The 128,891-nt window shown below is 45.5% G+C and overlaps 2 protein-coding genes and 1 long non-coding RNA gene across 4 annotated transcripts; 2 read left to right on the forward strand and 1 right to left on the reverse strand.

The window, feature by feature from the left end:
- Window positions 1-8,106: 8,106 nt before the first annotated feature.
- Window positions 8,107-26,854, reverse strand: LOC137528752 (uncharacterized). Its single transcript, XR_011023461.1, has 3 exons — window positions 26,665-26,854; window positions 22,982-23,089; window positions 8,107-8,385 (listed from the first exon to the last, which is right to left on the reverse strand). It is a non-coding gene; the product is annotated as an uncharacterized lncRNA (long non-coding RNA).
- On the forward strand, window positions 26,854-40,426 carry FKBPL (FKBP prolyl isomerase like). The gene is made up of 2 exons (XM_068250290.1): window positions 26,854-26,908; window positions 36,485-40,426. The coding sequence occupies exon 2, from the start codon at window positions 36,523-36,525 to the stop codon at window positions 37,333-37,335; it is 813 nt and encodes a 270-aa protein (XP_068106391.1). The 5' UTR covers window positions 26,854-26,908; window positions 36,485-36,522; the 3' UTR covers window positions 37,336-40,426.
- A 13,052-nt stretch (window positions 40,427-53,478) lies between these two features.
- ATF6B (activating transcription factor 6 beta) lies at window positions 53,479-118,375 on the forward strand. Of its 2 annotated transcripts, none has more exons than XM_068250292.1 (17): window positions 53,479-53,655; window positions 63,933-64,017; window positions 68,641-68,726; window positions 69,402-69,477; window positions 71,621-71,703; window positions 76,135-76,258; window positions 83,494-83,667; window positions 100,545-100,681; window positions 104,642-104,827; window positions 104,918-105,009; window positions 108,637-108,792; window positions 112,300-112,407; window positions 113,418-113,508; window positions 113,594-113,667; window positions 116,398-116,509; window positions 116,590-116,674; window positions 118,119-118,375. In XM_068250292.1, exons 2-17 carry the CDS (start codon window positions 63,942-63,944, stop codon window positions 118,325-118,327), a joined length of 1,869 nt encoding a protein of 622 aa, XP_068106393.1. In that variant the 5' UTR covers window positions 53,479-53,655; window positions 63,933-63,941; the 3' UTR covers window positions 118,328-118,375. The 2 variants fall into 2 exon arrangements, with proteins under 2 accessions (XP_068106393.1, XP_068106394.1); XM_068250293.1 differs by having other exon boundaries at window positions 100,548-100,681.
- Window positions 118,376-128,891: the final 10,516 nt, after the last annotated feature.

A 128,891-nucleotide genomic window follows, 5' to 3' on the forward strand; every position in this document is an offset into this window, starting at 1 on the left:
TGAGATGGGACTTTGCACCAGGCTAATCAGATTCGGAAGTGAATGATTCATTAGCAGACAGCCTAATTAATGAAATCAAGCTGTTAGTTAATTTATCAGTCACTTTTGAATCTAATTAGGCCCATGATGTAAAGATCTGGTTAAAGTGTCCCGGAGGCAAATAAAAATAAATAAAAGAGATACTTGCCTAAGGAGAAGGAAATCTCTGGCTCCCACCATCCTGCTGGCCCTAACTGTTGATAAATGCAGACCACTGGAACATGTCCGACAAGCAGGGGCGTAACTAGACTTAATAGGCCCCCCTGCAAAAATGATAGCATGGGGCTCACTTGGTCTCTGAATCCCACGAGGGTCATGTGACTGGGAGCTGGCGATTGGCAGCAGAGAGTGTTCTGCTGTGAAGCAGTGTCTAGAAGGAGGAAAAAAATTCAGACACTCCTGCTACTAGCTGCATGGCTGGAGGAGGTGGCAGGGGCAGTTTTTGTGAACGAACGGGGAAGTTTTCTTGCTAATTGGCTGCACTTGCAGGTTGGGGAGAGGAAGGAAGGCGGCCCCCCAAAGCCTCTGGGCCCCCCAGCGATGGTAGAGATCGCAAGGATGATTGCTACGCCCATGCCGACAAGAGCATGTCAGGCCTTCATCACATCACAGCTGGACTATTGCAATGCCCTCTATTCAGACCTTCTACATAAAGATCTACACCGCCTGCAGCTGGTACAGAATGCTGCCGCAAGACTGTTAAAGTGGAACTTCAGCCTAAACAAACAAACTGTCATTAAGTTACATTAGGTATGGTAATTAAAATAGCTAGGTAATATAATCTCTTACCCACCCTGTTTTAAAAGAACAGGCAAATGTTTGATTTCATGAGGGCAGCCATCTTTTTGGTTTAAAGAAGGTGACAGGGAGCATGAGACAGTTCCAACTGTCCTGTGTGCTGATCACCCCTCCCAGTTTCTAGGCACATGAATAACAACATAGGAAATCCCATCATGCTTTTCACAGCATCAGGGGAAAATGCCCAGGCAGTTTTCTTTGATGGGGTGGAGGTTAGCTTTTTTGCAGCTAAAAATGATGCTTATGTAAGAAAAACAAAGTTCTACATGCTGTGAAACTGTTAAAGAAACACCAAGCCTTTTCAGTTCTGTTGAGTAGATTTTTAGTCTGGAGGTTCACTTTAACAAGCCAAACCCACCATTGCCACATTACACCAATCCTTTACTCTCTACCCATAAAATGGAGAATCCTTTTCAAAATTGGCATGCTAACATTCAAATCCCTACACGACCTAGGCCTCAAATACCTGAAGGATTTGTTGCAACTGCATCACACCTCCCACAACCTCAGACCGAAAGAATCCAATAACTTAACCTCCCCCAGAGTCCAACCATAAACCTTTGGAGCCAGAGCTTTCTGTCATGCTGCCCCTACCCTGTGAAATGCATTGCCAAACTTAAGACAGCTCCATCCCTGGACAGGCTTAAATCCAAACTGAAAAGCCACCTGTTTAGTCTGGCATTTATGATCATACACACCTTATACTCGCATACAGTATATAATATAAGCCTAATTTCTCAGCACAAAAAATGTGCTGAAAACTTACCCCCTCGGCTTATATGCAGGTTTTGTTACTGGCAGAGTAGCATAAGGATCGTGCACTAGTGATCCTGATCTTGCCACCTGGTTCCTTGATGGGTCTATGCCCCCCCCCCCCCCCCATCTTCTGCAATATGGTGTGCAGAGTGAGCTGCTCAAGACTACCTGTGTCCCCTGGCTTGTGGAGCGGAGCGTGCCAGCAACATGTCAGGGGTGCAATGATCGGGATTCTTCCTGTGTGGCAATCGCTGTGTCTCGTATCTATGATGTCATTTAGTGGCGTCCTGAGACACAACTGTATCATCCTTGGGGCCCGGCTGGCTATGGGGCGGGGGCTAACATGCACTCGGGGGGAATCTGACTACTGTGGAGGGGGCTATACTGGGGAGGGGGCTTATACACAAGTCAATCGCTTTCTCCTGGTTTCTGAGGGAAAAGTGGGTACCTCGGCTTATATAGAGGTCAGCTCATATGCGGGTATATACGGTAATATTTCCCCTGTACACATCACTATGTACTGATCTGAGACAAGCTTATGCGCTTTGAGGTCCTACTGGAGTAAAGCGCTTTACAAATGTTTTGTTGTTGTCGGTTATGTAGTCGCGTGACCACACTCCTCTTTATGTATGAGTGTGGCTGTACTGTGCCTGTGTGAGTGCGGTGGTACCTGCACAGTAAGCTGAAGCCACCCGTCCACAAGCAGCTACTTGCTACAGCGCAGACGCGGCCATACTTGTGCAGGCACAGTACAGCTGTGCTCATGCATGGAGAGGAGTGCAGTCATGATCATAAAGAGGGTGCCAGGCAGCAGCGGTGATCTCCAGAAGGACGTTGGAGGCCTTCGGAGGTTCCATAGGCTTCCCTCTTCTTAAGTATCTACCCTGTGATTAAGACATCCCCCGAAAAGTAAGTCATAGCAGGGATTTCGACCATGCTTGAAATATAAGTCCTACCCTTAAAGTAAGACCTAGCAGCAGTAAGGGGAAAAAGTACAGCAACTTGTTTTATTACTGAAGCAGATGGTCTTGCAGGAGGGACCATGGCTATGTTACTGGGCCAATCACGGCACTCGCTGCTACTCAACAAGTGCAATTATTGGCCCAATGACGGAGCAATGGTCCTGCCTGCGAGACCATCGGCTCCAGTAGAAAGACAAGTTGCCATACTTCTTACCCACAGGCTGAAGCTCGGGGGAAACTGCATAATGGAGCTGGGGGGAAGAAGAGGATACAGGGGGAAAATGGAAGACAGCAGGAGGACATGGGGACAGCGGAGGACATAGGGGACATGAGACACAGGACACAGGGGCTGTAACGAGTACAGAAAGAAAAAGAGAAAAACCCGCAGGGGTACCAGAAGCCCTTGTGGTGTATTATCTTCCGGTAATTGGTTAGGAAGTAAGAGTAGTAATTATACTCACAAGCGTGGGTTGCTGTAGAGGCAACCACTCTGTATAGCATGTAGGGAAGTCCCGTCCCCACTCGGTCTTTGAAATGATCGGTCGCAGCTCCTTAGGAAAAAAGTTTCACTTCTGGGTAGTCGTGAAGAACTCCACCAAAGGGGTGATACTAAGTCGTAGTTTCGAAAAGGAGAAGGAGGCGCCCTTGTAGTATGTTCAGTTTAAACTTACGCAAGGAGACTTCGCCGGGGCGCCAAAAAAAGAAAAAAGTTTTTTTGGCGCCCCGGCACTCGTTCCCTAATATAAGCACCTCTACTTGACCTGAGGAAGCGGTTTGACCCGTGAAACGCGTTGTCCAAAGTGCTTTTTTATTAATAAAACCATTTCATTCTACACCGAGCGAAGTCTCCTTGCATAAGTTTAAACTGAACATACTACAAGGGCGCCTCCGTCTCCTTTTCGAAACTATGAGACATAGGAGGACAGGGGATTCAGGAGGACATGGGTACAGAGGGGGACACTAGGAGGACACTAAAGGTACAAGCGGGGCACAGAGGCACACAAGAGGTGGGTCCAGCAGAGGAAGAAGTGGCACAGTGGAAGGGTCAGGAGGACACACAACACAGGAACTTGTGTGTTTGTAGAAATATAAGACATCCCCTGAAAATAAGCCCTGGCACATCTTTTAGAGCAAAAATTAATAAAAGGCACTGTATAAATTTCGGGGAAACACGGGTAATTATTTCGTTTTCTTCCGCCTCGGATTCTCTTCAAGTCTCCGCTAGTTCCAGTACATCAAAAACCTACGGGAAAGTCATATTATTGTCTGGTCTCTAATTATCTGTTGATGACAGCAGAGCAGCTGAACAATGACTGTTTCCTGGCCGCCCCAATGTAGAGAGGAGGGTTGCGATTGGTTGCTACGGGTCACTGCCCAAACCTTACGCTGCCATGTTAAATAAGCACAAACGTTCACATTGTAACGTCTTGTCACAACATCCCACCCCTCGCTATAGGACCAAGTGTGAGGTTCCCATGGCAACCCTTTATCTTGCTCACTGCAAGTTGCACTCGCAGGGAACATACAGGCTCTATAGACGCGCTGTCAGTACGGAGCTCAATTTAGCAGAGCTGCACATGGAGGAGAAGAAAATTACCCACAATTTTTAACCATCGACGGACTGGAGCGGGATGCTGCATGCCGATCCTTTCTGTAGTAGTCATTATAGGGTTAAAGGATTCATGCTTCAGTGAGCTTCAAGAGTCTAAAAATGGAGCCTTGATCGATAATGCAATACATTTGATTTATGGACTTTATTGTGTAGTGCTGAGATGTCTCCTCAGGAAGTACATATTGCAGGGCCACTGTATTAACTGTGTGCCGGGTGGAGATGCAAATAGTAAAATATTAGTAACTGAAGTTACATATATTTTTCTGTATACAACCCTAGACCTAACCCTCTTTTCTGAGTGCCTAACCCTAACCCCCCGACCTAATACCTGAACCCCACCTAATTCCTAACCGTAAGCCCTCGCCCAATACCTAACCCTGACCCCTCATCTAATACATAAACCTACTCCCCCGACACCTAATACCTAACTCTCCCACCTGTTTAACCCTGACCCCCCCCCCCATGCCTAACCCTGACCCATCACCTAATCCGAACCCTCCCACCCAATGCCTAAACATAACCTCTCTGCCTAATGACTAACCCTGACCCCTCACTTCATGCCCCCCAACTAATGCCTAACCCGGACTCCTCAACTAATGCCTAACCCTCCCACCCAATGCCTAAACCGAACATCTCCACCTAATGCCCCCCCAACTACTGCTAGAAGGTATAGTGGAGCACTCCTCTTGTATATTCAATTTGATGTGCCACAGTCAAGCCAGCCACACTCCGGCTCTCTAGTACTTCCAAAGGATAGAACCGGCACCATCAGGTAAGTATCAGCTCTTTATTTTCAGATGACAGCTATCAAAGCAACGTTTTAGGGCAGCCGCCCCTTTGTCGAGCTAAGCTGTCTGCAATAGAACCATTGGTGCAGACAGCTTAGCTTGACAAAGGGGCGGCTGCCCTGAAACGTTGCTATGATACCTGTCATCTGAAAATAAAGAGCTGATACTTACCTGATGGTGCCGGTCCCCCCAAATAATGCCTAACCCTGAACCCTCAACTAATGCCCAAACCTAACCCCTCACATAAAGCATAAACCAACCCCTCCACCTAATGCCTAAGCCTGACCCCTCATCTATTGCCTAAACCCCCTTCCCCCTTCATGCCTAACCCTTACCTCAGGTTTCCAAACTACCGATAGTGGTAATTGCGCAAAAGGTGGATCAGCGCATCACCAGGCTGCCTCCGAATGGCCTACAATCTGATTGTAGGCCATTCGGAGGCGGCCTGGTGATGCGCTGATCCACCTTTTGCGCAATTTTCAATTTTACTTGGTACGCACCCAGGCTATGAATATGCATAGGTTAGTATTTAGTTAGTGTTAGGTCCCCTCCCATAGGGGGATGAATTCTCCACAGTGGGAGGGACCAGTACTTAACAAGTTGCATGCGGGCTGTTACAGGAAACCAACATCCTCCAGTGGTAGACAGGTCATGTGTATGCTAGGTGTGTATTTTATCCCACAAGTGGGGCTTACACTCTCTTGCAGGTAGGCACTTATCTGTTTTTAAGTAGCGCTGTTCATTTCTTTGCTATGTACCGATAGTTGTAGGCTAGCCAATCAACAACTATGAAATGCAATGTAGCTACTAGCCACATTGGGCACTCGAATGACTGCTTGGGCGCCCTATAGCCAGAATTTAAACCTGTCGATAACGGCGCCAAAATGACCTGACTCGACCTCAGGTATTTGCATTCTGTGCTTATACTGACTGTAAACTGGCTGCTGTGATCTCGGTTATTCTTATTCTGGTTGTGATTTTCCCTCTACACATTTTATTGTACCTGTGCAGTTCATCCCGTCAGAGAACTGTGGTGCAAACACTTTAAAACAAACCAAAACAAATCTGACCATTGGTATCAGTTTTGTATTTAGGCTTTGAATGCTTTTTTTCTTTGCTTCTGAAATGTTAAGAAAGGGATTTCTGCTAAAGAAATGGGGTTTTGGAGTCCACAGAAACACCAACCGATTCCTAGGTCTATGGTACACCTCTGCCTCCTCTATCTTCAATATAACCATGTATTTTCCATGTTGATTGAAAGAATAAAACGCATTTATTGCCAAAGCCCAGCAAATTACCTGTAATTTTAAAGCTATATTAGGATGCGATATGCATTTGTGAACAAAATTAGAAAAGCTTCTGGCCTGGCCTGGGTGGGCAGCACTACCCTGTTGCCCATCCTGGCCTGTTACTGTCAATGTGAATGAGGAGACTGGTACATTTTTGGTCTTAAATTAAAACAGCAAGGACAGCCATACTATTCCAGGGAAAACAAAACACATACTGTACACAAGTAAATACTTGTTCAACTTACATAACATACAAACATATATTGTATTGTCCACGTTTTGATTTCAGTGAATAGTATATATTAAATAAAACTGTTCCAGGCATTTTCCATCTTTACTGCCTCAGACTGAAGCCAATCTTGATGTAATTTCCACCCTTATTTTTTTTTTCTCCAGCCTGAAATGGTGTATGCATTGCCAGCCCTCCTCCCCATTTAGCTGAAGTAGGTTTCCCTTTTCAGCCCTGCGTCACACTGAACTGCCCTCAGCCAATCATTGAGAAGCAGGAACGTTAGAGGGGAGATAACAAGCTTTCCTCTCCTCGGCAATGTACCAGAATAGAGCCGGGCTGACTGAGATAAGATTCATTACAACAGAAATATTTATGCTTATATTGGAATGCTTGCAATGCAGACTGTGTGTAGACTGCATAATAAACACAAAGCAGTGGGTAAATGGAATTTGATTTTCCAATGACAATACCGCTTTAATAGCCAAAGCTGGGTACATACGTGAGATAAATGTCTAGTGCAAAAGTTTAGTGCATTTGCTCAGTGTCATATCCAGAGGTTGTCTTTTGCAAATAGAGTGCTGACAGCATTGCTGCTGCTGAGTTTTAATAGGCTAATCCAGACCGCACCCCAAAGAATTTGTGGTGGCAACCAGGGGAGGAATACAAAAACAAGTGTGTCTTGCCTACAGTGAAGCATGGTGGTGGTGGTGGTGTCATGGTTTGGAGCTGTACGAGTGCTGCTTGCACTGGGGAGCTGTTCATTAAGGGGAACCATGAATGCTAAGATTTACTGTGACATACTAAAGCAGAGCATGATCCCCTCCCTTCAGAAAGTGAGGCGCAGGGCAGTATTCCAACATGATAACAACCCCAAACACACCTCCAAGAGGACCACTGCCTTGCTCAAGAAACTTGACAGTAAAGATGCAAGACTGGCCAGCATGTCTCCAGACCTAAACCCTATTGGGCATCCTCAAATGGAAGGTGGAGGAGCGCAAGGTCTCTAACACCCCCCCCCCCCCCCTTATGGGAAATACATACAACTTCCCTTATTTCTAAAAGCACTTCCTAGATGGGAGTGGCACAATCCTACTGCTAGAACAGCGTGTCAGCACCTTGAGCCAGGGTTGCTGGCACCTTTGTCTATGTCCTTGCCAGGGAATGCTTTTGTAGAGAATGAAAGGAAATGCAGAGAACCCCCCATGAGGAGATGGACTAGTCCAAAACCTGTCAGATTTTTACCACCTCCTGTGAGTGACAGCAACATAAGAAAAAAGTGATTTACAGTTCATTTTACGTTTGGTCAAATATATATGTATGCTTTCATATGAATTTTAACGTTTACATTTTTTAATGCGAGTGGTCCTTTAAATGAAACTGCCTTCTGGCAGTTCAGCCCGGTCTCCTTTCTCTCCAGCCCATGAAGAGTGAAGGTGTCAGTTTAGGCCCATCTGGACATCTTGGGAAGTACGATTTGTGTGGTGTTATTTGCCTTTGTTAGTCGCTAAGCTAGAAATCTATTATTTTGTAATGACAGAAGCTGCTGCCGCCCCCTAGCATCCGGCCTGTGACTTGTACCCACATAATCCGCTTAGCTGCACATAATGACACATTTCCACACTCCCAGAGGTAATTTCACACATCTTTATTGAGAGAGCACAGCAGTGGCCCTTGCCTCACCCCCTCCCAATCTCTGTGTGCAGAGGATGCTGGGAAGAGGTTCATTCTTCTGCTGTGCTTCCCCCACATCTGTGGAGAGAGACCTCACGACACGTCCTTTCTTCAGCCCATGGTTAGTACGGCACCGGGTCACGTGATGGGGACGTCGAGGGGCTGGGGGAGTCTCCGGGCTTGTCGGGGTTCAGAGGGGCAGCTGACTGAGATTTTCCTGCAGCATCCTTCTTGCTCCCTGAGAAAAACAAACCAATCAAAAAGCATCAATGATGTATTTCAAGAAGTATAGGCAGACAATCACAGCGTATTAAAATAAAAAATAAATGTCACCTGCAAAAATGATCACTAAATTACCCACTGATGAATAATGAAAAAATTATACTATATTACTGATTCTGCCATCACAAAGATATGAGAAACCTCATCTGCCAATGGCTTCTACATACATCCACTTAAAGAGAATCTGAAGTGAATTAAAAAAACAACAACAAAAAAACCCAGATACTTAACCACTTCACAACTGAGGGGTTTTACCCCTTGATCACCAGAGCAATTTTCACCTTTCAGCGCTCCTTCCATTCATTCGTCTATAACTTTATTATTACTTATCACAATGAAATAAACTATATCTTGGTTTTTTCGCCACCAATTAGGCTTTCTTTAGGTGGGACATTATGCCAAGAATTATTTTATTCTAAATGTGTTTTAATGGGAAAATAGGAAAAAATGTGGGAAAAAAATTATTATTTTTCAGTTTTTGGCCTTTATAGTTTTTAAATAATGCATGCTACTGTAATTAAAACCCATGAAATTTATTTTCCCTTTTGTCCCGGTTATAAAACCGTTTAAATTATGTCCCTATCACAATGTTTGGCGCCAATATTTTAATTTGAAATAAAGGTGCTTTTTTCAGTTTTGCGTCCATCCCTAATTACAAGCCCATAGTTTATAAAGTAACAGTGTTATTATAAAGTAACAGTGTTATACCCTCTTGACATAAATATTTAAAAAGTTCAGTCCCTAAGGTAACTATTTATGTTTTTTTTTTCATTGTAATTTTTTTTTAATTACAAAAAAAAATAAAAAAAATTGGGGAGTGTGGGAGGTAAGGAGTTAATTTTTAGTGTAAAACTCATTTATTTGTATGTGAAAAATGCTTTAGGGTGTAGTTTTACTATTTGGCCACAAGATGGCAACAGTAACTTTTTGTTTAATGCGACCTGCAAGCGTTCTTCTGGACGCTTGCAGGAAGTACTAGGAGGCTGAGAACGTTTTGTTTTTTTCACAATGATCGCGCTGCTTATCGGATAAGCAGCGGATCATTGCAGGGCTTAGATCAACGAACGGGAATGAATTTTCCTGTTCATTGATCTCCGGGTGAGCGGCCGGCGGCGTATTTACTAGCGGGAGTGCGCGCTAGAGCGAGCAGGAGCGCGGAAAGTACGCACTTCTCCGTCCCTGGGGGTGAAAGGATAGAAAAAGGGATGGAGAAATGCGTACGCCTGGGGGTAAAGTGGTTAAAGAGGAACTCCAGTGAAAATAATGTAATAAAAAAAGTGCTTCATTTTTTGCAATAATTATGTATAAATTATTTAGTCAGTGTTTGCCCATTGTAAAACCTTTCATCTCCCTGATTTACATTCTGACATTTATCACATGGTGACATTTTTACTACTGGCAGGTGATGTCAGTGGAAGCTGCTTGCTTTTTTGGCATTTGGGAAACAGCTGTAAGCAGCCATTTCCCACAATGCAACAAGGTTCACAGGCGGGAAACTGCCATGGTCCTTAGTTACCTGTGGGAGGGGTTACACCACAACATCAGCCATACAGAGCCCCCTGATGATCCGTTTATGAAAAGGAATAGATTTCTCATGTAAAAAAAGGGGGTATCAGCTACTGATTGGGATGAAGTTCAATTCTTGGTTACAGAGGTAAGGCTCTGGGTCCTATAGAGCTTACCCGCTCCTCTCACGGTCCCCGGGTTCCAGCGCTGGCTCCCCAGTTCAGATCTCCAGCTGCGAGAGGCATCTGAAGTCTTCAGGAATCGGAGTGCTTCTGAGATGCTCCATACTGTGCATGCGCGAGTGCTCACACATGCACAGTACGGAGCGCCCGTCTTCGGGAGCACTCAGCTCCTGAAGACTTCCAAAGCTTACCGTAGCAGCAGAGAGCAGTCTCCAACCCATTGGTCGGAGACTGCCAACGGGGGAGCCGGCGGTGGAACGTGGGGACCGGGAGGAGAACGGTAAGGCTCTATAGGACCCAAAACCTTTTCTTAGGGGAGTATTTCTTGTTTGTTTATTAATTCACACTCACTTTAAAGCAGGGGTGTCTAAACTTGTTAGGCCAAGGGCCATAGTGCCACTGTTGAGAGTGTTAGGGGGCTGATAAACAGTTTTTGCTGAGAGCAGTTAGGTACACTATATGCTTGTGACATGTTGTCAAATGGAACATTTCCACGGGAAATAACCCCTATACCAAAGGAGGGGGCCCCATGCTAATTTCACGGAGGGTGTACCATGCGGTCGTTCTTTAAGGCCTCCTTCACACCGGGAATCGCAAAACGCAAGCAACATCACAAGTGTTTTGCAAAGCAATTTTCCAGCACTTTTTCACTTTACAGGAAAATGGTTTTGGAGCGGTTTGCCATTCTATAACATTGAAATGCAATTGTTCCAAAATCCCTAAAAAATGACTACATGCAGCGCTTTTGTGATTTCACTGCCACATACATTACACTGCAGTAGCGCTTTTCAAAACGCTAGCAATTGCCAGCGTTTGAAAAAGCTGCTGAAGTCGCTACAAAAATGCTCCAGTGTGAATGAGGCCTAACTGCTTATAATGAAGGACGTCTGCAGCTCTCGAGGGCCACATAAAATGACGAGGGCGGCCGCATTCGGCCTGAGGGCCTCGAGTCTGACACTTGTGCAGTAAGTAATGCATTAGGATGTATGCGGTATACATAAAACACTCTCCACACTGGTGTAACATGCCTGGAAGGTCATGAATGTATCAGCAGAGGGAGCGGACCACCCACCAGGACGTGTGTGGGAGGACTAGAAAGACCACCAGTCAGAGCACTAGCATTTCTGGAGATCAGCCAGCACCTGCCAATCAGCTTGTCCCAAAAGCAGCACTCAGACGTCACCAGCCTGGCTCCGTTCCAGCACTTCCTCCCGATACACCAGCAGAATCTACTCCGCTTCAGTAACCACCAGGGATCAGCGACGGAATATGAAGACCTGGAGGCTGACACTCCGAATAAAGTCCTGCTGCAGCTTATCGTCTGTCTAGATCAGATTCCTGGATCCATCCTGCTCCATCTATGTACATGTCCCCTCCCCATGCTGCTCCGCCCATGTACATGCCCCCTCCTTCCTATACTGCTCCATCCGTGTACACACCCCCTCCCCATACTGCTGCATCCATGTACACGCCCCCTCCCCATACTGCTCCATCCATGTCCCCTCCCCCTATATTTATCCATCCATGTACACGCCCACTACCCCATACTGCTCAGTCCATGTCCACATCCCCTCCCCCTACACTGCTCCAGCCATGTACACGCCCCCTCCCCTATACTGCTCCATCCATGTACACGTCCACTCCCCCATACTACCCCATCCATGTCCCCTCCCCCTATATTTATCCATCCATGTACACGCCCACTCCATCATACTGCTCAGTCCATGTCCACACCCCCTCCCCTTACACTGCTCCATCCATGTACACGCCCACTCCCCCATACTGCTCCGGCCATGTACACGCCCCCTCCCCTATACTGCTCCATCCATGTACACGCCCCCTCCCCTATACTGCTCCATCCATGTACACGTCCCCTCCCCCATACTACCCCATCCATGTCCCCTCCCCCTATATTTATCCTTCCATGTACACGCCCACTCCCCCATACTGCTCAGTCCATGTCCACATCCCCTCCTCTACACTGCTCCAGCCATGTACACGCCCCCTCCCCTATACTGCTCCATCCATGTACACGCGCCCTCCCCCATACTACCCCGTCCATGTCCACTCCCCCTATATTTATCCTTCCATGTACACGCCCCCTCCCCCATAGTGCTCCATCCATGTACACGCCCCCTCCTCCATACTGCTCCATCCATGTACACGCCCCCTCCTCCATACTGCTCCATCCATGTACACGCCCCCTCCTCACATACTACTCCGTCTATTTGGTCACACCATACTCTTGCTATAGCGGTGCTCAGACAGTAATTTGTGTGCCATGAAAACACTGAGCCTAAATTACTACAAAAACTGTGTAATTCGGCTTGAATTATTTCTTACCCCTGAGCCCACGGCAGTCTGGAGGGGGAATAGTAATTAGAACTGCCGGGACTTTTGCAGGAGCAGGGTGAGCGGCTTTTCAGCTTTATCCTGCGCCCAAGTTTTCCAGCGCCTTAACTACATGTACACCTAATCCTACCAAAACTCAGTACTAAAAGCCAGCGCCACAGAACAGACGCCTACGCTCTGCTTCATTTCTGATGGGATGATGATAAGTTTAAAGTTTAAAAAGGACCAGTGTCAGGAATATAGCAGCTAGTTATGAGGCTGATGATGTAAGGATAACAGGAACATATTTCTTTCATTTTTCTATCTGCTGTATATTTTGTCAGAGGTGTAGGTACAGTGGAGGAAATAATTATTTGACCCCTCACTGATTTTGTAAGTTTGTCCAATGACAAAGAAATGAAAAGTCTCAGAACAGTATCATTTCAATGGTAGGTTTATTTTAACAGTGGCAGATAGCACATCAAAAGGAAAATCGAAAAAATAACCTTAAATAAAAGATAGCAACTGATTTGCATTTCATTGAGTGAAATACGTTTTTGAACCCTCTAACAATAAAAGACTTAATACTTAGTGGAAAAACCCTTGTTTGCAAGCACAGAGGTCAAACGTTTCTTGTAATTGATGACCAAGTTTGCACACATTTTAGGAGGAATGTTGGTCCACTCCTCTTTGCAGATCATCTCTAAATCCCTAAGGTTTCGAGGCTGTCTCTGTGCAACTCTGAGCTTGAGCTCCCTCCATAGGTTTTCTATTGGATTAAGGTCCGGAGACTGACTAGGCCATTGCATGACCTTAAAGAGAATCTGTACTCTAATATTCTTACAATAAAAAGCATACCATTCTATTCATTATTTTCTCCTGTGCCCCTCTGTGCTGTTTCTACCACTCTCTGCTGCAATCCTGGCTTGTAATTAACAGTTTTAGGCAGTGTTTACAAACAAACTAACCAGCTTCTAATAGGCTCAGCTAAGCATAGTGTATGAGTCATTCAGAGTATGCAGGGGGCCTGCAGAGGGTGTGTATCGCTTCTACCAATTACAAGCAGCCCTGCACATTCCACACAATCAAGCTTTAGCCCGACAAACAGGACAGAGGAAAGATACATTGATTTATTACAGAGACAGTGCAGTTAGGAAAGACTGCAGTAAGCCAGAGCAGATTAGAACAGGCATAGGAACTTATAGGATAGAAGAACTAAGGCTGAAAAAATTGTTACAGAGTCTCTTAATGTGCTTCTTCTTGAGCCACTCCTTTGTTGCCTTTGCTGTATGTTTTGGGTCATTGTCGTGCTGGAACACCCATCCACGACCCATTTTCAGTGTCCTGGCAGAGGGAAGGAGGTTGTCGTTCAGGATTTCACGATACATGGCTCTGTCCATTTTCCCATTAATGCGATTAAGTTGTCCTGTGCCCTTAGCAGAAAAACACCCCCAAAGCAAAATGTTTCCACCCCCATGCTTGACGGTGGGGACGGTGTTTTGGGGGTCATAGGCAGCATTTTTCTTCCTCCAAACACAGCGAGTTGAGTTAATGCCAAAGAGCTCTATTTTGGTCTCATCAGACCACAGCACCTTCTCCCAGTCACTCACAGAATCATTCAGGTGTTCATTGGCAAACTTCAGACGGGCCTGCACATGTGCCTTCTTGAGCAGGGGGACCTTGCGAGCCCTGCAGGATTTTAATCCATTGCGGTGTAATGTGTTTCCAATGGTTTTCTTGGTGACTGTGTTCCCTGCTAATTTGAGGTCATTCACTAACTCCTCCCGTGTAGTTCTAGGATGCTTTTTCACCTTTCTCAGAACCATTGACACCCCACGAGGTGAGATCTTGCGTGGAGCCCCAGAGCGAGGTCGATTGATGGTCATTTTGTGCTCCTTCCATTTTCGAACAATCGCACCAACAGTTGTCACCTTCTCTCCCAGCTTCTTGCTAATGGTTTTGTAGCCCATTCCAGCCTTGTGCAGGTCTACAATTTTGTCTCTGACATCCTTGGACAGCTCTTTGGTCTTTCCCATGTTGGAGAGTTTGGAGTCTGCTTGATTGATTTATTCTGTGGACAGGTGTCTTTTATACAGGTGACTAGTTAAGACAGGTGTCCTTAATGAGGGTGACTAATTGAGTAGAAGTGTCTAACCACTCTGTGGGAGCCAGAACTCTTAATGGTTGGTAGGGGTTCAAAAACGTATTTCACTCAATGAAATGCAAATCAGTTGCTATCTTTTATTTAAGGTAATTTTTTCGATTTTCCTTTTGATGTGCTATCTGCCACTGTTAAAATAAACCTACCATTGAAATGATACTGTTCTGAGACTTTTCATTTCTTTGTCATTGGACAAACTTACAAAATCAGTGAGGGGTCAAATAATTATTTCCTCCACTGTATGTCAGCCAGTCTGGCTTTTGGAAGGTGTCACCTGGATAATGTAAAGCCTCATCTACACGGGTAGATGAGGCTGCGATCCGGCGGCTCAATTAGCCACCGTATCGCCTCGTCCGCATCCCCGCGCGTGCCCGCCGTGTCCCCGCATTCAATTCCCCGCCGGCGCCGCTTATCTTCCGCTCGATTCCCTGCCATTGTCCCCTCGCGGGGAGCGAGCAGGGAATCGGCGGTGGGGAGATCCGTCCTGTCGGATCTTATCAATCGAGCCGCATCAGCGGCTCGATTGATAAGGAACATCGCGGCCGCATCTACGCGTGTAGATGCAGCTTTAGTCTGTATGTAGATTAAATTTGCATTCAGGGCAGAGATCAAAGGGAACTGCCATTGTCTTCATTGAATAGACCAGTCACCTTCAATAGGCAAAGGAACCTGGACAGTAATTAGGAACTGTCTATCTAGCCACTAGCAAGGAAACACTTACTTAGACAATTACCCGACCAGGTTGGAGCCCACACAGGTGGTCGGCTACCTCTTAGTCTGAATAGTGGGCTGGAAGTGGAATTGCTTTGAAATCTGTAAGTGTAAACAGGATAGTTGTTGTTCTCAAGATACAATTTTTGCCTGTGGAAATTAGAGGAAGGGAATGTTGAAAGCTGACATTTGCATGTCACAGCTAGCCCAGATGTGACAAGTGGCTCGGCAGACTGTGATGTCACAAACGTGGAAATTGCGTTAGTTTTGGGGATGGAACATTCAATGCCCCAGGCACCAAATGGGCCTATAAGAACCTGCACAGGTCCTTCACAACTCGTAGCTCTCTGGAGATAGCAAGGATGCCACCGCCAATGACATTCAAACAACGCGGTAACGTTTATCTTTCCCTTTTATTTCGGCAACCTGTCTTGTGTGTACCTTTGTAAACTCTTAATCTTGTAACTTTTACTTTGTAACTTTTTTACTTTGTTTTTTGTAATCTTTTGTATATATTAATTTCTGCATTGTTCCATGTTTTTCTGGAGTATTAAATTGTTATTTAATAAGCTTAACTTCTGCTGTACTAAACTAACACTCATAGCCTAGAAGAGACTGAAGTGTAACCGTGTATAAGTTCATGCCTGATTACATGATTGAGCGACACTACCTTATAAGATTGTAATTGCATTGTGTGTGGGGCGTTTGTCATACGTTGGCCTAAAGCGCGCAGCTGATCCAACGTACAAAAACGCCAGTGCAAGTAGCTAACAGTATCGTTCGGAACGACTGTTAGTGGTTTTGCTTCACTACAGTGTAAGATTGCAACTGTGCATGTGTGTGCGTGGCGTTCCCGTATTCGGCCTAAAGCGCAAAGCTGACCCGAATACGAAAACGCGGATTGCACACTGAGCACTCGACAGCAGAGTGGACGTGTCTAGCGAACCGCTAGTGGTGGCAGTGAGAAGTGTTTTGAGGGGTCACAGCCTTGTCTGTAGCTTGAATAAGGCTGTTCCCCGCTTGATCTGGTCAAACCCGCAGTCGGGAACCGTATACGCAGGCGAGCCGCGGGCCGGTTCCTGACATATAACATGCAACATAAATTACCTTTTTCCTATGTTGCTGTCACTTACAGGAAGAAGTGCAAATCTGCCTAGGTTTGGAGTAGCGCATCTGCCCACGGGGGATAAAAAGCACCCCTTGGACAGGATCTAAACAAAGATACCGGCCAGACTCTCATGCTAGGTACACACTATGTGATTTTCTAGCAGATTTACTGTCAGATCGATCATTTCCAACATGTTTAATTTGATTTCTGTTCGATTTTTGAGCATTTTCCGATCGGTTTCCATTCACTTCAATAGGAAATCGGACAGAAATCAGATCAGACATGTTGGAAATAATCGATCTGGCATTAAATCTGCCAGAAAATCTCACAGTGTGTATGTTAAGCTTGGAGGTGTAATCTCCACAGTCAGCATACAACACATAAGCTGACGTGAAGGAGGTACACACACCAGCACAAGGGATCAGGATATCCCCAGTTTAGTGGAGGAGAGGACTGACTCCAATAGGAGATTGTGGTGCACAGAGCCGGTGCAGTTCCGAACAGCCACAAACAACACTTTCGTAATAACGTCTCAGCGCAAAGTAGCGCTGAGCGCATAAACCAGGACTGAGGAGATCAGGACAGGTAGACAGAATGAACGCCTGCTTAACTAGCCACTACTTAGTGACAGCAAGCGTTCACAATAAGACAGACTGGAATGAGGCAGCCAATGCGTTTGCAGCGATGGCGTGCCTCACAAAGACAGGACAAGATAGTCAGGAAATAGCAGGATCAAGATAGATGAACGTAACACAGACAAATATACAATAAGTATGTTTTCCTAGCGTATTACAATTACAGCTATCAATGAAACTATTTGTAACGTCTGACTAACATATGTATATATCGGCAATGAACCGATATATGACATAAGCAGGAACACTGACTAGCACTGGAGCAATACAGGGAACAGGGCTCAGAAGGATTCGCTATCTCTTCGCAGAGATGAACGCAATCCACAAACAGGACCAGGAGCAGGATACTAGCTCAGCACGGGTGCTCACGATACGCGCAAACTACCAAAACGTGCTGGAAGGCTGACTAACTGAACACAGGAAATAAACAGTTCGTGTACGTATATATCAGCGACACTGATGTATCAACGTAACACGAATACAAGGAAAACAAAATGCGCAAGTATGCGTATATATTGGCGATGAACCAATATATGACACAAGACAAGCAAGTAACAACTTCTAGAACAAGAGCAGAACTAGGAGGACTCGCTGACCCCTTCGCAGGAGTCAGCGCAGTCCACACGGACCAGGAACGAGGTGGGGCACGAGCAGAGTAACAGACAGAATCTGAGACTATGGTAGCCCATCAAGCATTGCAGGAAGCAGTTCTTTATACTGAGGTCATCCAATGGGAGCAGACCTGCAGATTCCCACACAAGTGAATGGTAATTAATCACAGGCTGACAGCAGGAAAAGGCAGACAATGATATGCAGCCTGCAGGAAAGGGATTGCCCCTCCATTGCAGCAGACAATGTTTGTTTACACAAAAGCATATTAAACTGTCATTAACTTCAGAGCGACTGCAGATGGAATCAGCAACTAGTTTAAGTGCAAACCAAACTATGCAAGAAAATGCATGTAATGACATCAGAACTGCTTGGGTTACAATACCACTGCAGCCAGCAGTAAACGCTGCAGACATGATCATAACAGTGTACCTAGCATCAGTTCTCTGCACACTATTTTGGCAGTTGGTCTGAGCAACAAATGTTCAGCTATTTTACAGAACATGAATGAGGCACTTATCAACGATGAAATATATTTGCATTATTTCTGTTACCCCCTTTATTAAGGTACAGGCATGTAGGTACACTATAAGCTGTTCCTCCAGACTAATACTTACAGCAAACTAGCAGCAGTGTGTGCATGTTCTCTTTGCAGCATTGGGTCCCCAGTTTCTGGGCCAGCACACTATATGCATATATGCAGGGAGGTTTTATTTTCTCCCTGCATTTGTGTGGGTCCTCCCACATTACACAGACACACAGATAAGTTAATTGGTTAACCTCAAATTGGTATGATAGATGTATCACTATGGCAGAGATTAGATTGCGAGTCCTTCTAAGGACAGTCAGTGACATGGCTATGTACTCTGTAAACTGCTGCAGAAGAGGTCACTGCTATAAAAAATAATTTTGATAATATGGTAGGCCAGGACTTGCTGTTGCCCAGTGGTATACCTGGGGAATTTGGCACCCGATGCTATTTACAGACACCCCCTCCTCCCTCCCCCCCGCTACAAAATATGGGGGATTATTGGGGAAAAGGAGTCATTAGAATGTGGATAGAGCTAACCGTTATGAAACTCTGTCCTCTATACAGTGCTTCAGAAGATGTCAGTGCTTCATAAATACACAATAATAATATGGTAGGCCATTAGGCTATGGCAGGATTAGATTGTGAGCTTCTGTGAGGACAGTCAGTGACATGACTATGTGATCTGTAAAGTGCTGCAGAAGAGGTCAGTGCTATATAAATACATAATAATAATATGGTAAGACATTATGCCTAGTACACACCATGCAATTCCCCATCAGATAGATGGGTCAATAGATAATTTCCAACAGAACCGATATGATTTTTCTGATCACTTCTATGCAAATCGATCAGAAAAACGATTGGAAATCAGATTGATCCTGTCAGAAATTATTTATTTGACCCATCTATCTGACGGGAAATTGCATGTTGTGTACCAGGCTTTAGACTATGACTATGGTAGGATTAGACTGTGAGCTCTGAGGACAGTTAGTGACATGACTGTGTACTCTGTAAAGTTCTGCAGAAGATGTCAGTGCTGTATAAATACATAATGATAATATGGTAGGACATTAGACTATGACTATGGTAGGATTGGATTGCGAGCTCCTCTGAGGACAGTCAGTGACATGACTCTGTACTCGGTAAAGTGCTGCAGAAGGTGTCAGTGCTATAGAAATACATAATAAAAATAATAATAATAATATGGTAGGACATTAGACTATGACTATGGTAGGATTAGACTGTGAGTTCCTCTGAGGACAGTCAGTGACATGACTATGTACTCTGTAAAGTGCTGCAGAAGAGGTCAGTGCTATATTAATATATTTACTAATAAGTCAACTGACATTGGCTCAGTTATCCAGTTGTTTCAAGCCACTCTTACTTGTTTTTGTCTAATAGACTTGATAATTAAAATAACGAGGAACAATGTTTGTTTACGCAGTAATAAGCATGTGAGAAAGTGCGAGTGTCGCTTTAAACCGGTTCAGTGTTATAGACTGTGAAGAGTGAGAGATCCAGGCTGCAGACAGAGGAAGCATTAGGCAGCGCAGAGGAAACAGCAGCCCCGCAACACAGTTCCACAGCTAAAACGGGCGGAACAAATGTTCCTCTACACCAGCCAAGAATCAGCAGAGCCATCTGGGGGATTCTGCTGAGAGATAGCAGCACGGTCTGTGCCCAACCCTGTCCTCCTGCTACTCTGCGATCCCTCAGCACCCTCCAGTCACCAGCATATCAAAGCTTTATCTCTGTGTCTGACAACTTCACACCCCTCACAGAAGACATGTGAAAAAGTCACAAGCTAATTTAGGCACAACGTTAAATAACAATATTACTAGCAATATTGGTAAATAACAATTTAAGTGCAACGTTAAATAACAAAAACCGGTCAATTTAATTGCGGTATTACATTATCGGTAAATTTACCAATAATGTTGAACCTAACCTCTCTCTCTACTCTCACACAGCATCCTCCCCTGGTGGTGCCTAACCCTAAGACCTCCCAGCTCTTGGTGGTGCCTAACTCTAAGACCCCACCCTGGTGGTGCCTAATCCTAAGACCCCTTGATGGTGCCTAACCTTAGGACCTCCCAGTTCCTGGTGGTGCCTAACCCTAAGATCCCCCTGGTGGTGCCTAAACCTAAGATCCCCCTGGTGGTGCCTAACCCTAACACCCACCTCCCCACCCCCTTCCCCCGGTGGTGCCTAAACTTGACATCCCCTGATCCCCGCTAAAAATAATATGATACATTTCAATTGCACCCGAAAAAACTAAGAAACTAAACTAAGAAAAATGTGCCTTTTTGTTCAATTTTAGATGTAGCTTTGTTTAGGAAAATGCCTGTCAAATGCTAGCACACCCGACCTGAGAGTGATATAGAGGCTGACAGATTTACTTATTTTAAACAATGCAGGTTGCCTGGCTGTCCTGCTGATTCTCTGCCCCTAATACTTTTAGAAATAGACAGTGAACAAGCATGCAGATCAGGTGCTCTGACTGGATTAGCTGCATGCTTGCTTCAGGTGGGCAATTCAGACACTAGTGATGCCAGAAATATTACCAGGACTTCAAGGCAACCAGTGTTGGTTAAAAGGTAATAAACATGGCATCCTCTATAACCCTCTTACTTCAGGCTTCCTGGAAAAAAAAAAAAAAAATCACAGGCATTTTTCACTGCAAACTAAATAAATAAAAATTGCAGATGTTGTTTTATAAATCCCCAGTGCCAGTGTTGGGCTACTTGTTAGGGGTGACCAATGGGATGCAAATTCTTCTAAATTCGTTTTAGGCAAATCTATGCAGCTTGGAGATGGACCAATGCAGGAGCTGCTACATTTGATTGACTGCATAAAATCGGAATTATTAACTCTCAATAACCATCTCTTGCAATTAAAGTATCCTCAAAAGACTGCTACTCATGGCTTCTACTGCCACCTAGAGGTGAGCTTGGAATTCTTTAAAAACAATTTTCATAGCACAGCAGAAGGCAAGGATCACTGGGGAAAGGAGTGGTTTTATCGGTATCCTTTTTTCTTGCCCCTAGATCAGTGCTGGACAAACTACAGCGGCCGTAGCCGTCCTGTATGCACTGTGAATCCAGTGCAATGGCAGCTTTTGATGCTACGTCAGTGCTTTTCTCATGTGCAGCAGGATCCTTTTTCTCCTGCTGTCTACGTTACTGGGCTGCTTTTCACAACGCGCATGCGCAATGTATTCTCAGTAACAGTTCACTTTAAATTGTAGGCTTCCAACACACCCCAAAGTTTGTGGGTATGGAGGGGACCACCTGATATACCTCTGTGCAAATTTGCACCCCCCCAAGCCCTGCTCATTTCCAAGATACGGTATACGAACCTATCTTAGGAACCAGCAGGGCACGGGGGCTGCAAATGTGCACAGAGGAACCGTATATACTCGCGTATAAGCCTAATTTTTCAGCACAAAAAGTGCAGAAAAGTTACCCTCTCGGCTTATATGCGAGTCAGTGGAGCAGAATGGATGGTGGAGCAGGTTTTGTTACTGGCAATGGAGTGTAAGGATTGTGCACTAGTGATCCTGCTCTTGCCAGCTGGCTCCCTGCTGTGTCTGTTCACCCCATCCCCTGCATCATGGTGTACAGAGTGAAAGTGCTCAAGACTACCTGTGTCTCCTGGCTTGTGGAGCAGAGCGTGCCAGCAATGTGTCAGGGGTGCAATAATCATGGATTCTTCCTGTGTGGCAATCCATGTGTCTCATATCTATGATGTCATCTAGTGGCGTCTTGAGACAACTATATCATCCTTGGGGCCCATCTGGCTACAGGGAGGGAAACGGAATTGTACTGGGGGGGGGGGGGGGGGGAACATCTGACTACTGGGGAGGGGCTTATATGCAAGTCAGTCACTTTTTACTGGTTTCTGAGGGAAAAGTGGGTACCTCGGCTTATATGCGAGTATATACAGTATATCAGGTGGTCCCCTCCATACTCTCAAACTTTGGGGTGTGTCGAAAGCCTACAATTTGAAGTGAGCTGTAGTTGAGAATACACTGCACATCCGCCTTATTAAACGCAGCGCAGTGATGTAAGGCAGCAGTAGGGCAGCAAAAGCTGTCATTGCACTTGCCTGCTGCTGGAAGGCCTGATTTCTCTCCTCCTCCTGATGTCAGTAGTCCTTAAGGACCTGTTTTCACTTGAGCGGAATCTCCAATTAAGGTGGAATGTTGCAGTTTACCGCAGCACACATCCAAATCCCTACAGCAGTGTATGGCATGGCTATAGCGATCCGGGTGGGACTTCCCACAAGCGAGGCGCCGCATTCCATTCGGAAACGGAGGTGGCGCCCAGGTGGAAATAGACCCTACCAATCAAAAAACAATAGCCTAGAATAGGCATCTCTGTACCCAAATGGAATGATGTCATTATAGGCACCTCATTAGGAGATTGGCTAGCACTACCAGGCAGCTGGCCACTTCCACTACAAATCAATGCAGAGGGCGGGTACATTCATTTGATGGGCTGGTAGCACATGGAATAGAGCGGGCAGAGCCACGTGACACACCTGGATATGTTGCTTTGTGGCCAAGTGAGGACAACTGGGCAGCCTCGGACTATTATTGTCTAAAATGAGGAGAGCCCCTTTAGAGTAAAATCAGCAGAAGAAAATGCACAAAAGAACTGGAAGAACCGGTCACATTCCGCCATACTCTCCTTCCTGCGGGTGATGAGGGTGACAGGTGACCTGCTTACAGTGAAACGAGTCCTACAACAACAGAGAGAAGTTTGCATTGACCCACCTTGGCGCAGGACACATGATGGCCTGGTAGTGCCACCGGCTGCGACCGTCTGCCCCACACCTTCGCCGTGCCCGGATCCAGCTATTTTACGTGCCACATAGCGGCACGCTGGCCATGTAAAAGAAAGGGGACAGTGTTACAAAGTGGTAAGGAAGCAGGTTTCAACAGTGCCAGAAAAACAAAACACTAGATCAGGGATGGCCAAATGTGTCCCTACCAGTCATTATATGTGGGTCACAAAGGTAAATGTGAGTTTTAATGCAGTCCCCCCAGTATATGCAGAGTAGCCGCATAAAGTCTGTAGCAGGTGCTCTCTCTGCCATCTGGTTTTCCGCCTGCACTCTGCGTGATTACATGTGACATGAAGAGAAGAAAGTGGACATTGAATGGGTGGACATTGTTGGAGGTAAAAAAAACCAGGTCCACCACTGTGCAGCGGCACTCTGCATATACTGGGCCTGGGGGTGCACAGGATGGGGGGCGGGGGCAGTCTACTAGGCACCTGGGAATTGTATAGGGGAGCCACTAGACACCAGGAAACTGTATAAGGGAGGGATCGTGGTCATTAGACACCAAAAAAAAAACTGTATAGTGAAGGGAGGAGTGCCACTAGACACCAGGTTACTGTATAAGTGAAGGTTGGGGGCTATTAGACACCATAGAACTGTATAGGGGAGGGAGGGGGACCACTAGACACCAGGGAACTATATAGCGGAGCCACTAGACACCAGGTAACTAGACACCGGGGAACTATATAGCGAAGCCACTAGACACCAGGGAACTGTATAGGGAAGCCATTAGTAAACAGGGAACTGTATAGGGAAGCCATTAGAAAAACAGGGAACTGTATAGGGGAGCCACTAGAAAACAGGGGACTGTATAGGGGAGCCATTAGAAAACAGGGAACTGTATAGGGGAGCCATTAGAAAACAGGGAACTGTATAGGGGAGCCACTAGATACCAGGGAACTGTAAAAGGGAGACACTAGACACCAGGGCACTGTATAAGGGAGACACTAGACACCAGGGCACTGTATAAGGGAGACACTAGACACCAGGGCACTGTATAAGGGAGACACTAGACACCAGGGCACTGTATAAGGGAGACACTAGACACCAGGGTACTGTATAAGGGAGACACTAGACACCAGGGCACTGTATAAGGGAGACACTAGACACCAGGGCACTGTATAAGGGAGACACTAGACACCAGGGCACTGTATAAGGGAGACACTAGACACCAGGGTACTGTATAAGAGAGACACTAGACACCAGGGCACTGTATAAGGGAGACACTAGACACCAGGGCACTGTATAAGGGAGACACTAGACACCAGGGTACTGTATAAGGGAGACACTAGACACCAGGGCACTGTATAAGGGAGACACTAGACACCAGGGTACTGTATAAGGGAGACACTAGACACCAGGGAACTATATGGGGGGGCACTAGACACCAAGGAACTCATGAAAAGACACTCATACATCAATCTGAGAATCGGAAGACATAACAAAAGTTGTTTAGGTAATACCTAGGATATCTTTGCAAACTTTCAAAACTGTAAAGGATATCCAAACTTAAAGAGAAAAGTTAAAGAGACACTGAAGCGGAAAAAAAATATATGATATAATGAATTTGTTGTGTACTATGAATAATTACTAGAAGATTAGCAGCAAATAAAATATTCTCATATTTTTATTTTCAGGTATATAGTGTGTTTTCTAACATTGCATCATTCTCTAATATGTGCAGATTACACAACACTCAGCATTCAAAATGATTCTTTCAGAGCAGTCTGTGAAGTAATGACCTCTCCTCTGGCAGAGAAAAAGTAAATAGTTCAATAACACTTGAGATAATAAAAGTCAGATAACAGCCCTCTCCAGGACTTTGAAAGTTGTAGAGCTTAATTGATTTTTTGCATAGAGATAACAACTGGAGTTTCTTAACTCTTCCTGTACTGGAAACAATTAGACTGATGTATCTGATCTTAATGTTTTATTTCTTAGCTGTACTACACATACAAATCAAAATAGCATAGTTTTTTTTTCGCTTCAGTGTCTCTTTAAGCTTTCCTTACCTGATGCTTCGTCCAGCCCCTAGCAGTCTGTCTGGTCCAGCAATGCAGTTCTGCTGCTCTCCAGTGTGCCGCTAGCCCCTCCGAAAGATCCCCAACCACAGTCGTGGTGACGGGCTTCCGCGATTGCGCGTCTCTGCCCATCCTCTCGCTTAGGAGAGAGTGATCGAGAGAGACTCAACTGCAGCTCTGGACCAGATAGACTGCTAGGGGCTGGAACAAGCTCCAGGTAAGTAAAGCTTAAAGCAAACATGAAACGAAAGTAAACTTATGAGATAATGAATTATATGTGTAGTACAGCTAAGAAATAGAACATTACTAGCAAAGAAAAGTGTCTCATTGTTTCCAGAATAGGAACTGAAACTTCAGTTCCAATCTATGCACTAGAGCTCTTAGTTTTGGTGAGCACCCGGCTGTCATCGGCTCACCTCCTCATTCACCTCCTACGCTGTAAGCAGAGCTGCGCAGAGTAACGCCGGCCCTGCATTCTCTTGTTGCGCCACACTCGGCTACTTTTTCATGCCACCCGGCTGGAAAAAAAATTCTGGGGAGAACACTGCACTCAAATACAGTGTCCTGTACAGTGAGACAGCTTGAGAGAAGGTGTTATGGCCCATACTCACGGGCAACTTTTCTTCACTGTCGCTAGCACACGGGAGCGTGTGCGCGACAGTTCGGCGACAGCTCGTCGCCACGTCCCTCCGCGTACACACGCGGAAGAGGGATCAGCGGTGCGACGGAAGCTGTCGCCGACGTTCCTCCTCCCCCCCGCTGGAAGCTCCGTGGTCTCCGTAGAGGTTGCTGTCGCTAGTCTGCATACACACGCGGACTAGCGACAGTTGCGGCGGGAAGTGTCGCCGGGCGATTGACCACGCCAATCGCCTGGCGACAGCAGCGCCGAGCGACGGTTCGGGGTGCGCGCTCGTGTTGCTCCTCATACTCACGGGCGCGTGTTGCGGCGAGAATTGTAGCCCGTGAGTATGGGCCATTAGTGTAGGGAAGGTCAAAGGGTCATTATTTCTGCTTTGTTTTATAGCTCAAAAGCCGAGAGTGTGGTTTCTAAACTGCAATGATATAGTACTTGGTCAACACCAGACCACATATAAATATCAATCTACGAATTAGAAACCATTTTTGTTGTAATGGATTTCTGCCTGGCCACATGGGAATTATTATCAATCTCCTATTTCTGTGACCAAATATAAAGTTTAAAGGACAACTGAAGTAAGAGGGATATACAGGCTGCCACATTTATTTCATTTTAAGTAATACCAGTTGCCTGGCTGTCCTGCGGATCCTCTGCCTCTAATACATTTAGCCATAGCCCCTGAACAAGCATACAGCAGATCAGGTGTTTCTGACATCATTGTCAGATCTGATAAGATTGTTTCTGGTGTGAATCAGACACTACTGCAGTCAAATAGACCAGCAGGGCAGCCAGGCAACTAGTATGGTTTAAAAGGAAATAAACATGGCAGCTTCCATATACTTCTCATTTCAGTTGTCCTTTAACATAATTGATGTAGCTTGTCAGCAGCCATATTATTCCCCCCCCCCCCCCCCCCCTACCTATCAGTATTGTGTTCCTTGTACAATCTGGGCTTACCATTAATGATGAGTCACACCATGCTGGCTGGGCTTTGTAGTGCTCCTCTTGATCTCTCTGGCTGGGCTCTGTAGTGCTCCTCTGTGTGTCTCTGGCAGGCTATTAAGAGTTGTTATGATGATCACCACTCCCTTCCAGTTACACAAGGCTGCAGTGCTGAGAGGGGAGGGGCTACAGGAGCATGCTGGGAAATCAGGCCCCTCCCACCACTTCCTGGTGAAGTCCCAGCCCAGCCTGCAGCAAGGTGAGCAGAGCTGTCAGCATCTCATCTCCATTCAAAGCATGTTGAGCCTTGTAGTCCTGCAGGTGCTGGGGGGAGGGGGGACTACATCTCCCAGCATGCCATGCAAACCCTGCGCTGTAACCTTCCGTCAGTCATCCTCTGCGTCTGTAGTTCAGAGCGTGTGTAGCGTTGTGATTATGTAAGTGTGGGGTGCTGCCAGAGGACTACAAGTCCCAGAATGCATTTGACTGCTCACTGTGGCTTGGTGTGCGCAAGGCATGCTGGTCACTGTAGTCTTGCAGCTACATGTTCCTATGCATTGCAGGGCAGAGCTCCTATATAGGAGCAACAGGTCCCAGTGTGCTCTGAAGTCTGAAGGCCTCTGTGTTATAGTATTGTAGTCCTGCTAAGAGGCATGATGCTGCCAGAGAACTACAAGTCACAGCATGCTTTTGACTTGTCTCCCTTTCTAGATCTGTGTGATTCATTGTAGTCCTGTTGCTTGTTTCTCTGTATTGTATCCTATAGGCAGCATGCAAACCTATACAAGGCATGATGAGCATTGTGGTTCTCCTGCTAAGAGGCATGATGCAGCCAAAAAACTACAAGTCCCAGCATGCTTTTGGCTTGTCAGCTTTTCTAGATCTGTGTGATGCACTCTGGTCATTGTAGTCCTGTTGCTTTTCTGTATTGTATCCAGAGCCAGGACAAGGTTCTGCAGCACCCAAGGCTGAGACAACAAAGTGCGCCCCTCCATCCCAGCTGTCACACACTGATTGCTATTACACTACGAGGCGCCTCAGAGGAGTACATTTGAAATCGGTGCCAGTAGACTTGGGCGCAGGATACAGCTGTTATATGGCTGATCCTGCTTCTGCACAAGTCCGGGCCATTTTAATTACTATTCCCCCTCCAGGCCGCCATGGATAGTGGGGGAATGAAATAATTCGGCTTCCAGTGATTACTGGAGGCCGAATTATTGTGTTTTTTAAGCAACCTCGGCTCCGTCTTCTAACGGAGCCGACGTTACTCACTGAGCGCTGCAATAGGAATGATTCCTATTGTAGTCTATGGAGGCGCCGGCTGCGCCCAAATCTAGCAGAGCTGAAAAGCACTGCTCCGCCTCAGAGACCCATCACCTTAATCTCTAGTTATCTGGCTTGCAATCACTGCCAGGTACCCCCTTTTCTTATTTCTTTCTGCTTCAAGCACAATAGGGGAATGATAGCTGAGTGAGTTGTGCGCCCCCTCCTACACTGCGCCCTGAGGCTGGAGCCTCTCTCGCCTCTGCCTGGCCCTGATTGTATCCTATAGGCAGAGTGCAAATATATACAAGACATGATGAACATTGTAGTTCTACAGCTGCTATGATACTATAATTCCCAGAATGCTGTGAATGCCACTGCTTTATAATATTCCTCCAAACTATCTGTGCCTGTAGTATGCAGACCATTGTAGTGCTCCAAAGATAAATTGTGCTTTTATAGAATTACAAGTCCCAGAATGTTGACTACCTTTTCTATTAGGTCTCTGCAATGCATGTTGGTTACTGTATTTTTGCTGCGGTAGGATCTAGGACTTTTTTTTTCTTTTCTTACAACTAAATGGAACTACAAGTCCCAGCATGCTCTAGTGGTGGTAGTAGTACTAGATCTTCCTCTAAAGGGCAGAAACCATGTATATGCAGTGCATGCTGGGTATTGCAGTCCAAACTGTGTAGCCTTGGACTAGTAAGCAGTTATTAGTAATTATTTCTGTAGTGCTATAATTTTTCATTTTACAACGTGTCATTTGTATGCTGGTTATAATTATTTGCATCTCGCCATCTTTGCTCTTGCAGCTACACGACTCGCACGCATGTGTATTGTCCTTACTAGATAGGAGCTTACAGTTTGACTTTGTGACTTTTCTCCCCTTTAGGACTGGTTCATACTACAAGAGCTTATTTTAAACGCTACTGACTTGAAAAGCTCTTGCTAATGCAATGCTATGGGGGATTTTTACAAAATCACATCGCTCTAGTGTGAACACTCACACACTTAGGATAACATTAGCAGGAGCTTTTAAAATCACAAAGCGCTTAGAAAAGCTCTTGTAGGCCTAGTGCACACCAGAGCGGTTTTGCTGCGGTTTGCGATCCACTTGCGGGTGCGGATCCGCTAGGGTAATGTATTTCAATGGGCTGGTGCACACCAGAGCGGGAGGCGTTTTGCAGAAACGCATACTCCCGGGCTGCTGCAGATTTTGGATTGCGGAGGCGTTTCTGCCTCAATGTTAAGTATAGGAAAAACGCAAACCGCTCTGAAAAACGGCACTTCAGAGCGGTTTGCCAGGCGTTTTTTGTTACAGAAGCTGTTCAGTAACAGCTTTACTGTAACAATACATGAAATCTACTACCCCAAAAACGCTTCACAAAACCGCAAAATGCTAGGTGAAACGCTACGGTAAAAGAAGAAAAAGCGTTTCAAAATCTGCTAGCATTTTGCGGATCTGCTAGCGGTTTTTGGTGTGCACCAGGCCAGAGTGTACATCAGCCCTTAGGCCTTGTTCACATTATAAATTGCCAGCGCTATCGCAAGCGATGGGCGGTTTGTGTCTTTTAAAGCGCTTTTCCTTGCGCTTAGAAAAGCGCTTTTGCTGAGTGATTAATTTTTACACTTCCTGATGTTAGTCAGGAAGTGAACGCTTGTACCCAGAAATTAATAAATATTGTATTTATACATTAAAGTGCTCGGGAAATCGCTGTTCAAAGTGCTTTTTCAAGCTCATTGCGATTTCCCTATACTTTCTATTGACCACAAACGCTCAGAAAATGGTACAGGAGTTGTGTTTGTGATTCAGTAGGAAGCAGAGCGCTCATATATGAACATTCTCAAAGGAAATCAATGCATAAACGCTATTAGAGTGATTTACAAAATCGCCAGCGCTTAAAAAAAAACGTATAAGAGTGGCTGCGCAGGCAGACTTCACAGTAGCATAGACACAGGCTGCGCAGGCACAAAGTACAGCCTTTGCAGTAGCATGGAGCTGCTCGTGCATGAGATGCTCTGTGCCACTGCGAACTCTACTGGCGCCTGTGCAGTGTGTCGCACTCATTCACGGAGCTACAGGTTTGCTTTACCAGGTACAACATTTGTAATTTAGAACTTTTACATTTGTTTGCTCTTTCTCTGGTCTGTGGTCACACTTTAATAAGGCCAGTTTGATTTGTGTAGGTGCAGGGGGTGCACTCATTGCCTGTCAGCTCCTCCCCCGAGCACTGGCCCATGCTCAGCAAAGGCACTGGAGAGACGACTGTTACATGCCGTTTGATTTGGGCAGGTGCAGGTGATGTACTCACTGCCCGTCAGCTCATCCCCCGGGCACTGGCCCTGGCTCAGCATAGGCAGTGGAGAAACGACTGTTGCATGTAGTCACATCAGATCATGGCAACACTCAGGTGCGACATGAGGCGGTTACATGCTGCCAGGTAACCACGCCGCACCAACAAGCATGCAGCTCCACCTCTGGCGAAAGAGGAGTTCTGACAGATGCACGTCACATGGGCGGTTTTGTGATTGTGTCTGGTTGGTCTGACCTGAAGATGGGTTTTTGTCACGGCTATAGAATTTGATCGGTCCTCTTCCAAGCTGCATGCATACATGTACATTACATGTCCACAGCTCTACTGTGCATTCATGCACATGCAAGGCCTGCTCTGGGACTGCCAGCCTCTGGGCACCAATCATAAAGGTGACTGGGTGGAAAGTCTCGCTCGAGCGGGAGAGGCTGTAGTCTAACGGCATATAGTGTTTAGTGTACCTGTAATGTCGTTGCATCCTCACCGCAAAAAAAAAAGATACTCCCCTCAGTAGAGGCTTCCCGGTCTCCCTACTGTACTGAGACCCTCTAAACCACCCTCGAAAAAGTCAATGATTGCTTGCAGCTACACTCCCCTCCATGTACAAGCATGGGCGCACTGTGCAGGTTTAGTGCACAGCCTGCGCAGTAGTATGGAGCCACTCGGGCACAGGTTTTTTTTTCTCAATGCATGTGCGGCTCTGCGCTACTGGTGCTTGCACAGTGAGGCGGCACTTATACACAGAGGGGACCGTGGTCACAAACATAAGAAGGATCCTGGTAGGCAGTGGAGGTGAAGCCTCTAGATCATTCCCCTACTGACGTAAGTATACAACTTTTTTTTTTTTAAAGGTGTACTTTAACCACTCAGGGCTCGTTTCCACTATCGCGAATCCGCATGCGTCCAACGCATGCAGATACGCACATGTAATGCAAGTGGATGGGCCTGTTTCCACTGTAGCGTTGTTGAGGTGCGTTTTTTTCAGCGGTGAAAAAGCGCACAAAAGAGCCGCAGAATTCGCCTGCGAGTGGAATGCATGCGAATCGCCGCTAATGTATTTAATAGGGAATTCGCATGCTGTTTTGGTATGCGAATTTTCATGCGAAAAATCAATGGAAAAAGCACACCGGCATTGCCATGGTTAAATTCGCATACATCGTCATCCAATGCGAATTCGCACGAAAATTCGCATCCGCATGCGAATTTTGCCGCAGCGATTTCGCAACGCAATAGTGGCAACGAGCCCTCAATGACAAGCTGACTTATAAAAACGTCCTGCTAGAGCCTCTTAACGATGATAATGATTCCTGAGCATAGCCAGACTGAATGCTCAGTCGGGGATTTTATCAGGGCTGCTAAGCCGCAAGCTGAGCAGTGAAGGATGAAACAGCGATCAGGGAAGGTGTTGTTCTCTAATGTTCCCACTGATATATATGGTAAATACATGAGGGTGCTTTGTCTCTGGTTCACTTTAAAGTGGAAAGTTTACACATTGGAACTAGTGGACAGGTAGCTGGGGCTGATGCACAGTCTTGAGAAAGCCCACTGGGTGAAACGATCGTTGACCATCCTCCGCTCCTCCATACTGCTGCCTGTGTCCGATAAGTATTGTGTACCTTTTTAATCACTATCTGATTGCTATAAGCATTTTAAATGAAGAATCATTAAAAAGTGCTGGAGATTTATGATGAGTGCTCCTGGATTCTCTATTCTTCGTGAATTATCATGTAAGTCTATGGCAGTGCATGGTTTGCTTCAATGTTGGCGTTGTGGCACGCATGTGCGGAAACTTATTTTTACAATATGCTTCTGTTCACTTCCGTATCTCTAAAACAGGAAGTGACCACATGCGAGCGTCACTTCCTGTTTGGATCCCGGTCAGAAGGGGATTACCGCATACTAATGCGGTAATCCTCTGGGCCGCACTGCAACGCTGCAGCCAATATGCAGCCTGAAGCCGGCATTAAGCCCCATCTACACCATACAATTTTTTTGTCCGATTGGATTCAATTTGATTCGATTCATTGATTCGATTTGATGCAATCCGACATGTCCGATCAGCATTCGATTCAATTTGCCATTGCAATGGCAAATTGAATCCCGATCGGACATGTCGGATTGAATCGAATCAATGAATCAATTTGAATCAGACAAAAAATTGTATGGTGTAGATGGGGCCTCAGGGTGGAAGTCCAGATACACAACAGGTATTGGAAGATTTCCATCCCTTCCCTGATCTTCCGTTGGGTTGCACGGTGTATGGCTAGCTAATCAGCCTCATCCCTGGGCAGGCCCTTTTCGCTGGTCTAATTTCTTGTAGTGATAAAACAAAATCTCTCCCCTTTATCAGGACAAATGAGCCCAATGAGTTCCCTTTGTCTGGGTAAATCTGTAGGCTGAACGTGTGATTTTGCAGTTGCTATGGAAGTCACAGCACATTGTACCCTCTTGTAAGGCTGCGCTGGAATAATGACTAGTCAGGCAAAATGAAGTAAATTATCACGTAGCGCTCTGAGCTGTTTTGTCAGGTAAGACACGCACGCTTTGCAGTGGCTGGGAGCCTGAGAGTGCCGCAGTCTCTTTCTGCAAGAGTACCTGCGCACCATTCAGTATGTTTCATAAATGACATGTTACGTTTGCTAAAATCATCAAAAGTAAAAAAAGCTCTATGAAAAAAACTAAAGGGTGCCATTAAAGTGGACCGTTGCACAGGACAGAAGGAAAACACAGAGAAATGCACCCTGTACGTATTTAGACAGTTTAGCCTGTGTACTCCCCCCCCCCCCCCCCCCCCCCTTTCCGTCACTAATCACAAGTGTAATTTCATCTCTCAGCTGTCAGCTCAGGAATCTCAGCAGAGCAGATAATTTGTAAACACAGGGTGAAAGCAGGAAGTTGACACTTCATATTTATTGCTGGATGCGTACCACCTGTAACAAAGAAATGTTTTTCTTTAAAGCTAATGGGAACCTAAAAAAAAAAAAATCAGACACCTACGGAGCGGAATGCTCTGGGTTCTATAGAACCTTTCCGCTCCTCTCACTAATCTCTCGCTACAGCGATGTCACCCCCCCTAGCAATATTTGACCAATCAGTCGAATACTGCTCTCTGCTGCTGCAGAAAGATTCGGAAGTCTCCAGGAGCCCGAGTGCACCAAAGACAGGCAGCTCTGTACTGCGCCTGCACGGACACGCTTTCTCGCACTCTCACGCATGCGCAGTACAGAGCTGCCCTTCGGGGGAACTCAGCTCCCGAAGACTTCTGAAGCCTCCTCCGGTGTGGGATTCAAACGGGGGAGCCAACGCTGGAATGAGGGATCCGTAGGACCCAGAACCTTCCCTCTCCTTAGGTAAGTATCTGTTAGCTTTTTTTTTTTTAAGTTCCCAATAGTTTTAATTGTTATTATGCTGTTGCTTATCTTTAAGAGCAGAAGGGAAGTTCTGAGTTCAGGTCCCTTTCAAAAGGTAATAATTAAATAGCCTCTGATTGGCAGGCCCGGACTTATCTCATAGGAGCCTGTAGGCACAGATGTCCTGGCACCTTCGACGCATGAACCTACAAACTTCCACCGAAGGGCACTGCAGGTGCGCTGGCTGTCCCAGCTGTTACTTCTCCCTTACTTCCCTTGCCTGTCATAGGTAGCTACAGGTGCCTCTTAGTAATAGGTAGCTAGAGGTATCCTCAATATTAAGTAGCTAGTGGTGTCCCCAAGTATTAGGCAGCTAAAGATACCTCAGTATTAAGTAGCTAGAGGTGCCCCTGATTGAAAGGATATCTCGTCAGTGGAATGCAAAGAAGAGGGTACGTAACCTCTCATTTACACACCCATCAGGACTCTGCATAGGGAAGGAGGAAGGGAGGCACTCGGGGAGGAAAGGGAGCCGCCTTTCCATCACCAGGCGCCTATAGGCACGAGCCTACAATGCCTTATGGTAAATCCAGCCCTGCTGATTGGCCAGTTGTAATCATATGATCATGATCCACTTCTGCTTCCTATAAAGGCTAAAAGCAGGAAGCACAGATTTACATGTCGATCACATGCTTTACATTGGAGAAACTGATCATCTCTATAATTTGCGTTGCATTCGAATACAGGGCTAGTTCAGTACGCCGACAGGCTAACAAGTGATTTAAAGAGGATGTCATATTTGTTTCTGTTTAAAAAAAAAAAAAAAAATGAGTACAGCACAGAGTGTTCCTGGGATCGCAGCTCCTCCTTCTCCGGCATACAACTGGAAGACAAAGATTTGGATCCTGTCAGGCTGTTCTCAGAAGTGGCTACTACTGTGCTTTTAGGAGGACAGGCTCTCTTTAAAGGGGAACTGAAGAGAGAGGTATATGGAGGCTGTCATGTTTATTTCCTTGTAATCAATACCAGTTGCCTGGCAGCCCTGCTGGTCTATTTCTCTGCAGTAGTATCTGATTAAAACCAGAAACAAGCATGCAGCTAGTCTTGTCAGATCAGACTTATAAGTCTGAACCACTGAAACACCTGATCTGCTGCATGCTTGTTCAGGGGCCATGGCTAATAGTATTAGAGGCAGAGGATCAGCAGGGCTGCCAGGCAACTGGAATTGTCTAACAGGAAATAAACATGACAGCCTCCATATACCTCTCTCTTCAGTTCCCCTTTAAACCTACTAGCCCAGCTGTTTAGAAGAAAAGGGATACATGACAAAGCTTTAATTAACTGTTTGTGATGTGCACAAAGCTTATGCCTAAAGGCCCATACACACGTCGGATTTTAGCGAACGACCCGTCGGTTGAACGTTCCGTCGTTTGGACGTTTTCGCGTCAAATCCGACGTGTGTACAGACTATCGTTCGGGTGATAAGACTGGTTACCAGCGATCCGTGGGTCGTTCGCTAAAATCCGACGTGTGTATGGGCCTTAATACACACACACGATGAGATTTTCTGGCAGAGTTCTTGATGGATTGATTATTTCCAGCATTTCCGATCGATTTTCAGATCACTTCTGTGAAAAATCGATCGGAAATCAGATTGGACATGCTGGAAATAATCCATAGTCCCTCTAGATTGTAAGCCTTTGGGCAGGGTCCTCCTCCTTTTGTGTCCTACCTGATCATGCACCTCCATTACTGTGCACCCATGCTATGCATCTGAGTGAACTCAACTTGCCTAATCTCCATGCTCCATCCAGATGACTGGCTAAGCCAAGGGTCCCCAAACGTTTTGGGTCGAGGGCCGGGTCAACATACGTCAGACTGCTGGGGGGCCGGAGTATACATAAAATGATGTAGAAGTCTTTGCGGGCCAGACAGTGAAGCATACCCAGGTGGCAACCTGCACTCCAATTGGACAGCAGTGTCACCTGATGTGGAATTTGATTGGAAACCAGCGAATTACAGTTTTCTGGCTTCATTCTATATGCGGACCACCAATATTTAACCTCCTTGGCGGTAACCCTGTGTGTGACACAGGGTAAGCCGCCGGAGGGTGCCGCTCAGGCCCTGCTGGGCCGATTTACATAATTTTTTTTTTCAAACACGTAGCTAGCACTTTGCTAGCTGCGTGTTTGGTCTGATCGCCACTGCCGATGCGCCGCTACCCGCCGCGGATACAGGCCCCCCCCCGCATACCCCTTGCGCAGCCTGGCCAATCGCTGCCAGGCTGCGCTATGGGGTGGACCGGGACTCCCTGTGACGTCAATGACGTCACTCCGTTCGTCGCCATGGCGACGGGGGAAGCCCTCAAAGAAATCCCGTTCAGAACGGGATTTCCTTATGGGCAAGCAGCTCCAGCGGCGATCGGAGGGGACGTGCGGACGCCGCAGGGAGGGGGGAAGCATGTAGCTAGCGCTAGGCTAGCTACATGCTTAAAAAAAAAGTGAAAAAAACCCTCCCGCGGCTGCGCAGTTGCGGGAATTATACCGCCAGGGGGGTTAAAGATGTACCTGACCACATCTATAATACATTTTGTGTGTGTGTGTGTGGGGGGGGGGGGGGTAAAAAAGCCTCAGAGGGCCACATTCAGCCCACAGGCCTTAGTTTGAGGACTACTGGACTAAGCATTACCTTGTACTCATATTGTGCTGCATGATCTGTTTTTTCTCTTATTCCTGTATTATCATATTGCTGTATGTCACCCCTAAATATTGTCTGTAACCTAAACTAATGTCCAGCGCTGCATAATATGTTGGCCCTTTATAAATATAATAAATTAATAATTGTGTGTATCAGGCATCACTTTCATACACGACTCAACAATTAGGGGTTTTCTTTTTCACCATGCAGGTAAAGTGGTTTGGTCCAACCTGGACCGCTGACTTGAGATGGAGGATGTGCAGGCCTCGCTAGGCTCTACAACATGGCACTGTCCGGACGGGAGCTTCACAAAGACCATTCTAGAGCCAGGGTCCGGAGTGAACAAGCCCAAGGGAAATGCCCCATGTGTGATATTTCTGGAACACCTCGCTGACCCTCCACCACAGTTCTGCTCCTCTGCTGGACCTGGATATCCTGCTGGAAGCTGGACTGAGATAGAACTTGGGGAGGGGGACTCCGCACAGGACCGGCTAGTTGACCAGTGTGTAGAAACCATGCTTCCTGGAGAAGTATGCCGAGTAGACAGCGTGAATGGGTTGCATTTTGTCTTGCGGTTGAAATGCTTTGAAGACGGCAAAGAAGCCTGGGAGCTAGAACCCAACGAGAAGATCCAAAGGGCTAGAAGAGACAGGGAACAGGGTGGCAAGGCTTTCAGAGAGGGCAACATTGAAGGGGCGGAGAGGCGTTACGCCAGAGGGCTCAGACTTTTGGTTTGCACTCCTGGGGAAGCTGAGGAAGAGAAAGTGGCCCTTCTCTCCAACTTGGCCGCTTGCGATCTCAAGAAGGGGCGATTCCGAGAAGCCGAGATGAGGTGCACCCGCATTCTGGACATGGACCCGAACCATCTCAAGGCTCTCTATAGGAGAGGGGTGGCTAGAGAGGGCATGTCTGACTGGCAGGGGGCAAGGGGGGACCTGGAGCTGCTGCTGAAACTGGACTCTGGAAACAAGGAAGCAAGAAGGGAGTTAGTGAGGGTGCGGGAGAAGGAGAAGGTTGCTCAGGCGCAGATCAGTAAGGCTTTGGGGAAAATGTTCCTGTGAAGAGGACCTGCTGCTTACCCTAGGCTAAAACTGATCTCTTCGTAAGCATTCACCACTGCAGTATAACATGATATGTAAAGGGCCGTTCCTTGTAGCAGCCAATCTCATTGTAATGTACTAAATCAACTGAACTGAAGTGAGAGGCATGTAGATGCTGCCATATCCATTTCCTTTTAAACAATACTAGCTACCTGGCTGTCCTGCTGATCCTCTGCCTCTAATACTTTTAGCCATAGACCCTGATTGAGCATGCAGATCATATGTTTCTGATTGAGGTCTGACTTAAAGAAAACCTAAACTGAAAATTAAAAGTCAAAATAAGCATAAACAAGTCATACTTACCTTCCATGTAGACTACTCCTCAGTGTCTTTCTCCTGTCCCACGTCTTGTTTGTTCACTGTGATTAAGGGAATTTTCCGTCCTCCATTTTGAAAAATGGCCATTACCCATAACACCTTTCTGGTCAGCACACTGTTAAACTGTAACATCGCCCACTTGAGCCATAGGGAAACATGGACATTACCTGGAACATCAGTTGTCCTCTCAGCTATAACTGACAGCAACTGATATTTTATTGACAGCAACTGATATATTTCAGATCTGACAAAATATTGTCAGAACTGGAAGGGATTATTGTCAGAAGAAAATGGTGAGCTTCTGAGAGGAACTGATGGCAAGGTAACTAGGTAATGTTCATTTGAAGTTACCTCATGTGTTTATTTTAAATATTTGTACTCACTACAGGTTCTCTTTAATCTAGACAGACTACAGTTGCAAGCTGCATGCTTGTTTCAGGTGCATGATCCAAATACTACTGCAGCCAAAGTGATCAGCAGGATAGCCAGGCAACTGGTATGGTTTAAATTTTAAACTTTAAAAGGAAATAAATATGGCAGCCTTTGTCTCCCCCCAATTCAGGTGTCCTTTAAATGTAACTCCATATTTATTGATTCCAAGTCAGCTCAATATGTTATGCTTTTGAAGAATAATTCAAATGTGTTTAGCAAAAGAATCTCCCACATTCTATACGTTTTTGTAATTCCTGTTTTAAATGCTTTTTTGTTTTGCCTGTAATCTGCTAACGAAAGTTCTCTGAAAGTAAAGATGTGACATTAGAAAATGCAAGAAAACTGATACTTACCTCAGGGGAGGGTAGCTCCTGGACCAGCGCTGGCACGCGCGAAGTACAGCCATATTGCGCCTGCACAGTAGTACGGAGCTTTTGGCGGGAAAAACTGAGCCCGATTGGGTTTCGTGCTACTGCCCATGTGCAAGCCATCGAGTTTTGCGGAGGGCAAACCTGGATTTACGTCACAGGAGCCTATAGGCACAGATGTCCTGACACCTTAGATTTCACCCTCCATGAGCCTACAAACTCCCGAACTGCACTGCAAGGTGTGCTGGCTGGCCCAGCTGATATTTCTCCCTTACTTCTCTTGCCCGCCATAGGTAGCTACAGGTGTCCCTTAGCATTAGGTAGCCAGAGGTACCCTCAGCATTAAGTCGCTAGGGGTGCCCCCAAGTATTAGGTAGCTAGAGGAACCTCAGTATTAAGTAGCTAGAGGTGCCCCTGACTGAAGGGAGATCTGGTTAGTGGAATGCAGAGACCCGAGTGAGTAACCTCATTTACACTCTGCTCAGAACTCTGCATAGGGAAGGAGGCAGGGAGGTGCTCAGGAAAGCGAGTGATCCGCCTTCCCATCATCAGGCGCCTGTAGCATTGTTGCCAACCGTCAGTAAATTTACTGACAGTCAGTACAAAAGTAAACAAATCTGGGCTGTCAGTAAGGTCCGTGATAATTTTGTGGTGTCAGTAAAATCAGACGGTCTCTTCCCCTGTAGATTACAGCACTTACTGTTTATCAGTTCCTGTGTCACTCTGGAATGTACACAGCTTTAGCTAAAGGTGGCCACACATCAGTAGACTTGAAGGCCATCAGATTCCATAATTATTATCGAATCTGTTGAAAATCAGTTCTGCCAAATGCATGTCCAAATTGGTTGCATGCATCAACCAGACATGCTGTAAAATCTTAGGCCAACATGCTCGATTGGGTGTGCAGCCGTTACGGCGTGCAATAATTACGAATGCAACGGAAAACCCCTGGCTGCTTCCTCCAAACTGTGCTCATGCTTATACTTTACCTGCCCGGTGTCCACTGCTGTATCTGCACTTTTTCCTTCCTCATTGGCGCTCCCATGGTTGCCGGTGTATTGCACACGGGACATCAGTAAAAAAAAAGTTCTGTCAGTAAATTTTTAGAGCTTTGTAAGTAAAACATGTTTTGCGAGGTTGGCAACACTGGCCTGTAGGCATGTGCCTTATGGCAAATCCAGCTCTGGCGTAGGGAACAGCGCTGCAATGATCTGGCGTAGGAGGACAGGGGAACCCTCTGCAGGATTTTTTCCCTACAGGTTTTCTTTAAAGGGAGTCTGAAGTAAAAAACAAAACAAACACATACCTGAAGATGGTCCGCTCCGTACTTTACATGCACGAGAGAGCGTGCTTGCGCATGTGCAGTACGGAACGGCGCGTCTTTGTGAGCACTCAGGCTTTTGAAGACTACCAAAGCCTCCCGCAGCTAAAGAGAGAGCAATCTCTGGCCCATCGGTCGGAGTCTAACGGCGAATCCAGCACTGGAATGCGGGGACTGTAGGAGGAACGGGAAGACCCCTTTTACACTTAATCAGTTGCTCTCAGTTATAAGGGCTTGTTCACACCTAGAGTTTTGGGGGATCTTTTAAGCGCTGGCGTTTTTGGAAATCGCCCTAAACGATTCCCTATGAGAGTGTTCACATCTGAGCGGTTCGATTCCGATCCGCTCCAAAAAGTGCCGCCTGTACCATTTTTGGGGCGATATGCCTATAATGGAAGGTATAGGGAAATCACAGAGCACTCGAAAAAGCGCTTTGTATAGCGATTTCTACAGCACTTCTATGAATAAATACATTGTATTCATTCATTTCCGGGTGAAAAAGTTCACTTCCTGTCTAACGTCAGGAAGTTAAAAAAAATTCCTCTGCAAGAGCGCTTAAAGGATTCCCGAAGTGACATGTGACATGAGATAGACGTGTATGTACAGTGCCTAGCACACAAATAACTATGCTGTGTTCCTTTTTTTCTTTCTCTGCCTGAAAGAGTTAAATATCAAGTATACAAGTGGCTGACTCAGTCCTGACTCAGACAGGAAGTGACTACAGTGTGACCCTCACTGATAAGAAATTCCCCTTTTTACCTCTTTCTTGCTCTCAGAAGCCATTTTCTGCTAGGAAAGTGTTTTATAGTTGGAATTTCTTATCAGTGAGGGTCACAATGTAGTCACTTCCTGTCTGAGTCAGGACTGAGTCAGCCACTTACATACCCGGGCCCGTACGCAATTCACTTTTTCTCCTGAGTTTTCACCAAGGCGATATTTTTGAACTTGTCAATAAAATGCCTTTTTAAGCCACCAGCAAGCAAGAAAATGAGCAAAATAATTTTGATAGAACTTTGTTACCTACTTTTTGGTACTTTAAGTTGAAAAGTGCTGGAAAGTTATTTTAAAATCGAGATGAAAAATTATCACCTAGGAGAAAACTCAGGTGAAAAAGGGAATTGCATATGGGCCCTGATGTTTTTAACTCTTTCAGACAGAGAAAGAAAAAAAGGAACACTGTATAGTTATTTGTATGCTAGGCACTGTACATACACAAGTCTATCTCATCATGTCACCTCGGGTATGGATATTTTTACTATTGGCAACTCCAGTGCGTAACGCCTGCACAACCCTTTTTTTAAGAAATTCCCATTTGTACTTCTTTTCTTGCTCTCAGAAGCCATTTTCTGCTAGGAAAGTGTTTTGTAGTTGGAATTTCTCATCAGTGAGGGTCACACTGTAGTCGCTTCCTGTCTGAGTCAGGACTGAGTCAGCCACTTACATACCTGATATTTAACCCTTTCAGGCAGAGAAAGAAAAAAAGGAACACAGCACAGTTATTTGTGTGCTAGGCACTATATATACATGTCTATCTCATGTCACATGTCACTTCGGGTATCCTTTTAAAAGGACCCTGAGCAGGTGATAAAAACAGAATTTACACTTACCTGGGGCTTCCTCCAGCCCACCATAGGCCTCGAGGTCCCCTGGCGTCCTCCTGGCTCCTTCCCTGGTCCCGGCTTCGGTTACACAGCGACTTCGACCTGAAGTCATCAGGTCTTCTTCCCGCTGCGGATGATTGCGGCAGCCAAAGTCGTCAAGTAACAGGAGCCAGGACCAGGGAAGGATCCAGGAGGATGCTGGGGACCACCTCTATGGTAGGCTGGAGGGAGCCCCAGTTAAGTCTAAATTCTATTATCACCTGCTCATGGTCCCTTTAAATTACACATTTTTTACTATAGACAAACCCAGTGCCCATTCTCACTTGAACCCACCCATTAGTGCCTAAAATGACCTCCCACCCCTAGTGCCTAAAATGACCCCCATCTAATGTCTAAAATTAATCCACTCCCCCTTTCCTAGTGCCTAAAACGAATCCCTCTTTCTAACCCTAAAACCTAACCTCCCCCTCCGGGGTCCGCTATTTGTAGCTGATCTACGACCCTACTACTCACCTATATAGCATCCGTTCAGCTACTTCTGTCACCCCCACCTGCATTGCCACAGCCCGCCCCTAGCATGGCATCTGCAGCTTTATTGGGGGCTGTTGAGGTGAGGGCGGACCGCAGCAAATGCAGGTGGGTTAGAGAGGAAATAAAACCGGTGATTCTATGCTACAAAGCATGTTATGCTAACTTTTATTACAGAGTCTGTGATATTCAATTTCCTGCACTTAAACCTAAAGGGAAATGGAAAAATAGTAAAACATACAAAAAAAAAAAAGTATATGTTATAGATACAGACTGGATATTCATTGGACCGTGGCACTTGTACAAGATTCAATTTTTTTCACTGCAGTTGAACAGTAATAAAATGGTGTCTAATATTCCACCCCCCAAATAAATAAGTAAACGAAGGGGTGGCCCCTTGCGTTTTATATAAGTATTAGTCAACTGAAGAAGAGGGGGACCCTGAAAACATGTTATGTGTCTCCCAGGCCCAGATTTACATCACTGGAGCCTATAGGCACAGATGTTCTGGCACCCCAGACTTCGCCCTCCATGATCCTACAAACCCTCTGCTAAACTGCACAGCACGTGTTCTGGCTGGCCTGTTACCTCTCCCCTACTTCTCTTGCCTGTCATAGGTAGCTACAGGTGCCCAATAGCTTGAGGTAGCCTGACTCTGCTTAGGAAACGAGGCACTCGGGGAGAGGTGTGAGCCACCTTTCCATCATCAGACGCCTGTAGGCACGTGCCTATAGTGCCTTATGGTAAATGCGGCCCTGTTGTCTCCATGTGTTTTTAAATGCAAGTTTAAGCCAGTGGAGCACCTCTCCATTTATTTCTTGATTGATCTCAGTTACGATGGAGCAAGGGGTTTACTGTCTTACTCATGCAGGGAAATGGGAGTTTGGGGATGCTTTGTATACCAAGTGGATATAGGTAGAAAAAAAATGTTTTGTACAAAATAATACCTTTTAATGGCTAACTAATAGTTAAATGATGCAAGCTTTCTGGGATCTAGTCCCCTTCTTCAGGCATATTTCTAGATGTTAGCTAAAGTAAAACACTGATGCAGGTAAATAGTAAACACGAAGATGGCAGTTGTGCTGGTTACTGTTTATCCGTTAGGTGTCAGGTGATCAGCAGGCTGGAGCCAGTGAGTTAGTGCAACCATACATGAAATCCAGCAGGTTTCTGAAGATCATGAAGCCAAATCAATCATGTCACATAAGGTGTCATGAATCCTGTTCCACAATTTAAACCTTCTGTTAATGTCTTGAACATTTTCATAAATTTGTACTCAGAAATTTTCTTGATTGATCATTTTTGAAGTTACCCTTAAAGAGACACTGAAGCGAAAAAAAAATATATGATCTAATGAATTGGTTGTGTACTATGAATAATTACTAGAAGATTAGCAGCAAAGAAAATATTCTCATATTTTTATTTTCAGGTATATAGTGTTTTTTCTAACATTGCATCATTCTCTAATATGTGCAGATTACACAACACTCAGCATTCAAAATCATTCTTTCAGAGCAGTCTGTGAACTAATGAACTCTCCTCTGCCAGAGGAAAAGTAAATAGTTAACTAACAGTTGAGATAATAAAAGTCAGAAAACAGCACTCTCCACGTAGAGATAATGGCTTTTTTTGTATAGATAACAACTGGAGTTTCTTAACTCTTCCTGTACTGGAAACAATTAGACTGATGTATCTGATCTTAATGTTTTATTTCTTAGCTGTACTACACATATAAATCATAATATCATAGTTTTTTTCGCTTCAGTGTCTCTTTAAGAACAAGTACTTTTAGATCTTGCATGCTGTGTCCTGGTTCACAGAAGTGTTGGCCCACTGGTGTGTCCATTTTACCCTCATTAATTTTAAAGCGGTGATGGTTCATTTACACCAAGTGGAGAATTCTGTATTCCAGACAGTATATTGTTGCCACGGTTGCACGGAAGTGACATAATTTGGCATGGAAATTTTGCCTTGTTGTTAATTCAAACAGAAGGGTAGCTTGCATGCCACAGAAAAATGTTTTGTTTTTTCCAGTGAAAGTGGAGTATAATTGACATGTGGCTGCTATGGGCTATGGCGCTTTACACATCATGATTGCGATTTGTGTTATTTGCACAAGAATAATCCCTTCAGCCAATCAATTCAGTGCGAGCCAGTGACATCACTGAGTCAGGGGATTGGCGCATTGGGAGTAGTCCGCAGATTGGTTGGCATGGGAATGAATAGGTGACAGGGGCACTTTATTGCTGGCACTGGCCAGTGTGTGTTTGGCAGATGTGACTGTGTAATTTACCTCAGGGATGGGAGGCAGGACTAGGCTGACTTGCTGAATGCTACACTGGATGTTTGCTAAAGATATTGTACCAATAAACTTATTTGTTACTGGTGTTTACATTTATTGTACTGCTTCTACTTCTTCCTTTTCATGACTCTGTAGCAGAACCTGTGTCTGATGTGACCTTTGATTGGTGCAGTGCGGTTGGTGCCAATCATCTGGCCACCATCTACGACCTGTGGCCTTGTTCACATTATGAATCGGAAGCGCTCCCATGGCCAGTAGTGTGCTGTGCAGGCGCAATAAGAGAAAATCTCTACTGTGCCTGCTCAGTACGCTCCCAGTGACGGGTGTGCGGATGAGGACGCATGCAGCTAGGGCCGCGCAGGCGCAGTGGACGGTGACTGCCAGAAGCCAAAGTGAGCCGCGGCGGGGGAGCGGAGGATCGTTTGGAAAGTTCGCAGGCACAAGTCAGCTTCAGAAGCCCCAGGTGAGTGAAACTTTTTTTTTTTTTATATATATATTTATATCGTGGGGTCCACTTTAAAGAGGAACTCTAGTGAAAATAATGTAGTAAAAAGTGCTTCATTTTTACAATAATTATGTATAAATGATTTAGTCAGTGTTTGCCCATTGTAAAATCTTTTAAATCCCTGATTTATATTCTGACATTTATTACATGGTGACATTTTTACTGTTGGCAGGCGATGTAGCTGCTGCATGCTTTTTTGGCAGTTGGAAAAAGCTGTAAACAGCTATTTCCCACAATGCAACAAGGTTCACAGACAGGAAACTGCCAGGAGTACCACGGTCCTCAGTTTCTTGTGGGAGGGGTTTCACCACAATATCAGTCATACAGCGCCCCCTGATGGTCTGTTTGTGAAAAGGAATAGATTTCTCATGTAAAAGGGGGTATTAGCTACTGATTGGGATAAAGTTCAATTCTTGATCGGAGTTTCACTTTAAGCTGAGTACACACCTGAGATAAAAGTCTTTGGAAAATCAACAATCACAGATCAATTATACCACCTTCCATGTAGTAAAAAAAAAAAAAGTTTCACTTACCTGGGGCTTCTGGAACCGACTTGTGCCCGCGAAGTTACCAAACTATGATCTGTTCCTCCGCCGCGGCTCACTTTCGCTTCTGACGGTCACTGTCCACTGCACCTGCGCGGCCCTGGCTGCATGCGTCCTCATCCGCACACCTGTCACTGGGATTGTACTGAGCAGGCGCAGAAGAGATTTTCTCGTATTGCGCCTGCACAGGACGCTACTGGCCATGGGAGCATGTACGCGGATTCGCGTGGCCAGGGCTGTGTAGGCACAGGGGATGTCGACTTGGAGGTCGGCGTGAACAAAAATGCGCCGCAACGGAGGAAGAGAGGATCGTTTGGAAACTGCGTGGGCACAGGACGGCTGCAGGGGGCTGGCGGAAGCCCAGGTAAGTGAAACTTTTTTTTAATTATTATATCTTTAGGTCCACTTTAAGTCAAGTGTGACCCCCTGCCTTGAGGTGCACACATCCAATTTAGATTGACCAATTATTGGCCAATTTTACTACTCTCACATAGTATGAAGGCCAACAGATTTTGAATTCTATGGACAGGTTGCACAGGTAAGCTCTCTGGTAGTGGTAAAATTGGGCAGTGATTGGCCAATCAAAATTGGATTTGTATGCACGCTAAGGGCTTGTTCACATTATCAGCGTTTCCGTTTTTTTTTAAGTGCTGGTGATTTTAGAAATTGCCCTAAAAGCGTTTGTGCAATGATTTCCTATGAGAGTGTTCACATGTGCACGTTTCGATTTTATTAAAAATCGCAAACACGCTACGTGTACCATTTTCTGAGTGTTTTTGCTCAATGGAAGGTATAGGGAAATCACAAAGCGCTTGAAAAAGCACTTTGTATAGCGATTGAATAGCGATTTCCCCAGCGGATCAAAGCGTTCACTTCCTGTCTGATGTCAGGAAGTGAATAAACGAATCGCTTTTCAAAGTGCTTTTCTCTGCGCTTTGCGCTTAGAAAAGAGCTTTTGTAAGACCTTTTCTCAGCACAAAGCGCAGGGAAAAGCACTTTGAAAAGAGTTCTATAAATCGCTCAGCGTTTGCGATACCGCTGGGGATTTATAATGTGAACAAAGCAGTACGCACATGAGATAAGTCTTTGGAAAATGAAAGATCACAGACCAATTTTACCACCTTCCACGTAGTATGAGAGCCATACCGACACAGTCTATTACACCCATCAGATAAAAATCTTTGCAAACTGAGGAATTTATCTGTTATAGGTTTGTCAGGGAGGTTTGAAAGACTGATCTATCTACATGCTGTAGACGATCAAAGGATCAGTTCCTGCACAATGCTTTTATTGTCTATGTATCTGACTGGAGATCTCATACACACTTTGTTTAATGCTAGGTACACACGATATAATTTTCAGACAGATTTACTGTCGGATCGACCAATTCCAACAGATTTCCAAATGATTTTCCATAGGGGTCAAGGGAAAATCGATAGGACCTGTTGGATATAGTCAATCTGACAGTAAATCTGTCAGAAAATTGTATCGTGTTTACCTAGCATAACCGACATTCATCTGCGGTTAAATCCACCAGGATCCTTCCTGGTGGATCTCATGTGCTGATTAATGGCCATAAAACAAGGTGTGTATGAGATCTGCAGATACACGTCCAGATGAGTAAACGAACAACTCATTTACATACTGCGCAAGCAAGCGGAATGACGGACTACACATTCAAAACAAGTACAAGTTGTTTACAAGTCATTCAAACGCCCTGTACACACGCATCAACTGCACGACATCGGACCAACAGTCGTGTGTTTAGATCCGACAGTGGGATTGTGCAAAACATAGTTTAAAACAGACGACAATCAGGAAGTTTGGTTGAGCGTATGTGCCTTAAGGCGTTGTTCACATTACAAATCCCCATCGCTATCGCAAGCACTGAGCGATTTGGTTAGTGATTTTGAAAGCGCCTTTCCCTGTGCTTTGCGCTTAGAAAAGTGCTTTTCTAAGCGCTTTTGTGGAGCGGTGATTTTTTTACACTTCCTGATGTCAGTCAGGAAGTGAACTCTTTAAGGGTGCGTTTCCACTAGTGCGGTGGGAAATCGCCGCGAACGAATTCGCATGCAGGAGCGAAATCGCATGCGGTTGTATGCGAATTTTACCGCGAATTCGCATACGATTTCGCATGGATGACGCTGTGTGCGAATTTAACTATGTCAGTGCCTGTGTGCTTTTTCATTGATTCCATGCGAAATCGTATGCGAAATCGCATGAAAATTCGCATGAAAAAACACCATGCGAATTCCCTATTAATTACATTGTATGCGAATCGCATGCGTGTGTGCGGTGTCCGAATTCGGATGGCTCTGCTGAGCAGATTTTTCCTGCACAAGAAAACGCTCCGTTTTCCTGACAAGTGGACACAGGCTCATTCACTTTTATTGGTTATGCGAATTTGCATGCGGGGAACGCATGCGAATTCGCGTTAGTGGAAACGCACCCTAACTTGGAAATGAATAAATACAATGTATTTATTCATCGAATCGCTCAGGAAATCGCTATTCAAATTGCTTTTTCAAGTGCTTTGCGATTTCCCTGTGCTTTATACTGAACACAAATGCTCAGAGAATGGTACAGGAGCCGTGTTTGTGATTCAATAGAAAGTGGAGCGCTCATATATCAACACTCCCATAGGCAATCATTGCACAAGTGCTTTTAGGCCTCTCTTGTACACTACATGCGATTCTGAGATGTGATCTTGACGTGATTTTACATTCCAATTTGCGATTTTTAATTGGTAGTGCATACTGCTTTTTTTCCCCTGCTTTTTTTCCTTCTTGTTTTGATAGCATTCAGGGAAAATCGGAATCGCAAATCAGATTTGCACACTGCAAATGCGATTTGCGTTTCCGATTTGCGATTCAGATTTTCCCTGGATGCTATCAAAATAAAAAAAAAAAGCAGCATACAGTACCGATTAAAAATCGGAACTGCATGTAAAATCGTGTCAAAATCGCATCGCAAATCGGAATTGAAATTGCATGTAGTGTGCAAGAGGCCTGAGAGCGATTTACAAAATCGTCAGTGCTGAAAAAAAAAATGCAAACGCTCATAGTGTGAACAGGCCCTTAAAGAGGAACTTTAACCAAAGATTGAACTTCATTCTAATCAGTAGCTGCTACTCCCTTTCCCATCTTTACCTTTCCTCAAATAGATCATCAGACTAGAAACCCACCAGGAGAGCTTTTCTGAGCGCTTTGTGATTTGAAAAGCTCTAGCTAATGTAATGCTATGGGTGTGATCCCACTTGAGTGATGTGATTTTATAAAAATCCCCCATAGCATTGCATTACCAAGAGCTTTTTCAAATCACTCACACTTACAAAGCGCTCCCAGTGGGTTTCTGGCCTCAGGGTGCATTTGTGTGGCTGATATCGTGGTGAAACCTGAATGATGATGTCAGGACCATGGTCCTGACAGATTACGGTCTGTGAACCTTATTGCATTGTGATAAAGGAATTTGGGATATTTATAAACATCATTGTTCCTTATAAATGTAGTCTCAGCTAAAAATTACTATCTTCCTACCTATGGGGCAATAAAAAGCATAGAGTGGCATTGTCATCCTTACATAATCTCAAGAAAACCGGCGGCACAGGAGTTCCATGTTTTAAGTCCTTATACTACGCCTGTATATTAGAAATATCTAAGTACTGGTGGTCCAATACTAATACACCAATTTGGGCAAACTTTGAAGCTAAAATTCTAAAAAAACAACCCCAAATACTTCCTAATGGCATGGAAGATTAATAATAAAATTAAGACCCCGCCTTATCCTCCCATACAAGCTACAATTAGAGTCTGGAAGTATGCAATGTCACTCCAATACCATTGTACTAACACTACCATACCTCCCATCCCACTTCAAATTACCCTCTCGTTAATAGATAACATTAATATTACAGAATGGTTAGATGCTGGGATTAATCATATTCAACAACTGACTTCCCCAACAGGCATGCTTAGTTTTCAACAGATTAAGGTTATGTTTGCCATCTTGTTAATGATGGATCCATTGTGTCACATGAGAGTTAAGGTGCCCATACACTCGTCAGATTGGCAGCAGATAGATAAGAAATGCATCTGATGATCTATCTGATGCGTTTTTAGAACATTTTTTACCAGGATAGAATTCCAATAGATTTTAGTTTGAAATCTATTGAAATTCGATCTGATGGCATTTTTTTGCCATCAGATTTCCATTAAGGCCAATGCAAACTGATAAGCAATCTCATCAGATCGACCTAAATTTTCCACCCTGCAAGTTCGATGGAAATCGGCCGTCGATCGGTCGATTGGCCAACCGATTTGCAATCGATCGATCGGGATCGATCGGTCGGCCAGAAAATCGGCTGAGTGTATGGGCTGCTTTACAATCCCAAACAAGGAACTTCACACCTTCCTGCAACTACGACACTTCATAAATAGTATCCAGCAAAGCTCAACACACTGGCCTAAAGCATTAATTTCCTTGTTCGAAAAAGATCACTTATTACAAAAAGGGATCTCAAAATGTTACAATCACTTAACACATCACTACCAAAATAGCCTGCTTAAATATATAGACTATTGGGCCTCAGAAATGAATACCACCCTCAACTTAGAACAGTGGCATAAAGCCACATATAACATATCAAAATTCTCTAAATGTACCTCACACTGGGAAATCTCCAAAAGATATTTCTAAACTGGTACTACACACCTACAAGAGTATCCAAATTCCATAAAGGCAATTCTGACCAATGTTGGAGAAACTGTGGTAAGACCGGTTCTCTATATCACATCCTTTGGCAATGCCCTAAAATAGCCCCGATATGGTCTCACATATTCTGATATTCACAGAGATCTCTAATCATATAGGTTGGTCTATATGCCCATCTCCTCAATTAGCACTATTGCACATCAACTTACAAGATATCCCTCCCAACATGAGACTAAAGGTTCGTATACACGTCCGATAAAGATCGTTCGTTACGAACGATTCGTGACGTTTACACGATATTCAAATTAGACGGAAAAGATCGTTCGTAATGAACGATTGTGTACACACGTGAACGATATAAGTATAAAGTACTGAACGACGAACGATTAAAAAATGCGTGCGCAAACGGAAGTGACGTTATGACAGGCAATAAGAACATGCGTTATCGGACGATCTTTGTACACACTGCAACGATTGAACGATTATCTTTCGAAAAAATCCGCCGGGTTGGATCGGTCGAATTGAACGATAACGGTCGTTATCGTCCCAAAAAACGATCGTTGGAAAATTTGGAGCGCACGATTATCGGTCCAATTGTCGTTATCGTTCGTTTTTGAACGATCGTTATCGTACGTGTGTACTCAGCTTAACAACCACCCACCTCCTATGTGCAACCAGGCAAGCCATACTACAAAATTGGAAGGACCCGTTACCGCCACTACTAGGATATTAAAAGACAAGCATCTTTAAATATAGATATGGAACATGGGCTTAGGGGCTTAAGCATTTAAAAAACGGGGGAAAAATAAAAAATAAAATTAAATAAAAATAAATTATGTTCTTAACACAAATAATGTTTTTAAGACCGTAACTTTTGCATCTATATGTTTAGATATACCCTGACAGCTTATACAAAGCTACGGTGTTGTGATATTCTGGTACCCTTCAGTTTATGATATCATCAGGGAGCAGTTATTTAGAAAGTGTTAATTAGTAGTTACACATTTTCTGTTAGTTCGCTCCGTTTTCTCCATTGCCAAACATTTGGACTATGTTTAAAGGGAAGGTTCAGGGAAACCTGTACAAAAATAAAAATCCCTATCCACTTACCTGGGGCTTCCTCCAGCCCGTGGCAGGCAGGAGGTGCCCTCGCCGCTGCTCCAGAGGCTTCCGGGTCGTCTTCGGAGGCCGACCCGACCTGGCCAGGCCGGCTGCCAGGTCGGGCTCTTCTGCGTCCCACGCGGGCGCGCTGACGTCATCGGACGTCCTCCGGGCTGTACTGCGCAGGCGCAGTAGTTCTGCGCTTGCGCAGTACAGCCCGGAGGACGTCCGATGACGTCAGCGCGCCCGCGTGGGACGCAGAAGAGCCTGTCCTTGGAGCGCAGAAGAGCCCGACCTGGCAGCCGGCCTGGCCAGGTCGGGTCGGCCACCGAAGACGACCGGAAGCCTCTGGAGCGGCGGCGAGGGCACCTCCTGCCTGCCACGGGCTGGAGGAAGCCCCAGGTAAGTGGATAGGGATTTTTATTTTTTTTACAGGTTTCCCTGAACCTTCCCTTTAACCTGTTAGTTTGATCTCTATTTTGCTGGATTAACACTATCCTTTGTTCTAACGCTTTGAATGTATACCAAACTGGCAAATTTACAAATGTTTGTAATATTCAGTTTTCCTGAAAAGCTCAATAAAATATTAAGTTCGAAAAAAAAAATGTATTTTCAGCTAGGTAAGAATGTTGCTAACGTTCAATTAGCTCAAAATGCATTTATTTGCAACCATGGGAACAGTATACTGTTTGGGGTACAGACTGCTTCCATTTTACTGCAATAGCAAATGGTTACACAGAGCAGGAGCCCTTGGGGTTGATTTTTGCTAAAGCAGCACAGTTTAATAAGAGGAGCATGAGTTATGTGCATGCTCCACACCATACCATAGCGTGCGTTGCTAACTTACTTGCACTCCTTCTAAGTAACAGCCACTCCAATGAACCCGCTCTTAACCGTGGCGGGTCCAGTGGCTTTAAAGCGGACCCAAACCAAACATTTTTTTTAATTAAAAATATTTAGTTGCACCACTCTGACACATACAAAGATAAATAACACTCCTTCAACCCTATGAGCATTTCAGTGTATGCTTTTCACCCTTCTCTTTTCATAATTAGGTTTATACTGGGGGCAGCCATTAGCAATTCCTCCATTGCCGGACACCATTTACTCCACCAATTTGCCGGATTATTTCCCGGCAATTTGAAAGGAAGGGTGGGGTTCCTCCAATAAATGTAAAATATTTTATATTTGTCATCATGCAGCTGAAAAAAGGCTGCTATTTATTATTATAATTTAGAAAATAGATTTTATTTCTGAAATCTTGTATTTTTAATTTGGGTCCACTTTAATGAATGTGATCCCCGCACGTTGATTGGCCTAATAGGCTTCCTGTCAACAAGCACCCAAGTGGACCAATCAAAGTGAGGGGATCATGTCAAAAGCCACTGGACCCGCCGGGGCTCAGGGCGGGTTCAGCAGAGCGGCCGTTACTTAGAAAGAGCCTGAGTAAGTTAGCAGCACATGCTACGCTGAACTTCCGTGCATAGCGGGCGCATAACTCACGCTGCTCTCATTCAGCTGTGCTGCTTTAGCAGTGCAGATAATGAACCCCTTGTTAGATATTTACTCCAGGCTAGAATTTGAGAGGCTGAACTGCTCAACAAGCACATGGTTCAGCCTCCCTTGTGAAGGCCTCTCTCCCCAATAAAGCTTCCCTGGTGTCTAGTGGTTCCCCCCTCCCTGATAAAACATCCAGGGTATCTAGTGGTTTACCCATCCCTCCCCAGTAAAGCTGTGGTTTCTCCCCCTTCCTCCCCAAGAAAGCTGCTCTGGTCGTCTAGTGATATCCCCCTCCCCAATAATGTTTCTCTGGTGGTCTAGTGGTTTTCCCCTTCCTCCCCAGTAAAGCTTCCTTGGTGGTCTTGCGGGTTCCCTAATAGACCAGTGGATTCCCCCCTCTCTCCCCAATAAAGCTTCCCTGGTGTCTAGTGGTTTCTTCCCTCCCCAATAAAACTGTGATGTCAAGTAGCCCCCTTCCCAATAAAGCTCTGGTGTCTTGTGGTTCCTGCCACTGAATACATTTGGTCCTGCCAATAAAGCTTTTTAGGATTTTGAAGTTGGACTGCATCTCCCAGAATGCCTCAGAAGCAGGACGTCCCGCAAAGCATTCTGGTATTCTGTCAAAGGCTGACTCTCCTTTACTGGCCAATCTGCTGCTAGACGCTATCTCCTCCTCTTACCACAGTGGAGCTTCTTCCTAGTTGATGATTGGCTAGTTCGCCTGTCAAATAACTTCTGCCGCGCTTGTCATTGGCGAGCTGCTTGGCCTCCTCCCCTATGTGATGGTCCTGAAGGTGCGGTGGGCGGGACATCCTTTCCCTGTCTTGCCATTGGCGGAGTGGTGGAAGCCGTCGCTTCTGATTGGCTGAGGCGCTGTGCTCCGCTTAGACACAGCCTGTAGCCTCTTCCTGGCACCGGAGGACTTGGATTCTCCGTTCTGCTGCTGACAGGAGCCGCTCCGAGCACGGAGATCATCTCCCTGCGCCGCTCAACGCATTGCCCGGCTGCGAGTGACGTCACGGGGGTGTGACGTCACATCTCCAGGCTCAGGTGACGGCATGGGGAGGGGAGTGCATGGTGTGTCCCTATGTCTGCAATCTTGCTAAGATCTGCCTAATGTTGGAGTGACGTCATAATTTCTGATATCAAATGTCTGATTACAGTATCCATTGTAAAAATCCATCCTGCCGTGACGTCATTCCTCCACCTGGGCCATTCCTGCTCTGTATGATGCCAGTTGCTTGTTACTTCTTACATGGCATGATGGTCTCTGCAGTGACACCATCACAACGTCATCACTTTATCCAGCATGGGCTTACACCTTTTTTTTAATAATTATTATTATTATTATTATTATTATTATAATAATCTCATTACTTTCCTGAGGCTTCTTCCAGCCCCTAGAAGTCATTTGTGTCCCTCACCGCAGCTCTGGTCTTCTCTGGGGTCACGCTGGCAGCCTGAAAGGTTTGCCAACCCCCGATGGTTCGTTTTCTGCTGCGATTGCTCAGGCGAGAGTGCGAATATGCCCATGTCATCGGGAGCATGCGAGGCACAGTATGCTTCCAGTGACGTGGGCGCATGCGCAGAAGACGCGGACCTATCGGGGGTTGGCGATCCTTAGAGGCTGCCAGTGGGACCCTGAAAAAGACTAACTGCGGTGAGGGACACAAATGAGTCTTATAGGGGCTGGAAGAAGCACCAGGTAAGTAAAGGTAGATTGAAAGTGGAACTGTAAAGTCACTGTAAAGCAAAGAGTTTCACCTACCTGTTGCTTCCCCAAGCCCCCAGCAGTCGTCCTGTCCCGTGCCAGTCCCGCACGAGCCTCCGTATTTCCGCGCCAGCCAGTTCAGTTACCGTCAACTTCCAAGTCGACAGTAACTGCACCTGCACGCCCCAGGCTATGCGAAGCTTTCTTCGCGTTCCCGCCCGCTATAGTGTCCTGAGCTATTAGCGCAGGATGCTTTAATCCATCTGTTGTCCTTAAATATAATACATTTAGACTTTAGAAAGTGATTAGTCCTATGTAAACAACTCCTAATTGTTATTTTATCTTGTTAAAAGCAATTGTTAATTTTTGGAAATGATTTAGAAATGATTACTATGTAATACTATTTAACATATCTGTGTATTGAGGTGTACAGGAGATAATTTTTACCATACTGTATGGTACATGGTGCGCACAGACTTTCAAAAGTGGTGCATACCAGTAAAATGTTCAGAAACATTGCCCTAGATGTTATTTTTTAACTTGCATTTACCAGAATTAGAAGAGGCTTAAAGAGACACTGAAGTGAAAAAAATATGATATAATGAATTGGTTGTGTACTATGAATAATTACTAGATTAGCAGCAAAGAAAATATTCTCATATTTTTATTTTCAGGTATATAGTGTTTTTTTCTAACATTGTATCATTCTCTAATATGTGCAGATTACACAACACTCAGCATTCAAAATGATTCTTTCAGAGCAGTCTGTGAACTAATGACCTTTCCTCTGGCAGAGGAAAAGTAAAAAATTAACTAAGGCCTGGAACCCACTAAAAACCGCAAACGCAAAACGCAACCGCTAGCGTTTTGTCTGAGCGGTTTGCAAGCGGATTCATGCGCGTTTTGGGTTGTGTTTTGCAACATTGTATTTTTTTCCCCAGCGGGTGCCTAGCGTTTTGCGTTTTGCGTTTTTATCCTGATTGGTCCTGTGAATTATTTTTCATTTTGTTACAGTGTGCTGAACCGCAAAACGCTAGCAGAACCGCTCAGTTTAGGTTTTGCTGAGCGTTTCTGCTAGCGTTTCAATACTTTACATTGAAGCGCTAACGCTCCCAAAATGCTGCATGTCCTGCGTTTGCGTTTCTGGGAAACGCAAACGCTCCTGTGGAAGTTGCCCCATCCATTAACATCAGCTGAGCGTTTTGGCAAAACGCTAGCGTATCGCAGCGCTGCCAAAATGCTCAAAAAAACGCTCTTGTGGGTTCCAGCCCTTACAGTTGAGATAATAAAAGTCAGAAAACAGCCCTCTCCACGACTTTGAAAGTCGTAGAGCTTAATGGCTTTTTTGTATAGAGATAACAACTGGAGTTTCTTAAATCTTCCTGTACTGGAAACAATTAGACTGATGTATCTGATCTTAATGTTTTATTTCTTAGCTGTACTACACATACAAATCATAATATCATAATTTTTTTTCTGCTTCAGTGTCTCTTTAAGCTGCCCGCTAATTGTACAATCAAGATTGTACAATCTTACCACTTCTGTACAATATGAGTATCCATTCATAATATATTCAGTTTGTTTACCTTTCTGCTAAATAGATTTGGTAAGAATGTACAATCAAGGTTCTATAATTCGTGGGCATAGTATCTTTGCACGGGAGCTAATCTGATTGCAAAACCTAATCATTAAATGACAGCTTTGTCAGTGAGATAAGCGTTATATTTGCCCTCGCTAGATGATGGTTGTTGAGATGGTCAAAGCGCCTGTACAACTGTCCTGTGAAATTGCGTTGCAGTGCAGCATGGCGGATCACTGTGGGATGAAACAAATGAGTCCAATGTGCTTGTACTTACCTGGATGTCACTCTGTTGCCCATCCAACCCACTCCAGCTATGGTACATGCTTAGGAGCTAGTTTAGGGAACCCAGCAGAAACCTCATAGGGAGCAGTTCTCCAATCACAGCACCCTCTACAGTAGGAAGAGTTGTGATTGGCTGAATAGTGTGGACGTAGTTAACTATAGCAGATCTGAAAACCTAGCATTTGGAGAGGGTGTTGACCTCCCAATCACTTTAGCAGAATTTCACTCTCAGGTTTCCTGCTGGTTTCCCCAAACTAGACTAGCACCCACACTTATAGGTGAACAGCATATTTACAGTGTTCTTTCTGTTGCCCTATTGGTAAAGCAATAATCATTTAGGGTGAGTTCACACTGAATCCGTTTCAATGCGCAAGTGGCACATCGTAAAGGAATTCAGAAATTGTTTCTTGTGGCAAACGTACATATCCATTGGTTTGTCACATGGGCGAAATGTGCTTATTGCCTGGTAGTGCGAAGATAGGCTTGCGATATTACAACCGAACACAACGCACGCTGAGGCAATGTGCAGACGGGAATGTGTCCCTTGAGGGACCACTGTTGCGCATTGATGTGCGATTATAATTTATTTTATTCTGCAACGCTTACGGCTGGAACAAACTTATGGAGTGTGTGTGTGATCCTTCGTTCTGCTCCAGTTCAAATAACCTTACATGAAATCTGTGAGGAAGTCAACCTATTTGCCCAGCTCTAGTTTCTGCAATCACCTCATCTTGGACATCAAGTGCCACAGAAAACAGGACTGAGTTGGACTCAGTGGGTCAAATAGCTCAGGGAAGCTCTTTTGCATTCTGGATGTTTTTTTTAACTCTTCCTGTGCTGGAAAACTATGAGACTATTTTCTTTGCTATTAATGTTTTATTTCTTAAGGCGCGTACACACGCTGGAATCACGCAAACGGGCGGCCGTTCTAGCGACAGTTTCCCTGTGTGGACAGTCTGTCGGCAGGCTGATAAGGCTGGTTTTGACAGATCCGCTTGTTTGAATAAATCAGGCGTGTGTACGCGCCTTTAGCTGTACTACAAATACAATATCATTATCTCATATGTTTATTTTTGCTTCAGGCGTGCTTTAACCACAAGCTGTTCACTAATACTCAGTCTCTGCTTTCACTATACACTTACTCACGCTCTGTAAGTGACTGTGCAGTACAATTACCACAGTTGCATGTTGCCCAACAGGCACCAATTTGCTTGTTTATAAAATTAAAGTTCTGTAAAATGCTTATGAAATAAACCCTTCCTGGACAGCGTGTATAACATGACTTGTTCCAGTACAGCCGCATCTACTCTGCCTGGCTGTCACATCCTCTGGCCTCAGTCATGATGTCATCGGTCCCTGTGTTACTTTCATATTACAGTGATATCCTGTCTGCTGATATGTAATTTACAGAGAAGGTGAGAATGCATCTCCTGTGAGAAAAAGTTAGCTGAATCGGGGGTCCTTATCTGGCCTTTATGATGATATTCTCACCCCCTCTTAAAAAGAACCTAAAATAAGAGGTATATGGAGGCTGACATATGTTATTTCCATTTAAAGTGGATCTGAACTCCAGAACTTCCTCTCTGCTCTAAAATAAAATAAACAGCATAATAACCTTTAAAGAAAAATACATTTATTTTTTATGACTGATACCAATCCTGTTATAAAGCTGCAGTGTCTACTTTCTGCTTTCATGGAAGCAGACATAGGGTTAATATCCTGTGTTTACAAATTGGCTGTTCTGCTGAGGCAGCCAGCTGACACAGATGAAAGATCAAATTACAATTGTGATTAGTCACAGATGAGCGGGGAATTACACTGGCTAAACTCTCTAAATACATTCAGGCCTAGTGCACACCAGAGCGGTTCGACAACGTTTTTCGATCCGCTTGCGGATGTGGAAACGCTTGGGTAATGTATTTCAATGGGCTGGTGCACACCAGAGCGGGAGGCGTTTTGCAGAAACGCATACTCCCGGGCTGCTGCAGATTTTGGATTGCGGAGGCGTTTCTGCCTCTAATGTAAAGTATAGGAAAAACGCAAACCGCTCTGAAAAACGGCGGTTCAGAGCGGTTTTGCAGGAGTTTTTGTTACAGAAGCTGTTCAGTAACAGCTTTACTGTAACAATATATGAAATCTACTACACCAGAAACGCTTCCCAAAACCGCAAAATGCCAGCTGAAACGCTACAGAAAAATAAGAAAAAGCGTTTTAAAATCTGCTAGCATTTTGTGGATCTGCTAGCGGTTTTGGTGTGCACTGGGCCAAAGGGTGCATTTCTTTGTTTTCCTTCTGTCCGGTGCAAGCGTTCTGGTCCACTTTAAGCAATACCAGTTGCCTGGCAGGCCTGCAGATCTCTTTGGCTGCCGTGGTGTCTAAATCGCACACCTCAAACGAACATGCAACTAATCCAGTCAGAAAAGATGATTTGCATGCTTGTTCAGGGTTTATAGCTAAAAGCATTAGAGGCAGAGGACCAGGACAGGAGGGTAATATGCATAAAAGGAAATAAATACGTCAGCTTCCATGGTTTCATTCTCTTTGCTGTAATAGCATCTCACTGTAGGGCATTGTTAATGCTGCTGAACAAGCAATTACTAGCATTCTGCAGCCACGTAACAAACGCTGAAGAGAAAGAAGAGGTTAATCTGATAAATGCTAGTTACATTTTGCCTAAATTATGTCATGCCTGAAGGATAAAAAGCAAAGAGCTGTTACTTTCTGGAAGACCCTCAAAGGAGTATCTTCACTATTGGCTATAATAAGCCCTGCACCCATCTTCTTCTTTGTAGACTGGTAATGACATAGGTATTGTTCATAGCTATTGCTGGGCCACAGTGACCTGATCTGTGTGTTTCTGGACACCTCAGTGAGTGGTACAGCCCAGTGTGTGTGTGTGTGGGGGGGGGGTTGCTTGTGGTGTATATTGTTCTTGCATTTGCAAACCTCTCTGGAGGCAGGGCTGATTTGAATGCTACTCCACACTGCATAACCGGTTTCTGCTCTGCAAATACAGGAAATAAACACAGAGTGTATTTCTTCCTCTAGGCAGATAGTCCGGTGTCTTCTTTCACTGGCCCCAGCCTACAAGAAGCATGAGCTCTGCCATTTCACTGACAGCATTGTTCTGGTTGTCGTCATCTGGCTGGAACACACAAAAAGTGCTTCCTTTTTACAATAATTATGTATAAATGCTTTAGTCAGTGTTTGCCCATTGTAAAATCTTTCCTCTCCCTGATTTACATTCTGACATTTATCACATGGTGGCATTTTTACTGCTGGCAGGTTATGTCACTGGAAGGAGATGCTGCTTGCGTTTTGGCAGTTGGAAACAGCTATTATTTTCCACAATGCAACAAGGCTCCCACAGTGTGATGTCAGAACCATGGTGCTAGCATACTGTGGGAGGAGTTTCACCACAGTATCAGCCATACAGAGCCCCCTGATGATCTGTTTGAGAAAAGGAAAAGATCCCTCATGGGAAAGGGGGTATCAGCTACTGATTGGTATGAAGTTCAATTCTTGGTTACGGTTTCTCTTTTAAGGTGCCCGTACATGTAGTGATAGAAGGGCAAATCGACCGAGAGATAGACCTGTTCTGATAAATTTCAGCATGAAATCTTTCAGGAATCGGCCTAGCGACGCCACCTGGCTAACACCCAAAGGTGAAGCCCCCCTCAGCTGCCCATGCGGTCTACAATCTCCTTCCTCCATCACTGTCACCACAGTGTCTGCTGTAACCGCCAGTGCTGTACCACGTGGTATGATGTCACACATACGCCTGGTTCCTGAGGCGGTGTTCATCCCAAATCGATCGAATCATCGATCAGGAATGCTTGTTGCTACACCGATTTTCATCCGACTCGATAAAGTCATTGAATCAGATGGTTTATTAGGCCGCAAAAAAAATTGCTGGATGTATGGACAGCTTTACTGAAGCACCTTCAAGTCAGTCACTTGTTTCCTTCTTTTTTCAGAGTCACGTCTGATAAAAGTGAGAGGTTTATGTGGTAGAGGATTTGTGTCTCCTCATAATATGCCAAGTACAACTTACTACAGCAATAAATAGTTTTCAGATACGACAGAAGCTTGATACAGGGAAGTCCAATATAGATACAGTACTGTCCCTGAGAAGAGGGAAGTGTCTGGATCCACCAGAGGCTTCTCACATCCTCCTCCAGATCACTGCTGCTGCCCGGGACCCTCTTGGAGTTTGTGCCCATGCTTCCCTTCATTCACAAGCGCCTGTGCCTGTGCTCTAAGTGCTTCAGCTTTATGCATAAGCACGGCCGTACTTGCGCAGGTGCAGTATAGACACGCTCATACATGGCAGGGAGCAAGGCTACGCAAACATCTGACAAGTTCCTGTCCAATATGTTCCTGGGGCCTGCTTATGGCACCGCTGGGGGCCATGAGGCCAAGGGAAACCTCTGCAGGATCCAGAGGCTCTTCTAACACACACACACCACACACGCGCACACGCGCACACACCACACACGCGCACACACCACACACGCGCACACACCACACACGCGCACACACCACACACGCGCACACACCACACACGCGCACACACCACACACGCGCACACACCACACCAACCACACGCACACACCAACCACACGCACACACCAACCACACGCACACACCGCGCACACCACACACACGCGCACACCACACACGCGCACACACCACACACGCGCACACACCAACCACACCACACACACACACACACACACACACACACACACACACACACACACACACACACACACACACACACACACACACACACACACACACACACACACACACACTCTCTCTATTCTTTTGCATGTTTGTCACACTTAAATGTTTCTGCTCATCAAATCATCAAAAACCATTAACTATTAATCAAAGAAAAAATTGAACACAAAATGCAGTTTTAAATGATGGTTTTAAATGATGGTTTTTATTATTTAGTGAGAAAAAAAACCTCAAAGCCCTGTGTGAAAAAGAAATTGCCCCCTGAACCTAATAACTGGTTGGACCACCCTTAGCAGCAATAACTGCAATCAAGCGTTTGCGATAACTTGCAAGGAGTCTTTTACAGCGCTCTGGAGGAATTTTGGCCCACTCATCTTTGCAGAATTGTTGTAATTCAGCTTTATTTGAGGGCTTTCTAGCATGAACTGCCTTTTTAAGGTCATGCCACACCATCTCAATTGGATTCAGGTCAGGACTTTGAGTAGGCCACTCCAAAGTCTTCATTTTGTTTTTCTTCAGCCATTCAGAGGTGGATTTGCTGGTGTGTTTTGGGTCATTGTCCTGCTGCAGCACCCAAGATCGCTTCAGCTTGAGTTGACGAACAGATGGCTGGACATTCTCCTTCAGGATTTTTTGGTAGACAGTAGAATTCATGGTTCCATCTATCACAGCAAGCCTTCCAGGTCCTGAAGTAGCAAAACAACCCCAGACCATCACACTACCACCACCATATTTTACTGTTGGTATGATGTTCTTTTGCTGAAATGCTGTGCTACTTCTACGCCAGATGTAACGGGAAACGCACCTTCCAAAAAGTTCAACTTTTGTCTCGTCGGTCCACAAGGTATTTTCCCAAAAGTCTTGGCAATCCTTGAGATGTTTTTTTAGCAAAATTGAGACGAGCCTTAATGTTCTTTTTGCTTAAAAGGGGTTTGCGCCTTGGATGTCTGCCATGCAAGCCGTTTTTGCCCAGTCTCTTTCTGATAGTGGAGTCGTGAACACTGACCTTAATTGAGGCAAGTGAGGCCTGCAGTTCTTTAGATGTTGTCCTGGGGTCTTTTGTGGCCTCTCGGATGAGTTTTCTCTGTGCTCTTGGGGTAATTTTGGTCAGCCGGCCACTCCTGGGAAGTTTCATCACTGTTCCATGTTTTTGCCATTTGTGGATAATGGCTCTCACTGTGGTTCGCTGGAGTCCCAAAGCTTTAGAAATGGCTTTATAACCTTTACCAGACTGATCGATCTCAATTACAGTACTTTTGTTCTAATTTGTTCCTCAATTTCTTTGGAGCTTGGCATGATGTCTAGCTTTTGAGGTGCTTTTGGTCTACTTCTCTGCGTCAGATAGCTCCTATTTAAGTGATTTCTTGATTGAAACAGGTGTGGCAGTAATCAGGCCTGGGGGTGACTACAGAAATTGAACTCCGGTGTGATAAACCACAGTTAGGGCCCGTTTCCACTATCGCGAATCCGCATGCGTTGCCCGCATGCGGATTCGCACAGTCAGTACAAGTGGATGGGACTGTTTCCACTTGTGCGTTTCCCCGCACGTTTTTCTGTGCAGAAAAAATCTGCAGGGTAGGGCCCTCAGAATTCGCCTGCGTGTGGAATGCAGGCGAATCGCACGCAATGTATTTAATAGGGAAATCGCATGCGTTTTCCCCATGCGTTTTTTGCCGCGATTTCGCATGCGATTTCGCATAGGTATTAATGTTAATTTACACAGGCAGTGACATGGTTAAATTTGCATACAGCCTTACCTATGCGAAATCGCGGCAAAAAACGCATGCGGAATCGCACCCGCATGTGATTCGCCGGCGATTCCGCAACGCTATAGTGGAAACGGGCCCTTAAGTTATTTTTTTAACAAGGGGGGCAATCACTTTTTCATGTATATGTGTGTGTGTGTGTGTATGTATATATATATATATATATATATATATATATATATATATATATATATATATATATATATATATATATATATATTATATTTTTTATGCCTTGGGTGCATTATAAAGGGAACTCGTGGTGAGAGGGTATGTAGGCTGCCATATTTCTTTCCTTTTAAACAATGCCAATTGCCTGTCGGTCCTCCGGAGCCTGTGTCTCTAGTACTTTTAGCCATAGACCCTGAACAAGTATGCAGCAGATCAGGTGTTCCGACTCAGGTTTTACTGGATTAGCTGCAGTGTTCTCCCCAGGCCCTTTTAGCCGGGTGCTCCACCCAGCTAGTTTTGGTGAGCACCCGGCTGTCATCGCCTTACTTCCTCCTTGCTATTAGCAGAGTTGTGCAGAGAAGCATGAGCCCTGTATTCTCATCTCGCCCCACCCGGCTACTTCTTCATGCCACCCGGCTACTTTTTTATGCCACCCGGCTGGATACAATTTCTGGGGAGAACACTGAGCTGTATGTTTGTTCCAGAGTTTTGACTCGGACACTAATTATGCCAGAGTATCAGCAGGGCTGCCAGGCAACTGGCATTATTTACAAGGAAACAAATAAGGCGATCTCCATATCCCTCTTACCTCAGGTTCCCTTTAAAACCTCTCTGTGCAAATTTTCTTACCCAACCTTATTGACGTATTGCTTCTGTTATGAGTTTTTTTTTTTTTTTTTTTTTTTTTTGTACAAGTGATGGAGGCACTTAATCATGCCTGACAGCCGTTTCGCTTAAAAAGTTTCCTCAGAGGCTAGTGAGGAAGCTTTTAAGCGAAACGGCTGTCTGGCATCTTTTCCCCAACTGCTGTATCCCCATATCTGTACTCAGCTTTTGAATAAAGGTGCCACCTTGTGTATGATTTGGTGCCTCCTTCATCGCTTCGTTGTACAACTGATTGCTGCTTTCTCAGCGCACATCTTGTCTGGGCACAAGTTCAGCTGGATTTCCAGACCTCTCTGCAGCATCTAGTGCTGGGCTTTATCTACTTCCTGTTTGGTCTTGTTTTGTTAGTGACATTCCATGTTTCCTTACTTACCGGATGTTATCCCCTTGTACCTATTGACAGGTCCTCACAATGGCGACCGATCTGCTGCTCAATGACCTGGACACCAAGTTCTGTGCGGACAATCTACTCACCAACGAGGACTGGGGTACACACTATGTATTGTTTCTATAATTAAATACCATGCATAACCTCAAAGAATACTTCTGCTGCATGTTGTGAGAGCGTGTGTTTGTGTTTTCTCAAAGTTTTTAAGAAATACAATTCAGCATAAGTAACAGGAAAACCACTCTGAGACATTTGGAAGCGCGCATGGTGTGGCGAAACGCAAAACCGGCAGAAAGGCATAGACTGCCCTTCTGCCGTTCACATCTACTGCGCTGCAGTACGATGCGCTATGGTGAGCTTGCGTACAGCTGCCTGCATTATGCCCGCAAGCGCAGAGCTGATCCCATCACTGTACGTGGATGGGATCAGCAGGTAGCGGCACATATGGCATGCGATCATACGCGCTGCGTTCCGGTCGCACGGCCATCTACGTTGAAGAGATGTGAACAAGGCCTACAGAGAAACTTATTAACCTGAGTGAGGTCAGGTCTGATCTCCTCACCTGCCTGTACAGTGGTTGCCTGAGTGGTAACCATGGTTTCTGAGTGTATATAGATCTCTTATACAATTCACATTGGTATCACAACATAGTACACTATATTGGGCTCCTGGTGTTCTCTCTATCATCAGGATATGATTGATTATACAGTCAGGTGTGGTGTGACTGCTATATAAACATGTGTACACTGTCTACAGGAATGTGGCTACGCCGTGCTTTGTGTGGCTTGCCATATTTAGCCTGCTGATAAACGGCCTTTATCTCACTGAATGGTGACAGCTGCGGATTTCCTGTCCAGGAAACTACCATAGTTATCTAGAAAGTCCCAGAATCATAGAAAATGAATCATTACTGCAGATCACTATTCTCCATAGCCGTGGGAAGACAACTTCACCACTAGAAATGATCAATAAGATGTAATGCCGGGAATGCACGGTGCATTTCCGCGGCTCGATCGAGCCATTAGATGACTCGATTGATCATTTCCGACGTATCCAATCACCTGCTGGATCGATTCCGCGCTAGATACCGTGGGCAGGACAATAGAAAAGGATAAGGAAAACGAGCAGAAGATAAGAGAATCGCCCGCGGGGACGAGCGGGAATCGATCCGGCGGCATAATCAAGCCGCGGAAACGTCCCGTGTATTCCCGGCATTAGTTTTTCTTTTGTGCAATTCTGGTAGGGTTATCAAACAAATTACCTTGTGAGGTAATTTACCTCATGTGGTAATGACATTTAGCAATTCTGGTAGGTTTTAGTTATGCTTTACCTCATGAGGTAAATTATGAGGTAATTCATGAGGTAACTTGCATTAATTTTACCGAAAATATCTATTCTTATGGAAATTAGGGGGCATGTTAGCACATAATTTAGCGATCAGTTTACAACCTGCCTGTACCTGGAGGTAAAGTCAATTTGTACGCATTTTGCAGTTTTTAGTGGAGTTCCTATTGCTGTTTTAGTGGAGTTCCTATTCAGGCTGTGTAATAGAAAAGAATAGTAGAAATAAAACTCCAAATATTTACTGGATTTTTTTTAAAAATAAGGGATGCCTGTAAATATAGTTTTCATAGGTTGCTACATAATCAAATACACCTCCCCCCCCCCCCCCCCCCCCTTCAAAAAAAAAAATCTCCCGATGACTATCCTAACTTATGGAAGACATTTAGAGACTACTATTATTTATTTACTGCATGCTTACCGCACGCAATACCTCATGTTATGCATTTACCTCATGTTTTACCTCATGTTCGGAAAGGGAGGAAAATCTTTCAGAATTGCTAAAAAAAAGAGGAAAATGCCTCATGAGATATTTTACCTACAAAAAAATATTTACCTCACATAGCTACCAGAATTGAGGCCAATTGTATGCAGACGGGAATTGGAAGTACCGGTACATTTGATTGGTCCACTGCAAGCTGGAATTATTAGCCATCTCTATTCACAACCAATCAGAGGTAGACCTGAAATGGCAGCTGGTGATTGAAGCCTGGAATCTCTATGGTTGTAACACTTGGTCACACTTTGGGGGGTTCGCATGTATTTTTCTGCAAGGAGAAAACGTATATAATGATTCCCTATGGAGATTCACAGACACAGTAGTGCAATGTGTGTGTGGTTTTTTTTTTTTTTTCACACACCAAGTGCGATTCCCTATTGCTGACAGTCCGGGTTTGTTTTTTTAGAGAGGGAATAACCTTACATTTCCCTTTTTTCTTTCATATTTTTTTGGCTTGGGGGGTACTCTCCTCGCATGGGGGAAGCCTCCGGATCCTATTGAGGCTTACCTTTCCTCCTCGGTCCCATGGGGGTGGCGAAAATCCTCCCGGAACGGCGGTGATATAAATATTTACCTCCCCAGCTCCAGTGTAGGCGAAGTATTGGCTCTCTGCTCGGAGATAGGCGAAAATAGCCGATCTCCGTCGGGTCCGCTCTGCTGCGCAGGCGCAAGTCTCCTGCGCAGTAGAGCAGACCCGATGGAGATCGGCTATTTTCGCCTATCTTCATGCAGAAAACCGCAATAGCGCCCCCGCTGGAGCCAGGAGAGGTAAATAAATCAGCGCTTGTCAGGTTTGTCGAGGGAGGAGTCCGGGACACTTCGGGGGAGCAAGCGATATACTGCCTGCAGCTACAGGGGAGGGGGAAGGGAGTACCCCCCAGGGGAACTTTTTTTTTTTTTTTTTTGATAAAGATACTCTTTAAAAAATTAAAAACAAAAAAAGTTACATACTTGCGTCAATAGCGGTAAGCCTCTGAATGCCCCATCCTTTATAACTTTTTTTGCTCTTGGCTGTGACCCTTTTCATTTTTGTGGCTGGGCTCCCCTCTGTGTAGGAGTGCAGGCGCGTACGAGTGTGGCTGTACTGTGCAGGCATTGGTGGGATTGCGCCTGTGCAGTAGCATTGAGCTACTTGTCCATGAAGGAAAAGGCCATGTGTGAGGGTCTCTGTGCTACGGTGCAGGCCATCCATGCAGCGGCGCTCGCACATAGAGTGGAGTGTGGCTGCAAGCAATCACCGACATTAACCACTTGAGGACCCACCCTTTACCCCCCTTAAGGACCAGCGCTGTTTGTTGTGATCTGTGCTGGGTGGGCTCTGCAGCCCCCAGCACAGATCAGCGGGCACGCAGAGCGATCAGATCGTACCCCTTTTTTCCCCCCTATGGGGATGATGTGCAGGGGGGGTCTGATCGCTCCTGTGTGCAGGCTAGTTGCGGGGGGGGGCACCTCAAAGCCCCCCTCCGCGGCGACATTCAACCCCCTCCCTCTCCTACCTCTCCCTCCCGGTGATCTGGGCTGCACAGGACGCTATCCGTCCTGTGCAGCCAGTGACAGGACGTCCCCTGTCACATGGCGGCGATCCCCGGCTTCTGATTGGCCGGGGATCGCCGATCTGCCTTATTTCCGCTTGGATTATTTCCGCTTGTGTTTACATTTAGCCTGCGAGCCGCCATCGGCGGCCCGCAGGCTATTCACGGAGCCCCCCGCCGTGAATTGACAGGAAGCAGCCGGAGCGGCTGCTTCCTGATTAATCAGCCTGCAGCTGGTCCTGCAGCTGCCACTTTGCCGACGCACGGTATAAGCGTGCGGTCGGCAAGTGGTTAATTTGAATGTTGTTTAGAGGGTTGCAGAGCAGGAGCAGAGTAGGCAGACCAAGGAAGACCATGGTCGTCCTCCTACTGAGGTGTCTACTTTTTTTTTTTTTTTTTTTTTTTTTTTTTTATAGGACCACTATCACGAAAATTGTAAAATTTGAAACACATGTGAACACATGCAAATAAGAAGTACATTTCTTCCAGAGTAAAATGAGCCGTAAAATTACTTTTCTCCTATGTTGCTGTCACTTACAGTAGGCAGTAGAAATCTGACAGAACTGACAGATTTTGTACTAACCTATCCCCTCATGGGGGATTCTCTGGGTTTTCTTTATTTTTAAAAGCACTTAGTGATTAGCAGTTGCTCTGTTCAACTGCCAAAAAAAGTGTACAGCGAGCAGGGAGGCTGGCCAGCATCTTTGTATAAATCCCTTTCAGGGAGTGTCTTTATAAAGAATAAAGGCCATGCTGAGAATCCCCCCATGAAGAGATAAACTACTCCAAAACCTGTCGGTTCTGTCAGATTTCTTTTGCCTACTGTAAGTGACAGCAGCATAAGAGAAAAGTCATTTATGGCTCATTTTACTCTTGTTTACATGTATTATTTCTTATTTGCATGTGTTTACATGTATTTTAAATTTTACGATTTTTGTAATAGTGGTCCGATAACTGACTTCAGGTATGTTTTAAAGCAAACCAGAGGTGGAGTTAAAATAAACAATTGGACACTTGCCTAAGAAGAGGGAGAAGGGGCAGAGTCCAGGGTGGCTGCTTAGCATATAGTTTACAAGGAACAGGTGTTGGAAATGTTGCGGTGGCTATTCCACAGTTATAATGTTGGGAATGGAGTGGCCATTTGTGACTTTCCACAGTTATAATGTTGGGAATGGAGTGGCCGTTTGTGACTTTCCTCAGTTATAATGTTGGGAATGGAGTGGCCATTTGTGACTTTCCACAGTTATGTTAGGAAGGAAGTGGCCATTGGTGACTTTCCACAGGTATGATGTTAGGAAGGAAGTGGCGCCTGTTCTAGTCAGTGGTGTGATTTGTGCCCTTTGCTTTGCAGACACAGGCTTGTACAGCTATGGAGACCCGTCAGATGACTACGGCGAGCTGTTTACATCCGGGTTTAGCACCATCCCTCTGCACTTGGTAGATTTCACAATATGTTGCTATATCTTTGTTTCTTCTTCTTCTGGTCTTTATCACGGATTGTGTGTTTTTATACCTGTGTAATCCACTCTTCCTTTCTATATCAACGTTTGCTTCATCTTCCTATCTATATCTATGTTTGCTTTGTACTTTTCTTCCTATCTATATCTTCTTCTTCTTCTTCTTCCTGTCTCTAATGGTGTATGCATTGTCTTCTTCCTGTCTATAATATGGTTTGTGTGGTCTTGTTTATAATGGTGTATGTGTGGTCTTCTTCCTGTCTATAATGGTGTATGTGTGGTCTTCTTCTTGTCTATAATGGTGTATGTGTGGTCTTCTTCTTGTCTATAATGGTGTATGCATGGTCTTCTTCCTCTCTGTAATGGTGTTTGTGTGGCCGTCTTCCTGTCTATAATGGTGTATGCTTCTTCTTCTTCTTCCTGTCTATAATGGTGTATGCTTCCTGAGGTCTTTGTGTTTTTGTCTATTTCCGAGTTTGCATTGTCTGTCTTCCCGTTTTACATCAGGGTTTTCTGCTTCCTGTCTATATAATAGTTTGTGTTGTCTTCTTTATTCTTCTTCTTCTTGTTTCTCTTCTGCTTCCTGTCAATATTAGATTTTACATTTTTTTTCTTCTTTTTTCCTCCATCTCACCTTTTCCTTCTCTTCCCATAGTATGACAACCAGATGGATGTGGAGTCCTGCTCTGTTTCCTCCTCTCTGGACGAGATTCACAGTATAAACCTGTCAGGTAAAGTCTATAATGTACCTCCACTGGAATTCCTTTTCCTCTCCATGCTACGTCAAAAAAGATTATGAAGCATTGTACCTCATGTATACACCTTTATTGACAGCTGGGTGATAGATGCACTGGTTGCAGTGGGGTGAAGTAAGAAGCCTGACAGCTGTTTTGTGGGAAAACCCACTTTGTGAGTGGTAAGTTACTTTACCTCTGACAAAGCGGGTTTTCCCACAAAACCGCTGTCAGACTTCTTCTTACTTCTTCACCCCACTGCAACCAGTGTATCTATTACCGGGCTGTCAATAAAGCTGCATACACAAAGTATGGTGCCTCATCCTCTTCATACTATGTACACCCTCTTCATACTACGTACTAGATGTCGCCCTGAGAGCACGTATCCAGTTTATTCAGCATCAGCTATCCCCATTCCCTGCAAGCATGTTGTTCCAGAGCTTTCTGCTTCACTTAAAAGCTTAAAGAGAACCAGAGGCGGGGTTCTTACATCGCAATCCCCATACAGAGGCTGGGTCTGCCTATAGAGCCCAGCCTCTGTTGCTATATCTTTCCCCAAGGCCCCCCCCCCCCCCGCGCGCTGCGAGACCCCATAAAACACAGCAGCGCTATGCGGCTGTGTTTACCTCACTAATGTCAGTCTCCGCTCTCCCCCGCCTCTTGCATCGTTCTGGTCCCCGCCCGCGTCCCTTCCCTCCAATCAGTGGCGAGGGAAGGGATGTGGGCGGGGACCTGAGCGTTTCAGAGGCGTGGGAGCGGCAAGACTGGCATTAGTGAGGTAAACACAGCGCGTTGCGACACGCTGCGTGTCGACAGCGCGGCTGTGATTAATGGGGTGTCTCAGCGCGCCGGGGGGGCTTTAGAGGAAGCTATATAGCAACAGAGGCTGGGCTCTTTAGGCAGTCCCAGCCTCTGTATGGGGATTGCGATGTAAGAACCCGCCTCGGTTTCTCTTTGAAGAGGCTCTGTAAAGAAAAAAAAAAAACCCTATGGGGGATACTTACCTCTCGAGGGGGAAGCCTCAGGGTCCCTATGAGGCTTCCCTCTCTCCTGTAGCTTCATGGAATCCAGCGCTGGCTCCCCTGAATCCTCCCCGAAAAGCTTGACAAGGCTTGATGTATTTACCTCTCCGGGATCCAGGGCAGGCGCAGTAGTGGCTCTTCGTTCAGGCTACGGCGGAAATAGCCGAGCCCGATCCTATCCGCTCTACTGCACAGGCGCAAAAGGACTCGTGCCTGCGCAGTAAAGCGGATTGATCGAGTTTGACTATTTCCACCTTAACCCGAAGGAAGAGGGGCTAGGTAAATATTTACCTCCCCGTGATTCGGGGGGAACGCAAAGCAAAAGAGGGCGGGGGAAGCCATGTTAGGATCCAGAGGCTTCCCCCTCCTAGTATCCCCCAGTGGGGGGTGTTTTGATGACAGATCCTCTTTAATGTTTTTTGACTACTGTAGTCAAAGGTCCTTAAACTTTTTGTTTCAAATAAATGCTACAGAAATGTAAAGTGAGTCTGAAGTGAGTATCAAATCGCGCCCTCCCCCCCAAAAAAAACCACATACTCACCTAAAGAGAGGAAAGGCCCTGAGTCCTATAGAGTCTTTCAGTTCCTCCTACGGTCCTCGTGTTCCAGAGCTGGATTCCCCGTTAGCAGTCTCTGACCGATCGCTTCGGCAATCTTTGGAAGCCCGAGTGCTCCCGGAGACAGCTACTCCATACGTTAGAATGGCCACAACTGTGAATGCGCAAACTGTACGACATCCGCTTCAAAGGTCCCAACTGTGTGGGTCGGGGCCTAGTCTGGAACAATTTACAGGCGATCAAAAGTGTGTGGGGGGGAAACGGAGGACACGGTCGTGTCACAGGAGCATTCTGCGCAGGCAGGGGATTTCAGAGTACTGCGCATTACACTCCTAGTGACTCGAGAACGGGTGCGGCCAGGGCGCTGAATATAACAACTGGTCAGTGGGTGTGAAACGAAACTGAGCTGCGGCGGGGGACCGTAGCATTGTTCTATGACCCCTGACGTCTGCAGGGGGCTGGTAGAAGCCGCAGGGTAAGTGAAACTTTTTTTTTTTAATTTAGGTTCCCTTTAAGCACAGTGACTTGATGAAGTAATACAATCTGATTTCTCTCTCTGCAGACTTTTTGGTAAAGGCAGAACCAGTGTCTCCCTTTTCTTCTTCCTCATGTGACTCCTCCTCTTCCTGTGATGGCCTCTACACAGTGAGTACAGCTATAGACTAACTGATCTAATGTGCAGCTATAGAAAATCAGCTCTTCCCAGGAGCCCTGTATAAAGCCCCCCCCACTCCAGGATGTCCCTTCATTAGTTTTTGTCTAATCACAAATACCGGGTCAGGGATCCAGATGCATGACACTTTATATGACATTGACTGTGCTACACACTTCAATTTCTCTGTTAGATTTAATCTGTGCCTTCCACCTTTGTGGTCTAAACTGCAGGATGATGCAATCAAATCAGCAGCTTCACCAAAAGTGTCCAGCTGTATAGTTGCTAAATACTTGCTCTTTACCAGAGATTGGGCCCTTCTTTCTTTGCCTTTTGTGCATAAGACCACGTCGTTGTCATTCTATGTACTTTATATGTTGCTTTAAAGCAAATCTATAAGGTGAAAATAAACTTATGAGATGAATTGTATGTATAGTACAGATTCATTATATCATAAGATAAGATATATCATATGATAATATCATATCATATATAGTACAATTCATTATATCATAAGTTTATTTTATTTGCTTCAGATTTGCTTTAAAAGACACATCCGAGCTGTATAAATATAAAAGAAATCCACTTATCTGGGGCTTCCTGCAGCCCTTGCCAGCCATCCTGTGCCCTCGCCACAGCTCCGCTCCCCGCTGGTGGCCCGGGGGTCCCCTCCGGCACAGGATGTACACTCCACCCGCGCGAGTGTCTCTGAGTCGCACTGACATCATCCAGACGGTACTGCGTAGGCCCAGTAGTTCTGCGCCTGTGCTGTACAGTCCAGATGACGTCAGCGCGTCCAGTGAGCCACACGCTGGAACGTAGGAGAAGCCGGACTGGCGAGGTCAGCATCTCCACCGGAGGGGACAGGGAGCCAATGGAGCTGCGGCGAGAGCACAGGACGGATGCAGGGGGCTGGAGGAAGCCCCAGGTAAGTGGATTTTTTATTTTTAAATTCCTTGGACCTTCACTTTAAAGCTACGTACACACATACGACAACGATTGTTTGTTGTGACCGACGAACGATCTTTTAATTAATGAAAGAACGACTTAAGCAAAAGTAGCTTTTAAAAGTGTGAAACTATCTGATCGTTTGTTAACGAATGATCCGGAACAACATCACAGTAGAATACAGGAAAATGCGTGTTTTCTGCGACGGGCTCACGTCTAGCCATTTATTATATCTTCTGTACAGTGAAGATGTCACATACTGTTCCTGAAAGTGACACCATAGGAAGTTCCGTCCGCACGTAACGAATGGTTCAAAACGTACGTTACACTATAAAACTACAAAACTAACCACTATAAAACTAACATTACATATATTACATTACAGTACAAGAACTCACACTGTAGGTATGTAGGTAGAGCATTTAGATAATACAGCGTCAAACACATAAAAAAAACACTCTGTTTTAATGTCAATTAAAATTACAATTTGTAGTATAATCATGGAGCAATTAACGCGTCACAGGATACATTCATAGAACGAACGTTAAATAATGAAAACCACGTGTTGCGCTTGCGCATTTAAGTGAAAACTTCTATCGAGATATAATGAAATGCACATGTCAAGCCTAGTACAAATGACTGTTCTCTAAGGATGTACTCGTTTTGCAAACGATCGTTGTTTAAAAAAATCCGCCAAGGCAGATATTTCCTTTTTAACGATCAAGCTCGCCCATCGTTTGGCTTAATGATCGTTCGAGGTTTTTTTTAAAACGATCGTCGTTTGAAATGATCGGGGAACGATCGTTTCAAACGACTATAGTCGCATGTGTGTACACACCTTAAAGGGAAGGTTCAGGGACACCTTGCAAAAAATAAAAATCGATATCCACTTACCTGGGGCTTCCTCCAGCCCGTGGCAGGCAGGAGGTTCCCTCGCCGCCGCTCCAGAGGCTTCCGGTCGTCTTCGGTGGCCGACCCGACCTGGCCAGGCCGGCTGCCAGGTCGGGCTCTTCTGCGTCCCACGCGGGCGCGCTGACGTCATCGGACGTCCGCCCGGCTGTACTGCGCAGGCGCAGAACTACTGCGCCTGCGCAGTACAGCCCGGCGGACGTCCGATGACGTCAGCGCGCCGGCGTGGGACGCAGAAGTGCCGGGCCTTGGAGCGCAGAAGAGCCCGACCTGGCAGCCGGCCTGGCCAGGTCGGGTCGGCCACCGAAGACGACCGGAAGCCTCTGGAGCGGCGGCGAGGGCACCTTCTGCCTGCCACGGGCTGGAGGAAGCCCCAGGTAAGTGGATATCGATTTTTATTTTTTGCAAGGTGTCCCTGAACCTTCCCTTTAAGGCAGGGTTCACGCTTATTAAATCATACCCTCAAGAAAAAGCTAAGGATGCGTGCCACTTGGGAATTAATGAATTGATAAAGATTTGATCTTATCACATCCTGCCATATGTCACAATGACTTGTCCTAGATAGAGCTGAATCATCCACAAGGCAACTTGGGCAGGTGCTTAGGGCCTGAAGAGGGTCTAGGGGCCTGGTTTATGCTAGCCCTCAACAAATCTTGCCCAAAAACCAGGTGGTCATCAAGGGTGGGCCCAAATTCATTGCTTTCCTTGGGCCCTATTTCACCTTAGGGCCGGTTCACACTTGTTGTAAAAATGTATCTGTGGCTCCATTTTTGGGCCCGGAACCAAAACCGGAGCCACGGATACCAATGTTAAGAATAGCAGCCGTCTTTCCCCAATTCAAACACTGCTCCGGGGGATCAGTTTTGAAAACTGAACGGACCCCATATGGGACTTCTCGGACCCTGGATACATGGAGGAGTAGTGAAACGCTACACAAAAATGAATCTCTCTCTACAGAGAGAACTTTTGCACACAAAACAGGGGCAAAAACTGATTGCCTAGTGCCTGCTCTTCCCCTTAGCATCATTTCTTATCCAATAGAAACACACATGAAAGGGGCACTATGGTGAAAAATTGTAATATTTAAAATATGTGCAAACATAGACAAATAAGAAGTACGTTTTTTCCAGAGTAAAATGAGCCATAAATTTTCTCCTATGTTGCTGTCACTTACAGTAGGCAGTAGAAATCTGACAGAAGTGACAGGTTTTGGACTCGTCCATCTCTTCTGAGGCCCCGTTCACATCTGAGCGTTTTGACGGTGATTTCGGCAAAACGCTCAAACACTAGCGCTTTTGAAAGCGCTAGTGTAATAAAACCCTATGGGCCCGTTCTTACGTGGGCGATTTGCGGTAATCGCCGCAAATCGCCCAAAAACGTGAAACGCAACCGCGTAGCCTGCACCATTTTCAGGCGATTTCCCGGCGATCGTGATTCTGTGCTTTAGAAGCGCTAAACGCGACTGCGGAGTGATCTCTGCACTGTCCAGTGATATTTTTTTTTTTCCGTGTAAAAGCGCGGCAGAATCACTCCTGCAAAACACCGGCGGTAATCGCCGGCGTTTTGCCCTTTCAAGTGTAAATGGGCCCTTTATATTCGCAGAATAAATTTGCATATCACTTATGAATTCCCATTGGCTTTTATTAGCTGTGGTTTAAAAAAGATATGCTCACAAAAATTACTACAAATGTTAACTCGAAAAAAACTTTAACTTATAAATAGTTTCTCTATCTTGTAGTTCAGAGTTCCCCAACCCTGTCCTCAGGGCCCACCAACAGTGCATGTTTTGCAGGAAACCACAAACATGCACAGGTGAGGTAATTAGTGTCTCAGCAGAGCTGATTATCTACCTCTCTGGATTTCCACAAAACGTGTGGGCCTTCAGGACAAGGTTGGGGAACTCTGTTTCATGCAAGTGCTGCTACTTTACCACCCTGTGTATGGTGGCTAGCCTTTCTGTACTAGGAAAATAAGCTACATAATGCAAAATAACAGAAAAATGCCTTTTTGAAAATTGAGCATCACCCCCGAGCATTGTAGCAGCAACACAATGTAAGTCTTCTAATAAATGGAACAAATGGTAAGATTGAATTCGTGTCTGTTATCTACAGTAGTACAGGGGGTGCTTACCTGGGGAGGGGGAAGCCTCTAGATACTAATCAGGCTTCCCCCTCCTCCTTCCTTCCAGCGCTCTCAGCCCCCGAACACCGGCGAGGTAAATACCGTAATATCTGGTCTACTCTACTGCGCAGTAGAGCGGATCCAATTGAGCTCGGCTATTTCTGCCTGAGCCCAAACAGAAAGCCGCTACTGCACCTGTGCAGGATCACGGTGGGTAAATACAGTATCTTCAGGGGCTGCCATCGCTGGATCCCCGAGGCTTAGGAGGATGTGGGAAGCCTCATTAGGATCCTCGGGGTGGGTTTTTTTTTGTTACAGACTAATGCCTCTTTAATGGCTCAGTGTGTTTGTTGCTGTCCTGAAGTCCTCCACCTGGCCATTGAATGCTTGTTTTGCCACTTGTAATCCTGTCGGCTCATCGCTCTCTAATCCTTTGTCACACACAGCCATCCATAGGAGAGGTCGTGAAAGTGGAGCTGCCGCCATCTCCTCCTATTTCCAATCCGGAGACCCCGTCCACACCCTGCAGCGCTCTGCAGATCACTCTTCTCCCGGTGTCCACTGCCTCAGGTGAGTATGTGTGTGTGTGTTATGTACTGGAGTGTAAAAAAGCCAATTGGGCCTATCTTTGTAAGTGATATTAACAGCTCCATCAGAAGCTGCACAGAGTCCCAGGTTTAGGCAGGACACTATCTGCATTGAGTTTGTATGTGCTCCTTGGGTTTGCATTGGTTTCTTCTGGGCACTCCGGTTTCCTTCCACTTCTCAAAAACAAGTTAATTGTTTACACCAAAATTAATCTTGGATTACAGGAGGAACTATGTCTATGGTAGAATTAGATTGTGAGCTCCTCCTGAGGACAGTCAGTGACATGACTATTTATAGTACTTCAGAAGATGTCAGTGCTATCTAAATAATAATAATAATAATATGGTAGGACATTAAAACATGACTATGGTAGGGATTAGACTGTGACATGACTATGTACTCTGTAAAGTGCTGCAGAAGATGTCAGTGCTATATAAATACATTGTATTAACTGAGGAGTAGTTTGCAAAGAGTCTCGTATCTCAAGTACAGAAATGGACCAATAATCTGGAGTTCAGCCACATACTGAAAAGCTACTTCTGTCGGCCAAAACCAACATCTGCAGCCTGTTAAAATTCAGCATACTGGGGTCGGCTCAGCTGCATGTACCGTGTTTCCCCTATTATAAGATCAACCCCAAAAATGAGACCTAGCTGGGATGCTTTGTGGATGGGAGGTGTGTGGTCTCTTACCGCACCTCCCTTGTGGCTGCGCTCCCCTCCCTTCCAGTGTCAGCGGCGGCATAGTATTTAGGCTGTGAGGGCGCCCTTTGACCCTCACGCTGACACTTCACGCGTTGCCGGCTCTGCGCTGGCGCTCTCCTTATGTCATCATGTGCGCCCGGCTGAGGCATTCCAGGCGCACATGATTATGACAAGAGGAGAGCGCCAGCGCAGAGCCGGTAACTGGTGCTGCGAGGTGTCAGATTGAGGGTCAAAGTGCGCCCTCACAGCCTGACTAAAATGCAGCCACTGACATCAGAGAAGTTACTTAGAATGGAGAGGGCAACAGCCACAAGGGAGGTGCAGTAAGAAACCACACACCTCCCCATCCACAAAGCGTCTACCCCTCTCCTGAGAGTCAGAGAGTAAGCGCCTCCGAGCCCCCCGCCACCGAAAATAAGCCAGAGTACATACTTTTCCCCACAAAAGAATATACGACAGTCTTCTATTTGGGGAAAAAGGCACTTTACTGTGCCAAGATTTGGGCACAGAAGATGGGGGGGGGCTTCAGATGCTAAAGGGAACTTGAGGGGAGACCTGTATGGAGGCTGCCATATTTGCTTCCTTTTACACAATGCCTGCCTGGCCTGCTGATCCTCTGCCTATAATATTTTTAGCCATAGATCCTGAACAAGCATGCAGATCTGGTGATGCATGAAACATAAGCTGGGCTGCCAGGCAACTGGTATTGTTTTAAAGGAAATAAATATGTCAGCTCTCATAATCACTTTCACCTCAGGTTCCTTTTTAAATGTCCAATGTCTGTGTGTACCTTTTTAGTTGCAAGCCGCATCAGCATTAAACAGGCTGCGTCTTGTGATCAGAGTTGTGTTTTTAAGTTGGTATTGCTGTCCCTGGAGATGTTGTTGAGTCATCTTTGTGTAGGTTCAGTGAAGATCTTGCAGCGCATGGATAGCAGAGAAGCAGTTTACAGGCTGTACAGATAGATGATACCAATGTGTTCCTACAGGTACCTCCAGTTATTTCCTTTTAAACAATACCAGTTGCCTGGTTATCCTGCTGGTCTTTTTGGCTGTAGTAGTGTCTGAACCACACACCTAAAGCAAGCATGCGGCTAATCTTGTCAGATTTTTGGCAGAAACGCTTGATCTGCTACATGCTTGTTAAGAGTGTGTGGCTAAAAGTATTAAAGGCAAAGGATCAGCCGGACAGCCAGGCAACTGGTATTGTTCAAAAGGAAATAAATATGGCAGCCTTGATATCCCTCTCACTTCTGGCTTCACTGGAGGACAACAGGATTTGTGGTGGTGTGCTGAGAACATTTGTGAGAATTTTAAAGTGATGCTGAAGAGAAAAAAAAGTATGATCTAATAAATTGTATGTGTAGTACGGATAATTAATAGAACATTTTTTATTTTATTTTTTTATTAGAACATTGCATCATTATCATTTGCAGTTTACAAACTTCACCCTGTATTTAAAATTATGAAACAGAACAGAGCGATGATACTTTGATCTTTCCTGCACTAAAACCTTAAAGTGGACCAGAGACGAAGCACCCTAATGTATTTTACCATATATATCAGTAAGAACATTAGAGAAAACACCTACCCTGCTGTCTGTTTCATCCTTCACTGCTTAGTGTGCTTGTTATCAGCCCTGATCAAATCCCCCGACTGAGCATTCAGTCTGGCTTTGCTCAGGAATCATTATAGCGGAGTCTGTCTTCTCTGATGTTTTTTCAAGCCCAAACCTGCCCCCTTCTGGCTCTGCTTTCCTGTTCTGTATACTGCAGCATCACAGAGAGCTGTAATGAAATGGGAGGAGCTGCTAATGTAAGGGTATATAAAAAAAAAAAAAAAAAAGTTTTTCATCTATATTTGTTAGTCATAAGAGGTTTTTAGAAATGGTGATTTCATTTTGCACACAGCCCACTAAATAATATGCTTTTCTGATGAACTGTGTTTTGCATGGAGTTTTAGTGTAAAAAAAAAAACGCTCCAAAAGCAGCACACCAGAGCAGCGAAAATACCAGGTGTAGTATTTATTTTGTAAAATATATCCGGGGGGGGGGGGGGGGGGCTGGATATGTTTATTTTGTGCCAAAGCGTTCATCTCTGGTTACCTTTAAACAAACAAGAAACAGAGACCGTTTGAGAGAAGTGCTTCAGAAACCAGAGCGTTCAGAGAAGCTCTTTTGCATAGAGAACAAGTGAAGTTTCTTCACGGATACCTTAGCCCTTAATGAATTCTGCAATTGGCACCATGGCTGTGGGTACCAGAGGGTGCCCAAAAGGACATACTGGAAACAATATGAGACTCATTTCTTTGTCACTAATGTTCTATCTCTTAGCTGTACTACACATACAATTCGTTATCTCATAAGATTTTCCCTCACTTCCTGTCCCTGGGACTTCACGGATCTCCTTGGCTTTTAACACACGCCATGCCGGTCCTGAGAACAGGAAATGGGGACAAGAGTAAAAAAGTTGATGTTGGCTTCAGAGGTTGAGATGCTGAGGTCACTACTTCCTGCACATTCCATCACTTTGATCCATAAAAGTCGGACTAATTACTTTCCAGTCTGTTTCAGACAGTTGATCGATTGGAAGTGTGATCGGTGTGGTGGTAAGTCTGTACTAAATGGATGGGAGGGGGATGGCAGAGGATCAGTGACTGTAAAGGTGGCCATACACTGGCCCGATTCGCAGCCGTTTCGACAGCAAATTCGATCCTGGGATCGAATCTGCTGCCAATCGTTCGCGCTAAACGCACCCGCCGATCCGATTTCCTCCCAAAATCGGATCGGTCCGTCGATCGCGCCGTGCGGGAAATTACCCTCGATCGCCCGCGGGTAGGGAGCGCGTCGCTAGCGGCGGCCGATCCGATCAGGTATACATTACCTGACGCTGGCTCCCGGGCGTCTTCTCCGCATCTTCTCCACATCTTCTCCGCGCTGCACCCGCTCCATCCCGGCGCTTCCTGTGTCACTCCGTGACCAGGAAGTTCAAATAGAGGGCGCTCTATTTGAACTTCCTGGTCACGGAGTGACACAGGAAGCGCCGGGATGGAGCGGGTGCAGCGTGGAGAAGATGCCCGGGAGCCAGCGTCAGGTAATGTATGATCGGGGGGGGGGCAGGCGGCAGCGGCGGCTCCACAGATTGTGATCGGTTTCAGGCTGATATCGATTCACAATCTGTTTGCAGTAAAGGCAGTCATACGATCCCTCTCTGATCAGATTCGATCAGATAGGGATCTGTCAGCTGGTCGATCTAATGGCAAATCGACCAGTGTATGGCTACCTTAAAGGTTTATAAAGCCTTGAATGGTGTTTCACAGTCAGTGGCGTAGCAATAGGGGTTGCAGAGCTAGCGACGCATCGGGGCCCTTGGGTCAGAGGGGCCCTGAAGATGCCCACTCTCAAGCACAATATTAGCTCTTTATTGGCCCTGTGTTGGTAATAATCACTTCTATAGATGCTTTAAATAGCAGTAATCATTAACAAAACTGTTCCCCATCCCCTTCTTGCACCTCTGACACTGTTAGCAGGTTTTGGTGTGCCGTGTCAATTGTTATTTATAGAGTGCTGGGGGTGGGGGGGGGGGGGGGGCGTTGTAAAACTTGTACTGGGGCCCACAGCTCCTTAGCTACGCCACTGTTCACAGTAGTTTAAGGTGGGGTTGAACTCCATATACTAAAATGTAAGTACTTTTACTTTTAATGCAGAGAGCAGTGAAAGTTCATATTGCTCTGCTTATCTCTCCTAAATGGCAAATAAGGTTAACGTTTTTTAACCTGGTATCCTCACCAGAGCTGTGGTGTTGGAGTCAAGGAGTCGGAGCAATTTTGGGTACCTGGAGTCTGAGTCGGTCGCTTCATAAACTGTGTAGTCAGGGTTGGATGGTTTTTGTGCCGACTCCACAGCCCTGATCATTTCGCTGCTCCCCTTCCCATGTTGCTGTGGTAACGGCCGAGTCACTAGCAGATGAGGGAGGGGGAGCAGTGGGAAGAGACCAGGTAGAGAGCTTCTAGCCAGCAGTGATTACATTTTCAGGTTAACAAAGCAGTACAAATTTTTACTGCTCTCTGCGTTGAAATTAAACATCATTACACACATTCAATGCTTTTAAATCGTTTTTCATGTACTTAAAGGGATACTGTAGGGGGGTCAGGGGAAAATGAGTTGAACTTACCCGGGGCTTCTAATGGTCACCCGCAGACATCCTGTGTTGGCGCAGCCACTCACCAATGCTCCGGCCCCGCCTCCAGTTCACTTCTGGAATTTCAGACTTTAAAGTCAGAAAACCACTGCACCTGCATTGCCGTGTCCTCGCTCCCGCTGATGTCACCAAGAGCGCACAGCGCAGGCCCAGTATGGTCTGTGTCTGCGCAGTACACTCCTGGTGACATCAGCGGGAGTGAGGACATGGCAACACAGGCGCAGTGGTTTTCAGACTTTAAAGTCAGAAATTCCAGAAGTGAACTGGAGGCGGGGCCGGAGCATTGGGGAGTGGCTGCGCCAACACAGGATGTCTGCGGGGGACCATTAGAAGCCTCGGGTAAGTTCAACTCATTTTCCCCCGACCCCCCCTACAGTATCCCTTTAAGAGTAGGTGCTTTAATCTTAGTTTAGGGAGTGTAAGCCCACTTTAAACACATTTCTGCTCAAATCTAATTAGGATCAAGTGTAGCAAGGTAGTAACTCAGTCACTCTTACCTGATTAATTTTCGATGGGGGAAAGGGGGGGGGGGTAATTGATTACCTGATTACTGTCGACCGCTTTATGGCTTGATTAAAGGACAACTAAAGCGAGGGGTATATGGAGGCTGCCATATTTATTTTCCTTTTAAACAATACCAGTTGCCTGGCAGTCCTGCTGACCTATTTGACTGCAGTAGTGTCTGAATAACACCAGAAACAAGCAAGCCCTAATCTCGTCAGATCTGACAATGTCAGAAACACCTGATCTGCTGCATGCTTGTTCAGGGGCTATGGCTAAAAGTATTAGAGGCGCAGGACAGCCAGGCAACTGGTTTTGCTTAAAAGGAAATAAATATGGCAGCCTCCAGATCCCTCTGAATACAGTTGTCCTTTAAAGTGAAACTAAACCCAGAACGTCCTCTCTGCTATAAAAAAAAATTATCCACACTATTATGGGAAAGCATTTCTTAATTTCAGCTTATGGAAATCCTGAAAAGGAAATGAAATTTTACTTGGATTCACCTCACTAGAAGCACAGAAAGGGTTAACCCTGTGTTTAGTGTAGGGCAGAGAGCTGCCTCCACACAGCTGATCTGCTAATCCACGCTTTTTTATTCAGCAACCATCTATCAAAGAAAGACTTTTCACTGTGTGCTGTTCTAGAGTTCACATCCACTTTAAAGTGAGCCTGAAGTGTTTCTGAAATATTAAAAACAGATACTTACCCAGGACTCTGGGTCCTATAGAGCCTTCTTCTCCTTTCCTTGTCCCAGAGCAGTTTCTAGGCTAAATTCCACCCAGGGTGAGGTTTATTTTTATTTCAGAAACGCTTCAGGTTTGCTTTAAGGGCTAGTACAGGTGGCCAGTTGAACAGCGTGGTGACTGCCTGGTTGCTGTCTAGGGACTGATGATCTGCTACTTATGAGATTATGGGCATTCACTCAGGCTGTTGAGTTCAGTGCCTACTGGGCACTGCCTATGTCCTCACACATTTCTAAGCTGCGGTGTGTCATGTCTGAGGCCACATGTTAAATGATGCCACTCTGGTCACCTGCCAGTGGCTGCCCATGCAGGGGTGTTGCCGACAGTCTGTGAATCCAATACGCCCATGACATCATCCTTCACTACTAGTGTCTGTCCCTTCTGCTAACATTTCCCTCTCATCAAGACAGGAATTATGGTAAATTCTCTCAGATCCCCATTTTTGAAAAACAATCAAAGCTACCCAAAAAGTTTCTAATTATATTTTCACCTTGTTCAGTTTGAAAGTAAATAAAATATTTTCATGGAGCTGCCCATTAAACTTCCTGGTGGTATGATTCTGGAATTTAGGATCTAATAGCGGTGCAATTTTTTTGCACGCCTTTTCACCCTAAAAATGGGGGAAAAAAATCATGCTGCTAGAGATCTGCAGCATCCCAGCACCTCCCTGGCATCCAGAGCTGCAATTCCCCTTCCATCCTCCGGGTGGCGCTGTAACCCTGTAGCAAGAACGCTGGCTGTCGTCATCACGACAAATGGTGATCTCACCCCTGGGATGCAGAGCCTCCGAGGACAGGAAGGAGAATGGCTGCCAGCGTCTGGATCCTGAAGGAGGTGAATTAAAATGTCAGCTGCATGCTATGCTCTGCATAGAGCTCGCGGCGGCTACCACGAGTCAGGATCGGGATTACCGCTGATATCATCTTTTTTCCACTCTGAGCCTGACTCGGGATAACCGACAAGGAGGTTAATGCCAGCTTACACTTCGCTTTACCCAGCATGTATAGGGTGGAGTAACCCATAATTTACACAGTATTTCCTTGATATAACTACAGTCTTTTCTCCCATAGCTCCAGCTGGATGTCTTCCTAAATCTAATGGTTTCCTGTCTAAGAAGCCGCCTTTACAGCCCAGACCTGCCCCTGGGACCAAGCCGCCTCCTACCCAGAGTACAGCTCCTCATGCCATCATCCTGCACCCTGTGACCAGCTCCCCGCCCACACCACAAACGCCCACACTCACAGGTATGTACCGCCTCCACAGCATCAACCACCATCTTCCTGCACCCTGTGACCAGCTCCCCGCCCACACTCACAGGTATGTACCGCCTCCACAGCTCCTCCCACCATCTTCCTGCACCCTGACCAGCTCCCCGTCCACACTCACAAGTATGTACCGCCTCCACAGCTCCTCCCACCATCTTCCTGCACCCTGTGATCAGCTCCCCGCCCACACTCACAGGTATGTACTGCCTCCACAGCTCCTCCCACCATCTTCCTGCACCCTGTGACCAGCTCCCCGCCCACACTCACAGGTATGTACCGCCTCCACAGCTCCTCCCACCATCTTCCTGCACCCTGCGACCTGCTCCCCGCCCACACCACAAACTCCCACACTGACAGCACGTCCCACCATCCTCCTGCTCCCTGCCCACACCACAAACACCCACACTCACAGGTATGTACTGCCTCCACAGCTCCTCCCTCCATCTTCCTGCACCCTGTGATCAGCTCCCCCCCCCACACCACAAACTCCCACACTCACAGCACGTCCCACCATCCTCCTGCTCCCTGCCCACACCACAAGCACCCACACTCACAGGTATGTACCGCCTCCACAGCTCCACCCTCCATCTTCCTGCACCCTGTGATCAGCTCCCCGCCCACACCACAAACGCCCACACTCACAGCACTTAAGGTTAGCACAGGGTAGGGCTGTCACACCACATATGATACTGCACACCTTACTGTATTAGACCTGAGCTTCAAGCGCATTTAACTGTGTTCACTAAGTGTTACATTTTTGATCTATTCCTTCAACCTTCAATTGCTAGTTTGCGAACAGCAGCAGTCTAGCATATGTACGTAAATAAAACACTAGCCGTTCACCTGTATATGGTCATGTGATTTTCTAGATTTTTGCCTGTACAGTGGAAGCTTGGCTTGCGAGCATAATTCGTTCCGGAAACATGCTCGTAATCCAAAGCTCTCTTATATCAAAGCGAAATGTTTCCATAAGGATTAAAGTGGACCTGAACTCTTGCACAGGATAGAAGGAAAATAGAGAGAAATGCAGCCTGTATGTATTTAGAGAGTTTAGCCTGTCTCCTCATTTGTGTCTAATCACAAGTTGTAATTTGATCTCTCCCCTATGTTACATGACTGCCTGTGGCAGAGATGGCAGATAAGCCCATTTGAAAGCACAGGCTGTTAACAATATGTCTGCTTCCATGAATTCAGGAAGTAGAAACTGTGCAGATTTATTTTAAGATTTTTATCAGCTGTAATAAATACATGTTTTTTGTTTAAAGAGAGCCCAAGGTGTGCTCAAAAAGTAAAATAAAAAGTAGCTTACCTGATCCGCAGGGCTGAGCGGATCAGGTAGCCGCAAAAACCGCCACTGCCATGGGCCGCAATAGCCCACTTTCACTTGCATGACCACTGTGTCACGATGCTGCACTGCGAGACTGTGTGTCTCTCATAGTGTGCAGGGAGGTGGGGAAGCGGCAGCAGGCGCGGCCAGGAAGAGAGAGCTGCCCAATGGCAGCTCAGGAAACCCTGCAGGAGCGCCCCTGGCGGGCGTTTTAAACAGGGAATTCCTCTCACCTGTGTTTACCTCCAAGTTGGCGACAAATCTTGTCACTAAACTCTGGGAGCTATAGGGGGGGGGGGGGGGGGGGGACAGAGAGAGCGGCGATTGGGGGACACAGAGCCATGTCATTAGGCAGAAAGAATGGCTCTGTGTCCCATCTGCATCTCAATGATCGACCTCGGGTTCTCTTTAAAGGCTACTAATGCTGTTTAGAGCAGAGAGGACTTCTATGTTCAGGTCTGTTAGTGGAGCTGAACTCTTGCACAGGTCACAAGGAAAACATAACAGAAATGCACCCTGTATGTATTTAAAGCGTTTAGCCTGTGTCATTCCCACTCATTTGTGTCTAATCACTCGTTGTAATTTGATCTCCCCCTGTGTCACATGACTGTCATGGCAGAGATGGCATATAAGCCCATTTGAAAGCACAGGAGGTTAACAATATGTGTGCTTTCATGAATCAGGAAGTAGAAACAGTGTAGATTTATTGTAGGATTTGTATCAGCTGTAACAAAGACAACTTTTCAGTTTAAAGGTTATGTTGTGTATCTTTTAGAGCAGAGAGGAGTTCTGAGTTCAGGTCCACTTTAAGAATATCAGTCAGAGGAATAATCTTACAATGGGCAAACACTGACTAAATAATTTATAAGTGAATATAGTAAAAAAATATATAATTTCATTATTTTCATTCGTTTTTCTCTTTAAGGAGTTTTAGAAGCAAGCTTTAACTTGTCAGTTAAACTGTTTGAGTATTCCTAGATACATTTTTCTTTTTAAATTAAATTGAAAGTGCTGTCGAATGATTGCACTTGCAACTTGGGCGGCCAGCATATGCTTTTCAGAGTCCGTTTGTGGGCCGCAGTAGCACCCGGTGGCCAGCAGGGGCCGCCGTTGCTTTTCACAGAATTTTGGATCTTGTTGCGAGATTACCTCATGACTGGAGAGTCTTCCAAATATATAAAAGTAAAGGGAAATGGAATCTGTTGTCTGAAATGTTTATGGTTGTTTGGATGAGGAATGTTGCAGTAATTTGTGGCATCCAGATGTGTGATGAATATCTCTGTTTTCAATTCTAATCCTGGCCATAGAGTCTAGTGTTTTTTGTGACCCGGGGATCCCCGATATGTAACGCCTGTTCATTGTTGTACCCCATACACTCCTCCCAGCCGGTTATTCACCAGATAAGCGTCTGCTAGTTTGGTTGTTTGGCTGGGGTAGTGGTGGAAGGATTCTGCAGTGGCTATTGGGGCGGGGGCTGGTGTCTGTACACTGTAAGCAGAGGCACGAGGGGCAAGCAGCATTGGTTAGCTATTGCTGTATAGGTTTAGCTGTGGATGCTACCATTGACTAGAAAATTAAAGGACGACTGAAGTGAACGAGCTATGGAGGCTGCCATATTTATTTCCATTTAAGCAATCCCAGAATGCATTGAAACCCGGTGTGCTGTTTCGATTCCCGCTTTATGCGTGAGGCACACTCCAGAAGACCCAGTCTGTATAGCAATATGACTCCACACTGATTCAGAAACCTCCACAGGCAGTTTTACTTGATTAAATAGTACTCCAAGTATAATCCGAAGTATATTTACTTGCATTTAAAGGAGTTGTCAAGGTAATTTTAATTAAATAAACGCTACTTTCCGGGGGCTTCCTCCAGCCCCAAGCTCCCAGGACCTCCCTCGCCGCAGCTCTGCCCGCAGCCGTTTGCCGGAGCTCCGACCCGGTCCCCGGCGATGACGTCAGAGCGACCTGGAGGTCGCTCTGTACTGCGCCTGCGTGACCGGCACTGTCAATCACCGCCACGTGGGCCGGAGTGGAGATGTTTTTAGAGCATATTCATAAGTAAAAAGACAATGCGATTGGAAGGTGCAGACAGGATTACCTCACCAACTGACTCCAATCTATAACAGAATGATCCAGAAAGTGACTACTGAGCAGGGAATGACTGTTGGGATAACCTAACTAGCTAAATCTAGAAGGGGAACTGGAATATACTATTACAGAAAAAATATAAACAATGTTTAACCATTTCTGCCCAGACGTGATGTTTATGTCCGGACGGCTGCTCTGCTGCCGCGCTTCGGCTTGCTCCCGTGCCCCCGTGCTGTCCCCCGGTAGCCCTGGGATCAGTGAACGGGAACATGGTTCACGATCACCGATCCGTTTCCCCAGCAGAAAAACCAAAGCGCTCTTACAAGAGGCTTAAGTCTTTCTGCATGTAACATTTTCTGCGTCCTCCTTGTGCTTCCGGTTAGAGAGAAGCACAAGGAGAAAAAAAAACTCAAGGTGGCCATCTTGTGGCCAAATAGTAAAACTACATCTACATATTTTTTACATTACAATTTACACATATAATACAATTAAAAATTAACTGTTTATTTCCCACACCAAAATATTACCCAAATAAAATTTTTAATGGAAAAAAAAATGCATTTGAAGGGGGTATACTACTAACATTTTTAAATTATAAGCTTGTAAATAGTGATTGACGCAAAACGGAAAAAATGCACCTTTATTTCCAAATAAAATATTGGCACCATACATTGTGATAGGGACAAAATTTAAATGGTGTCATAACCGAGACAAACGGACAAATAAAATACATAGGTTTTAATTATGGCAGCGTGGATTATTTTAAAGCTATAATGGACGAAAACTGAGAAATAATGCATTTTTTTCCATTTTTTTCTTATTAATCCTGTTAAATTGCATTTATAAAAAAATAATTTTTAGCAAAATGTACCACCCAAAGAAAGCCTAATTAGTGGCGGAAAAAACAAGATATAGATCAATAAATTGTGTTAAGAAGTGATAAAGTTATTAGCAAATGAATGGGAGGTGAAAATTGCTCTGATGCATAAGGTGAAAAATCCCTGCGGGCTGAAATGGTTAAAGGGAACCTGAACTGAGTAAAATTATTTAAAATAAACACATGGTGTAGCTGCAAGTGAATATCTCCTCTCAGAAGCTCACCATTTTCTTCTTACAGTGATCCCTTCCAGTTCTGACAAGATTTTGTCAGAACTGAAATATACCAGTTGCTGTCAGTTACCGGTATATATCAGCAGCTGTCAGTTACAACTGAATGTGCCAGGTAATGTCCATTATGTGGTATAACAACAGAGGCGCCAAGTAGAGTAAAATTAGTTAAAATTGTTCAAAAGAGGGAAGTGGGTTGACTCGCCTCCCTTCTGAAAAAATAGCTAGACAACGGGCAGTAGGGCTGCACGATTTTGGGTAAAAAATTGAAATTGCGATTTTTCTGTCAGAAATTGTGATTTCGATTTTTTTTTTTTTTCACGATTTTTCCAAAACAAGCTTTAGCACTTAATTCACAATGTACCCCTGAGCTTGAGCAATATTGTGTGGACTGTGGCATACGGCAGGGTCCACTTTCTGACCACATTTTTCTCCGGGGACTGGGGGGAGGGGATAGGTGGCGTCCTAGTATACAGTGTCGTGCGCAGCGGGTTTTGGGGGGGGGGGGGTGCTGCAGCATAGCTAGCATAGTAGCCCCGATATAGGGAGTTTAGTTGCCCCAGTGTGGCTAGTATAGTTACTCCAGTATAGCTAGCATAGTGCCCCAGTATAGCCAGTATAGTGTCCCAGTATAGATAGTATAGTGTCCGGCAGTATGGGTAGGTAGTGCCTCAGTATAGCTAGTATAGTGCCCAGTATGGGTAGGTAGTGCCCCAGTATAGCTCGTTAAGTGCCCAGTATAGGTAGATAGTGCCCAGTATAGCTAGTATAGTGCCCAGTATGGGTAGGTAGTGCCCCAGTATAGTTAGTATAGTGCCCCAGTATAGCTAGTATAGTGCCCCAGTATAGCTAGTATAGTGCCCCAGTATAGCTAGTATAGTGCCCTAGTATAGCCTGTATAGTGCCCCAGTATAGCCTGTATAGTGCCCCAGTATAGCCAGTATAGTGCCCCAGTATAGCCAGTATAGTGCCCCAGTATAGCTAGTATAGTGCCCCAGTATAGCTAGTATAGTGCCCCAGTATAGCTAGTATAGTGCCCCAGTATAGCTAGTATAGTGCCCCAGTATAGCTAGTATAGTGCCCCAGTATAGCTAGTATAGTGCCCCAGTATAGCTAGTATAGTGCCCCAGTATAGCTAGTATAGTGCCCCAGTATAGCTAGTATAGTGCCCCAGTATAGCTAGTATAGTGCCCCAGTATAGCTAGTATAGTGCCCCAGTATAGCTAGTATAGTGCCCCAGTATAGCTAGTATAGTGCCCCAGCTATAGCTAGTATAGTGCCCCAGCTATAGCTAGTATAGTGCCCCAGCTATAGCTAGTATAGTGCCCCAGCTATAGCTAGTATAGTGCCCCAGTATGGCTAGTATAGTGCCCCAGTATGGCTAGTATAGTGCCCAGTATGGCTAGTATGGCTAGTATAGTACCCCAGTATGGCTACTATAGTGCCCCAGTATGGCTACTATAGTGCCCCAGTATGTCTAGTATAGTGCCCAGTATGGGTAGGTAGTGCCCCAGTATAGTTAGTATAGTGGCTCAGTATAGCTAGTACAGTGCCCAGTATGGGTAGGTAGTGCCCCAGTATAGTTAGTAAAGTGCCCAGTATAGATAGGTAGGTACGCCGTACGGGACTCGGGGGGGGGGGGGGGGGGGGGCGGATCCAGTGGCAGCAGTGCATATTTATGATGGTAATGAGGCGGGCAGCGGGGGAGGACAGTTCAGTCCAGAGCGGCACACAGCTTCTCCAATCGCTGGATACCGATGGTATGACAGCAGCGGTAGGCGGAGCTGTACGCTCTGGCGGAGCTGTACGCTGCCGTCATTCCATTGCTATCCAGCGATTGGAGAAGCTGTGTGCCGCTCTGGACTGAACTTTCTCTCCCCCCCCGCTGCGGTAGGCGGACCATGGCCATGCGGCCAAGAGCGGGCACTAAAGACCGAAAACCGCCAGATCCAGACGATCCCCAAATAGTCTTCACAGGAACCGCGGTTTCGGTTTAAAACCGAGAAATCGTGCAGCCCTAACGGGCAGGTTACTTCAAGTTTAAAGTAACGTTTATTATGAGCTCCAAAAGTGCAACGCGTTTCACGTGTAACAGTCCTGCGTCTTCAGGCAAACAATTTTTCGAGGGAGCAAAGTCGGGTCAAGAGCCAGATATAGCTATATCTGGTGGTTGTGCAGCTTTTCCCACAGAGATTACTTGCAGACTAGAGGTCCTTTGGATTGCTAAGCTTGTGTCATGAAGTTACCTCGTTTGAGATAAGTACACTGCTTTTGACCTCAGTCGACAGAACTCATTGTGCTGTGAATTCTTGGAATGCTTTGATCTCTCTCTACTAGCAGAAATATAGAAACTGATCGCTGAAGTCCTGTGTTATTGTCTCACACTGTCCCCTAGTGACAAGTGGCCATAAGTACACATTACAGTAGTACTAATTAGAAGCAGGGAAATGTAACAAAATAAAGTGCTAAAATAAATTGACCTGGAGCACTTATAAGCCTTTAAATAAATTTGCCTCAAAAGAGTTAAAGCAACGCTTGAAAACTGGAACACATTTCTGGCCTTTTAGCTTTAATACATTTCAGACTTGAAAGCATCGGGAGATGTGAAGCTTGTTTTTCCCTTGAATGCTTGTTTTTGTCAGATATCTGTTATATTAGCTATGCTGGCGCTCTGATGGTTGGAGAGGAAGTGAAGGGGCCGGCCAGGAGTCCTGGTTCCTTCCCAGCAATTGCTTGTTTACTGCTGCCGTCTGTAGTCCTGCATGGCTCCTGGGTAGCCTCTGTGTGTAACGTATTGGTGTCCTGTGTGTATTGCTCAGCCCTGGCTTCACACTGTGCATTCCAGCTACTAACCAGAGGTCCCCTGTGTATCGCGCTCTATACAATGATTTCACTGCTGGCAGGACATTATTATGTGTTACTACCAAGACACTTACTTCACTAATAGGCGTCTCCTGGCTGTACACCGGGAGATCTGCTGCTCATCTTCAGTATTGGGCTGAAAACGATTATGAACTGAAAATTACAAGTCAAAATAAACATACGTCATACTTACCTCCCGCGTAGTTTTCTCATCAATCTCTTTCTCCTCTCCTGTTTGTCCACTGTGATCAATTAATTCTCTATCCTCCATTTTGAAAATGGCCTCTACCCCATTACAGCTTCCTGGTCAGCACACTGTTAAACTGTAATATCACCCACTTGATCCATAGGGAAACATGGACATTACCTTGCTCATCAGTTGTCCTTTCAGTAACAACTGACACCATCTGGTAAATAATTGACAGCAACTGAGGGAGATACTGGTTGCTTGGCAGTTGGAAACAACGGTTATCTCCCACAATGCAACAAGGCTCACAGACAGGAAACTGTCAGGACCTTTGTCCTGACGTCACACTATGGGAGGGGTTTCACCGTAATACCAGCCACACAGACGCCCGTGATAATCTATTTGAGGAAACGATATTGATCTCTCATGGGAAAGGGGGTATCGGCTACTGATTGGAGTGAAGCTCAGTACAGGGTTACAGTTCCTCCTTAATGGAAATGTCTGAGGAGTAATAAAAAAAAATATATCTACTTACCTGTGGCTTCTGGCAGCCGTACTGTGCCCTTGACGCAGCGCCACTCCCAGCCGGTGGCCCAGGGTCCCTTCCGATGCAGATGCCAACCGACAAAGGTCAACCTCTACTGCACGAGCGCCGCTGTTGACAGTTATCACGTGGTCTGGAGTGCTCTGCACCAAACGATCTAGATCACGTGAGCGCGCTCACCAGCGGCACTCGCGCAGGAAGCGGATGCCACCAGCTGGAAACAGAGTTGCGGCGAGGGCACAGGACGGCTGCCAGGGGCTGGAGGAAGCCTCAGGTAAGTAGATCCTTTTTTTTTATTTTTTATTTTATTTTATGAATCCTCGGATGTTTCCTTTAAGTTCTGGCTTTACCCATTATTGTGTCCAAGTGGGCTGCATTCAGCGACAGCGGGACTCTCTGATTGGTGGTTCAGTGGACTACACTACTTCCTCCAGTATGATATATGCGGATCATATTTTGGGACAGCATGTTGGCCACCGCCCACCTTGTTGTGTTCTCGTTAATCCCGCACTCTGTGTACAATCCGGAATAACGTGTCTCTGCTGCTCCGGGCCGCGCACTCTGTTCCCCTCCGAATTAACATCTTTTATTGACTTCCATAAATAGCTTGAGATTTCTCTAGTTTTCAGTCAGTCTGTACATCCCCTCCATAGCCTCTGGAGAACCCCACAGAGGATAGTCAGCTCCTGAGGCACACACATGGATCCAGTCTGCTGCCGAGGGAATAGTCTGGCGTGGTCTGGAATCCACTGTCTACACACAGATGTTCCTGCTTATTACTCTGCTCATTAATAGCTGATTAATATCATTTGGCTCTCCTGCGCTCCACGTGTCTGATGCAGCTGATCACGAGATAGGCTATTGTTCGAGTCACACTCATCATGTCTACTGGCTGGGCGAGGATTCAGAAGACACCCAGTGTGCTAGGGAGGCCCTGACTGAACCATGGGGCTGATGTATCACAGTGGCTGTGAGTGGATGTGCTTTTGCTAAGGGCAACCAATCAGTTTTCAGCTCCTTGGTGAAATTAAGGGGCCCATACACTGGTCTATTTCAGTCATCGATCGATCATTTTTTTGTAGTTGGTATCAGACTCCCTGAGACCTTCACAGATCACAGCTGATACCTGGTGGTTTGTATTTCAGAGAGTGTGGCCTGCCCGTGGTAACACATTGTTGGAATAATCAATTGTTCAAAACAGAGGCGCCAGATGAGGATAAAATGGTTATAAACCGTTATAAAAAGGGGGAGGTAGTGGTGGACTTTGAACAATTGTTTATTCTGAGTGTCCACCCTTGGTGGAGGGGCGTTTCCTCCTTTTCAACTACGGAGAGCGACATTTTTAACCCAAGTGGGGTCAGGTCTAATCGCCCCAGCTGCCTACTGAGTGGTTACCAGAGACAACCCACCTTTGTGAGCATATTCTCATATATTTACTCTTTTGACCAATTTGTTTGACATATTGCACTACTACGGGCCAGTATGGGCTCCCCTTGCTATGGGCCAGTATGGGCACGCCGTGCTATGGGCCAGTATGGGCACGCCGTGCTATGGGCCAGTATGGGCACGCCGTGCTATGGGCCAGTATGGGCACGCCGTGCTATGGGCCAGTATGGGCACGCCTTGCTATGGGCCAGTATGGGCACGCCGTGCTATGGGCCAGTATGGGCACGCCTTGCTATGGGCCAGTATGGGCACGCCTTGCTATGGGCCAGTATGGGCACGCCTTGCTATGGGCCAGTATGGGCACGCCTTGCTATGGGCCAGTATGGGCACGCCTTGCTATGGGCCAGTATGGGCACGCCTTGCTATGGGCCAGTATGGGCACGCCTTGCTATGGGCCAGTATGGGCACGCCTTGCTATGGGCCAGTATGGGCACGCCTTGCTATGGGCCAGTATGGGCACGCCTTGCTATGGGCCAGTATGGGCACGCCTTGCTATGGGCCAGTATGGGCACGCCTTGCTATGGGCCAGTATGGGCACGCCGTGCTATGGGCCAGTATGGGCACGCCGTGCTATGGGCCAGTATGGGCACGCCTTGCTATGGGCCAGTATGGGCACACTTTGCTACTGGCCAGTATGGGCACGCCGTGCTATGGGCCGGTATGGGCACGCCGTGCTATGGGCTGGTATGGGCACGCCTTGCTATGGTCCAGTATGGGCACACCTTGCTACGGGCCGGTACGGGCACGCCTTGCTACGGGCCGGTACGGGCACGCCTTGCTACGGGCCGGTATGGACACGCCTTGCTATTGGCCGGTCCACACACCCTTCGCTATGGGCTGGTATGGGATGCCTGGCTAAGGGCAGGAATGGGCACCCCTTGCTACAAGCAGGAATGGGCACCCCTCGCTGCTGGCTGGTACGGACACCCCTCGCTGCCACTGGTAGGGGCCCATTAGCTGCCACCAGTACCTGCGCCTCTCGCAACAACTACCTCGCACTATTGCCAGTACAGCAGTTCTTCCTTCGTCATTACAAAATATGTTTACTGACTTATATAATTAATTAGTCTGCCCCATTGTAAGTTATTAACCTTCAAAGCATTGCAATAAAAGTATTTGGGGTTTTTAGGACACTTGCACATTATTAAAAGTCGATATTTTAATAATACAATAATTTAAAAGGTACCAAATCTTGACAGTGATAGGATCACAAATAAAAATGTCTTCATGCCCATAAGTTTCAGTGCAAAGTTGGGTTTCTGGACTGTTGGGCTTTTTTAACAACTTTGAATCTTAATTTTGCGAAATAGAGCGCGATAAACGCGCATATGTCCCAAGCCTACATAGAACTAGGCTATGCTCCGGTTTATTTTTCTTCCTGTAAGGGCTAAGAATTCAGGAATGCAAATCGCACTTTCTCTTCAGTCAGAGCTGGACTGTAGCATAATGCTTGCTGGCAACTAATTAACAGCTACAAAACCCTTGAATGGCAGGGAAAAACCCCTGAGTGCAGTGAATACATTTTTTAAAAAAGTCAATAGTTTAAGATTGTAGCTGTGGAACAAAAGGCTGTCATTCAACTGAGACAATAAAAATGTTAAACTTGCCATTTTGGGTTTTAAACAAAAAATAAAGAAATAAAGCTGGGAGTGTCTAGGAAAATGCTATCAGTAGAGCTGTAGATACAATGGTGCATCTCATCACTTTGTCAGTTCAGTTTGCTTGATTGCTGGCTGCAATGGGCGGCTATCACTCGCACCAAAGGCTGCTTTTGCATCTGTGTTTTCTTTCTTGTTACAACTGTTCAAAGTACAAATTAAAAGAAAGTTAGTTAAAAGAGAGAGAAGCTACTTCAAGCAGCGGCCTTTCATGTTTGCCCTGACAGGGGGAGGGCTTCCTGTCCCCTCTGCAGCAGATCGGGAACAGGGTCGGAACCTCCTGGAAACAGTGCGGGGATTTCAGTCAACCACAATTCTGGCATGGACATGAAATATCGTCTGGCTTTCAGATGTGCTGATTATTGAATTTGCACTCTGGAATCTCCTACAGTAGAGCAATTAATAATCTGATTTTCTTTCTCAGGTTTATAATGTAAGTGAAATGAGAGATGGCGTTACCTGTGTTTAGAGCCAGACAAGTTAGGTGCCTAGGGCGTGGTGGGTGTCTGGGGGACAGTTTTTACCACCTCTGATCCCCTCACTCATGCCTTTCCTTACCAAAAAGATCAGCAAGTAAGCAGAGAGTGTCTAAGCTTGTACCATTCTTACACCTTTATTCCACCTTAAAGAGGACCTGAACTCTTGCACAGGACAGAAGGAAAACTGAGAGAAATGCACCCAGTATGTATTTAGAGAGTTTAGCTTGTCTAATCCCCCCCCCCTCATCTGTGACTAATCACAGCTGTAATTTGATCTCTCAGCCGTGTCAGCTCAGGAATCTCGGCAGAGCAGCTAATTTGTAAACACGGGACTTTAACTCTGTCTGCTTCCATGAAAGCAGGAAGTTGGAACACTACAGATTTATTGCACTATTTCTATCAGCTGTAACAATTAATTGTTTTTCTTTAAAGGTTATTATGCTGTTGCGTATCTTTTAGAGCAGAGAGGAAGTTCTGAGCTCAGGTCCGTTTTAAGCATTGCTTTTTGCTCTGTGATCACACTGCAGGTCCTCTCTGTGATGTGAGCAGCTTGTTGCCTCCTACACTTGAACACCTAACCCCGTGTCCTGACTCATGTCCGAAGTATGTTTCCATCCTACACTTTCCCTAATCCCCTAATGACTTGTAAAGTTTGTGTCACATCTCCTGTTCCAGCCTCCTCATCTGCTGACCAGAATTCCCCATCACAGTGTGCTGGGCTGGGTCACTTTGTTTTCTGTTTATTATATCATTGGTGGGTCTATTCCTCTAGCGATTGTTTGCTAGCGACGACATTCTTTCTGATTAATACTAGCTGTGTAATTGCATTTCTGACCTAAGGGTGGACTTGGCAGGGCTCGCATTGACCTGCTATACCAGTCTAATCCTCTAGGGGGCGAGTACACTGCTGAGTATAGCTCAAAAATACTGAAAGATAAAGCGGACAGGCAGTTCTATAAGAAAAAACCCTTTGCTGTGTACATACTGTAATTTACCAGATTGCAATGCATTTTTTTTCCAGTGTAATATTATAGCAATCGTGAATTAACTTTTTTCACTGACCTGAGCTCATCCCTGCCACAGAACTTCCCTCGAGTACGGTTTTCCAGGCTTATGTTGAGGTCACATGACACCACATTTGAAGATACTGTAGGTATGCATAGTTCACAGAGAAACTGGCTTAAAAGGAACCTTAAAGTGGTCTGAAAGTCAGCATTTCTACTTTGCTCTAAAAGCTTCCTCACAGCTTGAAAGCTACTATCCCAGAATTTTTTTTTTTTAGCAGAACATCACTGAAACAAAGCACTTGTCCTGCTATTCAGCTGCAAATCCACATCCAAACTACAGCATAACAGGTGAAAAGGAGCTCTCTGTGCACACAGTTCAGAATAGCTCATTAGAAGATGTTAATATATAATAAAAAGCAGTTTAAATAAAATGCAATGACAGCTTTTTGGGCACGATAAACTACACTTTGGAAACTTGTAATTTGTAACAGACAATATTACTTGTGCACAAAAGCAAATATGATAACTGTATGAGTAATAAAAAGTAGGAAAACACATTTTAATTAAATTATGTCGGAGTTTGAGACCACTTTCACTGAGTGGGATATGGATGTTTCCTTTTAGAGCTGGTCCACACTAGACCCGGTTGCAGGACGGACACTGCAGTCCGGATCAGGGGAAGTACCCACCGTACTGCAAACTGATGAAAGTGCATCAGTTTTGCATCAGTTTCCGTTCAGTTTTTCCCTGACAGAAAACGTCTCCATCATTAGGAAGGAGTGGGAGGATTTTTTTTGGGCCAATCATAAAGCTCAGGCTATCCGTTTTAACATCCGTTTTTTTGCCTGTGGAGCTGGAGATGCGTTTTCTCATTGCTTTCACTACCCCCTGCGTGTATCCGTGGTCCTGATCCGTTGCGTGAAAATGCAGCAGATCCGGACCTTCCGTTCAGGTTTTGAAAACGGATCCCCGCAAACGCAGACGGATCCGTTTTTTACTTGGGTAACGGATACGTTTCCGGACCTAGTGTGGACTAGCTCTTAAACCATACCAGTTGCTTGGCAGTCCTGCTGATCTCTGTGGCTACCGTAGTGGCTGAATCACACCCCTGAAACAAGCATGCAGCTAATCCAGTCTGACTTCAGTCAGAGCACCTGATCTGCATGCTTGTTGAGGGGCTGTGGCTAAAAGTATTAGAGACACAGGATCAGCAGGAGAGTCAGGCAACTGGTATCATTTCAAACGGAAAAACCCATATCCTTCTCCGTTTAGGTTCCCTTTATGGGAAAAAAGGCATCGGACATTTGGGTGTCGCCATAAGCTATTATGTGAATTACGGCTACTATAGCGATGCTCTGTCAGTAATTTGGGCACTGGTAAAATACGGAGCACAAAAAACTGCGTAATTTGCCTGCTAGCAGCAGCTGGTAGCCAAATTGCATCTTTTCTCTGAGTCCATGGTGGCCTGGAGGGGGAATAGTAATTAATGCCACCGATACTTTTTCAGGAGCAGGGTGAGCTGTTTTTTTTCGGTTTCATCCTGCGCCCAAATCTCCCGGCACCCTTTTTGCATGTATGTAATTGGACAACCCGCAGTATGTAGATCCAACATGAACATTCCTTACCTTAGATTTGCCTCAGGTCAGATGCCCTTTAAAAATGAAAGACCATCGCAATAAAAACGCCCATAAAGTTATAAAAACAGGGAACACCAAGAGCTCCAATAGTGTAATTCGTACTGGACAAGGTGGTAATAAGTTTGTATTGCTAGATACTCACAAGTCAGGGTCACCAGCAGGCAACCACTATAAAGGCAGGTGGGGAGATTGTCCTGACCCCACTCAGGATTAAGAAGTCGCTCTCTGTAGACAGAAAGAAAGGGTAGCAACCCTCCACCAAGGGTGGACTCGAAATTGTATACAATGAACAGAGGCGCCAAAAGTATAAGATTAGATTAAATGAGCTTAAAAACCAACTTAAATGGCAAAATTGAAGGAGGAAGTGGTGGTCTTACCTCCCTCAAGCAGACACGACAACGACTGCGATTCAGACAGTCAAACACATTTATTAGGAACTCCAAAAGAAATGCAACGCGTTTCGCAGGTTCAACCCCGCTTCATCAGGCAATATAGGGAGGAGTATCAAACAATCTGCACAATCTGCACAAGGATTCTGAGACAGAGGCGCTTAATTTGAATCCTTGTGCAGATTGTTTGATACTCCTCCCTATATTGCCTGATGAAGCGGGGTTGAACCTGCGAAACGCGTTGCATTTCTTTTTGGAGTTCCTAATAAATGTGTTTGACTGTCTGAATCGCAGTCGTTGGCGTGTCTGCTTGAGGGAGGTAAGACCACCACTTCCTCCTTCAATTTTGCCATTTAAGTTGGTTTTTAAGCTCATTTAATCTAATCCTATACTTTTGGCGCCTCTGTTCATTGTATACAATTTTGTGCCCATAAAGTTATGTCAAGCTTGCAAACACTGGTGGACTAGCCAACACAAAACAGCCTTGCAGTAGACAAGAACATTTGTGGAAGTGTGGACACCGTGGTTGGTGCCACGGCTGAAAGAACTGCCACCATTTTATCAAACATCGTGGGAACCACTGACCTCATGAGGTGTTCTTCACACCCTTCCTCAGGCTTCCTGAATCGCGTCACAATGAAGCTGTCTGGTTAACTGGTGTTTATTTGTCGTAATGGTGTAAACTGTACCAGGTCTGTGGAGTCTGTGGTTTTTAAGCTCATTTAATCTAATCTTATACTTTTGGCGCCTCTGTTCATTGTATACAATTTTGTGCCCATAAAGTTATGTCAAGCTTGCAAACACTGGTGGACTAGCCAACACAAAACAGCCTTGCAGTAGACAAGAACATTTGTGGAAGTGTGGACACCGTGGTTGGTGCCACGGCTGAAAGAACTGCCACCATTTTATCAAACATCATGGGAACCACTGACCTCATGAGGTGTTCTTCACACCCTTCCTCAGGCTTCCTGAATCGCGTCACAATGAAGCTGTCTGGTTAACTGGTGTTTATTTGTCGTAATGGTGTAAACTGTACCAGGTCTGTGGAGTCGGTACAAAAATACTCCGACTCCGCCATTTATGAAACCACCGACTCCAGGTGCCCAAAATTACTCAGATGGCACAGTCTAATACTTACCAGAGCTGTGGAGTTGGTACAGAAACTATCCGACTCCTCAGTTTACGAAACCTCCGACTCCAACTCCAGGTACCCAAAATTGCTTGACTCCACAGCGCTGATCTGTATTGTCCAAGTACACCCTTCCTGGTAAGCCTAAACAGTAAATTGAATTTAAACCGAAATCGCGATCACCAAAATCACGATTTCGGAATCCTCATCACAGAAATTTCCCCTTTGACGTTATTTCCACATAGGGAAGTTTGTAGAAGCGACTTCAAACTTCTCCTAAGTCCCGGCGTGTGCGACCCACAGCATCGGCAGTGTTGGACATACCTTCCGCACGAGCCCAGTGCTGTCCGTCCTCTATCACCGTCTGGCGGCTCTTGTGCACCGCATACTTCCTGGTTCCTGTATATCACATGACATACAGGAAGTGTGCCGTGCATTAGAGCATGCAGGAGGCTAAGTGGATAGACAGGCATTGCTGGAATGTATGTCCAGCACTGCCGCAGCTTGGGGGACAGAGGTGGCGCAGAGAGAGACCCAGAAGGGGCACAGAGACAAAAGGGACACAAAGGGGGCAAGAGAGACCCAGGTGGTGGACAAAAGAGAGACTGGGACAGAGAGGCACAAAGGGGGAACAAAGTGTGATTTAAAGAAAACCGTGAATCAAATCGAAATTGTGGTTTTGGAAGGGAAATTGCTCAATTTTCCTAAAATCGTTCAGGCCTTCTTCCTGGAGACCATTTTTAACTCGTTCTTGCGTGGTTCTAATTTGCTGTGTGCTGAACATAATGATGCCTGGAGTAAGATGATCTAATTCAATATATTAACATAGCTATTTAGGATGATTTATCTACTCCCTTTAGCTGAGGGATCCACATGAAGAGATGTCTTCCAGACCACCTTGAGAAGCTCAGCTGAATTTGACTTGCTTCCACTAGAGACAATGGTGTCTGTTTCTGTGTACAGATCTTCTGACGTTGTGTCCTTGTTTCTTCAGCAGCCTCTCCACCTGTGCTGGTGTCACAGCTTGTGACAGTGCAAAACGGAGGAACCACGTCGTCACCCGTCAAACCCGAAGCCAAGACCATTGTGCCTGCGCCAAGCACTGGCAAGAGCAACCCCACCGAGGTGGATGTAAGTATGAGGATGTCAATCCCATGCAAAGCATTACAGGTGTAACTACTAGGAAGCAGACCATACAGCTGCAGAAGAGCCCAGGACTGTTCACCTCCCCTTTAATACAGGACTCCGCCCCCACCCCCCAGAGTAGATGATGTTGTGGCCACACTTGTTATGGGTGGAGGAAGTCATAGTAGCCTCCCAGCAATGGGGAAATACCATGGGGACTTGTGACCCCTTGTAGAAAAGCCTCCAGGCCGTGGGGGCACTCAAGAAAGGGAAGGGATGTGTCTACAATGATGGGCTTCATAAAGGTTTTACTGGGGGGGGGGGCATGAATTTTAGCCACGCCCCTGGTTGGGGAGCATTCTCAGAAATAGAGGAAAACGTGGTAAAAAGAACTAAAGCGGACCTGAACTCAGAACAACTTTCAGCTCTAAAAGATAAGCAACAGCCTTATAACTTTTTAAGAAAAACATTTCTTTGTTACAGCTTATACAAATCCTGCAATACATCTGCAGTGTATCTTCTTCCTGCTTTCATGGAAGCAGACGTATTGTTAACATCCTGTATTTACAAATTGGCTCTCTGCCATGGCAGTCAGCTGACACAGCTAAGGAATCAAATTGCAACTTATGATAAGTCACAGATGAGGGGGAATTAGACGGGCTAAAGTCTCTAAATACATACAGGGAGTATTTCTCTATACTTTCCTTCTGTCCTGTGCAAGAGTTCAGGTCCACTTCAAACCACCTTCGTCAGCCTCAAGACACATCTCTCATTCTTTTGTGGAGACCTTATTGTGCAGCTGCAGGAAGACTTCTGCACCCTCAGGGCTGTGAGCATGTTTTCTTCCATCAGAACCGGTTGCAGCAGATACAATATATGGTTTGGATGTTATCCTAAACATACAGATATGTGAAGGACCATCTGTACAGTAGAACGTTGATCCAGGGATCTTATCGTATTGGTCGTGTGGGGGAAGGACACTCCCCTCCACTTTAATACATGTGGCTTTTTCAAGGGTTTCTCTCTAGAATGGATCAGCTGGGGCTCTCAGGTTGCACAATAGCTTTTTGTTTTCAACAAAACCACATAGGATTGCCCGTTAAGTTTTAAAATGTATTTAGTTCTTGATCTTAGATATCGCTCTTTGTTTAGCCTTTTACTTGGCTTTGCATTATACACAGGTGTTGATAAAGCTTTATTTTCTTGTTGACTGTGTCATGGATTGGTGGGAAATCCTTAAGGGGCCCATACACCTAACGATTTTCCCTGCCGATATACGGCCGATTCGATCAGTGATAAAATCGGCTGTGAAATCGCCGCGCACACCGCTGACAGAACGATCGATTTCCGTCCGAAATCAATCGTTCCCGTCGATTCCCAGCGATCGTCCGTGCGGAAGATTTTTCTCAATCGCCGGCGGGTCGGGAGTGCGTCGATAGCGGCGTTCGAATGACCGCCGCAATACAGCGGGTATACATTACCTGTTCCGGCCGGCGCGAGTCCCCGCTGTCACCGCTGCTGCAGCTACACAGAACTTCCTGTCCCGGAAGGAAGTTTAAACAGTAGAGCGCCCTCTACTATTTAAACTTCCTCTGGACAGGAAGTTCAGTAGCTGCAGGGGCGGTCTGGAGCGGAGCGGAGAAGAAGACAGCGGGGACTCGCGCCGGGGGGGGTCTTCAGCTCCACAGATTGTGATCGGTTTCAGGCTGAAATTGATTCACAATCTGTTTGCAGTAAAGGTGGCCATACGATCCCTCTCTGATCAGATTCGATCAGAGAGGGATCTATCTGTTGGTCGAATCTGATGGCAAATCGACCAGTGTATGGCCATCTTTACTTGGCAAACACTAGTGTTTGTACAGTGCCAAGCATACAAATAACGAAGCTGTGTTTCTTCTTCTTTTTTTTGTTTTTCTTTGCCTGAAAGAATTAAACATCAGGTATGCAAGTGACTATAACGTAACACTGACTGATAAGAAATTATAGCCATAATGCTGGGAATACACCATGACATTTTTTGGCAGATAAAGGGTTTCGATAAATAATTTTCGACATGTCCGATCTGATTTTCGATCGTTTTTATGATCGATTTCTCATAAAAGTGAATGGAAATCGATTAGAAAAACAATCAGAAAATCGATCGGACAGTAGATCTGCTGAGAAATCTCATCGTGTATTCCCAGCATAAAACCTTGAAAGAGAACAGCTTCTGAGTGCAGGGATAGAAGGTCAATCGTTCATATATTTACTTGGAACTCTGACTGTGAGAAGAAGTGTATCATTCAGTTAAAGGGACTCTGTAACAAAAATGTCATTGTGTTTTCTACCATCCTACAGGTTCCTAAACCTATTATAATGTGCTCTGGCTTACTGCAGCACTTTCTACTATCACCATCTCTGTAATAAATCAGCTTATCTTTCCCCTGTCCGACTTGTCGTCCTGTGTCTGGAAGGCTGCCAACTCTTCAGTGTGATCTGCTATGCATGCCCCCTCTATGCACACTCCCCTGTGTGTGTGTGTGTGTGTGTGTGTGTTATTTACATTATCCAGCTTTTCTCTGCTCTCTTATCTTTTACAAGCTGGATAAATCCTCTGTTCACATACTGGTAAGTCACATACTGCAGAATTACAGACAACGGGGCAGAGCTGTCTGCAAGAAGAAACAAACAATCAGCTTGTAACTCTTCAGTGAGGTGCAGGGGGAAAGAAACACACAAATGATCTCTTGAGATTCAAAAGGAATGGTGTATACAGCCTGCTTGTGTATGGATGTATTTTCTATGTGTGGACATACTGTACATCAACCTACTTCCTGTTTTGGTGGCCATTTTGTTTGTTTACAAACAAACTTTTTAAAACTGTTTTTGACTACTTTTAATGCGGCGGGGAGCGGCGAAATTGTGACAGAGGGTAATAGGAGATGTCCCCTAACACACTGGTATGTTTACTTTTGTGTGATTTTAACAATACAGATTCTCTTTAAGAGACAAAGAGACTACAACTTTTTTTTTTTTTCTTATTTAAAGCGGATCCGAGATGAAAAACTAACTATAATAAGTAACTTGTCTATATATCTTATCTAAAGTATAGCTAGTTTACACAGCAAATCTAGCTTTAATAGAATATGATTGTGTCTTCCTGTGATACAATGACAGCAGCCATGTTGTTTGTAAACATTACACAGAGGCAGGCTTATCTGTGTCTTGAGCACTTAGCCTGTGAAAAAAACCTAATTCCCCCCCTCCTCCTCCCTCCTCCCCTCTGCCTCTGAAATCAATGGCTAGTAACACCTCCCCCTCCTCCTGCCCAGACTGAGCTCCCATGAGCCCTTGCTACTGCCAAGGCTCTCTGAAAACCTGTGGGCGTGGCTTGTTTATAGGGAATTAGAGTATTTTATAGGGAATTAGAGTATTAAAACAAAAACAAAAAAGTATTTGGCTTGAGGAATGCCCTATAAACAATAGGAAAGGAACACAATTATGCAAAGCGTAAAAGTTCACCTCGGATTCACTTTAAGCTGACACTCTGAGACTAAAACTGTCATATCCAAGGGTCATTTTAGGAGTAGGAGGATAGATGCAATCGATTATCTCATCAGATTAAATTTAAATCAATAGGGGGACAATAGATGATGGCGGTATCACAAGGCCAATTCCTGCAAGAATTCATGCTGAAATTGATTGGAAATCTGCCTGATCATATTCGATCAGAGAAGGATCAGTCTCTTGGTCTATTGGCTGCCAAAATGGCTAGATGTATGGCTACATGTACACATGGCTTTTATAAGGTGACAGTTAACCCTTCTTTAGAAGGAGAATACAACCTCAGAAGGGACTGTAATCCCTTTCCACAATATCCTAGGTTAAAACTACTTTTCCCCCCAGAGTAGGACTTTTAGGCTTTTCTTGCAGTGAACGATGCTGTACATTAACCCTAACCGTATTATTCATAACCCCTCCCTCCAGCCTAAGCTCTTAAAGCGACAGCAGCGCATGATAAAGAACAGAGAGTCGGCCTGCCAGTCGCGGAGGAAGAAGAAGGAATACGTCCTGGGGTTAGAGGCCAAGCTGCAGGAGACTGAGAGACAGCTGGAGAGCGCTCGGCGAGAGAACCGCGAGCTGCGAGATACGATGCAGCATCTGATGAGAGAGGTAACTGGAGGGATCTCTGTGAGACTAGAGAAACACCCGCACACGGCTTATAATAATCCTCTGTCCATTCTCACCCTCTCATTCCCACAGAACGCTGCTCTCCGAGGCTCCTCCGGGAACAGGAAGGTGGTGTGTGTCATGGTGGTGCTCCTCTTCCTCGCCTTCAACTTCGGGCCAACCAGGTGAGTTGGGAAGAGTCGCATGATGGTGATGTATTCACATGAGAAAATGGCATGCATTTAGCTGGGGCGCCTGGTCATTGGGGCGCTCAGGGGTGTAGTTATCAGCTGTGGTGCAGTTATCGGCTGACAGTGCTTTTATTTAGGGATAATCAATCAAAACATAACAGGTCGAGTGGGCGATGCGATCGGCTGGTGTCCAGTAAATGCCCCTCTTAATTCTCGATAATCGGACGCCCATGCAGTCGTTTTGGTCCCCGATGCAGCTGGTAGCTGACAGGATACTGCGTAGAATTTAATAGTTGAAGTTGATCGTGGACAATCGGTTACAACTATCAGTCGCTTGGGTGCCCATTTTTAGGTGAGTGTTAGGTATTTACAGGTGGGTTATTGTTAGGCATAGGTGGTGGGGGTAAGGCAGCTGTGGGCGGTAGGCATTACAGGTGGTGTGGGTGAGGCAGCTATGGGGGGGGGGGGGGGTAGGCATTAGATGGTGGGGGTAAAGCAGCTATGGGGGCGTTAGGCATTGGGGGGGGGGGGGGTTAGGCATTACAGGTGGTGGGGGTGAGGCAGCTATGGGGGGGGGGGTTGGGCATAGGTGGTGGGGGTAAGGCAGCTGTGGGCGGTAGGCATTACAGGTGGTGTGGGTGAGGCAGCTATGGGGGGGGGGGGTAGGCATTAGATGGTGGGGGTAAAGCAGCTATGGGGGCGTTAGGCATTGGGGGGGGGGGTGGTTAGGCATTACAGGTGGTGGGGGTGAGGCAGCTATGGGGGGGGGGGGGGGGGGTTAGGCATTAGGTGGTGGGGGTGAGGCAGCTATGGGGGGCCTTGAAGTTCAATACCCACAAAGCTACAACCATTTGTTGTCTCAAACCAATTGAATGTGTTTTTAAGACCTATTATTGTGATATTGAAGAACCGTTTTTTCTGCTTTTCTACATGTGTCAATAAAGTTTTTTCAGAGACTTTTTTTTTGCCTTTTTGAGATTGCATTAGAGTATATATAGTCCTTTTTAAAGGTACAAACAAGTGTTGGTGGGCAAAGTGGACTGCCCTGAAAAAGGACTGTGTTTTTTGGTCCTTCACAATATAAAGGATGGTATCCCAGAATTCTTTCTATAAAAGCTATGGGGGGGTTAGGCATTAGGTGGTGGGGGTAAGGCAGCTATGGGGGGGTTAGGCATTAGGTGGTGGGGGTAAGGCAGCTATGGGGGGGGGGGTTAGGCATTAGGTGGTGGGGTAAGGCAGCTATGGAGGGGGGTTTGGCATTAGGTGGTGCGGGTTAGGCAGCTATAGGGGGATTAGGCATTAGGTGGTGGGGAGGTAAGGTCAGGCACTTACGGGGAAGGGGGGTTGTAAGGGTGAGTCATTAGGTAGGGGCCTTCTTTTTAGGCACTTACAGGGAATGTTAAGGTTAAGCATTAGGTGATGAGGGTTTGGCAGCTATGGGGGGTTTGTGTTATTAAAGGGAACCAGAGACGAACAGTACTGAAAAAATGAAAAAGATGTTATACATACCTGGGGCTTCCTCCAGTCCCATAAGCCTGGATCGCTCCCACGCCACCATCCTCCGCTGCCTTTATCGCCGCTACCGGGTCCCGTCACTTTCGACGGACGCGGCCATTTGTACGCAAGAGCAGGGACTCCCTCCATATCCTTACGCATGCGCCTGCGTAGTGTGGAGGCGCATGCATATGGTTATGGAGGAGTCCCTTCTTTTGCGTACAATTGGTTGCGTCCACCGGAAGTGACGCACTGTGCTTGCGTCGACTGGCTGAAAGTACGGGACCCGGTACCGGTGATAGAGGCAGCGGAGGACGGCGGCGTGGGATCGATCCAAGTTTATGGGGCTGGAGGAAGCCCCAGGTAAGTATTAAAGCTTTTTTCCAACGTCTCTGGTTCTCTTTAAAGTGTAATTGTCGGGCATAAAATCAAAAATCAATTCTTTATTTTTATCTGGTAAACAAGTAATAAGGATGCTAATCGCGCAATCCAAAAGTTAAAATCTCTATTACTTTTCTTGTTTATAAATGATCAGTCCCCAGTTTACCTGACTCTTATTTCGTACGTTGCTGCACAAAGGAAGTTGCTGGGTTGTCCTTTTTTGCTTCTGTACATTAGTTAAGTCTGAGGGGAAATAAAGAAGCAAAAAAAGGACAACCCAGCATGCCATGCAACTTCCTTTGTGCGGCAACGTACCAAATAATAGTCAGGTAAACTGGGTAATGATCATTTATAAACAAGAAAAGTAATAGAAGTTTAACTTTTGGATTGCCTGATTAGCATCCTTATTACTTGTTTACTAGATAAAAATAAAGAATTGATTTTTTTATTTTATGCCCGACAGTTACACTTTAAGTGGAGGCGTTAGACAGCTATAGGGAGGTTAGGCATTGGATGTGTGTGTGTGGGAGAGATAGGCAGCTTTAGAGATGGGCATTAGGTGGGGGGTTAGGGTTTAGGTGGAGGGGTCAGGCAGCTATAAAGGAGGTTAAGCATTTTTGTTTCTGGGGCGTGGTAGGTAGCTATAAAGGGGGTTGGGCATTAGATGGGGGGCTGGGGTTAGGCAGCTGTGGGTGGGGGGGGGGGGGGGTATGGGTTAGGCACTTAGCATGAAGGGTTTATGTTATAATAGGTGGCAGGTAGTGCATAGCAATATACCGTTCATTTAAGTGATGTTTTACTATAAGCGGCACCACTCAATCAAATCTTTATGCAGATTTATGCAGCATGACAATGGTCCAATCAGATGCCGCTGCTGTGGCATTCAGTTGCTACTTGTACAAGCGGCATACGTTTGCATCTCATTAACCATCTCTTACTTCTGTGGGTTCAATTGATTGAATAGCAGCATTGCAATGCTTTATGCAGTGCAATACAACAGAGCATTAACTTACTGACGCTCCTCCCCCGATCAATATTTCAGTCTAATCAATAATCTCAATTGATATATGCCAAAAGTCGATTGAAATTATGATCGATGTGACGTTCTGCTGTGCTATGAATTCCTGGCAGATTTAATCAGAGTGATCGGATCTGCCGGGAATTGAGCGGGAAAACCAATGTGTGTATGGCCTGCATTCATGGCAGTGGGTGGAGCACATTGTTTAGAGTTGCAATCTCTCTCCATGCTAAGACGAAGCCATCGTGTCCACAGTAGGGGATCCTGAATGCCAGTTTCCAAATGCCTTGGTCAGTAGTGAAGAGCAACCATAACAAATCTGTATGTGTGTATGGATCAGGCGCCTGAGGTTTTCTGCATTCCTCATTCTGTCGGAGCTCCCCTGGTGGACAGATGCAAAACTACGGGAGAGCAGCCCCTGCAACCACAGGGGGCCCTTAGCAGTGAGGGATCCATACTAACATTCCCATCCTCTAATAAAGGGGCCCATCCTTCAGATCAGGTGCTTTTATGGATACACTTGTTATGAGTGTGCAGGTTATGATGGCCACACCTTGAATGAAGGGCCCCCAGGTTGTGAGTCACCAATGGTAGGCAAGGGAAAGGGTGTGAACATCGGGGACCCATCACAGTTTTGCTGGGGGCCCCCATGATTTGTGGTTATGCCCCTGCTGTTGGCTCTTTAGTATGACTGCATTCCTAACGCCCGGCTTCCTTCCTTCCCTCAGTCTCATGAGCAGCGTGCAGGAGGAACCCTTGAGAAGTCAAGAAATACCCAGCAACATTCGCCACTTACTCTCTTACAACAAAGAAATGGAATCGGCGGCTCCGCCTCCACCGAAGCTCTACTCCCCCCGCCCGTCGAGGCAGAAGAGCACTTTCAGGTAATGACCACTGCACTTCAAAGCTGAGCTTGCGAATAGCCAACGGAAGGATGATACTATGTACTGAACCCCTGTGTAGACACTTTCTCTAACGTTAAAGAGAACCCGAGGTGGATTTTAAGAATCCAATTAGCATACAAAGGCTGGCTCTGCATATACTGCCCAGCCTCTGTTGCTATACTGATCCACCCCCCCCCCCCCCTAAGCCCCCCTGCGCTCTGCTATCCCCCATAAATGATACGCTGAGCTGGCGACACGCAGCGTGTCGCCAGCCGGCTTTTTACATGTGAAGTGTCACTCTTACCACTCCCTCGCCTCCTCCATAGCATCGGTCCCCACCTGCGTCCCTTCCCTCCAATCAGCGGAGGCAGGGGGGCAGGCAGGGGAGCGGTAGAGACTGACACTTCACATGTAAACAGCCGGCTGGCGACACGCTGCGTGTCGCCAGCTCGGCGTATCATTTATGGTGGATAGCAGAGCTCGGGGGGCTTAGGGGGGGGGATCAGTATAGCAACAGAGGCTGGGCAGTATATGCAGATCCAGCCTCTGGATGCGAATTGGATTCTTAGAACCCACCTCGGGTTCTCTTTAATACAAAAAGCAAATATACTGTAAATTCATGTACAAAAACGTGTACTGTAACTTCAACACCACGAAGAAATGCTTGTAGGCAAATCACAACTCCGGTAGCAGACCGTCATATGCAAATATTTAACTAGTGGGGCAAGTCTATTTTAGGTGGCCCAGCAGGAAACCTCATAGGGAGCAGTTGTCCAATCACTGTCCGCTCCGCAGCACAAAGCGTTGGAGAGGATGCCATCCACCCAATCACATTAGCTGAATTTCCCTATGAGGTTTCCTGCTGGGTCTCCTAAACTAGACTAGTGCCTAACTACTTACTGCAAAACGGACGTTTTAAAACTATCCGTTTTGCATGATGCCGTGCACACTCCTGCATGGCCTCTCTCCGCTGCTAATGGGCTGGCGGGAAGTGGTTAAAGGTGCACTATTATGAAATGGTTAATGTTTAGTTAAAGGATACCTGAGGTGACATGTGACAGGATGAGATAGACATGTGTATGTACAGTGCCTGGCACACAAATAACTATGCTGTTCCTTTTTTTTCTTTCTCTGCCTGAAAGAGTTAAATATCAGGTATGCAAGTGGCTGACTCAGTCCTGACTCAGACAGGAAGTGACTACAGTGTGACCCTCACTGATAAGAAACTCCAACTATAAAACACTTTCCTAGCAGAAAATGGCTTCTGAGAGCAAGAAAGCGATAAAAAGGGTCAATAGTTCATAAATTTTAGCTCTGGCATACGTCAATGAATGTGTCATCGAGCAAGAACAATAAAACAGTTAAAACTTAAAAAGTATTTAAGCATAAAATAAAACTCTTGAATATCTTTAAAAGTCATTTTTTAGGAGAAGGAAGATAGATGCAATCATTTATTTCATTAGTTTATTTTTGCCTCGAGTGTCCTTTAAGGGAAAGTACAGTATAAGGTAGAAGTTAAAAAAAAAAAAATATAAAGCAAAACGAAGCAGATCTGTCACATTACTCATATAATCTTTGGCCATCCCATCGCCTGTATACTGGCGGAGCAGCTCACTCACTTGTGGGGGCCGACAAAAGCAACTGCCAAATTTCTCACGCTGCAAACATGTGGTCACAGCTCCCCCACGCCGCTGCTGATATTATTATACCTAGTTACGCTGCTCTTACAGTGTAGACCAGGGGTCAGGAACCTTTTTGGCTCAGAGAGCCATAAACTCCACATATTTTAAAATGTAATTCTGTGAGAGCCATATTTTTCAAACTGGGACAGTGCGCATGCGCAGCAGAGGACTCACGTCCCTGTTGCCATGGTGATGTTTACACAGTTGATCCTCTGGGCAGGGGAAGTGTCAGACATGTCTTCAGCTTCTCCTGGGTTTCAGCCACATCAGCAATTTTCCCGAAAGCCAGACAGGAGAAATACAGACTAACAGCTTGTACAATTAGCTAGCTGACTTGGGGGTTGATTCACTTTGTAGGACGAGATCCCCGCACTTTAGCCCAATAGGCTGCCTGTCAAGTAAGTTAGTAGTGTACAGCTACAGCATTAGCATCGCACTACTTTGAAAATGTTACTTGCGCTGCAACACTAAGTTGCACTTCTTGAGCAGTGTTGCTTAGTAAATCAACCTCTAACTGTGAGCCAGATGTAGCCATCAAAAGATCCACATCTGGCACCTGAGCCATAGCTTCCCTACCCCTGGTGTAGACAGTTTACTTATTACAGGTAGTCCCCGGTTAACAAATGAGATAGGGACTGTAGGTTCGTTCTTAACCTGAATCTGTTCTTAAGTTGGAATACTGCCATCTCTGTCCCCTGTACCTCCTCTGTGCCTTCAATGTCCCCCTCTGTGTCACCTCTGCCGTCTGTGCCTGCTTATACAAGTTTAAAGGCCATTTTTTTCTTTGAATTTTTTAAAATCGATTTTCTCAAAAACTACGAGTCCAATTTGATAAAAAAAAATGTTTTGGCTTGTTCCCATGGAAACACAGAATCCATGCCGCTTGTATCGACGGGTCCTTCGTAAGTCGGGGACTACCTGTACTCCAGCTTAATGGGCAACTCATCTGTTTTTTACCAGAATGTTTAACTGTGTGTGATTTATAAATGAGTACCTGTTCTCTTGTAAGTCAGTTATCAGGTATAGTATGTAGCCAAATCTGCCAGTAATCGATTCACTGCCACTTTCTCACTGTGTTAAAGAGGAACTTTACTGTAAAATAATAATGGGGGGGGGGATATAAATCGATACATTGCAAAGAACACAGAAGCGAGATCAAGAAATGATTGATATTCGCCGTGTATTTCATTCATGTTATTTAAAACACAATGAGCCTGCAGGTCATCATCTTTACTGGCAGACAAGGATAAAAAACTGGACAGCGGCAACTGCCATTATCTATAACCACACCCCCTAACAATTCCGATTGGCTAAAAGGCCGTTTTTTAATGGTTATACATTTGTACAGATGGAGATACTGGTTGCCTGGCAGTTGGAAACCGCTGTTATTTCACACAATACAACGAGGTTCACAGACAGGAAACTGTCAGGGCCATGGTAATGACATCACACTGTGGGAGGGGGTTCACCACAATATCAGCCATACAGATGTCCCTGATGATGTATTTGAGAAAAGGTAAAGATTTCTCATGGGAAAGGGGGTATCAGCTACCGATTGGAATGCAGTTCAATACTTGGTTACAGTTCCTCTTTAACTTGTGCTTGATTTCTAAAGTAGCAGTTTGTTGAGCACTATGCTGATTGGTTGCCGGTTGCATAGGTTTGTATTGTATCAAACAGTACAGCAGCAGATCAGATTTTAGATACCACAGAATAGCTCATATTTGATCATTAGTATAATTGGGCTGCTGCAGACTCATGCACAGTCAACTTATTCATAGTTCCATGTTGGGGATTTGACAATTGTGTTACTCTTGTTTTCCAGCAACGCGACCGGATCTCTCGCTGATGTGAAGCACATAATGGTCCATGATTTAGATCAGCTCTTCCTGGCCTCCGACTGCCGGCACTTCAATCGCACAGAGTCCCTCCGGTATGTGGCCCTGGTGTCATGGCGCCCTCTCTGCTGTGTGTGTTTGGCTAGGAGACTGGGGACCAGGGTTCAAATCTCAGCTCCTCCTGTTCAGTTAGCCAGCATCTATTCAGTGAAGAGACCTTGGGCAAGACTCCTTAACACTGCTACTGCCTACTAAATGCACCCTAGTGGCTGCAGCTCTGGCACTTTGAGTCTGCCAGGGGAAAAGCGCAATATAAATGTTGTCTTGTGTGTAAAGCTGGGCTGATCACCAGGCTGGTACAGAGTGTATGATACGGAGAACAAAGGAATACAGAGATGGCTGGCGGTGCCCAGTGTCTCTGAGCTGTCTGCAGGAGAGCAGAGGAAATGTAACTTGTTATAAACTTTTTGTAATTGTGTGTGACACCACAGCTAGCTTTTCATTCTTTTTGTCTGATATGCTAAAAACACTGACTGTACATTTAAGCAGACACCCCTTTTGAGAATGATTTGTCCCAATAGAGCTTATTCTTACACACAATGAACATGAAAAGTAGGAAAATGTTTATACAGCTAAGGTCTTAGGCCCCGTTCACATCACAAATGCGGATGGCCATGTGTGCGGAACGCAACGCATGCGAATGCACGCCAATCCGCGTTTCTGTGCATTGCATGGCTGATCCCATCACTGAAAAGTGAATGGGACAGCCACGCGTTTTTGCAAAAAAATACGTGCAGCATGCGTTCCCGGACCGCACAGGTCTGGAACGCATGCAGTGTGAACATCAGACAGTGCACTCTATGCACTGTCTGATGTCGTGCGTGTCGGCCTCCCGCACGCGTTTCCAAACCGCGGCTGGAAACGCGTGCAGTGTGAACGGGGCCTTAGGCAGTATTTGTACCTTGTCATTTTAGAACACTTGGGTATTGATAATGTTCCTTTAATAAGCGAAGTGGAAATGGTGGCCAGCCAATCAGAGGAGTAGAAATGGAGCTATTTGTCATGCAGTATTGTATCTCATTATACTCATTCCTTTGTGAACCAGATTAGCCGATGAGCTCAGCCTGTGGGTACGTCGGCACCAGATCGATAGGAAGACTGGAAAACAGCTCCCCAAAAAGCAGAGGAAGACAAAGGTGAGGAAGTTAGTGAGCACAGAGGTAAATGCTGCTACAAGATGGCTGAATGTCATGTGACCCTGCCTTCTGCTTTTTTTCCCAGAAGCCTTTGGTGCGCAGCAGCGTGGGGCTCTCAGACCTGGTACCAGCTCAGACATCCAGACTCCAGTCACAGAGGTCCAACATTTATTTCTAGGGATTGCTGTTTCTGTCTTTAGCTGGGAATTTATCTTATAGTGAACCAGAGACGAAGCACCCTCATGTATTTTACCATATATATCAGTGGGAACATTACAGTGTTGCCAACTCATCCCTTTAATTACTGACACATCTAAGTTTTATACAGGTTCCGGGGCTACTTACACAGAATCAGTGCCTTAAGTGCATCTACTTAGCCACGAAACCTGAATAATTCATGTGTCAGTAATTAAAGGGATGAGTTGGCAACACTGACATTAGAGAAAACACCTACTCTGCTTCATCGGTGACTGCTCAGCCTGCTTCTAATCAGCCCTGATAAAATCCCTGACTGAGCATTCAGTCTGGCTTTCCTCAGGAATCATTATAGCTGAGTCTGTCTTTGATGTCTTTTCAAGTCCAAGCCTACCCCCTCCTGGCTCTGCTATAATGACTCAGCTATATGAATAATTCAGCCTATCGCAGCGGATCGCTTCTGTGTCCCCCAGGGGGACAACCATGTCACACGGCTGTCCCCTGTACAGCGCTGACTTAGATCGCAGCGCTGTACTTCGTTATTAGATGGCGGTTCCTGCCGCCTAACAGTCTCCGAGTGCCGATGGGCGCTGGGAGACTGAAGGCGAAGCGCCTTCATTAGAGCGGAGATGCGCAAATAAGCGCGCGCAACTCACGCCAACCGGCGTGGAGTGGTCCTGGGGCTGCCGCCGCGTTCACACCAATTGGCGTGCAGCGGTCAGCAAGAAGTTAAGTAGCCATACATCTACCGATTCTGAGTCAATCAACAAAGCGATCAACTTTATTGGGGAATCGACTTCAGTATAGTTGATCGATAGTCGATCGACTAGTGTCCCACACACTACAAACGATATCCTATGCGATTCACCTTCACTGATTGATCTGAGCAATGTTGTGTCTCCATGCTCTGAATGCAAAAATCAGTCAAATGATATGTGAACAGTAGCAGATCCCTGTGCGATCGACCAATATCTTTGATCATGCTCCATCAACTAAGTTGGTCGATTTGACGAGATATCAGCCACTTTTCATCGATTGGGGAACACACTCGATACTTTGATTCTTTCTCGATTCGATAAAATGATTGAATCGAATGGTCGATCGTACTGCAAAATCGCTAGATGTATGGGCACCTTACTGCAGTTTTCTGTGTTTTAGACCTGGTTCACACTGCAAGAGCTTTTTCTAAGCACTATTGATTTGAAAAGCTAATGTAATGCTATGGGTGTGCTCTCACTTGAGCATTGGGATTTTATAAATATCGCCCATAGAAATGCAATTGCTAGAGCTTTTCAAATCACTAGCACGTAGAAAGCTCTTGCAGTGTGAACCAGGCCTACCCATTCATAAATTACAAAGTGATCCAAATCAGGAAATGCTGGAAAGCTTTCTCTCCATCTCCCCTTCATATCCTTGTAATACTGTGATGTCTGTGTCAGTTAGTTACCATAGTTATGCTTGCGCCATCTTTCTCACTGTGTCTGGCTTTTACGCTTTCTCTGTGTTGGTCTGTTCCCACGAGTATTGTTAGACTTAAAGCTAACTGAAGTATGCTAAAAAAAAAAAAAAAGTTTCGCTTACTTGGGGCTTCTGCCAGCCCCCTGCAGCCAAGCTGTGCCCACGCCACTCTGGAACTGATCCTCCAATCCCCGACCATGGCTCACTTTTCTTAATGCAGTGGAAGCCGACGTCCACTGAGCCTTGGCCACGCGTATCCTGGTACGCGTTCCCATAGCCAGGAACGTCCTACGTAGACGCAGTACGAGAAAATCTCTACTGCGCCTGGGCAGTGCGACGGGAACATGAAGGAGGATGCTCGCGCCCAGGGCAGTGCAGGCGCAGTGCACTCCAACTGTGTGTAGTGAAACTGAGCAGCGACGGGGGGAACGAAGGATCGTATGGGAACTTTGCGGGCACAGGTCGGCTGCAGGGGGCTGGCAGAAACCCCACCTAAGTGAAACTCTTATTTATTTTTTGCACACTTTAGTTCTACTTTAACTGTTATTTGTAGATTGTTGTGTTTTTAGGGGTACCCCCAGTATATACAGAGGATTCAGTAAAGGTGTGGTGAACGCATACACGTAAAAAGGGTGCTGGAGATAGCTGCTACAGGAATATCAGTAACATTACCTATAGTCTACTAAATTACGATAGTAAAATATTGGTAATCTTTACCGATATTTTACAATGACCTTACCTAACCCTACTCTCACACAGAACCCTCCCTCTACTGGTGCCTTACACTTAGACCTCTCCTGGTGGTGCCTAACCTGAACCCTGTGCCTAACCTTAACGGAAACCTAAAGCAAAAGGTATATGCAGGCTGGCGTATTTATTTCCTTTTAAACGACACCAGTTGCCTGGCTGTTCTTTTGATTACTCTGGCATCAGTAGTTTCTGAATCACACACCTGAAACAAGCATACGGATATTCTTGGCAGGATTTTGTCACAAACCACTTATCTGCATACTTGTTCAGGGTCTATGGTTAGAAGCAAATGATCAGCAGGACTGCCAGGCAACTAGAAATAAATATGGCAGCCACCATATCCCTGCCAGTTCAGGTTCCCACTAACCCCCCTAGAGAGTCTCGGGTTGGGGATAGAATTTTTTTCCACCCATCTATCTTTTGGGTTTTTTTTTTCTCCAGTTTTGCCTCTGTGGTTTCCTCACAGTTCTGTATTTTCTCCATCAGGATAGTGAATACTCCTCTGCAGTTATTCGGTCCCCAGGAACAAAGTGACCATTTCCTGATGGACGCCATTGAGAGACGGGAGGATACTTTCTATGTGGTGTCCTTTCGGAGGGTGAGTACTGGGATAGCTGGTGACCTTTATGTTGTCTCCTTTCTCTATGGTCTCCTGACACGGTGCTCTCCTCTCCTCAGGATCATCTCCTCTTGCCGGCTATAAGTCACAATAAGACCTCTCGGCCCAAGATGTCCCTGGTGATGCCAGCAATGCCTGTGAATGGTGAGTAACCAAGTGCTGCTTAGATGGGTCCACTCGTCCAACATAAAAGGGTGATTAGGTCATAAAGGACTGGCTAATTAATACTGCATTCAGCTCACCCATCTATTTTGTACTCCTGAGTCAGGGGAGGGGCCATGGACACTTTTGTCACACTCATTGGCCAGCGCTCTGCTTTCTTCAGCGTATGTTTGCGATTTACCCAGTAGTCCTTTTGCAATCTACTGGTAAATCGAGATCAATGCATTGGGCACCCCTGCCCTAAGATATTCAATCTTAGAAAGTCATGTAGCATAAGGCTGGGATTTTCACATCTATCGCCCATGCCTGTATTACTTAAAGAGAGTCTGAAGCCTTAAATCTCTTTTTACTTGCCAGACCTCTTCATCAATAAGATCATAGCTGATACGCTGCATTCCCGCGGCAGAACGAGGGCTTTATACCCCCCAAATCCCAGAGGCAAAATTTGGGGATCCCTTCGTGGTAGAGGCAGAGCTTTGTGCATTAGCTCTGCCTCTGCTGGAGTCTATCTTCGCCTCTCCCCGCCCCTACTTTCACTGAGAGGGGCGGGGAGAGGCGACTCCAGCAGCAGCAGAGCTACTGTGCAAAGCTCTGCCTCCCCCAGGCAGAAAAATCCACAACCTGGAAAGTTGTGGAATTTTGCCCCGGCATTTGGGGGTTACAAAGGCATCGTTCTGCCGCAGAAATGCAGCATTTCAGCTATGATCTTATTGCTGAAGAGGACTGGCAAGTAACCAGAGAGATTTTTTTAAGGCTACAGACTCTCTTTAAAGGACCAGCATCGCGAGAATTGTCAAATTGTAAAATGCATGTAAACACATACAACCGAGAAGTATGTTTCTCCTAGAGAAAAATGAGCTATAAATTCCTTTACTCCTATATTGCTATCACTTACAGTAGTTAGTAGAAATCTGGCAGAACTGACAGGTTTTGGACTTGCCCATCTCCTCATGGGGGATTTTTTTTTTAAAAGCACATGGTGAATGGCAGTTGATCAGTCTAACTGCCAAAATGGTGTGAAAACTGGTAGAGCGGAGAAGCCGGCATCTTTGTATAGATCCCTTCCAGGGAGTGCCTTTGTAAAAAAAAATAAACAAAATACTATAAATTCCCCAAGAGGAGATGGACTGGTCCAAAACCTGTCAGTTTTGTCAGATTTCTATTGCCTACTGTAAGTGACAGGAACATAGAAGAAAGGTTATTTATGGCTCATTTTACTCTGGAAGAAACATACTTCTCATTTGTATGGGTTTTCATGTATGTTTCGTGATAGGGGTCTTTTAAAAAAAAAAAAAAAAAAGTTGCTTTTGTTATTGCCAGCAAGAACCGTGTAACCACCTTTAGCAACATTTAGTGATGAGATCTCATGCCATTCCTTATTTCTGCCTCACTGACCAGTCTTGTTTGTGTGTTGTGCCCCCTGCAGACAGCGTGTATAATACCTCCCGGGGCTACGAGACCATGATGCAGATAGACTGTGAGGTCATGGACACCAGGGTCATACAGATAAAGTCCTCCACAGTCCCTCCGTCCCTGCGCACGCCGCGCACTCCTCCCCAACACCAGGGGGCAGCACCTGGGAACCTCTCCCTCTATCTACAAGACCAAAGGACGACGGAGGATGGTCAGAACTGAGCCGGGGGGATACGGGAAGCAACTGTTAAAACTTTTATACTTTGTAAATAGCCTTATGTGTATATAAGAATATATAGGTGGTGAGAATGAATGAAGGGGGGGGGGGGGTAATTCTCTTCCTAGCACTTTCTTATAGGGGTATGGACAGCCATTTGTTTTTTAACACCAGAAAAATGCTAAGGGAAAAATGAAATATTGCAGCTCATTCTTTTATAAAGAGGCAGCTTTATAATCTAGCCACCTTTTGAAAGTGCTCCTGATAAGGCTTTGTAAGGATGGACATGTTTTGTATGTTTTGTTGATCACACCGCTGTAGGGTTTATGTACAGTAGCGTTTATTCAGATGCAACTAGTTCACAAATGCATACACGTTGTAATTGGTCTCAACCAAACAACTGTAGAGGAGTGAACAGGCAAAAACTGAGGCGCCAATCAGAGTAAAATATATTAAAAATAGTTTAAAAAGGGAGGCAGTAATAGACTCGCCTCCCCATAGAAGAATCTGCGAAACTCTGTCCATTATAGGCTTTTATTATGTACGCCAAAAAATTGTGATGCGTTTCGCGGGTCTCAACCCACTTCCTCGGGCAGTAAAAGCAGGAGCAGCTGTTGCTAACTCAAAGCAAGCCTGGCACCTGTGGAGCTACAAATTCCAAATGTAGCAAAATAGGGCAAACTGAAAGGGACCAAAGTAATAGCAACTCGGAGGGGGAAGTCAATTGCCAGATCCCCAAATAACCCGTGCGCGCCCCATGGAGTATAACATTACTGCTATAGCCACGCCAAACTCGGGCACTACACGGGGTGCGCCAAGAAGTCCTGCCTCGCCCAGGGCACCTGTCTGCCCCACATGTTGAGTCAGACTCTGGAACGTGGATAAGTCTGTAGACTTCCTGTCAACTGACAGGAAGTGGCTTACTGCTATATGCTCCGCCCACAGTGGCCTCTGGGCAAGCCAGGCATCCTGTATTGCATAGAACACAGCAGGAATGGTCATTTCCGATGTATAATTCGGCAGGAAAATGGTCATTTTACGAAGTGAGATTGCCACATATAATCTCTGATCACAAAGATCTTTTCTCGCATACTAATTACTTTTAATGCACATGTTACAAAGCCTTAAAGGGACACTGGATAAAGGTTGTGTGTTTGTGTAAATAGATAAATTAATGTATAATGTTCTTATTTAGTAATATATTGCAAACAGCAACAGTTTGCAGCTACGTTTAACAACCAATCGCATTTCACCATTTCCACGGCGTAAATGAAGACTCCTGATTGGTTGCTTGAGTTACTGCACTTTGCACATCGGTACTAAAGATGTCTCAATAAGACGTATTCAGTAAAGCGAGAGCAGAGCGAATAATCCCACAGCAACCAATCAGAAATCGGCTGACATTCCTTCTGACTGCCAGGATTGGTGAAATCGGATTGCTGGCTGCACTTTGCATCTTTGCTTTTTTTTCTGCCTTATTAGGTAAGACTATATAGCACTGGATGATGTCAGAAATGTACGAGACACCATCTTATTTCTTTATCAGCACAGAAAATCCACTTTTCTTTAAAAAAGGGAGAAGGGGGGGCACAAAAAACAGTCTCTCCAGTTCAGATCTTTAATACAAGGATTTGGGTAGACATTATCATAGCGGTCTTGCCTGATATTAGCGCATTATTCAGCTGCCCCTTGGGGTTGCTATTAGGGCTTGTTCACACCTAGGAAGTTTTGCGTTTTTGGTTTTTTTTTTTCTTTTGATCGCTGTCGTTTGTGTCGTTTGTGCAATGAATCCTTATGACATAGTTCATATATGAGCTTTTCGTCAGCTTTCCGCTCAGCAAAGCGCTGCCTGTATCATTTTAAGGGCTATTTTGCTACAATTGAAGGTGTAGGGAAAAGTGCTCACAAAATCGCTTTGTGCAGCGATTGCATTCACGCTTTTAAGGATAAATACTTTGTATTTATTCTTTTCTGGGTCAAATAGTTCACTTCCTGACTTGCTTCAGGAAAACCAAGCAAAATCTCTTTGAAAAGCGCTTTACAAAAAATCGTAGCGCGAAGTTAAGCACCGGCAGGGGAAAAAAAAAGTCACTCACAAAATTGCAAAACACGGCGGTCTGTGATTTCGATTTTAGATGTGAGCAAAGCCTTAGATAGTGCCTGGAGAGTGCGTTGCCATTTGCTGTAATTGCTTGATTATTCCAGGTGTACTTTTCGAGGGAGAGGAGTTACTGGTGGGTCTGTACTCCTTAGGGTAGGAACACACTAGGCAGAATCGCGTATGTGTTTTCCACTATGTGCTACATGTATATGATTCTGCCTAGTGTGTTTCTACCCTAAGGAGTACACCAAATTAATCATGGCTCGAGAAATATCTAGCCGGTGTCATCCAATCACTGCGGCAGCCTGAAGGCCTTATTTTCTCCATTCACAATTTAATTGGATTTTGCAAGTGCATCTTTGTGCCTACCATGCATAGTACGGTACACCATCCCCATTTATGCCACCCTTGCATGAACACGAACGCACTGCATGCTGCTTTTTCTGTTTGTACTTTTATTGCAGTCAACACGGTTTCCCTAAGGCCTTGTTTACATTGGGTTCGTTTAGAAACGTATTTAGGCGCATGATTAAAACGCATGCATTGATGTGCGTTTCATTGCATTGCGGTTCACTTTTTTAAGCAGACCCGTGCAGTTACATGCGCTTGATTGCGTTTTTGTTCAGCACGTTTTGCTTATTTGATGTAGCAGATGATTTGTTTTCATTTATAATTTTTGTTTTAATTAGGGGTTAAACGCATCTCCAAAGCGCATTGCTATGCGCTATTATGCACTAAAAAAATGCACCGTTTTCACTTGCATTGCTGCGTGCATCACAGCACAAACGCACAGAAATACATGCAACACTGCAGTAATGTAACTTGTTACATTAGAGTCAATGGAAAAAGCTGTACCTAGCAAAGCACACAGGGCAATGTGCTGTAAAAAGCGCCCAGCAACGTCCCTAGTGCGAACGAGGCCTAACACAGAATTTATTCATAAAGAAAAAAAGACAGCAAACGCAAAGAAAATTGCCAAAAGAAAACTGAGTAGAAACAAATCCAACGCATGCATTTTGTGTTTGCACATGCGCTTTGTGTTTGCACATGCGCTTTGTGTTTGCACATGCGCTTTGTGTTTGCACATGCGCTTTGTGTTTGCACATGCGCTTTGTGTTGGCACCTGCGCTTTGTGTTGGCACCTGCGCTTTGTGTTGGCACCTGCGCTTTGTGTTGGCACCTGCGCTTTGTGTTGGCACGTGCGCTTTGTGTTGGCACGTGCGCTTTGTGTTGGCACGTGCGCTTTGTGTTTGCACGTGCGCTTTGTGTTTGCACGTGCGCTTTGTGTTGGCACGTGCGCTTTGTGTTGGCACCTGCGCTTTGTGTTGGCACCTGCGCTTTGTGTTGGCACCTGCGCTTTGTGTTGGCACCTGCGCTTTGTGTTGGCACCTGCGCTTTGTGTTGGCACCTGCGCTTTGTGTTGGCACCTGCGCTTTGTGTTGGCACCTGCGCTTTGTGTTGGCACCTGCGCTTTGTGTTGGCACGTGCGCTTTGTGTTGGCACCTGCGCTTTGTGTTGGCACCTGCGCTTTGTGTTGGCACCTGCGCTTTGTGTTGGCACCTGCGCTTTGTGTTGGCACGTGCGCTTTGTGTTGGCACCTGCGCTTTGTGTTGGCACGTGCGCTTTGTGTTGGCACGTGCGCTTTGTGTTGGCACCTGCGCTTTGTGTTGGCACCTGCGCTTTGTGTAGCAGCATCAAGCCTGAAGGTGGAGCAAAGCCTTGAATTTGATTGAAGGTGAAGGATATTTTTTAGCGTCCGTAAATTACATAATGACTTCGAAGCACTGATATGTTATGACTCATGACCATTTTTAAACAAAAGTGGAATTTCACTTTAAATGAAGGACACTTAGGGCCTAATTGGTCCATAAAAAAGGCATCTCAGACTTGCAGACTCAGGCAGGTATCAGTTGCACATAATCTGCAGATATCTGAGGAGACGTAGGGCAAGGACTCTAAGTTATGAATGTATCCACACTGGTACATATTTAGCAATAGATAAACGCTTATGGAATGACGTTAGGGCTGCCCAGTACCTCTCTTGGATGTGGTGATACCACTTTTATAGTGTTTCAGATAATTATTTTTTTTCCTTTAAAGAACCTTTATTCCTATTCCTTGCTCTCCAGTTGTCTTACGATTCCCATGGAAACAGTGTCTTTCTGTTCCTCTGTTGAGCACAATAGAGAGTTTGTCTTCTCTCCCTACACAGACCTCTAGTGGCAGATGGGAGGTGCAGCAGCAAGCTCATATTATCAGCCCTTTTAGCAGTTGTGTGCACCAGTTGGATGGCTGGAGAGACATATTTAGTGTGGTAGACACTGGAACATATGTAAACTTCTTACCAGGTTGAAGAAGGGCATATTGAGTAGATAACTGTATTCGTGACTTTGGCACACCTTGTCCTCATCCTTGTCCATTAGAGACAGTCCTCCCTAGCGGTATTGACGGTTATACTGTACATGTCAATACAAAACATGCTGTGAACAGTATTGATGTGAATACACATTATTACTCTCCTGCACTGTATTCTAGACCCTTGCTTGACACATTCTGGCAAGTTACAGGAAAAAAAGTTATGAAAACGAATTGGATCATGTTTTGCACAGAAATCCTAGGAAATTGAAAGCCAGGGAGGTTAAAGAACCCTTATGCCTTCACATTTTCTGTCCCCCTCTCACCACCCCAATAAAGATATGTATATATATCTATATCTGACACAAAAACGCACTGAGCGGGAGTCACATGACCATGTCGCATTTTACTAGAATGATACATTGGTCATCTAGCATATCATGAAGGTGGGTGAGACAAACAATAGAAACAAAAAAAATTGTCAAGGCAGGAATAGGTTTTAACATTTGAGGAGAGATAGTCAATGAGATGTGAATAACTCTGAGTTGATGCAAATGTATGTAGTTTGGAAATTAGCTAATAAGACCAATTACTGCATCTGCATAATTGGCATCACCTTAGAATTATTTGCATCTCACTGACCATCCCTACATTTGAGATTAGGACCTTGTAGGTGGAGTATTGAATTGTGTAAATTATTTAGCCACAACTTCTCAGATTATCGACAAAAGGGATTTTTTTTGTTAAGCTACTTTGTATTGTACAATTCTTATGTGTACAGAAGTCCAAGCATTTAATTGCCCAAATGCGCACTCTGTTAAGCTTGAAATCTCCCCGTGGCTTTTCACGGTTTATCAATGAGTCTGTATGGCTCCGCCCTTTTATGTAGATTAGATTTACATATACAGTACAGACCAAAAATTTGGACACACCTTCTCATTCAGAGTTTTCTTTATTTTCATGACTATGAACATTGTAGATTCACACTGAAGGCATCCAAACTATGAATTAGCACATGTGGAACTATAGAACATAACCAAAAAGTGTGATATATCTGAACATCTGTCATATTCTAGGTTCTTCAAAGTAGCCACCTTTTGCTTTGATTACCGCTTTGCACACTCTTGGCATTCTCTTGATGAGCTTCAAGAGGTAGTCACCTGAAATGGTTTTCACTTCACAGGTGTGCCCTGTCAGGTTTAATAAGTGGGATTTCTTGCCTTATAAATGGGGTTGAGACCATCAGTTGTGTTGTGGAGAAGTCAGGTGGATATACAGCTGATAGTCCTACTGAATAGACTGTTAGAATTTGTATTCTGGCAAGAAAAGAGCAGCTAAGTAAAGAAAAACGAGTGGCCATCATTACTTTAAGAAATGACAGTCAGTCTGAAAAATTGGGAAAACTTTGAAAGTGTCCCCAAGAGCAGTCTCAAAAACCATCAAATGCTACAAAGAAACTGGCTCACATGCAGACCGCCCCAGGAAAGGAAGACCAAGAGTCTCCTCTGCGGCGCAGGATAAGTTCAGCTGAGTCACTAGCCTCAGAATATTCCCACTGATAGATATATATATATATATATATATATATAGATAGATAGATAGATATATATATATATATATATATATATATATATATATATATATATATATATATATATATATATATATATATATATATATATATATATATATATATATATATATATATATAACATGAGGGTGCTTCCTCTCTGGTTCACTTTAAGGCTTTACGTATATTGTCACCACTGTGATTTTCCTACACACTGTGGTGCTTTCTTTGACCGACTTTAGTTTTGCTGTAAATGTCTTTACTAGTGAAGTTTTACCTGTCACAGAAGGCCGATTGTCCTTTGTATTATCATTGATTGTGTGTCCAGCTCTATGCTGAAGGGTGCCTAATCTCCTGTCATAGCACTTCAGTGATGAGACACACTCATTAACCTGTCAAATGATCCAAAAGAGCTGAAAGCTAATGAAATGTTTAATCTAGGGCAGCAAAAGGGAACACTTTTTTACCAGTGCTGGAATCAGGCAGCCCATTAGACAGCCTTATTGGGAGCTTTCAGTCTTGACGTTGAGCAGATGTCGTCATAAATAACAGAGCAAGCAGCTATTACAGACAGGTAAAATTTCAGTGGAAGACCAGCTTCACGGATAAGATTTAGATAGATGGTAGGTTCTCTTTACCATCTGTTTTAAGTGATAGATTTATTTTATGTCTGTGTCCATTTTATTTATATGACTCGCTATGTATATATGAATAAAATTTTAACGTATACATGTAGATATAAATATGAATATTCATATATTTAAACATAGCCAAGTTAAAGGGAAATGAAATATCGCGCTGTAAGCCTTATCATGACGGCGCCCAGGGAATCGCGGTACGGGGGGGGGGGGGGGGGGGGGTCCAGGGGCTGGAGCAGGTGACGGTCCCTGCCAGGTGACAGCCGTTGTACGGTGTGTATAGACCTCGGACAGCTGTTTTGGAAGATAAAGTGCTGAGGGGATGTAGGTTATTGGACAGACCCCCGGCTGTGAAGTATGGAGCTGATTTAGTAAAATCCTACCAGTCATTGAGAACACAAGTTATCCTGCAACCCTGACACGGACTTATCAAAAATGATCTAAAGTGTGTGTTAAAAAAAATTGCAATCTTCTTCTGGGTCATATCGGAAGATAGGAATGGTTGCTGTAAGGTCAGCCAATTTGAATCTGGGGAAATGTATCTTTATAATTCCAGAGTCTGCTTTATTCTAGGTACACACCATGCAATTTTCTGGCAGATTTACCTGCCTGATGATTGTTTCCAACATGTCCCATCTGAATTTCGATACATTTCTTTGATTTTCAGATTTTTTTTTTATTGTTTTTTTTCGATCTTTTTTCATTATTTTTTTCATAGAATTGAACAAAAATCTATCGAAAAAAGATTTAAAAATCGATCGAAATTCAGCTCGGACATGTTGGAAATAATCCATCTGGCAGGTAAATCTGCCAGAAAATTGCATGGTGTGTACCTAGCATTAGATTTACTGAAGTTAATGCGATTACAGTACTACATTAATTTTATTTGTTATAATAGCATTACAGTGTATTTAATTTTCTTAAAATATAGGGTTGGTAAGAGGAAAGGACAGTAATATAATCAATATACCCCCAGGTGTTGCATCATCTGCTTCTCCTTTTTGTCTTGGGGAACCTCGATCCTTTCAGCCCGAGCTAGCAAAGAACATCACTGGTTACCACGTCAACATGTCCGCTCATAAATGAAGCACCCAAGAGATTGTTTTTCCCAGTCTGCTTATAAGGCTCTAAAAGTGTACCTGATATGGTACGCTGTTGCTTATTCATTCTTACCTGGGGCTTCCTCCAGCCCCATTAGGGCCGTGGCCTCCTTCGCCGTCGTGTTTGGCCGCTCCGTTCTGTCGCTATGTCTTTCGGGAATCCAGTCAGTCGTGGGCTTCTGTGCAAGCACGTCTTGGCAGCACACGCCCCCGCCACGCTCCCGTCCCCTGTAGCATTCTGCGCCTGTGCAGTATGGCCACGGGAGCGTGACGTGGGGTGCATGCAGAAGCCTACAACTGGCGGGAATACCGGCAGTCATAGCGACAGAACGGAAGGGCGGAAGAGGCCAGCGAAGGAGGCCACGGTCCTCATGAGGCTGGAGGAAGCCCCAGGTAAGTAAAAAATAAGCAACGGTACCATCTGAGGTTCCCTTTAAAGCAGCGGGTAAGCCATAATATTCCAGGGGGAAAAAAAACCTATATAAGTAGATAAATACTTACATAACACATGTATTGCACTGTCCACTGATTTCCACTGATTTCAGTGAAATTTATTTAGTAATTAAAGTTAAAACTATTCCAGACATTTTCCATCTTTGCTACCTCTGACTGAAGCCAATCCTGATGTCATTTCCTTCCTTACTCCTTTTCTTTTTTTTTTAAACTCCAGTCTGAAATGGTGTAGGCAGAACTGCACTGTCATATCTAGCTTTTGTGTTCACCAACACATCCTGCAGCTGAATATTTCCAGCTGCCCAGCATATCTATCTCATGACTATCCTCTATAATAATCCCTAAGTGTCTCTGCGTCCCATGTCCGCGTGTGTGTCCCTTTTGTGCTCTGCGCATGTGCAGGGACGCAGAGACACTGAGGGGGAGTGACTCGCGGCAAGGGAAGAGGGGCCAAGGGGCGGGCAGGCGTGCGCTCGCGCGGCGGACGTGTGCGGGCGCATGCGCAGTGACAGACCTAGCCCGTTTTTAAACGGGCAAAGGTCACTAGTAGGTCATAATAGGGGCCCTGTGCCCAGAATGGAGTGTGATACTTACTATTTTACAACAAAGTGTGAGCTATGACTTCACCAGTGTAAATGGGTATTTAGCTAAAGAGAACAGCGCCCCCTTCTGTTCGAGTGACCTGACCCAGGTAAAGGTTGCAAGTTTCTTCTACCTAACACAGATTTTTTTTTTTTTTTTTTCTTTGATAAATTCAAGTCAGGCTTGTCGGATCACGCGTGTCTTTTAGCCCAGGGGGAGATTAGTATGTCAGGACTACTAATCTATTTTCCAGAGGAACTCAATGGGGAAGATTGTTGGTGTGAAGTAACCACTAGCGGCCAACCGAACTCTGAATTGTCACGTCCACTTTAAATGGTTAAAGGGTCATTCCGTATAAAGCAGTCTCCGCTTCAGAGAGATACCTGTAAAATATATACCCTGTGTATTGTAACAAGGAAATGGAAGCTTATTATTCACTACATATCATAATGGTTACTGGTTTCAGCTGTTGGATTGATGTGCAGACCAGAACCTTTCCTGTAAGGGCCATTTCACAGGAGAGACTTGATAGCAGCTATTCATCACAGCGATTCCTTACTGCGTTGCTAAGCAGATGTGATTGTTACCCAGTGCAGTTGCAAACTACCACAACACATAATCTGGTGTATGTTGGCAACTGAATTGGAAAATCTTACTTTAAAGAGAACCCGAGGTGGGTTTGAAGAATATTATCTGCATACAGAGGCTGGATCTGCCTATACAGCCCAGCCTCTGTTGCTATCCCAAACCCCCCTAAGGTCCCCCTGCACTCTGCAATCCCTCATAAATCACAGCCACGCTGCTGACAAACAGCTTGTCAGAGCTGGCTGTGTTTATCTCTATAGTGTCAGTCTGCTGCTCTCCCCGCCTCCTGCAGAACTCCAGTCCCCGCCTGCATCCCTTCCCTCCCTGCTGATTGGAGGGAAGGGACGGGGGCAGGGACTGGAGCTATGCAGGAGGTGGGGGAGCAGGTGAGACTGACACTACAGATGTAAACACAGCCTCACAGCACGGCTGTGATTTATGAGGGATTGCAGAGTGCAGGGGGACCTTAGTGGGGTTTGGGATAGCAACAGAGGCAGGGCTGTATAGGCAGATCCAGCCTCTGTATGCAGATAACATTCTTTAAACACACCTCAGGTTCTCTTTAAAGGGAACCCGAAGTGAGAGGGATATGGAGACTGACATGTTTGTTTTCTTTTAAATAATGCATGTTGCCTGGCTGTCCTGCTGATCCTCTTTCTCTAATACTTAAAGCCATAGACCCTGAACAAGGATGCAGATCGGATGTCTCTGACAAGATTAGCTGCATACATCTTTCAGGTGTGTGATCTAAACTGAATACTCACCTGACAATGCAGGATGATGGATCCCAGCGACGTCCCCCGACGACGAATGTTCCCTGACGACAAACTTCCCCCTCCTCGGTTAAGCCCTGTACACGCACTAGATCGAAGTCTGCTGAGGCGGCCAATAACAACCACCTCGTGATAATCTGGCCTTGCAGACAATCCACCGTGTGGATCATCTTGGTCAATAACTTTGCCCTTGCCGCTCGCTCCGCCCACTGGGTGACGTTACATCTGCATCACTCCATCACCTCATTATAACAGAACACGTCATGAGCTGACTCCACGTCTGTACAGCCTCGGACTGGCGATATCGCCTGTGGAAATGGGTCTCAATCAGGTTACATCAGTCCAGCGTGTGTACAGGCCTTTAGGCTTTGTGGGAGAATGTTGCACTTATCACACTACTCGACTATATGAA

This window comes from Hyperolius riggenbachi, chromosome 8, assembly GCF_040937935.1.
Source record: "Hyperolius riggenbachi isolate aHypRig1 chromosome 8, aHypRig1.pri, whole genome shotgun sequence".
NCBI classification, from domain to species: Eukaryota; Metazoa; Chordata; class Amphibia; order Anura; family Hyperoliidae; genus Hyperolius; species Hyperolius riggenbachi.

What these genes read in the sequence shown, in the direction of transcription:
- FKBPL (XM_068250290.1), top strand. Translation starts at nt 36,523, where the DNA reads ATGGAGGATGTGCAGGCCTCGCTAGGCTCTACAACATGGCACTGTCCG.
- ATF6B (XM_068250292.1), top strand. Translation starts at nt 63,942, where the DNA reads ATGGCGACCGATCTGCTGCTCAATGACCTGGACACCAAGTTCTGTGCG. An exon ending in ACTCACCAACGAGGACTGGG is followed by an intron (nt 64,018 to 68,640) that starts GTACACACTATG and finishes TTTGCTTTGCAG; the next exon opens with ACACAGGCTTGTACAGCTAT. An exon ending in TGCAGCATCTGATGAGAGAG is followed by an intron (nt 104,828 to 104,917) that starts GTAACTGGAGGG and finishes TCATTCCCACAG; the next exon opens with AACGCTGCTCTCCGAGGCTC.